Source organism: Mercurialis annua, linkage group LG4 (assembly GCF_937616625.2).
Source record: "Mercurialis annua linkage group LG4, ddMerAnnu1.2, whole genome shotgun sequence".
In the NCBI taxonomy this organism is placed as follows: domain Eukaryota; kingdom Viridiplantae; phylum Streptophyta; class Magnoliopsida; order Malpighiales; family Euphorbiaceae; genus Mercurialis; species Mercurialis annua.
In genome coordinates, this window is record NC_065573.1 from 34,173,289 (window position 1) to 34,290,662 (window position 117,374).

At 30.4% G+C, this 117,374-nt stretch overlaps 14 protein-coding genes and 1 long non-coding RNA gene across 16 annotated transcripts in view; 11 read left to right on the forward strand and 4 right to left on the reverse strand.

The window, feature by feature from the left end:
* LOC126677829 (uncharacterized) overlaps positions 1–1,938 on the forward strand; it is a 4,219-nt gene extending 2,281 nt beyond the window's left edge. Inside the window, exons 6-10 of the mRNA XM_050372626.2 lie at positions 495–645; positions 737–846; positions 926–1,023; positions 1,123–1,192; positions 1,649–1,938. Of these exons, the coding sequence (XP_050228583.1) occupies positions 495–645; positions 737–846; positions 926–1,023; positions 1,123–1,192; positions 1,649–1,738 (519 nt within the window). The 3' untranslated portion in view covers positions 1,739–1,938. The remainder of the gene's footprint in view (positions 1–494; positions 646–736; positions 847–925; positions 1,024–1,122; positions 1,193–1,648) is intronic.
* A 1,384-nt stretch (positions 1,939–3,322) lies between these two features.
* On the reverse strand, positions 3,323–8,819 carry LOC126678008 (ABC transporter B family member 27). The gene is made up of 17 exons (XM_050372855.2): positions 8,588–8,819; positions 8,419–8,481; positions 8,280–8,315; positions 8,110–8,184; positions 7,756–7,880; positions 7,355–7,454; positions 6,889–7,060; positions 6,686–6,804; positions 6,415–6,525; positions 6,154–6,298; positions 5,712–5,844; positions 5,392–5,467; positions 5,123–5,188; positions 4,893–5,000; positions 4,175–4,282; positions 3,863–4,060; positions 3,323–3,718 (listed from the first exon to the last, which is right to left on the reverse strand). Exons 1-17 carry the CDS (start codon positions 8,669–8,671, stop codon positions 3,515–3,517), a joined length of 1,923 nt encoding a protein of 640 aa, XP_050228812.1. The 5' UTR covers positions 8,672–8,819; the 3' UTR covers positions 3,323–3,514.
* Positions 8,820–19,600: 10,781 nt separating this feature from the next.
* On the reverse strand, positions 19,601–22,422 carry LOC126677794 (receptor-like protein kinase FERONIA). Its single transcript, XM_050372576.2, has one exon. The coding sequence runs from the start codon at positions 22,323–22,325 to the stop codon at positions 19,689–19,691; it is 2,637 nt and encodes an 878-aa protein (XP_050228533.1). The 5' UTR covers positions 22,326–22,422; the 3' UTR covers positions 19,601–19,688.
* A 2,956-nt stretch (positions 22,423–25,378) lies between these two features.
* Positions 25,379–26,968, forward strand: LOC126678201 (uncharacterized). The gene is made up of 2 exons (XR_007640688.2): positions 25,379–26,099; positions 26,726–26,968. It is a non-coding gene; the product is annotated as an uncharacterized LOC126678201 (long non-coding RNA).
* Positions 26,969–32,717: 5,749 nt separating this feature from the next.
* Positions 32,718–34,987, forward strand: LOC126677305 (receptor-like protein kinase FERONIA). Of its 2 annotated transcripts, XM_050371860.2 has the most exons (2): positions 32,718–34,179; positions 34,273–34,987. In XM_050371860.2, exons 1-2 carry the CDS (start codon positions 32,910–32,912, stop codon positions 34,875–34,877), a joined length of 1,875 nt encoding a protein of 624 aa, XP_050227817.1. In that variant the 5' UTR covers positions 32,718–32,909; the 3' UTR covers positions 34,878–34,987. The 2 variants fall into 2 exon arrangements, with proteins under 2 accessions (XP_050227817.1, XP_050227816.1); XM_050371859.2 differs by having other exon boundaries at positions 32,718–34,987.
* An 8,273-nt stretch (positions 34,988–43,260) lies between these two features.
* On the forward strand, positions 43,261–46,369 carry LOC126679299 (receptor-like protein kinase FERONIA). The gene has a single exon (XM_050374297.2). It carries the CDS (start codon positions 43,474–43,476, stop codon positions 46,156–46,158), a length of 2,685 nt encoding a protein of 894 aa, XP_050230254.1. The 5' UTR covers positions 43,261–43,473; the 3' UTR covers positions 46,159–46,369.
* A 4,813-nt stretch (positions 46,370–51,182) lies between these two features.
* On the forward strand, positions 51,183–54,304 carry LOC126679169 (receptor-like protein kinase FERONIA). Its single transcript, XM_050374122.1, has one exon. The coding sequence runs from the start codon at positions 51,393–51,395 to the stop codon at positions 54,075–54,077; it is 2,685 nt and encodes an 894-aa protein (XP_050230079.1). The 5' UTR covers positions 51,183–51,392; the 3' UTR covers positions 54,078–54,304.
* Positions 54,305–62,514: 8,210 nt separating this feature from the next.
* Positions 62,515–63,390, forward strand: LOC126679211 (uncharacterized). Its single transcript, XM_050374193.2, has 2 exons — positions 62,515–62,851; positions 62,940–63,390. Exons 1-2 carry the CDS (start codon positions 62,704–62,706, stop codon positions 63,104–63,106), a joined length of 315 nt encoding a protein of 104 aa, XP_050230150.1. The 5' UTR covers positions 62,515–62,703; the 3' UTR covers positions 63,107–63,390.
* Positions 63,391–63,758: 368 nt separating this feature from the next.
* LOC126677545 (receptor-like protein kinase FERONIA) lies at positions 63,759–66,598 on the reverse strand. Its single transcript, XM_050372218.2, has one exon. The coding sequence runs from the start codon at positions 66,522–66,524 to the stop codon at positions 63,864–63,866; it is 2,661 nt and encodes an 886-aa protein (XP_050228175.1). The 5' UTR covers positions 66,525–66,598; the 3' UTR covers positions 63,759–63,863.
* Positions 66,599–69,869: 3,271 nt separating this feature from the next.
* LOC126679446 (uncharacterized) lies at positions 69,870–71,698 on the forward strand. Its single transcript, XM_050374481.2, has 7 exons — positions 69,870–70,011; positions 70,108–70,229; positions 70,318–70,370; positions 70,464–70,527; positions 70,619–70,661; positions 70,745–70,792; positions 71,064–71,698. Exons 1-7 carry the CDS (start codon positions 69,931–69,933, stop codon positions 71,373–71,375), a joined length of 723 nt encoding a protein of 240 aa, XP_050230438.1. The 5' UTR covers positions 69,870–69,930; the 3' UTR covers positions 71,376–71,698.
* A 364-nt stretch (positions 71,699–72,062) lies between these two features.
* On the forward strand, positions 72,063–73,653 carry LOC126679002 (probable methyltransferase At1g29790). The gene has a single exon (XM_050373940.1). The coding sequence runs from the start codon at positions 72,123–72,125 to the stop codon at positions 73,518–73,520; it is 1,398 nt and encodes a 465-aa protein (XP_050229897.1). The 5' UTR covers positions 72,063–72,122; the 3' UTR covers positions 73,521–73,653.
* Positions 73,572–77,580, reverse strand: LOC126679003 (uncharacterized). Its single transcript, XM_050373942.2, has 6 exons — positions 77,300–77,580; positions 76,609–76,990; positions 76,184–76,380; positions 75,553–75,697; positions 74,492–74,645; positions 73,572–74,060 (listed from the first exon to the last, which is right to left on the reverse strand). The coding sequence occupies exons 1-6, from the start codon at positions 77,356–77,358 to the stop codon at positions 74,035–74,037; spliced, it is 963 nt and encodes a 320-aa protein (XP_050229899.1). The 5' UTR covers positions 77,359–77,580; the 3' UTR covers positions 73,572–74,034.
* Positions 77,581–82,020: 4,440 nt separating this feature from the next.
* LOC126676478 (protein COBRA-like) lies at positions 82,021–85,543 on the forward strand. The gene is made up of 6 exons (XM_050370698.2): positions 82,021–82,262; positions 82,937–83,016; positions 83,482–83,938; positions 84,130–84,289; positions 84,400–84,677; positions 84,999–85,543. Exons 1-6 carry the CDS (start codon positions 82,187–82,189, stop codon positions 85,289–85,291), a joined length of 1,344 nt encoding a protein of 447 aa, XP_050226655.1. The 5' UTR covers positions 82,021–82,186; the 3' UTR covers positions 85,292–85,543.
* Positions 85,544–86,604: 1,061 nt separating this feature from the next.
* LOC126679079 (uncharacterized) lies at positions 86,605–88,376 on the forward strand (the record flags this gene model as incomplete). The annotated part of the gene is made up of 3 exons (XM_050374016.2): positions 86,605–86,801; positions 88,070–88,158; positions 88,235–88,376. Coding segments are annotated over exons 1-3 (255 nt in total), but the record flags the coding sequence as incomplete, so codon positions are not given.
* Positions 88,377–89,976: 1,600 nt separating this feature from the next.
* LOC126676722 (PI-PLC X domain-containing protein At5g67130-like) lies at positions 89,977–94,626 on the forward strand. Its single transcript, XM_050370988.2, has 8 exons — positions 89,977–90,251; positions 90,360–90,482; positions 91,522–91,659; positions 91,750–91,848; positions 93,135–93,438; positions 93,618–93,841; positions 94,048–94,134; positions 94,228–94,626. Exons 1-8 carry the CDS (start codon positions 90,162–90,164, stop codon positions 94,258–94,260), a joined length of 1,098 nt encoding a protein of 365 aa, XP_050226945.1. The 5' UTR covers positions 89,977–90,161; the 3' UTR covers positions 94,261–94,626.
* The last annotated feature ends 22,748 nt before the right edge of the window (positions 94,627–117,374 follow it).

Genomic DNA, 117,374 nt, shown 5'->3' on the forward strand with positions numbered 1-117,374 from the left:
GCAGCAGAAATAGGCAAAACAAGCTAAAGTAGACTTTTTTACTTGATCATGTCGGATCATTTAGGCTTGTGCTAGTTGTACTTTTGGTGGTTTTGTGAATGTTATCAAGCTCTAGGATGGTACTACAACTCGCCAAGCCTTGGAAAAATCTTTTTGTGCCCGCCTGGCTATTTTTACACATTTGCAATCATGACTATCTTAGTGAAATGATAATGATCCATAACCTAAGTTTTTGATAGGTTCTTTGCCCAGCCTTTTTTTGCTTTTTTGAGGTTTCTCTGTATAATGGTTTTGTTGCTATCTCTTTTGCTGTCTGTTCTTCTTTCCTTCATTCCTTCATTTTAAATATTTGTTTCCTGTCCTTTTATACCAATCTTCTTTTCAATCAATATCGACATACCTGGCTTTTTTTTTGGGTCTTTACTGTCTTTATTGGATTGGTTTATGTAGTGGATTTAGGTATGCAGAGATTGATGTGTGTAGCTACATTGCAGTGTGACTTGCTAGATATGCCTGCTGTGAGGCAATTGGAAAAGGATGGGAAATATGCTTTGGTGTATCAACTTTTGAATATTTTCCTAACTCAGAAGCTAGATGCGTATTTGGAGTTTCAGGCTGCAAATTCTGCTTTGTTGAAAAGCTACGGTAAATGCTCTTTTCATCACAGTTAATGCTAGACAGCACTCTTTCCTTTTCAATTGTAAAATGTTCATTAGTTTATCTTCTTGTATGATAGGTCTTGTTCATGAAGATTGTATAGCAAAGATGAGATTGATGTCATTGGTGGATCTCGCTTCAGATGAATCTGGTCGAATTCCATATTCTTTTATTAAGGATACTCTTCGGGTAAACTGGCTCACCATTGTGCATGACATTGATGTCTTTTATGTTTGTCTAAGTTGTATTGATGTAACTGCTTTTGTAGATTAATGACGATGAGGTCGAATTATGGGTGGTGAAAGCAATAAGTGCTAAGTTAATCAGCTGTAAAATTGACCAGATGAATCAAGTTGTACTTGTTAGGTAGGTCTCTCACTTTCTTCTGTTTGTGGCAACAATCTTTTTCAATACTTGAGCTCTTACTTCAGTTATTGAACTTTCCTTCTGATTTGTGATCTACAGTAGCTGTAGCGAGCGTGTATTTGGGCAGCATCAATGGCAGGCACTAAGAACAAAGCTAGCTACTTGGAGGGTAAATTTCTGGACTATAATGTATATCTTCCATGTCAGTTGCATGAGTCATATTTCAATAAGTAGTACTCCCTCTGTCCCATCCTAACCAGAAAAATTTCCCTTTGTAGATGTCCCATTCTAATTGCCAGTTTCTATTTATATTATATTTTTAACTAGATTCTTTCTTTTTTATTCTCTTTTATTATTAGTTGCAAGATGATTTTTTTAGCATAGTGTGATAGAAGGATATAAAAACAAAATTATATTATATTTAATAAGTCATTTTAAACGTGTTGAAAGATTCTTGTCAATTAGAGTGGCACGGAGGAAGTAGTTTTGTCTTGTTATACTAACCTTGTACAAGAAACTGACCCTATATTAACTAGGTCTAATTTACTAATGAAGTTTTTTCTTTTACTGTTATCAGTATCACTTATGGTCCTATGGACATTTGATGTACTATTATTTTGTCCAGGGAAATATTACTAATGTTATAAATACCGTCCAAGCCAACAAGATAAGTGAAGATGGATCACAGGCAATGCAAGGATTGGCGATTCGCTAGTTTTTTTGTTCTTCATTAGTCCTAGTTTCTGAGGGCCATTTTTATCTGGAAGTAGCTGGGACAACCATATGGTCTGTTCTCTGCTACTTCTGGTAAAGTCATATTACTTGGAGCAGTGTAAGTGTATTGGGAAAAAAGTTTTGACGTTCTTGTAGTTCAACATTTGACCATGCTGAATGAGTTTACATAGATTGCCTGCATGTCTTCCGATCTTTCGAAATCAATTTTGAACATTATACTTTTTTTTGTTGAACTAGCTTACCGCTTTTAATCTCCCGAGGTTCTTCCCCTTGGATTTAATTATTTACCCTAAGAATCTCTAATTGGAGTCTCTTTCTGCAGCCTTGTTCTCCCGAGTGTTGAAAAATGTAATTGTGTTTCTCTAGCATGGTTGTTTTGCACCTTTTGTTCCTTAATTAGTAAGACTTACCAAGTTACCAAGATCCATATCAGGCGGAATAGGCCTGGCTTTTAATTTATTAAATATGAGGATGTTCAATTGGTTTAATGGATAAGTATTTCACATCGTTGGAGTTGACATTTAGGCAAACTTGCCAATATTTCATTTTTCTTGAAGTTGTATGATGTTAGTTTCTAGCATCTGTTGGTAAGTAGTGTAGTGACTACAAAAACCCCCCCATTCACTTGCCTTATGTCTCGTTTCATTTGTAATATGGTTAATGATGACAATGAATAATTATTCTCACCCCGGATTTTTTTTTGTATTTATAATATAAATTTATTTCCTTTTTGACATTTAACTACTCAATCTGTCTTTAAACAATTGTCCATTTTACAATTTTTATATAATTTTAAAAAATACAATTGATATCTGATTTTTTTTAAAACTTACTTTTATTTTTCTTATTATAATCTTATTAAATACAACTGATTTATTTTATTTAAAATAATAGCAATAAATAGTGAATTTTAAATTAAAAAGACCTAATCATTTTTAAAATTCAAATCTTTACATCTTTTATTAATTGCGACCAAACATTTTAATTTTTATAATTATGTCCCATTTGAAAGTTTTTTTTTCTTGCAATTGTAATAAAATTTTGAATTTTATTTTTTTAAATACAAATGTTTGCATCTTTTATCAATTATGACTAATTTTGAAAAAATTGTCTAATTTTTAAAAAGAATTAATATAAACATTTGGTCGCAATTGATAAAAAAATTGAATGGTTTAGATTTTAAAAATAAAATTTAAAGTTTTGGTCATAATTGTAAAAAAAAAAAACTTTCAAACTAGACATAATTGTAAGAATTAAAAGGTATGTTGGTAATTGATAAAAACACAAAGATTTGGATTTAAAAAATAATTAGGCCTAAAAAAAATATAAAAACATTAGCTTTAAAGATCGCGATTTATTAAAAAATGGACAAATATTTAAGAGAAAAAGTGAATAATTATTTTAAAACCGAAAGAGTATTAGCTAACTGAAATTTTATGTACAGTGGAATTTAGTTATATAAAATTAAAATGTCAGAAGAGCATGACTGAGATGAGGTGACAGAAGTTTTGAGAATTCCATAGAAAATATTTCTTAAGATGCAGGAAGAAAATAGTTATTAAAATTAACTCTAGGAAGATGATAGTGATTATCTTTATTGATTATGATAACTATAGTTAACCACAGCAGAGTGGGATGGATGAACATTTCTAGTATTTGTTTTTCAGTTTCTGACTTAACCTAATCAAAAGAGTTGATAGCATCAGTAGACTGTAGCATTGATGTGAAAAATTACATGTCTCTTGGCTTTCAAAATTTAAAGTGTAGTCTTGGTTTCTTGAAGCTGTCTCCTAACAAGTGCAGTGTAAATGCCATTTTTGCTGAGAAGCTCTTCATGAGTGCCGCTTTCGGCTATCTCACCGTCAGATATCACAGCAACAATGTCTGCACTTTTAACTGTAGAAAGCCTGTGTGCTATCACTAGAACTGTCCTACCTTTCATCAGAGAATCCATCGCATCCTATCTCCAAATAACCCCCCAGTTAAGATAATACAAAGATTACATGCGCATATATACATATAAACGAAAACAAAAGGCAAGGATTAGTTATGAAGGGGCACAAAAGAAGTAAATGAAAAACTGTGGTAGGAAGAACTAACTTACCTGAACAAGATATTCACTTTCTGCATCTAGAGCACTTGTGGCTTCATCTAATAGTAAGATTTTTGGATTCATCAATAGTGCTCTTGCAATGGCCACTCTCTGCTTTTGGCCTCCTGACAGCCTTAACCCGCGTTCACCAACCACTGTTTGATATTTTTCCGGAAACTTGTCGATGAATTCATGTGCGTTAGCCATCCTCTGAAATGTAGTTATTTCATAAGCACATAAATGTAGGTAAAAAATGTTACTATATTAATATTATATTTCTGCTGAGAGAGAAGGGTAAATAGTGATTGGTGATGAATCACTTACAGCTACAGATTCTATGTCTGCAAAACTAGCTTTGCCATCGAATCCATACGCAATGTTCTCTTCTATAGAACAATTGAAGAGAACTGGCTCCTGGCTCACTATACTAACCTGCATTGCACAATGATTAGGAACTTGTGCACAGTGTATCTAAGAAACCTCTTAGTAAGTCTTCACAATTAAAGTTTAGGATTAAATCATGTGCCCGAGGCTGGTAGAACAGAAAATGTGTGTGTATGCGAGAGTGAGAAAAAGCGAGAGCTTTATAAGGGACACAGAGTCCATAGAGATGTAAATCTATTCAGCATTTGAGGGTAAAGAACGAAGTTTTGATAATTATAGTATATATAGATGTTCATTTAAACATTACAGAAATTTTAAAAGAATAAATCCTAATCACTAAAGCGCTGTATTTTTTTTCACCTACCAGTTTATTAGATGTAATTTACGTAGTTCGAAATTCGAATAGCTATTTATTCAGCTAAAAAAACTGATGTTGCCATTTCCATGATCTTCTGCTCTTAAATTTGATAGTATTAATTAGGAAGGAAAAATGTTTTCAAGTAGAAAACAGAATAAAAATTATCAGGAGGCATATGTTTTCATTGAGAACAATGGATGAATTTGTCGAAATCCTGGTTTCCTGTCTTCACTCCAGCATAATTCAGTTTTATATTCTACCAAAATATACGATCATGCATTATAATAAAAAAGGATTTACCTTTCTGTGAAGATACTCATGTGATATTTCCACTAGAGGAACTCCATTGAGCAAGACCTTTCCCTTTAGAGGATCATAGAACCTTTCTATTAAGTTTGCTATTGTTGTCTGCAAAACACAAAGAATCATATTAAGTTACAGGAAAAGATGATATCAGAAGCCAAGGACGTGCTGTAGCGAAATAACAAGGCAGGAAACAAGAAATTAGAAAGTAAATACAGCAGTCTAACCTTTCCACCACCACTTGGGCCGACCAGAGCAACTTTTGAACCTGGATTTAGCTTCAATGTTATACCCTGTAGTTCAAAGAACAGTTATCAGACAATGACTTTAAGTTGAAGTACACCAAAATCCCAGCACTAAATGAGTGTGGACTAGTACTTTGGAAATAGCGTAACAAACAAAAAAGACCAAATTATTAAAAGGTAGTTTGTTAGTAGCTAAGTGCTGATCATAGATAAATTCATTTCTTTTCTGTAATTGACGAAAGAAGTATCACCTTGAGGACCATGTGACTTGGGCGGGAAGGATAAGCAAACCAGACATCGTCCAACTCCATCTCACCATCTGGATGACTGCCAACAGAAGCCATAAAGTTCCAATTATGCTTAGAAAAGCAAAATTTCAGATCACCATGTATTTACTAACAATTATGTTATTTCTTGTCTATCTTCTATATCTTCTGCAGACACATGATTATGACTATGGACCTGAATCCTTCTTAAAGTACAGTAACTCAATTGAAGCTAAATTTAATAGAGCAGATTTCTACTATGAGTTTATTCGTTATCGCAAGACAGATAAATGTGAAATACTAACCTTATAGGACACTTTTCTCCAGATTTTGACATGCTTGAGACACGATCCAGAAGCTGGAATACTCTCCTACTTGCCCCAGCAGCTTTCATTGCAGTTGTATATAATCCTGATAAAGATGATACTGAAGAACCAACTGCAGGAAGAAGATTGGACAAAATTAGCACAATCAAAATTTAGAACTTCCAGATAACCATGTGTTTGCTGTCTTTAAATTGCTCAAATGCATGACATGTAAGGTTTGATGAAACTATCATCGGGTGATTCATCCGGGACAGAAAATGAACAGAGTTTGGGCTAAAAACATAGGTTGACATTAATATTGTTATCCCAAAATGAAATTTTGACGTCTCTCTATACAGCAAAAGAGGTTATGATTACAAGCCAAATTTTCCCAGCTTTAGCTGTAAATTTTGCAGGCAAGTCGAAAAAATGAGAATAGTACCTGTGAGACTATAAAGAATGAAGGACGTAAGGGAGCCCGCAGTCATGGAGCCTAGTATTGTCAGGTATGCACCATAAACTACAACTACGATGACAGATAAAGTGGATGCTGCATTTAGCCCTCCAAAGAACAGACCGACCACTCTCTGTAGTAAAAAAGAAAAAACAAAAACAGTAGCAATACTCATAAGCTCCAGAAACCTTCTATACATACACTCCTACAGCTTCTACGAAAGAGAGAGAGAGAGAGAGAGAGACTCACTGCTTGCCTGAGTCCCAGCTTTAGTGTCTCGTCAACTTTTTCTGAATAGTTTGAAATGGCATAGTTTTCTTGAGCAAAAGATCTTACTGTTCGTATGGCCCCAAAGGATTCCTGAATATCAATTTTAATTTAGAGAAAATAAAACAAGAGAACTTGATTGACTATCATACTATTCAGGCTGCCTTTCATCCACAAAAAGTGATAAAAGGTACTTATTTAACATCAGGGCATGAAAAGCAATAGTGATAAAAGATAAAATAGGGGCACAAACCTCAGCTATTGAAGCAGATACTGCAGCTGCAGCTTGAGTAGCGTGTGAAAGTTCACGAAGATAGCGCCCAAAAATTCTTACAGCAACTGAAATGAATGGGACCACGACCAAAGCCAGCACTGAGCAGGGAAAGAAGGAGAGGATGAGCATAATTTTACTGTGATACGAGCATTACTCTTGAAACTGCAACTCAGATTACCTACATGTTAGTTTCCATGATGATGTAAACATGAAGATAACGCCAATTAATGCAGTTGTTAAATTACGCAGAGCCTCAGAAAGATTGGTTGTTGCAGCATTTTTTATGACCTGTGTGTCTTCTGACAGCCGGCTTAGAAGTTCTCCTGTTCGAGTAACATCAAAGAAGGCTATTTCCTGTTGAAACATTTAGTAGCACCATTCTAAAATTGCCAAGTACCAACTGATTCTTAGACAAGGAAAGAAACAAAAGAAATACTTGCAGACCCATTGAGGCCTTAACACCAACTGGCCAGCTGCTTTTGTTATGCTCGAATTTTGCACAAACCAAAATATTTGGATTTGTCAAAAAAATATAGCATGTTCAATCAATGTGAAATCCACTAGATTAATAAAAACAGTGGACCGCAAGTTAAAAAGATCATTTATAGCCGCTCCAACTTTAGTAAGTTTAATAACTTGGGGACTGACCTGATTAATTAGGTGGCTGAATAAGTTCTTTCTCAGGCGAGCTACAACTCTTTCACTAGCAGAAGTAAATAGCCATGCTCGAAGTGCAGTGCACACAGAACTGAATTAGTGAAAAGGAAGCATTGGTTACAACACCTAAAGAAGTCTGAATAGTCAACAAGAAACAAAGTAAGGTTTTCTGCAGTATCTTGAATCACTAGTGTCTACAATCAAGTGAAAAAAATTGTTCCCGCAGTGGAACTCTTTTGCTAATTTAATAGAGCAAAAGAAGTCCAACAGTAGAAATACAGCGAATAACAGCACAAGACCTTTAATTTAAGGACTTAACTGAGAAATCAAAACTTGCGAATCAAATATTAGATGCCATAATTATGCAGATTAGATAAGTTAAAATATCGTACCCAGTTACAACTATTAGCACAATTTCTAGTATGGTATTCTTGACTGCATCCATAGCTTCTGACTGCTCTTCAGGAGTTCCTATATCTCTTGACACGATGTCTATGATCATGCCTCCAAATTTAGGCTACAATATAAGAATAAATAACAAATTAAGTAACGAAACACCTCAAATGGGAAATGATCCTAGTTAATTTTTAATTTAATTTTGAGATATTAGTAGGCCAAATTAATCCTATAGGAAGAATCAGGATAAAAGTTAATATAAATAATATAGTACGCCATTCGTAGTTTCACAATGTACAGTTTAGGGTCTCAGATTATGTAAATTCCAACTAAGGGAGAAGCTAACATACAATCAGAATACTCGACGTGGACGCTATCAGCAATGCAATAGTACCAACAGCTAGCTTCCCAGCTTCAGGTTTCGCCTGTAGAACAACAAAACTTCTTAATACACTAGCATCAAACTTATTCTTATTCTATCATCAACGAATACTCATAGTAATATATAAAATGTTCTCACCAAAGAAAAAACTCTACCAAATCCAACATTTGCAGCCTGAAAATTCAAAAATGACATTAGCTAATAGCTACTACCCTTTAAAAGAATATGAAAAGACAGAGATATACACATAAACTGAATAAAAAAGAGCAACTATCACCTCCACTCCATCCCCAATTTCAAGGTCATTTGGAGATTGGTCTTCATTTGCATTCCTTTGTGCCTGCACAAGAATATAGTAAATTAACCACAACGAAGTTGGATTATACGCAAATTCTTGAGCAAATTCAAGAAATACCAAGAAAAGATAATCCAAACTCAAACAGAACCTGTCTTGACAAAAGAGAAATTCGTTCACTTCCTCCGGATGTTATGGACCTTGCTGTCCAATCCAAGTGCTGTCCTTTGCCCATCAGATCGCTGCCGCTGAGAAATTGAAGTCTACTCTGATACTTGGCGTTGGTTCTGCATTTTTGTGCTCTCTCTATCTATTGGAAGTTGGTCATTTTTTAGGACGAAAATAAAATATCTTTTTTTTAGGTAACAAAGTCTTAATTTTGTAGTGCATGCAACTTTTTGACTTTTATTGTGTTTTTGGTAATTCTTTCCTTTTTTTCCCTCTTTTATTTTCGTGTATTGAATCCTAATTACAGTACTCTTTTTTTATGTTCGGATGTGACTTCCATTTGGGGTTGGTGGGGTCGTACACGAAAATATCATTTTCCCTTTGAGGTCTAATTTGGATTTTCATGGAATTTTCAATTTACTATTTTATATTTTGTTTTATCAAAATAATAGTATCATTACAATTTTCTATCTTGTAATATTAGATATTGGATACGTCTGTCATAAACAAATATGTTAACAATATTAATTTAGACTGAAAAAAATCAATTTAGATATTTAATATCAACAAAAATAAATAATATATATTAAATTTTAGAAAATAGATAATAGATTTTATTACAGACTCACTAACAACGCATACTTTATTTCCACGACGGATGATTTGATGTTATTAAATTAAAAATGTAAAGACTTAATATTGATAGATAAAAATATATAGATTAAATGTCAAAAGATCAATAAATATAAAAATTCGAAGATACATTTTTCTTTTAATTGTTGATTTATATCTACAACGGTTAGGTCAAATTATCAATTATATTTTGATAAAAGTTCTTGGAGTGTCTCTTTTTCAAACATAATTATCTTAGCATTTTTTTTAATTTATTTATGTCATTTTTTAAACCCGAGGTACATATTTTAAAGTTTTAATTTCATTTTTTTTTACTTTTTTACGTTTTATGTCTTTTTTTTATTTTACGGTAGTATTTTCTGGTGTTTTTATAGCATATTTTTTTAGTATAAATACACCACAAAACACCATAAAAATATAAATCAATTTGTTTGGTACAAAATCAATAGTAAAAACACCACAAAACACCATAAAAATATAAATCAATTTGTTCGGTACAAAATCAGTAGCAAAAACACCACAAAACACCATAAAAATATAAATCAATTTGTTCGGTACAAAATCAGTAACAAAAACACCATAAAAATATAAATCAATTCGTTGTGTACGAAATCAGTGGCAAAAATATCTTAAAAACATAAATCAATTTGTTGTGTACGAAATTAGTAGCATCAAAATAAGAGCATAAACAAGAGAACAATTATACGAACAATATAACAATTATATTAACAATAGAATAATTATATTAATAAGATCAATAATTTATGTACAAAAAAATTAAATTATCACCAAAAAGGTAAAATAAATTTTTAAAAATAGAATATTATATAAATAATTTCTTATATTTTTAGTAAATATTTATGTCAGTTCGCTCCAATACTTGTGCAATGTCAATTATATTTAATCATTAAATTTTATTTTCAAATTCAATTAATAAAAATAAAATATAATTTATTTTTTATTATTTTTATGATAAATTAATTTATAATAAGAGGATAAATTTATAAAAATATTGACTCGGCCTCATCTAGATTTTAATTTTTGTTTTATAATTATTTTAATCTTTTTTTTGAATATTTATATCACGATTTGTTTTATATATTTTGTTTGTTTTTTTCTAGAATTGTTGTGTTTTAACTTTTAAAGAAGTAAACATATATATATTCTTTATCTTTTCAATCACATCTGTAAATGTGGCGATAAAAATGATAATTAAACTCAACTTTAGAGGATAAAAAATGCAAAGATGTGTATATGTTAAATTTATATTATGCCATAACCATGATATCTAATTCAACTACCATTGGAAAGAAAAAATTATATAAAAAATGGAGAAACAAATTTTTCATAATTAAAAGACAAACAAAATTGTAAAAAATGATAATAAAATAAAATATTTGGATTTTTTTATTGTAGCTCTTAAACAATTTTAATTTTATTGTTGAAAAAATTTATATCAAAATTTTGACAGAGTAACAGAGCTTATTGAAATTTATAGCTTACAAAATTAAAATAAAACTAAAGAGTAAAGATCTATTTATACAAGTAAATGAATAACTGTCTTGAATACACATCATCACACACGCATTGTGTGTGTGGATGAGGTGGAGCAGTAAGCTTGTTGGTGAGCTGGAGGCAGTAGAAATGCATATATCATATTCTCTTGCTCAAGCTTTGGTTCTTGATTCATGATAATTTGAATTTGCTATATATGTACCGGTGATAAGTTTTAGCTTAAATGCACCAAAAATCACGAACTTTGACGTATGTTTAGTATTTAATTTAAATTTTTAATTTTGACAAAAAAGTACATTAACTTTCAATTTTTTGTAATTACAGACACCAACATCGTTTTAGATATAAAACGACGCCGTTTTAAATTAAAACGGCGCCGTTTTAAATGTAAAATTGCACTATTTTTCAAAGATAAAACGCACGTGTTCTTAATTGCAAGATAGAATGGCTTAAGCCTAAGTTTTAACTAATCAATTTTTTTAAATGGCTATTTGTTATGTTTCATAAAAATAAAGCAACAAAAAGAAAACAAACGACAGTCGAAAAAAAAAATGGCTAGAATTTTGAAATTGAATAAAAAAGAGAGGTATTGAAGTAATATTTATTCTAAAATAAAATAAAATAGCAATTTCTAAATATTGTCAATTCAATCAATGATATATAGCTTTAAAGTAACTAACATAAATAAATATATTGTCCAATAATACATACTCCTAAATGCAAAATATATTTTTAGAATGGGATGCCTCTACGATTATTGTTTATACAACATAACGGTTGTGCAGTATCATTTCGATAAAAATAAAAACTTAATGAGTGTTTATATTGAAATGTTAGATTACCGTTTACATTTTTTGATCTTTCATTAAATATCTTAATATTATAAACGTTACATGGTTTGTTATATGAATACTATGGGAGACCTATTAAATTATTCCTCTAAAATTAATACTCCCTCCGTTCTTTTTTAAGGGTGGAGATTTTTGCACTCCTTTCATTGATAATAGCACTCCAATTTCATCTTTTTTAGTTGTTAATGACATTTGTAACCCTTGATCTAAATTTACTGATCTTTTTAATTTATTTTAACTCTTTAATTTACATAATTTTATTTAATGACCAACCTTTAATTTCAAACGATTATATTCATCTTTTTATTTATTTTCATATTTTAATCTTATTAATCCATTTATTTTAAATAAATTAATAATTTCATAGTAATATTTTTTAATAAAAAATCATTTTTCAAATTATATACATAACATCATATGATTATTTTTCAAAAAATTATTAATTTTAAAAAATAAAAGGATTTTTCTTATTTATACGTATGCATAATTGAAAAAAATTATAACTTTAAAAACAGCCAAATAAACACATACAAACCATAAATAATTATGAGCTATTTAAAAGCTAAAAAAAGAATAAAATATTTTCATTTCTAATCACAAGAAAAATTAGACTTTCATAATTGTTATGATAGTAGTTATTCTAGCTTTATGTAATATCACCAGATTTTATTAATAATATATATAAATATTAAAATGTGATAATACATATAGCCAAAAAATTATATAAAATTACAGAGTTGAAAATATAGGAACATGTTAAAAAAAGATTCTTACAAAATATAAAAAAATAATGGAGGGTAACAAAGTCATTAATGGTCAAAATCGAAAGAGTTGGAGCGCTATTATAATAGGGTGGAGTGCGAAAATCTCCACCCTTTTTTAATTATCCATTTAGTCAATATTGCACATATCAAGACAGTGCTTCTTTTGTCTTAATTTATAAAAGAAAATACTAATATAGCCCTATTAATTAATAAATGCCTTTTAAATTAAAACCTAGAGTCATTTATTAGGATAGGTAAACTTGGAAAATAAGTAGCTAATATCACATGAGATTTTTAAATGGACAATTATTTGTAGATAAATAAAATTGGCTAAATGGACAACTAAAAAAGAACGGAGGGAGGGAGTAGTATTAAACTTTATCATGATCAGTCACACCTACCCATGTCCTGTGTGTATATAAAAGAGTGTGCACTCATACTCAAATGGTGATTTAGAGAGAGCACAAAAACATATTAACAGAGAGATAAAGAAATGGTTTTTAATAATGCTGTCATCTTCCTTGTGTTGATTCTTGTTTCAGAAATAAATTATTGCAGAGCTGCCATTTTTGTAGAGAAAAACACCACCACTCTGTACTGCGATGGCCATTTGGAAGACTGCTTCATCGGCGAGGATTTAGAAGTGGAGCAGTTATTTGATTCTCACATTAGTCGATGGCTTGCTGATCCTCGATCTAACCAAATTACTTCATTTACTAATACTCCTGATAACACCATTATCTGTAAAAAAGGTGGAAGTTATTTGCACTGCAAATGTGCGATTTATGAGCCAAATTGTAAAGAAAAGCCGCCACACCTTTAATCCATGCATGCATGTTGTTGGTATTTTTTTTTGTTATTGTTGTTATTTATTATCGGTTGTCTCCGACCACCGGAGTTGAGAAAATTCCGGTAATAGTATTTGTATTAATTTTGTCTAGACACGACGTGGTAAACTATATCTGTTTTGAAAAGTTTATGTATGTATGTTAGTGTTTGTGTGTTTTGAATCTTAAATTTTAATTGAAGCCATTTTCTCTTTTTTTTTTATATATTGTATTTAAAGTTGTGATGCCTTATTATTTATATAATTTGTATCTTCAGCTTTAATTTCTATCGTGATTCAGATGAAATGGTTGATAATATTCTCTAGTAATTTTTTTTGATTATAACCATGTTGATTAGATTATTATACTATTTGTTATTGATTGTTGGTGGCAGTTCAATTCTAAAATAAAGAGAGGAAGGTGAAATATAATTAGTTCTGAAAATATTCAAACTATTTAAAAATTTGGTGATTTTAATTTAATTATTAAATTTTAATATATATTAAATTTATTATTAAACATTGATTTTATCTTAAGAGGAAATTTTCTGGCTAAAAATGTTAGTTTTTCTTTACAAATTAGACATATAAGTATGAACAAAGGGTCAATGCACCCCCTTAACTTGTGACACGGGGTCATCTAGCCCAATTTATACTTTTTTGAGCAACTAACCCCAAAACTCTTCATTTTTGGGTCGAATAACCTCATAATTTATATTTTTATTTTAAAAAACAGATTTAAGATAATTATATCGCAACAATTAGGGAAGTATCTAATTACTTTTTTGCATCCCTCACCTCCGATTTGTGTTTTACGCGTTTAAAAAAAATACAATTATGGGTTACTTGACCCGAAAATGAAGAGTTTTGGGGTTAATTGCTCAAAAAAGTATAAATTGGGTTAGATGACCTCGTGACACAAGTTTAGGGGGCGCGTTGACCTTTTGGTAATATAAGTATAGTTTGTTGGAAATTTCACCTAGGGAATGGTAACGGGGGGTTCTATTTTTGTCATTTTCTTAATGGAACTTCAGTCCCATGAATAACTTTTACAATTGAAGACCATCGCTTGAGTACCACACTTCATACATCCACTATATCAAGTGCTCACACATTATTGGATAATCGATCGATGTCGTCTTAGAATGATTCAAAAGAAAACAAATTGGATCAAAACTCTAACAATTAAGAAGAACAAAACAAGCACTTATCTCTGATTTCAAATTAATTTAAAAAGGGGGTGAATTGGCAACAAATTAAATAATATTTTAATTGAAGCTTAAACAAACTCAATTTAAATACTAAAAATGTAAACAATAAATTTACAGTGAACTTTAATATTTCCGAAATTCAACGCCAAATTTTATAAATTGGTCTTCTAAGGCTCATCAACATACTTTTAAAAAAGAATTAGTACATTCTATCCAAATAAAAACTCAACTCCAACAACAACCCCACACTCAAACCTCTTTTGAGTGTCAAAGTAATTTAAAGTTAAAGATTTGACATTAAAGTAACCATTGAGTGAAACGGACGGATCACCAAATTGCACATTAGAAAAGTTCCGCTTACGCGATTGAAAAAATTGGACATAATTATTAATGTTCTATTATTAAATTATTTAATATTTGATCAAGTTTTATTTTTATTTCTCTATTAATAAATTTTTTAGAGTTTATACATCTAATTTTTGATGAAGATCGTCCTAACATCACAAATGAAATTAGAATAAATTTGAGTTTAACAAGAAAATTTTAATTTTAAAATTTGGAAAAACAATTCAGCTCTAAATGATTGAATTAAAGTAAGTTTTTTATATGTTTTAAAATGATTGAAAGAAAAGAAAAGAGCACTAGATAAAAGGAAGTAAAGGAATCAATAATTGGATAGAGTGACTAATATGCATGTGATTATGAGGATATTTGAATGTGCTTTTTTCGTGCGAATAATAAAAAGAACCATTAAAGAGGAAGAAAAAATGGCAAAGCAATGTGGTCACCTAGCAATCATATTCAAAGTGATTTTGGTTTCACTTTTCAATGAAAGAGCACCTAAATAATGGAGGGATAAATTTCATCTTTTCTTTCACCATAATCTTAGTTTCAATTAAAACGTAAAATTCCTTATTTATAAATGGTGTAACAAAAAAAATTTGTCGATCATAGCACGAAATTTATGTCAAAAGATATAGACCTTATACCTAAAATGTAGCTGATCTAAAAATAAAAGCCATAAATATTGACAAATCATACATACATACATACATATATATATATATATATATATATATATATTTGAAAATTAAAAGTCATAGTCTCCACTATTTCCGTCAACACTTTAGTCATTCCGTCTATTTTTTGTATTAGTCAACTGAGTTAAATGACTAAATTATAAAAAGATAATTTTTAATTTAATTTTTTTTTTATTAAAGGTGGAAATCGACTTTTGAAAGTCTCATGTTAGTTGTTAGTTACCGAGGCGTGGTTCAAAACCACAACCTCTCGATGCACTTAGAGACGCCTTAACCATTCAGGATAGGCCCACATTTGACTAATTTAATTCTTAAATTTATATTTTACTAACATCAAGAAATATTATGTCTAATTAGTAAGAAATATTATGGATTTGGATATCTAATTAAAAAAAGTAGCTTTTATTTCATACTAACCATCCGAATAGCAAAATTTTAAAAGAAATTCGCTAAACCAAATGAACTGATTATCTTTAACTTTATTATCAGTCATTTTAGAGTGCACTTATCCATGTCATGTCTATATATAAGTGTGAGTGAACAGTGTACATTCATGCCCAATGGAGTTGATTTAGAGAAAATATTAAAAAGAGAGACAAAGAGATGGTTTTTAATAATGCTGTCATCTTCCTTGTGTTGATTCTTCTTTCAGAAACAAATTATTGCAGAGCTGCCATTTTTGTAGGGAGAAACACCACCACTCTGTACTGCGATGGCCATTTGGAAGACTGCTTCATCGGCGAGGATTTAGAAGTGGAGCAGTTATTTGATTCTCACATTAGTCGATGGCTTGCTGCTTCTCCATCTAAGCTAATTACTCCATTAACTAATACTCCTGGTAACACCATTATCTGTAAACCCGGTGGAAGTTATTTGCACTGCAAATGTCCCGTTTATAAGCCAAATTGTAAAAAGAAAAAGAAGAAGAAGAAGAATCTATAAATTAACTTTTAATCCATGCATGCATGTCGTTTATATTTTTTTTTATTTGCCTCCGACCATTAGGGTTGATAAAATTTCGATAATAGTAGTATTATCAACTCTGTTTTCAGACGACGTGGTGAACTATGTTTTTCGTGAGAAGCTTATGTATGCATGTTAGTATTTGTGTGTTTTGAATCTTGAATTTTAATTGAAGTCATTCTTTCTGTTGTTTTTTCTTCTATATATTATGTTCAAAGCTGAAATGCCTTATTACTTAGATTGATTGTATCTAGACTGTAATCTCCCTTTTGATTTAAATGAAATAGTTGATGATATTTTGTTAGTAATTTTTTTGGGTACAACCATGTCGTATTTGATTATTATATTAGTTATTGATACTTGATAGTAGAAAAATTCTTAGGTAGAAGTAACAGATCAATTCTAAAATAAAGAGAGGAAACTAACAACATAATAAATGACAGATAATTTTTAATTTTTTTTTGAATAGAACAAACATTAAAAGAGATAAATAATGAAGATTAAAGGATATATGATAATCAAATCTCCGATAACTTAATTTGCATTCATCAGGTTTCCTATAGACTCCGCTCCAACGCTCCTGATTACTATTGATTAATTCAATTTTAGATAAAATTACATGTACAGTCGACTCTCTGATAATTAATATAAATGGTGGATCAAAAATTTATTAATTATTAGAATTATTAATTTATTGAATTTATATAAAAAAAATATAAAAGATATTTTAAGGCATCTACATTAATAGACCTAATATTAATATAAATATTATATTATAAAAAAACTAACTAAATACACTTTACAATCACTCATTTAAAAGAAATAATTTTATATTCAATTTAAGAAATATCAATTGATATCAAACTAAAAAATAATTATTAAGAAGTTGTATTTATAAAGTAAAATAATCTTTAATATTTTTTATACTAAAGATACTTTACTTACTTTAATTTGTTTATCTAATAACTTCTTTTAAAATTTCTCAAAAGAATAAAAAAGTCATAATTTGATGGTATTTTAACTTCCACTTTATGAATTAAGGTTAGTATTGCCTCAAATAAATCATCAATTGTTATATTTTTTTTTTTAAAAATCTCTCTAATAATTAATATTCATGTGGAATATATTTTAAATTTTATTAATTATTAAATAATAGAATTATTAATTATCCGACGTGGAACGAAGTTGGTTTTCTCAATTTTTTATTAATTATTAAAATAATTAATTTATAAAATATTAACTATTAGAAAGTCGACTGTACTATAAAATTCTACAATCACTTGATAAAATACATGTAAATAAATTTTAGAGAAGGAGTAGTAGTTTTGATGAGAATGAATGATTGGTTGATCAGACAAAAAAAAGAACAGGCCAATTATTATTTATTTGGAGTATTTTGTTTTAACTCCACCAATAATTCTAGCTATGTTTAAAAGATGTCATTCTGTTCCTTTAAATCAAAAGCAAAAGGGAAAATAGCCAATACCCCCTTCGTTCTATAAATAAGACCAAAGTGTACGGAAATTAAAAAATATAAATTAAATTATTAAATTTTCATTTATTTTTATTATATTTTTAGTTTAAGTATCTAGACATTTTAAATATACTTTTTCTGTTTTTTAAACTGTTCATTTAGCCAAATAATTTTGTCTATAATTATTTATCCATTTAAAATTTAAAGATTACTTTAGCTAGTATTTTTTAAATTTATCTCTTCCTAATAAATGACTCTATGCCTCGAGTTACAAATTATTTACTAACTAATAGAGTTATATTAGTATTTTTTATTTGTATAATTTTAAGATAAATTTTCACTTTCTTAATATGTACACTTTTGCTTAAATGGAAAATTTAAAAAAAGGGAGAGAGTATTTAGTTACTCTCGTCGTCACGTTTAAAAAAGATTTTTTTATGTACGAACCATTTTAGAAGTTCGTATCATATTTTCCGTGTTAATTTATATTTAATTTCCATTTTTTAACTCAGTAATTTAAAATATACATTAAATACAATTTAATTTACAATACATTCAGTCTATTATTAGGTGATATTCCACTAATTAATAGGAAAAACAAGATGAATTAAAATATTAATATCGCTATAAAATTTATGTGTCCCTTTTTCAAATGTGATGGAAAGATTATATATTTTAAGGGCAATTTTGCTGATCAAATTACAATATGAAAATTTTATATGTATTTTGAGACGTTCAAAATAAGAATTTGGTATATTTTTGTGGACGGTATTTTAATTCAAAGACAAAATTAATGCCACGTCTTTTGTACGTAAAACATATATTTTATCACAATATCTTATAAAAGTGCGTGCAATAAATAAACTTAATAATTGACTAATAAAAGCCACATTGTAGGACGTTGATAAGGAATATATGAATGGGGACGAAGATGACAAAAGAAAAAGCATGAAGCATCATTGTCGCCCTTTAATCAAAGTTAAAATTGTTCTCCTCTTTCACTAGAACAGATAAAGCAAGAACAGGGGCCATGGTGAGAGAGCGGTTTTTTAGCTACCAACATCCAAATCTAATTTACTGATCTCCTGATATAAAACAACGAACTATTAATATAGTACTTAAAAAAAATTGCACTCGTCAACAAGCACACCAACATAAAAACGATCCTCCTGCGATGAAGAGAAAGTCCAAACTAGAAACAACACATCCGTTTTAAACTGAATATTGTGCGAAGCCAATACTTTAACCTATGACAAATTATTCTTTGAAGTTAATGGCTTCCGCCACAAGAGGCGCTTGCAATCCTTGCATCGAATAAACCCTAGCCCCAAGGTATCTTCCATGCATCATGATCCCACACCATACAAAATGTAGTAATATGATGATTGTCGCAAAATATAGCAGCATCCAAGTGATCCACTATTAGTTTTCTGTCATTTAACTATAGATTTCATGTCGCTAAATAGCCACAATCGGTCATTAAATGCTTTTAGCGACGGATTGTCGTGATTCGTCGGTATTAGCCACGCAGAAAAATAGCGACCATATTTTACGAAAAAAACCATCACACCCTGCTTTTGTTGACTAGCTGGATATGATATGAAAAAGTTGCATCCACGGGTCAAGAGTTGTCCGCTGACCTGCATCTAATTAGAGAGCAATCTGAATCAAGCACGCAACAAATGAACATTGAAAGTAATATGCCACGTCAACTTCAAATGACTTAAAATAGTTGAATAATTTTATTTGTGAGAAAAAGTAGCGTTAAAATGATACAAATTAAAGTTATGTTTCTATTTAATAAATGCTATTTTGTTTCAGAAGAACTTAAGGTGTTGGAGTTGGAAAAGCCATGACTAAACATAATGGAACCAGATTCAAGACTCGTATATGTAACTCCGCTACTATCTGTATCCACATCTTTAATCCCGCTCTGATTATAACTCGAATCCAACTCATCAATGTCGCTATATCGAGACGCATGGAATGACACATGAGGATACACACTAACACAATCGTCTCCCTTCTTCTTCTCTGCCGCATCCGCAGCTTCTTGGAGCTCCAACGCAAACTCGAGCTTTTGCATTACATCGTGCATGGACGGCCTTTCAGTTCCATTGTCGCGCACGCAACTTTCTGCAGTCTCCACAAATTTATTGAAACAATCTGGGGATATTTTTCCCATTAGATACGGGTCGATTATTTGATGAATATTCCCATTTTTGATGCATAATCTTGCCCAATTGGCTAAATTCATTTGTTCTTCTTCCACCAGCTTCTTGTTAAGTGGTTTTCTAGCGCACAATACTTCAAACAGCACAACACCGAACGAGTACACATCGGATTTCTCTGTTAATTGATGTCGCCGGGCGTATTCAGGGTCTAAATAGCCCCATGTTCCTTTTACCATCGTACTTACGGCAGAATCATTTACACCGATTTTGGATAATCCGAAATCTGATACTTTAGCTACCCAATTTTCATCTAACAGAATGTTGGTCGTCTTGATGTCTCGGTGGATGATTGTGTGCTTTGCACCAGAGTGAAGGTAGTGAAATCCACGGGCCGCTCCGACGCATATTTCGAGTCTTTTCTTCCATGGAAGTGGATCGTTGTCGGTTTCGTATAAATGCTGTTGGAGAGTTCCGTTGATCATGTATTCATAAACGAGGACCATTTCTCCTTCTTCGTGGCAGTATCCTATCAGAGACACGAGATGGAGATGGCGGAGCTGAGAGAGCATCTCAATCTCTGTTCTGAATTCTTTAGTACCTTGTCTGGACTCTGGATTCAAACGTTTGATAGCTACCACCATGGTTCCATCGTCAATCTCGCCTTTGTACACGTTTCCGAATCCGCCTGTTCCGATGATCAAGTTCTTATGGAAATTATCTGTTGCAGCTTTAATCTCAGACAGTGAAAAATGACGGCAGAGCTCTTCCGGCAGCGAAGAAGCTTTAGACCTTGTTGATTCCCTTTTCGAAGAGTTGAATGATTTCCGCATTGTTAATCGCCAAACGAACAAAGAAATTATTATCAGCAGACCAATAATTACACTTATACCAACAGCCATGAATAGTGTTCTTGACTTAGACTTTGTCGCCGGTACCGGGGGCACTGGTGCTGGCGGTGGAGGAGGGATAGACACTAGAGGATTAGGTCCGCCAAGATTTCCATTGGAGTCGTTTAACTTGAAAATTTCCATCCCATTCAAGAAAGAATCATTAAGAAGACTCGAATAATTAGGCTTTAACATTATGAAAAGCTTGTAATCATCATCACCAGAAGCAACCAACATCTCTGTTTTTCTCTCAGTTGTTGTTATTACATAGTCAGTATAAATAGGAGTTAAATAAGCTCCGCTTGCTTCAAGAACATCAAACCCCAATTTCGCAGTCTGATTATCTAAAAATATATTGAATCGCCTCCAATTCACTTTAATCCCATACTGAGTAGCAAATTCACAGAAATGAAGCCGTACAAGGTACTTGAATCCGTGATCCACAGGTAAAACCCATGTGATATTCATGTCAGTGGGATCGGTATCCATTTGCCGAGCAGACAGGTAAACATCATCAGGAGCTGTGTAGTTATGAATTCTTGAATAATTGAGAGAAAAAGATGGCTCGCTATTAGCCGAGCCATCCCAATGAACAAATGGCGTGTCGTCCTCCCATAATCTGTACATACCAGTATCGCCCGTAGGCGAAATTCCGTTGCCTCCGACGTTAAATCTGTACATCTTCTCCAGAGCAGTATCATTTCTGACATAAAACGTCGTCGTTTCTCCAACAAAACTGAGGCCTAATGGCTGATCGGGTGGCGTGTAGTAAAGATTCAATGGCATAGACAGAATCTCTATCCCATTAATGAAAGCATACGAATCATTCAAAGGAGAGAAAGTTAGATTCAGTTTCTGATTCTCTTCAACGTTTACGCAAAATTCTTTAACAAAAGCTGTAGTTTTCTGAGATTCACCGTGAAAGGAGACACTGAAATTCCTGAGTAAAGTATACGGCCCTGATTTTACATCGAAAAAATCCTGAAACCGATCAAAACCAGACGAATACGAAGAAGAGTAGAAGTAAAGTCTGATAAATTTCTGGCCCGCGGAGACAGGAAAGGAGTAAAAGAACTCCGATTGAGATAAGCGAGCAGTCATGTACGGGACAGTATTGACATTGCTGCTTTGTCGGCTGGCCGTAGCAGCTACTGATTTTCCGTTTGTTGCGTCGATCGGGTGGAATTTAGAGTTGAAGTGATCACTAGTCCAGCTCCGGCCATCGGGTGAAAATGTGATTCCTGAGGAGCCACAGTTTGCGAGGATAGAGTCAGTTGGTGTGTACGGAGGCTTGGAGATGGCAACTGAGGTGCGATCAGCAACATAAAGTAGGAGAAAGAAGGTAAAGAATGTAGCAGCTTTTAGAAGTGAGAGAGTATTCATGGATGCTACTTGATTTGCTGATCATAAAATATTCTCCTTTTCTAGCAGAAATATACTAAATTTACATATCATAGAGCTAATAGGGATCTTTTAATAATAAAATATATTGAAAATATAAGGACCTCAAAATGGATTTGGCCATGTAGGATAAGCGGTGCACTATATACACACCAACATTTTGTTAAGTTTGTGGGTTCGATTCTTCACATAAACACAAAAAATTCACATTTCTAATGATAAAATATGAACAAAGAATTAATGTACCCCTTCAACTTTGTATGAAAGATCAAATATGCCCAAACTCGCGAAATTAGATCAAACAAGGCCACTACTATGGGGTTTTTTTCCTAAAGAATGGCCCTAAAATAACAAAATTCCCTAATAGTTCCTCTCTATGGAATCCGCAACTATGAGTTGCGGATTCCATAGAAATCCTCTTAATCAGATGATTAAGGATTCATCGCCTGTTCATTTGAATGTTATGACTGATTATATACAAATTGGCTAATTGGTCACTTTGGCCCCTAACTCAATTTCGTACTTTAATCCAAATTCTTAATTATCGTGCGCACTAAAACGAACAATGAATTTTGAATTTTATGAAATTTTAACCATGAATTCCATAATTCGTAAATAGAATAAAAACGTAATGTTTATTCTCACAGGACCTATATTTTATTTTTAATAAATCATTTAAGATTTATTAGGGATAAATTAGACCCACTTGATAAAATAAACTACGTCCAAATTTTATAAAATTTTGACGATAACTTCCTAAAATTATTTCGGGAATATTGACATTAAAAATATTCGCTCAGGACTTATAAATTATTTTCGCTCGGAACTTCGTGGCATAATTTATTCACTTAAAATTACGGGAGTCGAATTTGGATAATTAAAATATTAAAAATAATATTTTGAGATTTGAATATTAAGAAAAATATTCGTAAAAGACCTATTTTGTTTGTTGATGAATAAAAGTCAAATTTGATAATTTTAGATCGTTAAATTAAATCACGGGAAGTGATTTAATAAACTGGGAGTATATAAATTAAATTAATTATAAATTTAATTTATAAATGTCTCTAAAAGTATATCATGATTATAGATTTTCAAAATTTAAATTTGAGAATTTAAATTTTAATAATCGGATTTGAACGGGAGTAGTAAAGATTGGAAAATTAAAATAAAATAATTTATAAGTCTCGAGCGAATATTTTTAATATCAATATTCGCGAAATAATTTTAGGAAGGTATCGTCAAAATTTTATGAAATTTGGACGTAGTTTATTTTATCAAGTGGGTCTAATTTAGCCCTAATAAATATTAAATAATTTATTAAAAATATACGTTTTTATTCTATTTACGAATTATGAAATTCATGGTTAAAATTTCATATAATTCGAATTTCGTTGTCCGTTTTAGTGCAGACGATAATTAAGAATTTGGATTAAAGTGCGAAATTGAGGTAAGGGACAAAGTGGCCAATTAACCAATTTGTATATAAACTTGGTCATAACATTCAAATGAACAGTAATGTTCACTCTTCTTGTTTCTGCGCATAAAGACAGTAGGCCATGAACCCTTAATCATCTAATTAAGGGTGATTAACCCCTTAATCAGGTGATTAAGGGGTTTTCAATGGAATCCGCAATAAATCCGCAACTCACAGTTGCGAAGTCATGATGAATCCGCAACTCATAGTTGCGGATTCCATGAAGAGGCATTATTGGGGAATTTTGTTATTTTAGGGCAATTGTTTACGAAAAAACCCCTACTATGGCAAACCGGATCAAACACATCTCTCACGCATTTTCATACCGCGTTTGAAACACTCTTTATTAAAAAAATTATAAAAAGTATAAAATAGTCCTTAATATTTTTTAAATTCAAAAAATTAGTATTTGAAGATTTTAAAATAAAAGATAAATTTGACAAAATTTATTTTTCGGCGTAAATTTTTTTCTGAATCAAGTGCATCACGTAGAATTATGAAAAATTCTTTTTAATACATGATTTGTGACATGATTTTTAACATAATTAATTGATATTATAGATATACTTAATCAATTTTGATAAAATTGATATATTTCGCGCGAATTTGTCAATTTTATATAAATTTTTACAATGTTGATTTATTTTAAGCTTTTTGCATCATTAGGCTTTTTTTTAAGTCATAAATTTAATCTTATTTGATCTTGAGATAACAAAATTAATCTTTGTTGGTATTCCTTTTATAATAGCATCCTCAACTCCACTAACTCTATTGCACCAAAGATTCTGAGAATCATTTTGCTTTACGTTTTTCAGATGATGAGTGCCTATCCTATGGACCAAAAACAGTGAGAGCACTTTAGTTTTTTCGGAACCCACTTAAAGCGTCAATTTGAGCCAACAATCGAAAGTAATTAATTAATAACTCATCTCCAATCTCATTAAGAGGTGCATGATTTAATTTCTGTCGAAAAAATAAGTGTTTTTTAGTGTACAGTTTATCCAAATTTAGGCATTTATCTCAAATATTTGTATACAGAGCGACACTGTGTGGATTATATGAATATTATTTTCGTCAGTTTTTTTGTTGGAATGAGAGGACGGCCAAAGCCGAGGAGAGTTTTTTTATTTAAGGGCTCATTGGAATATGGATTTAAAATTTAACAAAATTAGACACTAATTTAATTTTGGCAAATCGAATCACCGACCTATTTTCTATTGGAAAAAGCTAATATGACTGCTCTGATGTTTACATCATTCTATCAGCATAAGATAACTTAGTATTTCGATTTGTTAAAATATAAAAATTGATTATTATTTTTGTCAAATTATCAAATTTATTTTTTATTTACAAATTAAGCTAAATTTCATAATTCAATTTGTATTTAAGTATTACTATAAATCTAACTTTTGATGTCTCTCACGATTTAAATTCCAGAAAATCATTTCGTTATAATCAAAATATTTCAAAATAATCCTTCTGTATCTGACAGGTTACAGGTAGATTAAAAATATATATAGACCCATTTACACTCTAAAATTAGAGGAAATTAGATACAGCACCATAAAAGTACAATATATTCTCACGCGTACGATCACACTTTTTTTATTGCAAAAACACTATTCAAAGTGAATTGATTCCATATTTCAACCTTTTCTTCTCTTCATATCTATTTCTTCATTTCCATCACCGACGCAATCCGTCGGATTTTTCTCCCTCAGTTACCCGTAATAATCCCAAACAAATCTTCAATCCCACTTAACTCATATACAAATCTATTTTCCTAATTAGCAGTTTTTACTTCACGTCTTTTTAATTTATTTTGCCTTTGAGAATTGAAGGAAATAGATCCCAATAACTCACACAAACTACAGCCATAACAAATGGAGAACGAGGACAAGAAATCGGCGGTTTCCATATGTAGGAGCGTGGGGCATGAACATCGTCAGTTCCGTTGAGGTGTTAGACGACGGTGATGGAAAGGGTATGCAATTTCGGAGATGCAGTTGAGATGTTCGACGAAATGCCTGAGAGAGGCTTGTAAATGCTAATATTCAGTTCTATTATTTATAATCATTTATGTTCCGTTTTGTAAATGATAATATTCTGTTTATTATTTATCATGAAGCTATTAGGCTATTAGCTATGTGGATTTGGTTATCATTTCAGGTATGCACAGTTCTTCATTAGACCACTGTTGTCGGCCGATGCAACTATGAGAGAAATTAAAGTTGTTTACTTGAATGCGTTGAAGGCTGATTTTCTGTTGATACTGTGAGGTCTGGAGACATTTTTCTCATTTAGATGTGTGCATATGAGAATTGGAGTACTTTTTTTAGCATAATCTGATTTTGTTAAAATTGTTATATCACATCATGAATATAATCACTTTTGTCATAATTGAGAATGGTATATAATACTAAATTTATTTTTATTTGTTTAAGAAGTTGGTGGTGTTTTTAATTTTTTATCTATACAATTTATTTGGTATAGTTTGACTATTTTTTATACAATTGATAAATCTATTAGTAAACATGAAGATGATTGTCTATTATTTTGTTTGTATTTTATATTTTTTGTATTAAATTAATGGTTTGCTATACGTTTTCTAATAGTGTTTTTTCTGTTTACCAGATTTAACGGTTTGCTACAGGTTTTCTAATGGTGTTTTCATGTTTATCAGATTTTATATTTTTTTTTCTCATATGTCTGTCATTTTAATTTTACTTTGTGCTCGTTTTTCTTCAAAATCTTATTTACAGGTGCAATTTGATTTTTTGAATAATTTCAATTGCAGTCATGGAGACATATCTCTTTATTTTTATTATATCTATTATATTTTATTAAATAGTTTCTAACAGTTCACTAAAGGATTACTATTTTATATATTTTTGCTGATCAACAGCGGGAGCGTATTTTATTTCTTTGTATCAATATGGGAACATATAAAGATGGCTGAAAATATTGAGAGTAACGAAGAGGTTGAAGTTAAGAAGACGAATGTGGAAGCGAGAAAAGCAAAAATGAAGATAAAGTTTTAATACTTTAATTGTCTAGTATATGATTGTAATAATTTTGTTGTTGGTTTACCATTAGTTTTTTTTAATAATATACCAATAAATTTAATTTAAATAATATTGTTAGTAAACCTTGAGTTAACCATTGGTAAATTTATAATTATTTTTTGATGATGCTTTTAATTTTTTATGTACTTTTTTTCATTTGTGTATTTGTAATGGTTTTATTGTTGGTTATCCAATTGTTTACTAATATAGCACCAATAAATTTAATAAATTAAGTAAGAATTCATTTTAATTTTAGTAAAATAAAAAATAGTAATTTGATTTAAGTAAATCGATAATAGATTCTTAGTAAACCGTTAGTGAATTTATAGTGAACAAATATTTAGTAAACTGTTAGTGAACTAACTAGATTATGAAATTAATTAAAATTTATAAAGCAAGTTGTTGAGTAGTGTTTTTTGTAGCGGAGGAAGGAAAGCCCGGAGGAGGAGGATTGTGGAGGCAACAACTAGTTGTAATGGCATTTTTAAGTATAAATTCGTATTTGTTTATAGAGAAAAAAAATTAGTTTTTTAAACATATATTTTTAATTTTTTTTTCTATAAACTAGACTTCGATAGCTGACTGTTAGTAAACTCTTAGTGAACTTATAGTAAACTAAGTAATAATTTATTTTAATAGTTTATAATTTAAAAATAAAAAAAATAGTAATTTTTAGTTAGTTTATTAAAAAAATAAACTAATTTATGCTTGTTTCTATAATTCTAAAACTGTTGTCTTTTTAGTAAAACGATAGTCAATTGTTAGTATATTAACTTATCTTTTAGTAAACGGTTAGCAATTTTTTGAGTAATTGAAAATGAATGGGTATTAGGTAACCAATGGTTAACATTGATTAAACCGTTGATTAACTTATCATAAATTTTATTTTGAATATATCATTAATAAAATCGTAAGTAACTGTTACTGAATTTTATTTTTTGTTGCTAGTTAACCAATGATGTACTAATGGCACACCAATAACCCTATTTTTAGTACACTGTCAGTAGACGTTGGGTTAACTGTTGATAAATGTGTAATAATTTTTATTGTGAATATATGGTTATAAGTCGTAGTATTTTGTGTAAAAAACTCTATTGACCTTTTTATATTTTTTATAATTTTATTTTTAGAATACCGTTAGTGAACCGTGAATAAACCGTTTATTGTTTTTTAGTAAACCGATAGTCAATCGTTGGTAAACTTATATTTAGTAAACCGATTTAAACCATAAGTTTAATATTTTATAATTTTAAAAAATAAACAATAGTAAATTGCTTTTTAAGTAAACTGATAGTAAACCGTTGGTAAATTTATATTTAATAAACCGATATAAACCATAAGTTTAATAATTTATAATTTTTTTTAAAAATAAACAATAGTAAATTGTGTTTAAGTAAACTGATAGTCAACCGTTGGTAAATTTATATTTAGTAAACATATATAAACTATAAATTATAAATTTAATAATTTATAATTTAAAAAAAATTGTTTTTTAAGTAAACTGATAGTCAACTATTGGTAAATTTATATTTAATAAACCGATATAAACTATAAGCTTAATATTTTATAATTTTAAAAAATAAAAAATAGTAAATTGTTTTTTTAAATAAACTGGTAGTCAACCGTTGATAAACTTATATTTAGTAAACCGATATAAAACATAAATTTAATATTATAATTTTAAAAAATAATAGTAAATTGTTTTTTAAGTAAACTGATAGTCAACCGTTGGTAATCTTGTATTTAGTAAACCGATCTAAACTATAAATTTAAAATATTTTATAATTTTTTTAAAAATAAATAATAGTAAATTGTGTTTAAGTAAATTGATAGTCAACCATTGGTAAACTTATGTTTAGTAAACCGATATAAACCATAAATTTAATATTTTATAGTATTTTTTAAAAAATAAACAATAATAAATTATTTTTAAGTAAACTGATAGTCAACCATTGATAAAATTATACTATTCAGTAAACTCATAAAATCATAAATTTAATATAATCATCTAAGTAACTAAAGATTAGTATTGGTAAAGATTGCTAAATAGAAAACAATTGCAGCAGGTATAAACTTCTGAGCAGTTTTATAATTGAATGTATCATGATGTAAAAATCCAAACTTTCCAAAAACCCAAACACCTAAAGCAGAAACCAAGTACTGCAATGCAGTTAATAAACCACGAAAATTGAATTTAGTAATAGCAAACTTGTTAATCACAGTTAACAAGCTTGAACATATAGCATAACCTATCACAAGACTATTAGTGGCTATTCGAAGAATCAACTCGAATTGAAGACATTTTTAGATACCCTTTTCTGGGTTTACACTAATTGAGACGTTTAAACAAAAAAATCAGCAAATTTTAAAAATTCCAAGAGGGAAATTTCTCAACTTTATCAATAAAAATGCCATTAGAGGACTTCAAATATAGATAAATGATTTTTGTTCAGATATGAAAAACTATGCCCGCCTTCAAGAAATCACCTCCACAACCAAAATCACCTCCACAACAGCCCTTCTTCCTCCACTGCATCTCAAAACGGCGTTTTCACAGCTGGACTCGTTCGGAATCTTAGCGGCACTACCGGAACATAAAATCAACTCTCACATTCATCTATATCAAAAAACAGCGATATCCTCCCCGTCTTCATCGACGTCATCGTCATCAACGACCCCGCCTCTTTGTTTCATGTACGCTTCTTCAAAAGCGAAATTAAATCTATTAAACAGCTCTGCCGCCTGATTAACCGTCATCGCCGCCGTTAAATTCTCCGGAAAGGAAGCTAAAACCTTACTCCACCCCATGCGCTTGAATTCTGTGCAAGAAAATGACGAGTTGTCCTGTTCATCTGTAACAAATCGTACTTTTCAAAATAGAAAGTTTATTTTTGTAACAGAATTTTAGTCAAACTGTAAATTTCAATTAATTTTAGTCAATAGGTACTCTTGAGAATATATAGGTGTTTTATAGGTATTTGTCTAAAAATCTCCTAAAATTATAACAATACACCAAATAAATATATCATAATTTGTTTGAATTAGTCTATTATATTATTTAAAGTATAAAAAATACAAATTAAATTTATAATATACATACTAAATAATAAAATAGATAAATTATTCTTTCCAATAAGCATAAATTAAGAAAATCAAAACTAAATTACATAATTTCTACCTTACATTTTATAGGAAATAATATAGAATTAATAATTACGCGTGTAATTAATTTGAGAGATCCAAATTCAATCTAATTTGCATCGGACACAATTGCTAAACTTAAAAATGTGATAATTAATACGGCAAAATATTATTTGAGAATTACTTATTCTTACCTTTTTTTTTTTTTTGAATAATTACGTATTGTCTAGGAGATTATAACTTCGTTTGTTTCTAAAAGATAATCTCTCTATGAAGAACATATACTTCTTTTTTATGAATAAGAACGTATACTTTTAAGGAAAATAATTTCTCAGATTAAATTGGATTGCTTGTTTAAAATAACTAAATAGCATCCAATTTCATATTTTTCATATTTTCAGAGAGGGTAATGCCGTTGCCGATGATCTAGCTCGGCATGGAGTTTAAATAGTGGAATGATCTGATGGAATCAGCTGCTGTCTTGAATTCTCGTTTCCTGCTCCTGCAATTTGCTCCAATCTTCAAGCTTATATTTAGGGCATGGCCTGTTTAGGAATAGTAGGCAAAAGGCATTTTGTCCAATCCTAATAGTTATAGTTATCTCATCAGTTTTTGCTTTGTTTTTCACTTTTGTGAAATGTATCAGAATTATGTACATTTATTTTTCTATTTACTGAATTGTCAGCGAGAAAAATAATACATATGATAGTATGCTAAGAGGGTGTTAATTTAGTTGATTGAGATGCTCGAGTGCGTTACCTAATTTCTCGACTGCAAATGTTACGGAAAAGAAAGGAAAATAATTTATCAGGATTTTTTATTTAAAATTATGCGGGATAAGTCAATTGTGCTATTCTTTTTTGGTTTGATTTTTGAAGTGCTATAAAGAGTATCAATTGCAAAGGGTATTACTATTCGCCGCCCTAAATTACTACCTACCGCCCAACTTTCTACCAAAATATCCCTAAGCCATTTTCAGCTAAAAAAAAAAACTCAATTCTTTCAACTCAACTAAAAACCCGACAAATAACCGAGAAAATTTATAATAAAAATATCAAAATCACCTAAAAATAGAGGACGGTAACCTCTAATAATTAATCGGTTTTTAATTTTTTTAATGGGTCATCGTCTTGATTTGGCGATGGACCCTATGGACTATCGCCTCGATTTGGCGATGACCCCTATGGGCCATCGCCATCTGAGGGAGATGGCCCATTAAAAAAAATTAAAAAAAATTAAAAATTTAAAAAATTAAATAAATAAAAACCGATTATTTACCGGAGGTTCCATCTTTTATTTTTAGTCGATTTTGACATTTTTATTGTAAATTCGTTCGGATATTCGTTGGGTTTTTAATTGAATTGAGAGAATTGAATTTTTGTAAAAAAAAACTGAAAATGGCTTAGGGGTATTTTGGTAAAAAGTTGAGCGGTAGATAGTAATTTGAGGCGGTAAATAGTAGTCCACATTGCAAATGGAGTATAATTTTTTCATTTGAGAATGGCTTAATTTGCATATTTTCCATGGACCAAACTTTATTTTATTCTTGTTATCAATGGACCAATATTCCTGAAGGTATCAAATTAACATGTCATAATTTTTTTCCAGCTGATTTTCTTTGATAGAACGCTACAGATTTTTGGCTTTAGTTTTAACTAATTAAGGCTGTAAACAAAACCAAGCGATTCGCCAACAATATGGTATTTCATTTTGATAAAAAAAAAGTATATTAAAGGTCTTTTAATAATTGATAGGGGGAAACGTTTGTGAGAGGATTTGAACCCACGACCTAGTAGTATGTGCATATACCATTTAAGCTATATCTCACTGGTAAAAAGTTTATTAAAGTGTTCTTCATTATGATTTGATTTAGGTATCTGCAACTTTATGCCAAACCATAGCATACAAAGGATGCAGGGGCGGAACCAGCCCTATAGGGTGAAATGGCGACCGCCCCCGCAAACTTTTTAAAAAGAACAAATTAGTACTTTATTTTTTTTTTTAAATATAGTCATTAAATTTATACTTTTATATAAGTGTTATCTCTAATTTCTTGTTAATATCTTCAAAATTTATAACTTTTATAAATTTTTTATGTATAATTTTACTTATACTAGTTTCGCATTACGTGCTATGCACGTGGCTCGTAACGTAAGTTGTCAATGAATATATTAGTAAATTTATTATAATTATATCAATTTTTTTGTTTATAATTAATATTAAATTAGTTAAGAATTTTTTTAAAAGTAAATATAATATATTCGGCTATTAAATTTTTTGCCATACTGATTTATTTTTCTTTTGATTTTATAATAACCATAATTAAATAATTAACTTAGTTTTATTAATAATATCTTTAAAAAAAATAAGATAGAAATTTAAATAATATTATACTGACCAAATATAATATTTTAATTTTGTAGTTCAATCAAACTAAAAAATAGGTATTCCTACTAATTTGGAGACAATTTAGTTATTTTTTACATACTGATAATTTAGTTACATATTATAATTAGAACTTTAATTATAATAGTGATTAATTAAATACCTAATTAGTTAATGACTATAAAACCTATATTTAGTAGTAAACTTAAAAGGATTATTTAGTAAATTTGCCTGTCCCCCCTCCATCCGTGCTTTTATATATAGTATAGATTACAATGTAGTTATAAAAAAAAAATTACGAATTTTTTTTTCCAGCCCCCCATTTCAAATTTTCTAGTTCCGCCCCTGAAAGGATGGAATGTGAAAAGTAAGCTTCATGTTCTGACTTCTTAATTTCTTGCAAAATTTTCCAAATCAAGGACATTATATAAACAAATTGCTCATCAAATTCTTAAAATATTTTTAACATATTCACTTTTCCCTATTCTGAGTTCTCAGATGCTAATTTCAATCAAATTCGACACCTTCTTCCTCTTCATGTTTCTCAAATTTCTTTCAACTACAGTCTCTGGCAACTCGCCGGAGTTGTTCTCGTCCACTGATAATATACTCCTTAACTGTGGTGCATCAGGTAACTCAACCAGCCTAGATGGTCGAATTTGGACCGGAGATATTGATTCAAAATTCATTTCCTCATCAGCAGCAAATTTCGCAAACACTTACTGTAAACCCCTTGTTCTAGCAAAATTCAATGATCCTGTCCCATACCAAACCTGCAGAATTTTTCATTCTCAGTTGAATTACTCTTTCCATGTTCGATCAGGACTAAAAATTGTACGGTTGTACTTCAATCCTGTATCAGCCGGAGGATCCAACGGTTCTAAGGCAGTTTTCAGTGTTACAATTAGTCCTTCCACTCTTTTGAGTAAATTCAGCCCTTCTAATTATTCTGCTGATTCCTTTTTCAAGGAATTCAGCTTGAACATAAAAGACCATCAGATTCTGAACTTAGTCTTTACTCCAGGAACTACTAATAGCTCGTATGGTTTTATTAACGGAATAGAGATCGTATCAGATAAGCAGAAGCGAAAGTCGAAGATCCCTGCAATTATTGGAGCTGCAGCTGGTGTGATCATGGTGTTAGTCATAGTCAGATTTACAATTTTCTGGTATTGCAGAAGAATAAGGTTCAGCCAGGAGAGCACAAAGCCCCTGCAAGAAGGAATCTGTCGTATATTCACAGCTGAAGAGATCAGAAATGCCACTAACAACTTTGACAGAGATCTAATAATTGGAGACGGGGGCTTTGGTCGAGTATTTAAAGGATACATCGACACTGAAAACACACCGGTAGCTATTAAAGCACTCAAGCCAACTTCAAGCCAAGGGTCTAGCGAGTTCTGGGCAGAGATTGAAATGTTATCAAAGATCCGTCACAACTATTTAGTATCTTTAATCGGTTACTGCAACGAACAACATTTCATGATCCTGGTGTACGAGTATATGGCTAAAGGATCACTCCACGATCATCTTTATCATCCACATAATCCTCCATTGGCATGGAAACAAAGGCTAGAGATTTGCGTTGGTACAGCTAAAGGAATAAAATACCTTCATACAGGTACAGACCCTTGTATCATTCATCGCGATATTAAAAGCTCCAACATTTTACTTGATGAGAATTGGGTGCCTAAGGTTTCCGATTTCGGATTGTCTAGATTAGGCCCTACAAGCCTGTCGCGAAGCCATGTAACCACGGACGTGAAGGGTACGTTTGGGTATCTAGATCCTGAGTACTATGTCACTAACCATTTAACTGTAAAATCTGATGTTTATAGCTTTGGTGTATTGCTATTTGAAGCATTATGTGGCAGACCAGCGGTTGACATAAAGCTAGAAGATGAACAACATAGTTTAGCATCATGGGCTAAAAAACATGTCAAAGAGGGTACCGTTGACCAAATCGTTGATCCGAATTTAATGGGCGAAATCGCGACAGAATGTTTGAAGGTATACTCGAGGATTGCCGTGAAGTGCCTGCATGATCAAAAGAATGAGCGGCCTACTATGTCGAATGTGTTGAAGAAACTTGAGGTTGCATTGAAACTTCAGGAATCTGCCGATTTTGGTGCAGATGAAAATGGAATTGAAACGGCGGAGTTATCTCTGCGTCACAAGGGGGAGAGCAGTGGAGGTCCAGTGCAGTCATGTCCAACATTTTGGCCGAAAAATACATCTGCTAGTAAGGAATCTTACAGGTTTTTCAGTGACCGCAGAGCAAGGGTTGACAGTAAAATGGCTAAAAAACCACCATCCTTGAGGAGGCTTAGAGGGTTATTTTATACAATATTTGCATACAAATCTCTGCCCAGCAATCAAGGGCAATCCAGAGATTGTAGTTCGTGTGGACCAGATTTAACATCAGAGAAGATGCTGATAGAGATTATGGCTGCTCAAGAACTGTGATAAGTATGTGTGATGCGGAACAATAATCTTTAACTTTAGATTGGATTGTAATTACGAAAACTCATAATTATATCTGATCGAAACTGATTCAGAGATCTATATTTCGATTTCGACGTTGGGTGATTTGTGTGGTTTATAATGCTTAGTTAGTGGTTGACTAGCTGGATCCAAATCTTAGATATGAAGAAATAAATAAGTTTATTTGCTGAAAACTTAACATCACAGTTCAAATATACTATCTGCGGTTGAGAATTCGAAGAAGAAAACAACATTAGGAAAGAAGAAAGAAAACAGATAATTTCAGTAGACCTCATACTTGTTCTCCATTCGGTCAGAACACATAATTTCTAACAAATTCCAACAACCCTTTTTGTGTTCTGGGCTGCCGGAATCTAGTGACAGCCGCGACTATATCTGCTGCGGCAATCTGATCTAACGCCACCCTTCCGGTCGGAGAGGCAGTAACTTTCGCCCCGGATGTCACAACGGAATGGGACATTGGGCCCTTGCAGGGTTTGAAAAGTAGCAGGCTTTGAAGGAGCGAGCATTCTGCTAATTTGGGACTCCATCATGAACTCCAAATCTAGATTGGCCTCTGCTATGGTGAAGGCAGTAGTTGATGAAATTGAACTGCCACCGCAATGGATTGCGTTGAGCAGTATAACTGTCATCGTGACCGCCATTATTGTTATCTTCATTCTTTCTCTCTCTGTTTCTTGCTCACTTGGGATTTCAGTGAGGCACCCTCTTAAACTTGTGGCCGCTACTGTTTATAAATATCCAGGCCAGTAAAGGTGGGTGTAGTGTATATATAACTGATTAACATAAATTTTAAATATTTTAATGTTATAATTTAAATTTTAATATTTTATTTTTTTACTATTTAAAATATATTTTACCTTTTTACATTACTATGCATTTCAATTGTTTTAACAAATTTTTATCGAGTAAACGATCATTACGGTTTCTAAATTTATATGTCTGGCCAATTAATTTACATTTAGTTATTTTAATCAATTTAAAATTATATTTTTTAGTTTTAGGTTAATTCAAGATAAACGTATACCAAATGAATAATTTTAGAGACTGAATTAATTAATTTTATTTTTAATTAATAAAAATACAAATATTATTTTTAAATATATCTAAAAATAAAAATATTATTTTAAATTGATTAAAATGAACTAATTTTCTTACGCACTAGTTCACATACGACAATGGTTGCTTTTTCATTTTTTTTTTCATTTCAAAATTTTGCCGACAGGCACTTAAGCAAACATTTGAAATATCTTTTTTATGATTGAAAGTAGGTATTAGGGACAAATTTTGTAGTGTGATATATAACTAGGGGAAATTTTATAGGATACCTTTTTTTTATTTAATAACTATGCTATCTGATTTTTAAATTCTTTTTTATTTATATTTTTTATATTTATTAAAATAATTTTATTTAGTTTTTAATTTCAAAAATATTTATTTTACTTTCTCCGTTTAATATTTTTTATTTTATTTTATGGTGTATCTATTAGGGGTGAGCAAAAAACCGGCCAACCAAATTAACCGACTGAACTGATAAATTTTAGTCAGTTCGGTTTGGTTAAAATGGTTAATTCGGTTTTTATATAAAAAAATTAGGTTTATCGGTTATCAATTCGATTTTAATTATAAATTGTCCAAATTAACCGAACTGATCGAATTAACCAAAATTTTGAACTTTTTATTTTATTTTTTAAATTTTTTTCTCATAATTTTGTCGGTTTAAACGAAACAAACTGAATTAACCGACATATTTGGTCGGATTGATTTTGCTATCCTATTCGATCAGTTTCGTTTTAAGTTAAAATTATTATTCAGTCGTTTGGTTTTACCTATTCGGTCAAACAGTTAATTCGTTAAAGGGGTGTTGGCTCGGTTTTGGTCAAACCGACCGAATGCTCATCCATGGTATTTATGGTGTTTTTATAGTGTATTTTATGGTGTTTTGATGACCTTTTTTTATGTAAATACAACATAAAAATATAAATCAATGTATGAAATAAGAAGCATAAAAAAGGAGAACAATTATATTAACAAGAGATCTAAAATAGTTTGTGTACAAAATATCTAAACAATAACAAAAGACCAAAAATAATCTAAACAATCACAAAAAATCTAAAAGGGAGAAGACGAGGACGATGAAACTACCGAAAAAAAAGACGACGACAATGAACCAGCGAAAAAAATGACGACGACGATGAAATCACCAGAAAATTAAATGACAACGACGATGAAATCACTGGAAAAGAACATCAACGTTGTACTCGTAGATATGAGAAGGGTGGTTTCTTATGCTCGTAGATTTGAGATTAAGTAAAGAAGAAAACAAAAGAGAAATGAGAGAAGAAAATGAAAGAAGCAACAACTATGTGAGAAAAATGAAAAAAATAAGAAGAAATTCTATTTAAAAAAGATCATTTTTAAAATTATTTTGCTAAACATAATAGCGAGAAAAATTAGAGAAGTAAAAAGAAAATTGGATGGTGAGCATGTTAGTGAAATTAAGTTGCAGTAGTGAATGGTTATTGAGTTTTCAGTTGATGAAAGAGAGAAATATAGAGAAAGAAGCAGAGTATATAAGTAAATTATGTTAACAATATGATTGAATTAGTTAAAAGATTTGGATTAGTGATCTACTCCACCTATGAAAATTTTAACAGCGCAAGATACGTTAACTTTCCATTTAAATCGAGGTGACGGATAGCCAAGGAGGAAGTAGAGGTTATGTCGACGGAGAGCTACGATGCTGATGTGACCAGCTTGTTATAGCCGAGATGTGAAAGAACAGGACCGAGAAGCACTGTGTGTGAGAAGACCTTGTGAGTTCGCTGACAGTGGTGGTGGTGGAGGAAGTAAGAAGAAAGTATGCTGATGGCAGATAGAGATAAAGAAAAAAGTAGAGGAAGAAGATATATATAACAATTTCATATACAAAAACTATGTCGTTTTATCAAATTAGATAGTAAAATTAATTAAAAATTTCATACAGCAGAATGGGCTAGACAATGCTACCGTAATGGAAAGCTTGAAGACCTTGTCGATCCATATTTGAAAGGAAAAATCGCGCCAGATTGTCTGAAGAATTTCTTCGAGCTCGCTGTTAGTTGCTTAGTTGATAATGGAATGGATAGACCGTCGATGAACGATGTGGTATGGAGACTCGAATTTGCGTTGGACTTGCAAGAAACAGCAGTCAAACAGTGCGTACTTGAACCTGAAATAGACAAGGACATGGAGCGGCCGCTAAAAGAGTCGTCGCACGATGATAGCAGCAACAATTTCAGTTCTGACAGTGGACTTGTGATAGGTTCTCGGCTTAGTGGCATGACATTAACGAGCAGTAGTGATGATCAGAGCTTTCGCAGCAACTTTTCTGATCAAAAAGTTACGTCTGGTGCTGTTTTCTCTCAAATCATAAATCCTGAAGCTCGATGAGATCGTTTATTCTGATTAGCTTGCTATGAATTTGTGTTTATTAGCTTAATTATCATTTTTTCATAAGATTTCATTTTAATAGTTTCATGTTGTGTTTCATCAGCTTATGTATAATTCTCTCTTCAGAATGGATAAAAATAGAAACTACACCATTAGATGTAATATAATTATGGATAAATTGTGGAAACGAAATTATAAGTTCTCCAGTGAATTGCAAACTTTATTTATATTCTGTGATGGATTTGGAGACTTTTCATAAAAGAAAGGAACAAATATAAATTATATATTGTTAGGACTAATTGAATGGTATTTTGTGCACAAAATGCATTGATTGTGAAATGAGTGTCCTTTGCATAAAAAATTTATACCTTCAAAGATTCCTTAAGATATTTCTATTGCGTCCCTTTCATAGGGAAAAACAGGAAAGCTACTTGTAGAATATAAATGAAAGAAATTATAGTAATTCAAGTCATATAATTAAAATTTATTGGAGTATGTTAATTGGATTGAAATTAGGATATTAGGATTATATTTCTCACTTTTTTATTTCATGAGGTCTTCAAATTAAAATAGTTATCATAATTTTTTATTTTTAAATGAGTTATCAGGTAGTGATCCTATGAAGATTAATTAACAATTTTAATTATAAAAATTATGAGAAATTTGTATTTTCACGTAAATAATTAGAATTTATTATTTTTTAAATATAAAATGTGTTTATATATACATGAGCTTATAGTAACTCATTATAAATAGAAAATTGGAATAACAAATTTTTAGGTCTCTAAAGTATATCACTTTCAATTATATGATCCTTAAACTAAATTTTGTATTTTTTTGGTCCTTTAATTTCGCGATAACGCATTTTCGAGTCCCTGAATGACAAAAATGACGTGGTTAAGGGTAAAAATTTGTATTTTTGAATATAATAAAACAGTGTCGTTGCTATCATGTGGGGACATGAAAAATGTGTATTTGCTAAGTTGAAAGATAAAAAAAGACAAAATTTAGTTTAAGTACCAGATAATCAAAATTGGTATAGTTTAGGGACCTGAAATGAAATTTTCCTAAAAATTATATGTGTACCTTATTTTAGCAATTTTTTTTATTGAGATACTTCACATATTTTAATTAATTATTCCATAAAAAGTTTCGCTAAATATTTATAAATTATTTGGTAGGTTATAGGTCTGATGTTTAAAAAAAATCCCAACCTTTTAGCCCATTTTCAATCCTACCCTGACGTTGAAAACTGTTCAATTTTATCATATTTCGCATTTTATCGTTTTCTTTTATACCCCAATTTATCAATTTTTGAAATATTTTTACTTAAATGATGAAATCATTCAATTAATTAAGTTTAAAAATAAAATAAAATTCATTTATATTTAAAAAATACAAACAAGTCCTTTATTTTTAAAACTAATTAAAAATCATAATCAAATTAAAACTAATTTTATTAATTTAACTAAGTTTAAATAAATTTTAAACACATACGATTAATATATGGTAGACATGGAAAATGTTTTTTAATTTTATCTAAATAAAAAAATGTCAATTTAATATTTTATAGTATATTGAAATATAAAAATACGAAGAAAAAAATTGGTCAAATTTTAATATCAGAAGAAAATTAAAAAGGAATAAAATGTTAGAGTTTTTTTAAAAATAAGGCCTAGACTATAAGCATATATGTATAGACTTTTAAGTCTTTGATAAGGATCAGTAATACATGGTCCCGGTTTGGACAACGAAAATAAATAATGCATGGTCCATGATTTCTACCTCAGCTTCATGGAAAGTGGGATCATGCACTATAGTATAAAACAAAAACAACCATCTCATACTCCTTTTCTCAAGACTTAAACATGCCAACTTTTTTTTTTTATATAATTGAAAAGGGAGATAACGTGTGAAAGGAATTGAATGTACGATTTTGACAATATTTATATCATTTGAATTACAATTTGTTGATAATTTTAATCATTTCTAAACATATTTTCTGAATTACTAGCGGTCCACAAAATAGAAATAAAAAAAAAAAGAGTAAAGAATGGGGCGGTCATTTTGACTTCTACATATATAGTAACGTTGGTTTGATTAATCCATCGGTCATTTTGATTTTTCCATTTGTTTTGCTTAACCTTTAGAAATCCTCCACTTTAATTTTAAAATTTTAAATTGAAAGCCACGATTTCCACTTATATTAGAACCGTGAACCAAAATTGCCAGTTATCGAACAGGCCGAGGGGCAAATAAGGATTAACAAGTCATGTTGGGGGGCTTACTTTCTGATGAAAACGACTCTAAATTAATTGCATATTCAGTACGTAATAATATGCACATGACCCGTCTCTATGGAAGACTTCTTTTTGAAGTCGCTCTTTACTAAAATACAATAAAAATTAGTACTACTAATCAAAACTATTTTTCCAAAAGCATTTTTGTTTTTTGTTTTTTGAGATGCTGCCAAAGACTAATGACTTGTGCAAGTCTTTCTTAGCCCTATACGTGACTTAACAGTTTATCAGTTTTCTCAATCAAAAAAATTTGAAACATTTAATCAGTTTTATTATAATCTTCGTTGCTTCAGAAATTATTATTTTTGATATTGAATTACTTCAGAAATTATTATGAAAGAATTTCACGAAGAGGATAACATAAACAATGAGCCAGCAAGGATTCATGCTGGGAAATGGGCAGGGTAGTCCACCAGTTGTCAAAATGGGCCAAGCCCAGTACATTAAGCACCACCTTTAGTCTCAAACATACAAATGTATGGGTCTTGATAATAGAAGCCCAACAGAAATCCTACTATAGGCTTACAACTCCCCAACAGACAAACTTGAGGGGGCGGGATTTTATTTGCTCGAGCGATGTGTTGTTTTTTTTAATGTTTTCTGGATCAAATAATAGTCTCTCGCTTTTTTTTTATATCAAAAATAGGTTATATATTAAGAAATTAAACAAGAATTACAACTTAAATCGTCAAAGTATATCGTAGGTGTTTCAAAAAAGCAAATAAAACGCTATAACCAATCTACAAATTATAAAGTACCGCTCTCAATGCTCAAAGCCCAATTAGGACAATAACCCGAGGTACCGAAATATAGACCCTCCGGAACTTAGAGCCCTACTCTAACAAAAGAATTGAGTCTCCAACGTTCCCACTTGTATCGCTAAGATACAGGTAAATCACACTTTAATTGCTCACATGAGATACTGCTCACATTATAAAATGTATTTATAATGTTTGGAAGAAGCATTAATATTCGATTTTATGGTATTCATAATGGATTCAATTATTAGTAAAAATTCAAAATACATGGCTGATTAAATTAAAGTTTAATTGTGTCAAAAAAAATAAGATTTTTTAAAAATCTATCAAAACTTTTTATAAATTGTAAATTTATCTCAAATTTACCAATCCGTTAAAAATTTATTTAATTTCTGAAATTAATTTAATTGTATCTACATAACAATTAAATAAGTAATTTAAAATAAAAAAATTATCGATTGAAATGCTACATGATTCAGATAAATTGAATTTTTTTATATCATCTTGGCAATCATGTCGCGTAGACACAATTAAAAAAATTAAAAAAATAAGGATTAGTCTGAATGTGGAAGGTTTAAAGGTGTCGTCTCATAGTTGAGATCCGTTCAGGAAACCTCATGGATCCTGTACCAACAAAAATAATTAAAAAAATAAATTAGATTATTGTTGAGTTATAGTTCATATTTTTTCTATTAGGACTAGAATATTTAATCCTTTTATTTAGCATTGTTTTCTAATTAGGATTTGTAGTCTAGTTTCTTAATGGGTTAGAACTTAAATTGTGTATTAAGGTGACGTTGTTGTAAACTCATAATAAATCTATAGAATGAATTTTCTCTCTGTCCGTGGAGTAGATTGCATTGATCGAACCACGTAAATTAAATAAATTACGTTTGTGATACCATTATACCTTAAATAAAAGAAAGTTATGTTGTATAAATTTGATAGTGAGAGTATATCCCAAGAAGAAAGAAAGAAAGAAAATGGAAGCTTCATGTTTTAATATCACATGGGTAGGCCTAGCACTAGCAGCCACAACAATAGCTCATTCCTTTCTCAGCCAAACAAATTTTATAAGCGCGTTTTGTAGGGTCACGGAATTTTGTTTCTAATCATGTCCGTAATTATTCTAGCAATAACATAGAATTTGTTTTAAAAACATCTAATGACTAAAAAGATTTTCTAGTATTATCACTGAGCTGATTTATCCGGTCTCTTTGCTTTCTATAAAAAGTGGAAGCTAAAATACCATCAAATTATGACTTTTTTATTCGTTTGAGAAATTTCAAAAGAAGTTATTAGATAAACAAGTCAAATTAAGTGAAGCATCTCTAGTATAAAAATATATTAAAAATTATTTTACTTTATGAATACAACTTCTTGATAATTATTTTTTAGTTTGATATCAATTGATATTTTTTAAATTAAATATAATTTTTTTAAATTGAGTGATTGTAAAGTGTATTTAGTTAGTTTTTTTTATAATATAATATTAATATTAAGTCTTTTAATATAGATGCTTTAAAAAAAATTATATATTTTATAATTTTTTTATACAAATTCAATAAATTAATAATTCTAATAATTAATAAATTTGTGATCCACCATGTGTATTAATTATCAGAGGGACGACTGTAATTACAGAGTAAAAATAAAAGAGAAAAGTTTAAAAAAATAAACATGTAATACGCTGTGGTATAAAAATCAAATTGAAAAATTAGAATTAAAATGCTATATTTGTTTTTAGATCTATTTTATTAATTATTCCTATATAATATAGATGATCTCGGTCCACAAGTTGGAAGATTGAAATTTGACCTTTTATTCTTTTTTAAAATATCTAAATTAAAGACCAAAAAAATTAGTAGGGAAAAAAACATATCATGAATGCTCCTCCTAAACCTCAAAAATAGGTGATGTAACTTTCTTTTTTTTTCGTTAATTGCTGAAGACTTTATCTGAGCTGAAATTATAAGATATGCACATGAACTCACAGTAAGACCAAGTCTTCCACAAATTAGAAAGCCCAAAATGTGATAGACAGTCTCTAGCTACTGCACAAATACAATGATTTTCATTCTCTCCAACTTACATTCTAACAACATGAGGATTACCAGCAATAATTGGTTTGTCTCTCTGATATACATCTCCTTGCTTCAGTGCATCTTCTTTCAGGTTGCTGCTGTCAGTTCAGAGAACATAGCCATCGATTGTGGCTCACCCACAGATTCCGAAGATATAAGTGAAAGAATGTGGAAGTCAGATACCAACTCAAATTTTTCACTTGTAGATCACAACAACTCATCCATCATATCACCGGCAATCCAACCGCCGCGACAGGTTTATGCTGCCCCTTACGCAACCGCGCGCCTTTCTCGAACTCAGTTCACCTACTCGTTTCCTGTGGTCACAGGACAAAAATTTATTCGTCTCCACTTTTATCCGGCTTTCTACGGTGGATTTAATCGTTCTGATGCTTTTTTCTCCGTTAAAGCCGGCCGTTTTACTCTTCTCAGCAACTTTAGTGCTGCTCTTCATGCTGAAGCTCAGGATTTGGAAGGTTTCTTTAAAGAATTCTGCTTAAACGTTGCTGAAGAAGACGAACAGAAACTAAATATAGATTTTATTCCAAGTCCATATATGCCAGATTCATACGCTTTTATCAATGGGATTGAAATCGTATCCATGCCTCTCAATCTTTATTACAGCAAACCAAGTGATCGAGGAGTTGGTCTTGTCGGGCAGGATAATCAGCAAAACATTGAGAGTAGTTCAGCTTTGGCATTGATTTACCGGATAAATGTCGGTGGGAGTTCTATCTCTCCGAAAAATGACTCTGGAAACATGTTTCGAAGCTGGTCTGGTGAAGATGAAAAGTACTTGACCATTGACCAATCAAGCGTTCGCCCTTTTAATCTGACTATTGAGCTAAGTTTCGGAGATCAAATAGCTAATTACTCTGCACCGGCAAACGTTTATACAACTGCACGATCAATGGGGATGGATGGGGCGATAAACCAGCAATACAATCTCACTTGGGAATTTCCGGTTGATTCTGATTTCACTTATTTTATTAGGCTGCATTTTTGCGAGATTGAAACTCCCATACAAGTTCCCGGTGATCGAGTATTTCGGATTTACATAAATGATGATACAGCTGAAAGAAGCGCAGATGTGATTATGTGGAGTGGGGGATATGGATTTCCTGTGTATAAAGATTACGCCGTCATGATGACTGGCAACCGCGACCAAAAGAGGCAGAATCTGTCTGTTGCTTTGCAGGCGCTTTCTCCCCAACAAACTCATCATTCTGACGCAATTCTTAACGGGATTGAAATCTTTAAATTAAGCACGCCGCTAAATAATCTTGCCGGTCCAAATCCTGATATCGCCTTTCCACCAAATGATTCGCCGGCCTCAGCTATATCACCAAAACCGAAGAATAAATGGACGAAAATAGGCGCCCTTATCGGGGGTGTTTTATCAGGGGTTGTGGTGCTTGCCACTCTGTTTTTCTTCATTTTTCGGCGAAGTTCGAAAACCAAGGACTCGGGTAATTCTATTTCTTCGGCCAAGTCCGGAAAGACCCAAGGCTCAACTCTACCGTGCGATCTCTGTCGCCGATTCTCACTTTCTGAGATCAGAGACGCGACTAACAACTTCGACAGTTTATTCATTGTGGGTGTGGGCGGGTTCGGTAATGTCTACAAAGGGTTAATTAATGAAGGAGCCATATCGGTCGCGATCAAACAGTTGAATCCAGGCTCGGAGCAAGGCGCACATGAATTCAAAACGGAGATAGAAATGCTCTCGCAGCTTCGATACCTTCATTTAGTCTCTCTTATTGGTTACTGCTATGAAGATGGTGAAATGATTCTGGTTTACGATTACATGGCGAAGGGGACACTTCGCGATCATCTCTACAAGACCGATAATCCTCCATTGCCATGGATTCAGAGGCTTAAAATCTGCATTGGAGCAGCGCATGGACTGCAATACCTTCATTCAGGTGCCAAGAACTCTATCATCCACCGCGATGTGAAATCAACCAATATCTTACTGGATGATAAATGGGTCGCCAAGGTTTCAGATTTCGGGCTGTCAAAATTCGGTCCGAATAGCATGTCGAAACCACACATTAGCACAGTGGTGAAAGGAAGTATTGGGTACCTAGATCCTGAATATTTTCATCTTCAGAGATTAACAGAAAAATCTGATGTCTATTCGTTCGGAGTGGTATTATGTGAAGTTTTATCCGCTAAGCCACCGGTGAGTAGAACGTCAGTTAGCAGGCCGGTAAGCCTAGCAGAATGGGCTAGACAATGCTACCGTAATGGAAAGCTTGAAGACCTTGTCGATCCATATTTGAAAGGAAAAATCGCGCCAGATTGTCTGAAGAATTTCTTCGAGCTCGCTGTTAGTTGCTTAGTTGATAATGGAATGGATAGACCGTCGATGAACGATGTGGTGTGGAGACTCGAATTTGCGTTGGACTTGCAAAAAACAGCAGTCAAACAGTGCGTACTTGAACCTGAAATAGACAAGGACATGGAGCGGCCGCTAAAAGAGTCGTCGCACGATGATAGCAGCAACAATTTCAGTTCTGACAGTGGACTTGTGATAGGTTCTCGGCTTAGTGGCATGACATTAACGAGCAGTAGTGATGATCAGAGCTTTCGCAGCAACTTTTCTGATCAAAAAGTTACGTCTGGTGCTGTTTTCTCTCAAATCATGAATCCTGAAGCTCGATGAGATCGTTTATTCTGATTAGCTTGCTATGAATTTGTGTTTATTAGCTTAATTATCATTTTTTCATAAGATTTCATTTTAATAGTTTCATGTTGTGTTTCATCAGCTTATGTATAATTCTCTCTTCAGAATGGATAAAAATAGAAACTACACCATTAGATGTAATATAATTATGGATAAATTGTGGAAACGAAATTATAAGTTCTCCAGTGAATTGCAAACTTTATTTATATTCTGTGATGGATTTGGAGACTTTTCATAAAAGAAAGGAACAAATATAAATTATATATTGTTAGGACTAATTGAATGGTATTTTGTGCACAAAATGCATTAATTGTGAAATGAGTGTCCTTTGCATAAAAAATTTATACCTTCAAAGATTCCTTAAGATATTTCTATTGCGTCCCTTTCATAGGGAAAAACAGGAAAGCTACTTGTAGAATATAAATGAAAGAAATTATAGTAATTCAAGTCATATAATTAAAATTTATTGGAGTATGTTAATTGGATTGAAATTAGGATATTAGGATTATATTTCTCACTTTTTTATTTCACGAGGTCTTCAAATTAAAATAGTTATCATAATTTTTTATTTTTAAATGAGTTATCAGGTAGTGATCCCATGAAGATTAATTAACAATTTTAATTATAAAAATTATGAGAAATTTGTATTTTCACGTAAATAATTAGAATTTATTATTTTTTAAATATAAAATGTGTTTATATATACATGAGCTTATAGTAACTCATTATAAATAGAAAATTGGAATAACAAATTTTTAGGTCTCTAAAGTATATCACTTTCAATTATATGATCCTTAAACTAAATTTTGTATTTTTTTGGTCCTTTAATTTCGCGATAACGCATTTTCGAGTCCCTGAATGACAAAAATGACGTGGTTAAGGGTAAAAATTTGTATTTTTGAATATAATAAAACAGTGTCGTTGCTATCATGTGGGGACATGAAAAATGTGTATTTGCTAAGTTGAAAGATAAAAAAAGACAAAATTTAGTTTAAGTACCAGATAATCAAAATTGGTATAGTTTAGGGACCTGAAATGAAATTTTCCTAAAAATTATATGTGTACCTTATTTTAGCAATTTTTTTTATTGAGATACTTCACATATTTTAATTAATTATTCCATAAAAAGTTTCGCTAAATATTTATAAATTATTTGGTAGGTTATAGGTCTGATGTTTAAAAAAAATCCCAACCTTTTAGCCCATTTTCAATCCTACCCTGACGTTGAAAACTGTTCAATTTTATCATATTTCGCATTTTATCGTTTTCTATTATACCCCAATTTATCAATTTTTGAAATATTTTTACTTAAATGATGAAATCATTTAATTAATTAAGTTTAAAAATAAAATAAAATTCATTTATATTTAAAAAATACAAATAAGTCCTTTATTTTTAAAACTAATTAAAAATCATAATCAAATTAAAACTAATTTTATTAATTTAACTAAGTTTAAATAAATTTTAAACACATACGATTAATATATGGTAGACATGGAAAATGTTTTTTAATTTTATCTAAATAAAAAAATGTCAATTTAATATTTTATAGTATATTGAAATATAAAAATACGAAGAAAAAAATTGGTCAAATTTTAATATCAGAAGAAAATTAAAAAGGAATAAAATGTTAGAGTTTTTTTAAAAATAAGGCCTAGACTATAAGCATATATGTATAGACTTTTAAGTCTTTGATAAGGATCAGTAATACATGGTCCCGGTTTGGACAACGAAAATAAATAATGCATGGTCCATGATTTCTACCTCAGCTTCATGGAAAGTGGGATCATGCACTATAGTATAAAACAAAAACAACCATCTCATACTCCTTTTCTCAAGACTTAAACATGCCAACTTTTTTTTTTTTATAATTGAAAAGGGAGATAACGTGTGAAAGGAATTGAATATACGATTTTGACAATATTTATATCATTTGAATTACAATTTGTTGATAATTTTAATCATTTCTAAACATATTTTCTGAATTACTAGCGGTCCACAAAAATAGAAATAAAAGAAAAAGAGTAATGAATGAGGCGGTCATTTTGACTTCTACATATATAGTAACGTTTTGAAATTTAATTATTTTAGTTGGTTTGATTAATCCATCGGTCATTTTGATTTTTCCATTTGTTTTGCTTAACCTTTAGAAATCCTCCACTTTAATTTTAAAATTTTAAATTGAAAGCCACGATTTCCACTTATATTAGAACCGTGAACCAAAATTGCCAGTTATCGAACAGGCCGAGGGGCAAATAAGGATTAACGAGTCATGTTGGGGGGCTTACTTTCCAGTTTTCCCTGGAAAAAGATAACAGACAAGTGAAATGGTGGGGTTATTGTTGGAAAGCAAGACAAGGCTAGTTGTGTAGTGTTTGTATTCTGATGAAAACGACTCTAAATTAATTGCATATTCAGTACGTAATAATATGCACATGACCCGTCTCTATGGAAGACTTCTTTTTGAAGTCGCTCTTTACTAAAATACAATAAAAATTAGTACTACTGATCAAAACTATTTTTCCAAAAGCATTTTTGTTTTTTGTTTTTTGAGATGCTGCCAAAGACTAATGACTTGTGCAAGTCTTTCTTAGCCCTATACGTGACTTAACAGTTTATCAGTTTTCTCAATCAAAAAAATTTGAAACATTTAATCAGTTTTATTATAATCTTCGTTGCTTCAGAAATTATTATTTTTGATATTGAATTACTTCAGAAATTATTATGAAAGAATTTCACGAAGAGGATAACATAAACAATGAGCCAGCAAGGATTCATGCTGGGAAATGGGCAGGGTAGTCCACCAGTTGTCAAAATGGGCCAAGCCCAGTACATTAAGCACCACCTTTAGTCTCAAACACACAAATGTACGAGTCTTGATAATAGAAGCCCAACAGAAATCCTACTATAGGCTTACAACTCCCCAACAGACAAACTTGAGGGGGCGGGATCTTATTTGCTCGAGCGATGTGTTGTTTTTTTTAATGTTTTCTGGATCAAATAATAGTCTCTCGCTTTTTTTTATCAAAAATAGGTTACATATTAAGAAATTAAACAAGAATTACAACTTAAATCGTCAAAATATATCGTAGGTGTTTCAAAAAAGCAAATAAAACGCTATAACCAATCTACAAATTATAAAGTACCGCTCTCAATGCTCAAAGCCCAATTAGGACAATAACCCGAGGCACCGAAATATAGACCCTCCGGAACTTAGAGCCCTACTCTAACAAAAGAATTGAGTCTCCAACGTTCCCACTTGTATCGCTAAGATACAGGTAAATCACACTTTAATTGCTCACATGAGATACTGCTCACATTATAAAATGTATTTATAATGTTTGGAAGAAGCATTAATATTCGATTTTATGGTATTCATAATGGATTCAATTATTAGTAAAAATTCAAAATACATGGCTGATTAAATTAAAGTTTAATTGTGTCAAAAAAAATAAGATTTTTTAAAAATCTATCAAAACTTTTTATAAATTGTAAATTTATCTCAAATTTACCAATCCGTTAAAAATTTATTTAATTTCTGAAATTAATTTAATTGTATCTACATAACAATTAAATAAGTAATTTAAAATAAAAAAATTATCGATTGAAATGCTACATGATTCAGATAAATTAAATTTTTTTATGTCATCTTGGCAATCATGTCGCGTAGACACAATTAAAAAAATTTAAAAAATAAGGATTAGTCTGAATGTGGAAGGCTTAAAGGTGCCGTCTCATAGTTGAGACCCGTTCAGGAAACCTCATGGATCTTGTACCAAAAAAAAAATTAAAAAAATAACTTAGATTATTGTTGAGTTATAGTTCATATTTTTTCTATTAGGACTAGAATATTTAATCCTTTTATTTAGCATTGTTTTCTAATTAGGATTTGTAGTCTAGTTCCTTAATGGGTTAGAACTTAAATTGTGTATTAAGGTGACGTTGTTGTAAACTCATAATAAATCTATAGAATGAATTTTCTCTCTGTCCGTGGAGTAGATTGCATTGATCGAACCACGTAAATTAAATAAATTACGTTTGTGATACCATTATACCTTAAATAAAAGAAAGTTATGTTGTATAAATTTGATAGTGAGAGTATATCCCAAGAAGAAAGAAAGAAAATGGAAGCTTCATGTTTTAATATCACATGGGTAGGCCTAGCACTAGCAGCCACAACAATAGCTCATTCCTTTCTCAGCCAAACAAATTTTATAAGCGCGTTTTGTAGGGTCACGGAATTTTGTTTCTAATCATGTCCGTAATTATTCTAGCAATAACATAGAATTTGTTTTAAAAACATCTAATGACTAAAAAGATTTTCTAGTATTATCACTGAGCTGATTTATCCGGTCTCTTTGCTTTCTATAAAAAGTGGAAGCTAAAATACCATCAAATTATGACTTTTTTATTCGTTTGAGAAATTTTAAGGGAAGTTATTAGATAAACAAGTCAAATTAAGTGAAGCATCTCTAGTATAAAAAGATATTAAAAATTATTTTACTTTATGAATACAACTTCTTGATAATTATTTTTTAGTTTGATATCAATTGATATTTTTTAAATTAAATATAATTTTTTTTTTAAATTGAGTGATTGTAAAGTGTATTTAGTTAGTTTTTTTTATAATATAATATTAATATTAAGTCTTTTAATATAGATGCTTTAAAATATTTTTTATATATTTTATAATTTTTTTATACAAATTCAATAAATTAATAATTCTAATAATTAATAAATTTGTGATCCACCATGTGTATTAATTATCAGAGGGACGACTGTAATTACAGAGTAAAAATAAAAGAGAAAAGTTTAAAAAAATAAACATGTAATACGCTGTGGTATAAAAATCAAATTGAAAAATTAGAATTAAAATGCTATATTTGTTTTTAGATCTATTTTATTAATTATTCCTATATAATATAGATGATCTCGGTCCACAAGTTGGAAGATTGAAATTTGACCTTTTATTCTTTTTTAAAATATCTAAATTAAAGACCAAAAAAATTAGTAGGGAAAAAAACATATCATGAATGCTCCTCCTAAACCTCAAAAATAGGTGATGTAACTTTCTTTTTTTTTCGTTAATTGCTGAAGACTTTATCTGAGCTGAAATTATAAGATATGCACATGAACTCACAGTAAGACCAAGTCTTCCACAAATTAGAAAGCCCAAAATGTGATAGACAGTCTCTAGCTACTGCACAAATACAATGATTTTCATTCTCTCCAACTTACATTCTAACAACATGAGGATTACCAGCAATAATTGGTTTGTCTCTCTGATATACATCTCCTTGCTTCAGTGCATCTTCTTTCAGGTTGCTGCTGTCAGTTCAGAGAACATAGCCATCGATTGTGGCTCACCCACAGATTCCGAAGATATAAGTGAAAGAATGTGGAAGTCAGATACCAACTCAAATTTTTCACTTGTAGATCACAACAACTCATCCATCATATCACCGGCAATCCAACCGCCGCGACAGGTTTATGCTGCCCCTTACGCAACCGCGCGCCTTTCTCGAACTCAGTTCACCTACTCGTTTCCTGTGGTCACAGGACAAAAATTTATTCGTCTCCACTTTTATCCGGCTTTCTACGGTGGATTTAATCGTTCTGATGCTTTTTTCTCCGTTAAAGCCGGCCGTTTTACTCTTCTCAGCAACTTTAGTGCTGCTCTTCATGCTGAAGCTCAGGATTTGGAAGGTTTCTTTAAAGAATTCTGCTTAAACGTTGCTGAAGAAGACGAACAGAAACTAAATATAGATTTTATTCCAAGTCCATATATGCCAGATTCATACGCTTTTATCAATGGGATTGAAATCGTATCCATGCCTCTCAATCTTTATTACAGCAAACCAAGTGATCGAGGAGTTGGTCTTGTCGGGCAGGATAATCAGCAAAACATTGAGAGTAGTTCAGCTTTGGCATTGATTTACCGGATAAATGTCGGTGGGAGTTCTATCTCTCCGAAAAATGACTCTGGAAACATGTTTCGAAGCTGGTCTGGTGAAGATGAAAAGTACTTGACCATTGACCAATCAAGCGTTCGCCCTTGTAATCTGACTATTGAGCTAAGTTTCGGAGATCAAATAGCTAATTACTCTGCACCGGCAAACGTTTATACAACTGCACGATCAATGGGAAGGGTTGGCGCGATAAACCAGCAATACAATCTCACTTGGGAATTTCCGGTTGATTCTGATTTCACTTATTTTATTAGGCTGCATTTTTGCGAGATTGAAACTCTCATACAAGTTCCCGGTGATCGAGTGTTTCGGATTTACATAAATGATGATACAGCTGAAAGAAGCGCAGATGTGATTATGTGGAGTGGGGGATATGGATTTCCTGTGTATAAAGATTACGCCGTCATGATGACTGGCAACCGCGACCAAAAGAGGCAGAATCTGTCTGTTGCTTTGCAGGCGCTTTCTCCCCAACAAACTCATCATTCTGACGCAATTCTTAACGGGATTGAAATCTTTAAATTAAGCACGCCGCTAAATAATCTTGCCGGTCCAAATCCTGATATCGCCTTTCCACCAAATGATTCGCCGGCCTCAGCTATATCACCAAAACCGAAGAATAAATGGACGAAAATAGGCGCCCTTATCGGGGGTGTTTTATCAGGGGTTGTGGTGCTTGCCACTCTGTTTTTCTTCATTTTTCGGCGAAGTTCGAAAACCAAGGACTCGGGTAATTCTATTTCTTCGGCCAAGTCCGGAAAGACCCAAGGCTCAACTCTACCGTGCGATCTCTGTCGCCGATTCTCACTTTCTGAGATCAGAGACGCGACTAACAACTTCGACAGTTTATTCATTGTGGGTGTGGGCGGGTTCGGTAATGTCTACAAAGGGTTAATTAATGAAGGAGCCATATCGGTCGCGATCAAACGGTTGAATCCAGGCTCGGAGCAAGGCGCACATGAATTCAAAACGGAGATAGAAATGCTCTCGCAGCTTCGATACCTTCATTTAGTCTCTCTTATTGGTTACTGCTATGAAGATGGTGAAATGATTCTGGTTTACGATTACATGGCGAAGGGGACACTTCGCGATCATCTCTACAAGACCGATAATCCTCCATTGCCATGGATTCAGAGGCTTAAAATCTGCATTGGAGCAGCGCATGGACTGCAATACCTTCATTCAGGTGCCAAGAACTCTATCATCCACCGCGATGTGAAATCAACCAATATCTTACTGGATGATAAATGGGTCGCCAAGGTTTCAGATTTCGGGCTGTCAAAATTCGGTCCGAATAGCATGTCGAAACCACACATTAGCACAGTGGTGAAAGGAAGTATTGGGTACCTAGATCCTGAATATTTTCATCTTCAGAGATTAACAGAAAAATCTGATGTCTATTCGTTCGGAGTGGTATTATGTGAAGTTTTATCAGCTAAGCCACCGGTGAGTAGAACGTCAGTTAGCAGGCCGGTAAGCCTAGCAGAATGGGCTAGACAATGCTACCGTAAAGGAAAGCTTGAAGACCTTGTCGATCCATATTTGAAAGGAAAAATCGCGCCAGATTGTCTGAAGAATTTCTTCGAGCTCGCTGTTAGTTGCTTAGTTGATAATGGAATGGATAGACCGTCGATGAACGATGTGGTGTGGAGACTCGAATTTGCGTTGGACTTGCAAGAAACAGCAGTCAAACAGTGCGTACTTGAACCTGAAATAGACAAGGACATGGAGCGGCCGCTAAAAGAGTCGTCGCACGATGATAGCAGCAACAATTTCAGTTCTGACAGTGGACTTGTGATAGGTTCTCGGCTTAGTGGCATGACATTAACGAGCAGTAGTGATGATCAGAGCTTTCGCAGCAACTTTTCTGATCAAAAAGTTACGTCTGGTGCTGTTTTCTCTCAAATCATGAATCCTGAAGCTCGATGAGATCGTTTATTCTGATTAGCTTGCTATGAATTTGTGTTTATTAGCTTAATTATCATTTTTTCATAAGATTTCATTTTAATAGTTTCATGTTGTGTTTCATCAGCTTATGTATAATTCTCTCTTCAGAATGGATAAAAATAGAAACTACACCATTAGATGTAATATAATTATGAATAAATTGTGGAAACGAAATTATAAGTTCTCCAGTGAATTGCAAACTTTATTTATATTCTGTGATGGATTTGGAGACTTTTCATAAAAGAAAGAAACAAATATAACTTATATATTGTTAGGACTAATTGAATGGTATTTTGTGCACAAAATGCATTGATTGTGAAATGAGTGTCCTTTGCATAAAAAATTTATACCTTCAAAAATTCCTTAAGATATTTCTATTGCGTCCCTTTCATAGGGAAAAACAGGAAAGCTACTTGTAGAATATAAATGAAAGAAATTATAGTAATTCAAGTCATATAATTAAAATTTATTGGAGTATGTTAATTGGATTGAAATTAGGATATTAGGATTATATTTCTCACTTTTTTATTTCATGAGGTCTTCAAATTAAAATAGTTATCATAATTTTTTATTTTTAAATGAGTTATCAGGTAGTGATCCTATAAGATTAATTAACAATTTTAACTATAAAAATTATGAGAAATTTGTATTTTCACGTAAATAATTAGAATTTATTATTTTTTAAATATAAAATGTGTTTATATATACATGAGCTTATAGTAACTCATTATAAATAGAAAATTGGAATAACAAATTTTTAGGTCTCTAAAGTATATCACTTTTAATTATATGATCCTTAAACTAAATTTTGTATTTTTTTGGTCCTTTAATTTTGCGATAACGCATTTTCGAGTCCCTGAATGACAAAAATGACGTGGTTAAGGGTAAAAATTTGTATTTTTGAATATAATAAAACAGTGTCGTTGCTATCATGTGGGGACTTGAAAAATGTGTATTTGCTAAGTTGAAAGATAAAAAAAGACAAAATTTAGTTTAAGTACCAGATAATCAAAATTGGTATAGTTTAGGGACCTGAAATGAAATTTTCCTAAAAATTATATGTATACCTTATTTTAGCAATTTTTTTTATTGAGATACTTCACATATTTTAATTAATTATTCCATAAAAAGTTTCGCTAAATATTTATAAATTATTTGGTAGGTTATAGGTCTGATGTTTAAAAAAAATCCCAACCTTTTAGCCCATTTTCAATCCTACCCTGACGTTGAAAACTGGTCAATTTTACCATATTTCGCATTTTATCGTTTTCTATTATACCCCAATTTATCAATTTTTGAAATATTTTTACTTAAATGATGAAATCATTCAATTAATTAAGTTTAAAAATAAAATAAAATTCATTTATATTTAAAAAATACAAATAAGTCCTTTATTTTTAAAATTAATTAAAAATCATAATCAAATTAAAACTAATTTTATTAATTTAACTAAGTTTAAATAAATTTTAAACACATACGATTAATATATGGTAGACATGGAAAATGTTTTTTAATTTTATCTAAATAAAAAAATGTCAATTTAATATTTTATAGTATATTGAAATATAAAAATACGAAGAAAAAAATTGGTCAAATTTTAATATCAGAAGAAAATTAAAAAGGAATAAAATGTTAGAGTTTTTTTTAAAATAAGGCCTAGACTATAAGCATATATGTATAGACTTTTAAGTCTTTGATAAGGATCAGTAATACATGGTCCCGGTTTGGACAACGAAAATAAATAATGCATGGTCCATGATTTCTACCTCAGCTTCATGGAAAGTGGGATCATGCACTATAGTATAAAACAAAAACAACCATCTCATACTCCTTTTCTCAAGACTTAAACATGCCAACTTTTTTTTTTATAATTGAAAAGGGAGATAACGTGTGAAAGGAATTGAATATACGATTTTGACAATATTTATATCATTTGAATTACAATTTGTTGATAATTTTGATCATTTCTAAACATATTTTCTGAATTACTAGCGGTCCACAAAATAGAAATAAAAGAAAAAGAGTAAAGAATGGGGCGGTCATTTTGACTTCTACATATATAGTAACGTTGGTTTGATTAATCCATCGGTCATTTTGATTTTTCCATTTGTTTTGCTTAACCTTTAGAAATCCTCCACTTTAATTTTAAAATTTTAAATTGAAAGCCACGATTTCCACTTATATTAGAACCGTGAACCAAAATTGCCAGTTATCGAACAGGCCGAGGGGCAAATAAGGATTAACGAGTCATGTTGGGGGGCTTACTTTCCAGTTTTCCCTAGGAAAAGATAACAGACAAGTGAAATGGTGGGGTTATTGTTGGAAAGTAAGACAAGGCTAGTTGTGTAGTGTTTGTATTCTGATGAAAACGACTCTAAATTAATTGCATATTCGGTACGTAATAATATGCACATGACCCGTCTCTATGGAAGACTTCTTTTTGAAGTCGCTCTTTACTAAAATACAATAAAAATTAGTACTACTGATCAAAACTATTTTTCCAAAAGCATTTTTGTTTTTTGTTTTTTGAGATGCTGCCAAAGACTAATGACTTGTGCAAGTCTTTCTTAGCCCTATACGTGACTTAACAGTTTATCAGTTTTCTCAATCAAAAAAAATTGAAACATTTAATCAGTTTTATTATAATCTTCGTTGCTTCAGAAATTATTATTTTTGATGAATTACTTCAGAAATTATTATGAAAGAATTTCACGAAGAGGATAACGTAAACAATGAGCCAGCAAGGATTCATGCTGGGAAATGGGCAGGGTAGTCCACCAGTTGTCAAAATGGGCCAAGCCCAGTACATTAAGCACCACCTTTAGTCTCAAACACACAAATGTACGAGTCTTGATAATAGAAGCCCAACAGAAATCCTACTATAGGCTTACAACTCCCCAACAGACAAACTTGAGGGGGCGGGATTTTATTTGCTCGAGCGATGTGTTGTTTTTTTTAATGTTTTCTGGATCAAATAATAGTCTCTCGCTTTTTTTTTATCAAAAATAGGTTACATATTAAGAAATTAAACAAGAATTACAACTTAAATCGTCAAAGTATATCGTAGGTGTTTCAAAAAAGCAAATAAAACGCTATAACCAATCTACAAATTATAAAGTACCGCTCTCAATGCTCAAAGCCCAATTAGGACAATAACCCGAGGCACCGAAATATAGACCCTCCGGAACTTAGAGCCCTACTCTAACAAAAGAATTGAGTCTCCAACGTTCCCACTTGTATCGCTAAGATACAGGTAAATCACACTTTAATTGCTCACATGAGATACTGCTCACACTATAAAATGTATTTATAATGTTTGGAAGAAGCATTAATATTCGATTTTATGGTATTCATAATGGATTCAATTATTAGTAAAAATTCAAAATACATGGCTGATTAAATTAAAGTTTAATTGTGTCAAAAAAAATAAGATTTTTTAAAAATCTATCAAAACTTTTTATAAATTGTAAATTTATCTCAAATTTACCAATCCGTTAAAAATTTATTTAATTTCTGAAATTAATTTAATTGTATCTACATAACAATTAAATAAGTAATTTAAAATAAAAAAATTATCGATTGAAATGCTACATGATTCAGATAAATTAAATTTTTTTATGTCATCTTGGCAATCATGTCGCGTAGACACAATTAAAAAAATTTAAAAAATAAGGATTAGTCTGAATGTGGAAGGTTTAAAGGTGCCGTCTCATAGTTGAGACCCGTTCAGGAAACCTCATGGATCCTGTACCAAAAAAAAAATTAAAAAAAAATTAGATTATTGTTGAGTTATAGTTCATATTTTTTCTATTAGGACTAGAATATTTAATCCTTTTATTTAGCATTGTTTTCTAATTAGGATTTGTAGTCTAGTTTCTTAATGGGTTAGAACTTAAATTATGTATTAAGGTGACGTTGTTGTAAACTCATAATAAATCTATAGAATGAATTTTCTCTCTGTCCGTGGAGTAGATTGCATTGATCGAACCACGTAAATTAAATAAATTACGTTTGTGATACCATTATACCTTAAATAAAAGAAAGTTATGCTGTATAAATTTGATAGTGAGAGTATATCCCAAGAAGAAAGAAAGAAGGCTAATCCTCTAAAAATCCCCTCACCTTTCAACCCCCTTTCGTTTGCACTCTCACCTTTTAAAATCTTCAATTTTATCCTAATTACCACTTTTCACTTTCAATTGCACCCTCGAAATATTAAATTAACTTTTTTTCACTCAAAAAATTTCAAATCAATATCTTTTATTTTTACTCATTTTCTAAATAGTACTAAATGTCAAAATTTCAACAATAAAAGCATCTTCTCTAAAAAATATTTCAAAAATTACTAAATTTCACATTCACTTTTATTTAATTTTACCGTTTTAATTCCACAAAATTAATTAAATTAGATACCATTTATAATATTTGTTGAAATATAAAGTATTAATTTGAATTTTTTGCAGTAAAAATAGGTCAATTTAATATTTAAGGGTGTAACTGAAAGTGAAAGGTGGAAATTAGGGTAAAATTGGGGATTTTGAAAGGTGAGGGTGCAAATGAAAGGAAATTGAAAGGTGAAGGGTTTTTCAGGGGATTAGCCAAGAAAGAAAATGGAAGCTTCATGTTTTAATATCACATGGGTAGGCCTAGCACTAGCAGCCACAACAATAGCTCATTCCTTTCTCAGCCAAACAAATTTTATAAGCGCGTTTTGTAGGGTCACGGAATTTTGTTTCTAATCATGTCCGTAATTATTCTAGCAATACCATAGAATTTGTTTTAAAAACATCTAATGACTAAAAAAGATTTTCTAGTATTATCACTGAGCTGATTTATCCAGCCTCTTTGCTTTCTATAAAAAGAGAGTTGAAAGATCACACAAAATTATCTCTTTAAGATTTTTTGTTTTGCTAAATGCTTTATTTATATTTCTTTGAATTTATATTCGGATTATAGCTTTTTCTTTCTAATAATATTATTCGTAGCCAGAAAAATTATGCATAAGCTAAAAAAATATCAAACTAAGTAAAATGCTCAGGCGTATTCCTTGATTTTTCAACTATAAAATTTCATTTTTTTTAAAAAAAATCTCAATTAAACAACCAATATTTTTTGGTCTAGTAGTTAAGAGCGAGGTCCCGAAAGATTAGAAACAGAATAAGAATTAAATTTACAGGGCAATTATATACAAAATTTCAATTTAATAATTGCATTAAAAACAAAAATTAAATAGATTTCTTGAGGAATTTTTTTGAAGAGAAACTGATTATATGAAAATTAAAACTTAATAACTATATTTAAAAGAAATTAAAGTTTCTTTGAAAAAAAAAAGGGAAAAACTCTCATTATGCATAAAAAGTGCATGTTTTGTGTCCATCCTTGCAAGTAGTCTTAAAAAGTCTTGGGTTCAAGACTTGGCTTGAATAACAATAAAAATTTAAATATAAAAGGATTGAGTAATTAAACTTGCATTTAGAACGAAGGTTAAGAACGTCGTCTACAACATCATTATGTCGAAATAACGAATTTGCAACAAAATTTGTAGTTTATAAATTACATATATCTTATCACCCTTCTATTTTTTTTCAAAAATCAAGTTATCTTTTATTAAAATCTTAAAATTTTAAAAATATATTTGTTATTTTATGTTTTCATATTTTTATTTATGTGGGATCTTATTATAGATATAAAAAATCAAAGCAAAATGTTATTATGATATAATCTTGTACGGCGTATTTATAACATAAATTGTTCTATTATGATGATTTACTTCATTATTCTTCAGAATAAGAACGATTATATCCACTCATATATTTTAAGAGTGCGTGAAAAGCAACGTTGAAGAAATTAAGCACAAATATATTAAAATTAATATTTAATCTACAAAAAAAGTAAAACTGACATAAAATATTAAATATAATTATCTTTACATTTGCTTTTGCTTTTTCACGTAAGTGATCTTATTTTTAAAATTATGGATTAATTTGTCAAAATAGATTAACTATAATTATTATAATCTCGGTCCACACGTTGAAAGACTAAAATATGATCCTTTATTAAAAAAAAATCAAAATTAAAGACAAATAGAAAAAGCATATCGTGAATGCTCCTATTCTATACCTCAACAATGGTTGATGTAGCCTTTCTACTTTTTTGTTTTCCATTAATTGTTCGAAACTTTATCTGAGCTTTAAGTCATATGAACTCACCATATGACCAAGTCTTCCACAATTTAGAAACTCCAAAATGTCATAGACTCAGTCTCCACTCTCCACTGCATATATACAATAATTCTCCTTCTTTCTAACTTACAATCTAACAACCACACATCAAAAGAAATGGGAATTCAATCCAAAAATAAATGCGTAGGGTTTTCGTTTTTACCTCTGCTTATACTAATCATCATATGTTTCAGCTCAAATCTACCGGAAGTTTCATCCAGCTCAGTCGATACTAGCAGCAACGTCTCTTACAATGGAAGCACCGAAGAAATCAACGGACAAGATATATGCATGATCCCCCCTGCCTTTTATAATGGCGGAAAATCTATTTCTTATGGGAGCCTTCAACCGCAACAACCTTTCTGTAATGAAGGGATATACGGAAATTGTTTAAAAGTCCGGCGTCCTGCTTCGAGACCTTGCAGTTACTACACTCGTTGTAGGCGTTGATTGATTCCGGTGATTACTGTACTCGTAAGCCAACACATGATTTCTGTCTTTGTTTGTGTCTGTATTTTGAGAATGTGCTTATCTTGGCGAAATTGCATTTGTTCCTCTGTTTCTGCTAACATTTAAGTTAGCAATTGCATATATTAAACAGCTGAATGAAGAATTGGATTTTTATTGCTTTTTTTTCCCAAGCAGTTGCGGATTCAAAATTTCTTTTCATTCCGAGTTTAATTTCTAGTTCACTTCTGATCTTCCGGTAGTCTGGACCGGAAACTACCTAGCCTTTAGGATAGTTCCGCCCCTGAGGTTTAAAACAATTGTGAACTCCAAAGATGATTCCATTAAGCAGATTAGCTCTGCAATAACCGTCGATCGGTTTAAGAACTTGGGAATTATATTTCCATAGGGATAGGCTAATCTCGAAGCAGTAACAAATAACAATGTTGCTTTTATGATTAAGTAGACTGGTTAATTTTTTTAACATGTGATTAAGTAGACTGATTGATTTTGTATCTTTCAGTTACAACCAGTTTAGATAAGGGACTTTTCAGGATAAATAATGTTCACAGAAAAAGTGTTTGACAAAATAATAAACAAATAAAAATTGTAATAGTAAAAATATAAACTGAACTGAATTAAGTTCCTAAAAATAGCAACTGTCTTTCGAATGCCAATTTATCTGGATGGCTAAAATGTATCTAAGTGCATTGAGAGATTGTGGGTTTGAACCACACCTCCGTAACCAACAACTAACAATGGAGATTTGAATATATTAGATATTTAAGGTCTCGAGTTCACTTTGATACTTAAGTTAGTAATGATATTTTAGATATTTAAATGTTCATTAAGTAAAAATAAAGAAAATGAAACTATCACCCCTTTTATAGATATTTTGATGTCGTCTTCCTTTCTTTGACGATGTGGAATTTTATAGTGGTCTATCATTAATTAAAAAAGGACTAATAGCAACATAAATCCAAAATTTTACGGGTTGTTAAAATATTATCCATTTTTAAATTTTATTAATAACTAATAGCCCAATTTCAATAGGTTTGTTACAATTCTAGCCAATTTTTTTCTACTAAATTTAATTGTTCGGAATTTTAGTGGAATCTATAATTGCAACGAAATGTTGAAATTATGCTAGGCGTAATAGTTTGAATTTATTGGTATGATTTTGCTATCATTTTTTGCCGCTATGCCAGCATATTATAACCTCGTGTGTCGAATTGAGAAAAAAATACAACTTCCTGCATACATTTGACAATTTTTAAAGTTCGTATTTAAAATTGAAAAAATAATATAGTTAGTAAATTTATTTAACATTACCTGAAGTAATTATTCATTGATTTTAGAAGATGAAATATCAAAAAAGAATGTTATGAGATATTAATATTTATTTATTGATGTTCATAAACAAAAATTCCATAATTTTATTTTTATATATAGAAGTGTATTATATATTATATAGTTTTATACTTTTAATTTGGACCCCTAAAAGAATATATGTCTTAATTTGTCACTGATCTGGATAAATAAGTTGTAGAAAATTGTATTAAAAAAAGTTGTAGAAAAACTATAACCACTTAAATAAAATACTAACATGAATAATATTTTAAAATAATTTTAATTTTATTACATTAAGAATGTAGTAATTATTTTTTTTAATTAGTTAATAATATATAAATTTTATCTGATAGAGTCAATAATTAGGAAAATCAAATAAATCTCATTTAGTTAAAAGTTGTAAGAAATAGAAATAAGCAAAGGAAAAGGAATGGTAAGGCTATTTTAACGGCCTAAAGCAAATTAGATCCTCTCAAAACATGGTTTAACAACAGAAATTCATAACAAACATATAAAATAGCTATGCATGATTATATATAAATATCGAAAAAGGCACAAGGCCAAGTTTGTATTGTTGTGCCGAGGCAGAAATGGCTTTAACTTTGAGAGCCGTAGCTGCTACATTAATATTGTCATTGCTATTAGCTAATGCATTAGTTGATGCAAAATACATACACACTGTTCACCACGCTATCGGTCGACGACAAGGCCACCCTGTTCGTAGCTCCGATAGTTTCGGTATAAATTATTTCTTTTCTCTGTTTATGATTAATATGATTTTTTATCATTGCTCGTGCTAATCAATGTTTGATTGAATGATCTGCAGCGGTGGATACTCGTGCTATCAATTACGGGGCCATTGAACCGCAACAACCTTTCTGTACTGAAGGGAAGAAGGGCAATTGCATTACAATCCGCGGTCCTAAGCCTCCTCCGAGACCTTGCAGTTACTACAATCGTTGTAACCGAGGCGGCAACCGAGGCGGCAAATGATCCATTCTCAACATCAGCGATCTGATTAATATCGGTATCTAGTTTACTTGTAAGAGTGAAATTAGCAATTGCAAATATTGAACAGCTGAATCAACAATGGTTCTTTTATTGTAATTTAACTAGTCATCATCAAATTTATATTTGATGATGATTGTACTCCAACAAGGTTCATCAGAATTAATTTGATGAGTTCGTGTCTCTTTTTGACACACTCTTTTATCAAATTAGATGACTTTTTTTTGTATCACATAATTAATATTCACAATATTTTATTATTTGGTTAACTCACAATTTAATACTTATAATTTATCTTTAATTTAATTAAAGACTTTATTTAATGAAAGAGTTAAGCATAAATAAATATTATACTATTATACAATTATAGATAATTTTACCAAGAATATTTAAATACTCTAATCATGTATTTTTCATAAAAATATTCAAAAATAGTTTTACGAGACAATAATATAAAAACAAAACATACTTTTTCGACATTAATATTGAACTTCGTAATCCATTAATAGAGGATTTATTTGTAATTATGACGATTGAATTATATGTTCGGTAATTATAAATGACAAGTTTTGTGGTCAAACAACCCAATAATGTGTACAATTAGATTATTGATCTTGGCATATAGTATAAGAAAGTATAGATAAAATGATGATAAATAAATATATAATAACTATACTCAACTTAAAGACAGATTTGTTTCAGAAATTAGAAAAAATGTAATGCCAAATCCAGTTTATCAATGTTATCTTCCTTTCGGATCCATAATTTCGGAGAAAACTGTCTGTGACAGAAATCTATCAGGATCCGATTGATCCACACTTCTCAAACAGCTACTGATACTGCTCTTTGATTCCGCTTTTCGTCCACATGAACCGCTAAACAAATCATCGTTATCATCCTCATCTGCGTCACTAACAGCAACAACTTCTTCGCGCGCCGACAACAATGACCTCTCGGGCACTTCAGTAATAGTCTCTGCATTACTCTCCTGAAGCTGCAGAGTAAGCTCAAGTCCAAACACCACATCGCTCATCGCAGGCCTTAACCTTCCTTGGTCACGCAAGCAACTCTCAGCAATCTCGCCGAATTTCTCCAAACAAGCAGGAGAAACATCGCCCATCAGATTCTTGTCCACTATCTGACTAAAACCGCCTCTTCTGTAGCAAATTCGCGCCCAATCGGCTAAATTCACCTGCTCTCTCGGCAATCCTGGAATCACTGGCGGCCGAGCACATAGTACTTCAAGTAAAACTACACCAAATGAGTAAACATCGGATTTTTCAGTAAGGTGTTGCCTTCGGTAATATTCTGGATCTACGTATCCGAAGCTACCTCTGACTATAGTGCTAACGTGAGTTTGAGAATTGCTCGTTGGTCCCATTCTCGATAGACCAAAATCTGAAACCTTAGCCACCCAATGCTCGTCGATGAGTATGTTTGTTGATTTAACATCACGGTGAATTACAGGAGGTTTCGCCCCTGTATGAAGATAATGCAGTCCTCTGGCTGCTCCGATACAAATCTCCACTCTTTTCTTCCAAGGAATCGGAGGATTTTTCGTTTTATAAAGATGATCACGAAGAGTACCGCGGTGCATATACTCATAGACGAGGATCATTTCTCCTGGATCATCGCAGTAGCCGATTAGAGTTACGAGATTTGTATTGTTAAGCTTGGAAAGCAACTGGATTTCGGTTTTGAATTCACGAAAACCCTGAGTTGAGGATGAATTTAATCGCTTGATGGCAACAGGAGTTGCTCCATCATCGACGAATCCTTTGTATACATTTCCAAATCCTCCTGAACCTATAAGGAATTCATCATCGAATTTCGCTGTGGCTACTTCAATCTCAAAAATGGAGAATCGACGAATTGAGTTGGTCGAAGCATTTGCATAATTACTCGACCTTATAGAGCGATAAAAAGAAATAGCAAAAGATTTAGGCTTTGTAATCATAGCATTAGCATTAGCATTGGCATTAGCATTGTCCGTTCTTATGGTCTTTCTTTTTATGAAGCATAGACATAGAGTAAGAGAAGATATGAGTACACCACCTCCGATGATGACCGACACAGCAACGACCATAACTAGCGATCGCCTCTTCTTCCTCGACGATTTTAGACCCCGTTCCGGCACTACGGGGTTCTCCATCAGTTCGGGATTGGACCCCGCTAGACTACCATCTGTTGAGTTCAATTTGAATATTTCTACACCATTCAACAAAGCATCAGCAGTGCTCTGTTGCAATTCCGTATCCGGGTGTAGCGCGAGCCACATATCCTGCTTATCCGGCCCTCCGACAGGAAACCACACGACGTAATCTCTGTACACCGGAATGTCTATTCCCCCGCTCCAGTTAATTATATCCGCATCGTACTCTGCCGTCATATTGTTAATAAATATTATGAATGGTCTTAAATTCAACTGCGCTGCTTTTTCATCTGTCTCGCAGAAATGGAGCCTGACAAGATAATTAAACCCAGAATCAACAGGAAACAACCATGTGAGATTGTACTTCAGATTAAGTTCAGGATTCAGACCCATCGAACGTTTAGTGAGATACACCACCTCCGGCGCAGCATATTCCGGCGTCAGTTTCCATTCCATTGTGCTATTATTAGATAGATGCACAGTTCCTTTTTCACCACCAAATATATAAACTGTATCATCAGACCATGTTCTGAACATTCCTGTATCGTCTACGCTGCTAACGAATCCACCGCCAACATTCAACCTGTACATGGTTTCAAGAAAAGTATTTCTGTCGAAATAGAAGGAAGTATCTGAATTCACAAGAGTATAACGATTTTCCATATTTCTTATATACAAATTGTTTGGTATAGGAACTATTTCTATCCCATTAATGAACGCAAACGAGCTTGGAGATGGAATAAACGTTAGGTTGAGTTCTTGATTTTCTTGTACAGTTACTATAAATTCCTTGACCAAGAAGTCAACAGGTGAACTCGCGGCAAAAGCGGTTAAATAAGCGCTGAAATTCCTGACGAGGGTATAACCGTTGGCTGTGACAGTGAAGAACGACGTTGAGGAATTGAGGGCAGATCGGTAAGTATCTGGATAAAAATGGAGTCGGAGAAATTTCGGACCAGGGGATAAGTAGAATGTGTAAGTGAAATTAGTGTTTGAAATTGTTGCGGTCATGTAGGGTACAACAGGAACAGAAGGGTTTTGCTGGGAGGCTTGTGATGATAAATTTTGAGAGTTGAAATGAAGAAATTTGGACCGGACATCGCCTTGCCAATTCCGACCATCGGGTGATGTGGTTTGGGTTGATGAACCGCAGTTCAGGACTATCAAATCTATCGGAGTATACGGTGGTGGGGTTTTGGTTGCGGTGGTGGAGAGGAGGAGACTGAGACAGAAGCAAAGTGCGATGAGCATAATAATGATGTTTTTTTTTCTTTGCCTGTAAAAAGATGGAGATGGGTTAATTAAGAGTGTAGGTGATAAGTGGGGAAGCTTCAAAATGCTCAATTATTTTGATTTTTTTTAGAGATAATGTCATAAAAATTCATCAACTTTACATCTTTTTTTAATTTAATCATTTTTTAAAAAAAATTCATAAACATAAACCAACTTTTATTTTTAGTCCAAATTCAAATATGGTACTGACATGGCATTCATTCATTGGCGCGATTTACTGAGGTGTAAGTCATTTTAAACCAATGAATGTCTGACACGTCAGCGCCGTGAATGAATTTGTGAAAAAATAAAAGTCGGTGCATGTTTATGAGAAGTTTTAAAGAACGTGATTAAATTAAGAAAACGTGTAAATTTGATGAATTTTTATAATATTGACCCTTTTTTTTATAGAAATTGTATATTTTTATTTTGTTTTATGTATTAAATATGATATCTGTATCAAATTTTTGTGGTGGAATGCTAGATTTGAGATTCAATTATCATGTTTCTCATTTTAAGTTTTAACGAAAATAATCATATTTGTAATAATTTGATGGTTTTGTGTTGTGTTGTGGGTCTGGTTTTGGAGGCTCTGAAGACTTCTCATTTTCCAACCCAAAATTGGGGTTAGCATTTAGCAAAAGAATAGTCAATTCTTTTTTTTATTTTTTTTAAATAAATATAATGTCCTTTTCTTTTTAGATGCCTCTTGATATTTTATGTTTGAAATTCTTTGAATCTTAAAAAATCATAGCAAATAAAGAATTATAAATGCAAAAGTAGATTATAAACAATATAAATTTTTAAATCTAGATGTGAATAAATAAATTAATTTCCCTAGCTATCAAATTTGATAAATTTACACCTTATTGTTAATAAGTCACTTTATTATAGATGATATTAAACTGAGCTAAACTAAAAAATATTAAACCAATTGCTTTAATTTGAAATATTAATTTTTTTATAAAATCTGTTCCATCTTAAAAAAATTAAAATTAAAATTTAATTTGAAATCTGCTTGAGTCCATTCATATGTAATTATAAGAAGGTTTTGATTTAAGGTTAGTAATGAGAATCAACATGAAAATCAAAATAAAAAAATTAAAATGAAAATAATTATGTTTTATGTGTTGTTTGATTCAATAAATTAGTATAAAAATTAAAATGAAGTATAAGAAGCACGGAAACTTCGATGAAGTTGCGTGTCCTGTTTCGGAAACCGGAAATTCTCAAAAACTCATAAGAAAACGTTTCGGACCATATTCCGTAAATAAAAAAAGATACATAGTTATAAAAAAAAAACTAAAAGATTATCAATTAATAATTTCTTTGAATCTATTACCCAAAAAATTTACTGTTTATTCTATCTATAGTAACTTATCTTCTTATTTTTATTGAATTTAATTATGTTTGATTTATTTTATTAAAAGACATAATTGTACAAATAAAATTTAATATATATAATATTTTATAATTTCTAATATATCAATATATTCTTATATTTTTTTTATTATTTACACATTTCCCCCACGTACCGTGTCCTTCATTTTAAAAAAATTATGTTTCTCTGTGTCTGTTTTGTGTCGTTTCTGTTTCCGTGCTACATGTATCATTCATATGAACTTGGTGAATAAACCAATAAAAAGCAAAACCAACATGTTCGGTTTGAAAATTTTACATACTTTAAAATTTTGGTTGGCTGGATTTAAATATAAATAAAAACATATCAGTTTAATTTGATTTGAGTTTAATTTTTTGCATTAATTTTTTAGTTAAATTTCAGTATAAGTAAACTGAACCAAAAATTGACCAATAAAAAGTGGTTCGTCTCGATTTTAAAAAAGTCCTTGATATTTTAATTCAGTTTTGAAAAAGTAAATTTTTTTGATTTAGTTTTATTCGATCTGAACCAAAAGTATATTTATATGAATGAAAATCAATTGTAACTTTTTGTATTTTTTTTTAATATATAATATTAGATAAATTTTATAAAAACATAAAATAAATTAAGCTTAAATGCACCAAAAATCATCAATTTTTGCGTGTTTTTAGTATTTAACATAATCTTTAAATTTTGGCAAAAAAGTACATGAACTTTCAAAATTTTACAATTAAAGACATCGACACTATTGTGGATGTAAAACGACACCGTTTTACATTAAAACGGCGCTGCTTTGGATGTAAAATTGCACTATTTTTCAAAAGAAAACATACACGTGCTCTTAATTACAAAATTTTAAAAGTTCATGTATTTTTTTGCCAAAATTAAAAGTTTATGTTGAATACAAAAAACACGCGAAATTTGGTGATTTTTGGTGCATTGAAGCCTAATTTATCTTTAATTTGTAATATTTTCTAATAATTAATGTTTAAAATTAACTTTATTTAATTGTTAAAATATTTAATAAATTTTTGACTCGACTCATATAGATATGAAAATTCATTTACGTGAATGATAGGCAGAATGGGGTGTTTGGTTCAGCTTTTTGGTGGAGCTTTTAGCTTTTGCTTTTCAAAAAGTTCCACTAAAGTGTTTGGTGAGAATTTTCTAAAAGCTTTTTGGAGTTTTTTGAACCTCCAACAGCTGCTTTTTGAAAAACTCAATTTTGGAGCTTTTTGCCAACAACTGATAGCTTTTTCATTATTTTTAATTATTTAGATAAAACTACCCCTATTAGGATATATTATTTTTTAATATAAATATAGTTATTTAAATTATTTTTAAATACTTTAATAATTTTTAAATTATCTAATATTATTTATTTATATTAAATAAAACAATAACTTAATTATTTTTTAAATAAATCATAATTTTTTCAAAAAAAATATATTTAAATAAGTTTAAACTAAACATTCCTTCTTATAAAAGAAATAATTTTTAATATTTTTATTGAATACTATATAATATAATATATTTATAAATTAATAAACAAAAATAAAAATTATATCCTTTACAGTTATTTTATATATAAACAACAACAGCTAATCAAATTTCACCAAACACGTATGGTCTATCAGATATCAGCTACCAGCCAACAGCTATCAGCTATAAGAAACAGCTGAACCAAACAGGCCTAGTGTTGATAAAATATGCACAAACAATGAGATTTATACATTTTAATTCTTATTCTGATCTCCACTTTATTTTTAAACCAACCAATGTAAAAAGTTAGAAGCTGAAAGGGTTGTTGGAAGAATCAAGAAATGGATTGCAAAACAAAACAATAGTGTACTAAAAAAGAAAAGGATCTATCTGACACAAAAAGTAGTACTAAGGTACTAACTTGTAAATTAACCAACCAAAAATATTTATTAGGGTTTTAGGGATTTTAGAACTTGGATCTCCAAAATTAAAAATCTTCACATCATCATCAAGAAGAAGAAGATGAGCAAGAGGCAAGGTCCGCCAAAGCACCAAAACGGATTCGCATGGAAGCCAAACGCCGGCCGGAAAATTAATGAAACGGTAACAATTTGTGAAATATCAATAACGAAATAAAAAAATTGAGTTTTTTTGATATAAAATTACTAACTGTAAGTGAAAAATGGGTTTGAAAAGTAGGAAGTCGGAGGAAAGCTGAGACCGTTATCGGAGATAACCGGCGTTTGTCCTCGCTGTAAAGAACAGATTGATTGGAAGCGCCGTTACGGCAAGTACAAGTTTCTTTCTGAGCCTGCTAAATGGTAATCTTCTATTTGAATGTGCTAATTGATAGGTCTTTAGAATTTGGAATTTGAGTGTTTGATTTTGAACTTGATAATAATTTGGCAGTCTGCGATGCTCTAAACGCGCAGTTCGTCAAGCTTATCATAGTCTGTGTACTGGTTAGTTTAGTTTATTCATTGAGCTTCGGTTATTATTATTTTTCTCTTTGGATGTTTTGCTATTGATCTTGGTTGTTGGATTGTTTGAATTAGCTTGTGCAAAGGAGCAAAATGTGTGTGCTAAGTGTTGTCGCCACGTTGGTTCTATAGTTGGGAGGTTAGATTGAATATATTGCAGCTTTGTATGCTGTGCTTTAACTTGGCAAAACTTGGGAGTTTTAAATGTGTTATGTTTCTTTGATTTGCAGAGACTGTGTCGAAGTAGAAGCTGAGCAAAAGATGCTTGAGGACGTATGTCTTTTTATTATGCCATTGTCATGCTTTTATCAATTTGTATTTTGCAAATTAATGAGTTTTTGGTAGATTTGTTACAGGCCATCAAGAATGCTAGAGAGAGGGATCGAAGGAGTCTCATACGTGCTGTAAGCTCTTTGCACTAATTCTCATATGTTAATGGATATATAGGTTTTGCTTTGCATGGGGTTATCATTCAATTCCTCGATGTTGTGATTTCTGCATTCTCTTTAGGAAGAAAGTAACGCAGCAACATCCATAGTTTTCGTATCCGTAATTCTTGAATACTAACCCCCAAGGAAAGCTAGAATCAGCTTAAAAATCCCACAAAAAACAGTAAGAATTGTATCGCTTGGTCATTCATTATATAATACTGTTTGATCTTGTTTATTGCATCAGATGAATAAAGGAACATCAAAGAGTTCTGAAAAAGCTGTGACCACTGAAGGAAATAAGGTTGGAGATTTGTTTCCCTCTGCATCACTTGAAGAATATGCTGCAAAAAGCAGAGGACATAATAGTGAGCATAATGACCATGTTGGTGATGAAGGAGAGGAAGAAGAAGAAGATGGTGATGGTGATGGTAATGAATATATTATTGATGATGATGGCGATGAGAATAGTGACAGTGAAGACGGAGATAAATCTGAAGATGAAAATGAGCATGAAGGTGATGTTGAAGCTGGAGATAAATCTGAAGATAAATGTTAAGTACAAATGTGAAGATTAACCCGGCATGATAGTTCCCATTAGCTTAGTCTTTGGATCTCTTACCAACGTGGACATCAAGACATGGAATTGACGGAGTTGTTTTCGGTTTCTGTTGATGTACAAGTACAACACATAATCTGCATCATGGCAGGTTTTATGTTTTTGTTTTATTGAAGTTTTTGTGTTCTTTTTCTCTCTTTTTTGTACACATTTTTTTCCAAAGATAATAGTAACTGACAGTGAATCTCTTGCACTGATGTCCTGAAAGGGGAAGCACATCTTGGCACCTATTTGGTTAATCTATTGTTTAAATTCTTTGCTAATCGTATTTTCGGAGCAGTTTTGTTTAATATATATAAATATAAAAAAAAAACAAATTTAGTTTGATTTTTTGAATAGCTGTTCTATTTTGAACGGAAAAATTAATCTAGCAGATTGGTTTGATTTGGTTTGAACCGAATGCTTACCAAATTGTGCTTGATAGAAGTGGATTGTTAAAGCAAAATAAAAGAAAATCTCAGATTAGCTGCGTTGTTGCTTAAATTTGAAGCAATAGAATGTTAATTTAACGTTATCAAATATCAAGAAACTGTCACATCTTCAAGGCAAAATAATATTAAGTTAAAGAATCTAGGGAAGATAAAACAAGAATTATTAATTGTAGAAGGATCTGATTATGATCATTCACCAAGTCAAAATGGCTTGAGGAGATGAAAAATTTACAGTGACTGAACCCATCTCAAGAAAATGCAGAACTCAAGATCTTTGAAATCCATTTCAAGAATCTTTCTTGTAATGCTAAGCACTCTCTTGCTAATTAGTCTTCTTACAATGTTCACTTCAACTTCTAATATTTCTTATCCTCCTTTCATCTTCACTACCAAAAAATCCATCTCCAATGACCTAACTTCATTGCCTTATTCACTTCAAACCCAAGTCTCTAATTTGCAGACTCAGCTTGGAGTTTTGCTGCACCAGCTGCACAATGATAGCTCAGATTCAAAAACACTAGCAAAGTTTTCGGATCAAGTGCTTCGCGTAGCGGTATCTTTGGACAAGCTGGCAGATAGTTTATCAGCAACCATATCCACCAATGCTCCTGCAAATGGTGATGAAATGAGCAAAGTTGATAAAGATTTAACCGAACCTGACGAAGAAAATGAAGAAGATCAAGAAAGATCAATGAGTGTGAAAATCTTCGATTCAGGTGAGATTCGGACCTATCTTTCACCAAAACCTAATAGGCAAAGCGGCAAGAAAACGTTTCTTGGAGTAGAAGCAATTAGTTCTTCCGTTGGTTTATTATGTACTACTATGCCAACAAACGTTGACCGTTTCATGAGCTATAAGAAGTACGAGATTTGTCCCGATGACTCGGATTTAGCTCAAAAGCTAATAGTTAATGGATGTGATCCATTACCGAGAAGAAGATGCCTATCAAGAACACCTCAAAATTACAGCAATCCGTTGCCTGCCAACTCCTCTCTTTGGTCACAGCCAAGTGATAATAACATTTTGTGGAGCCATTATCAATGTAAAGGGTACTCATGTCTTATTTCTAAAAGAGGTTTCTCGAAATGTTCGGATTGTTTCGATCTTTCAATACAACGATGGGGTATACCAGAAAATGACTCGGTTTCAGCTGAATTTGGTATCGATCAAGTTTTAAGGTTGAAACCAGGAGAAATTAGGATCGGACTTGATTTTAGCCCTACAACAGGAACATTTGCTGCACTTATGAGAGAAAGAAATGTAACAATTGCTTCTGCAACACTGAATTTAGGGGCACCTTATAATGAGGTGATAGCATTAAGAGGTCTCTTACCTCTCTATCTATCCATTGGTTCGAGATTGCCATTTTTCGATAACACGCTTGATATTGTTCATTCAACTCTGTTTTTAGATGGGTGGATTAGTATGGAACTCCTCCAATTCGCTCTGTTCGATTGGGATCGAGTTCTTCGACCCAAGGGACTACTTTGGATCGATCGTTTCTTCTGTAAGAAAGAGGATATGCAGATGTATTTGGATGAATTTGGAAGACTGGGATATAAGAAGCTACTATGGAGAATTGTTCCTAAAATAGATAAACTTGAAGATGAACTCTTCCTTTCTGCTGTGCTAGAAAAGCCAATTAGAAGATGAAATCACCAATAATGCACAATGAAAAATTGTAACCATAATGTACAATGAAAATTGTAATTCGTAAACATAAAGTATTATTTATTTCTGCAAAATGATTGATACCCAAATATGGATAAAAATACAGGAAAATATTTGAAATAGAAAAATACATTTCTACCAAGCCAAGATTCAATACTACAAGAGTATATTGCTATGCCGAATGAAAACGAACACAGCCTCTAATTGTGTCATTGATGTTTACCCTAAAAGAGAACAAAAAGATGTCTATTCTTGAAAGAATATTAGCCATGTCAAAAAGGCTCATCAAAAATCTGTTGGACTGATCCAAATCTATAACTGTTTAATTGGTTCCTCAGCTAATTGCGTCAACCTTCAATATCTGCAAATCTAATTCAGTGACAAAATACAGGAAAAAATTTTGGAGTGCATCTGTTCAGATGCAGCCATCTTCTAGGATAGGTTGAACTTAGCAGCTTGGGTGTAGTAGTAGTAATAAGTAATAACAGAATCACAATTATTCGTCTTTTGCACACAATCGCTCTGCATGAAAGAAAAAAATGTTCTTAGACCGACTTTTGTACAGAGAGCGACCCCATTCAAGCCGACAAACAAAATCGATAAAAATCAAAGTAGCAAATCACATGAAGAAGAGAAAAAAAAATTGATTGAACAACTGATATTAAATCTCATAGAACTTCAAGAACTTGTCCAGGATTCCAACTAGAAGCAAACTCGAAATGCAGGCTTACACATAATGAAGTTCAGTATCCAAGCAATAAATGTCACATATATAGTTGAAATAAATAAACCAAGATAATACACACACGCAAAGAGACACATCTATGTAGATACACAAAACATTCGACAAGTTAAAAACTTAAAAACACCACAATTCAGTAACAGAGACCTGTTTACCCTGAAATTTCAAGCTAATACACCAAAATAATTGTAGAAATGAGAAATATCCTTACTCAAATATTCATAGGCTATTATCATTGAGGTTCCCCAAGCTGACATGCTGAAAAATCTTGGACCAAACCCTCTATATAAACCTGTCCAACCATCATCCTTGATCAAGTTTTTAACAACTTGTCTTGCAGAGCTTCTCCTTCCTAGTCCCATGACCTAGAAAGTCAGAAACAAAATTTAATCGAAAATACAATATGGTAAATGTCTCTCAACTCTCAATGTCGCAATGAAGTAATCCTAGCATCACACCATGGTCATTCTCACATTTTTGTGGGTAGAAGCACACGTGTAATAAAGATCAGTTATTACTTGAGTAAACCAAGTACAACCACAAAAGACTACAACTGAAAAATATAACTGCAATTCAAAAAGAATATTCATCCTAATTTTAGGAAATTTTAGGCTTCACATATTTCACTCAATAATAATGATAAACCACAATTCAAGTATTAGATACCAATGAAACATAGATTGCAGCATGATTGACCGTATCAATAAAGAAGCTGCTATTTTCAGGTGGCATTTTTAAATAAATGGTAATTCAACATTCTCCTTCACTTAATAGTTTTAGGAGCATTACTTTAAAAGACAATTTTACAATACATCTTAAGAAACAGAATAAAACAATGTAAGTGTCTCAAAAAAAGATAAAATCGCACCTCAACAAGATGTAACTCTAAAACAAAAAGAAGTTAGAATTGTGATCAGTTTACAGCAAAGACATATTGATAGACTTATCCAAACAAAATTGTTTTATTCTTGTTGAAAGATGCTAAAATACCATAAAGAACAATATAAACAAAGGTACGATACATAAGAAAGTACACAAAACAGTAAAAAGATTTTGACATTTTGTTAACGTGTGGGTATAACAAGTGCATTTCTATGCTTGTACACATAAAAAATTTATAAAGAGCCTATTCAGTTTTCATCCATATTATATTATGGAGTCTAGAATGACTTGGAACATAGTATGCAAAGGTAAGAGATAAACATAAATTCAGAAATCTAAGACATATCAATAAAAATGAAAAAACGGTTTGATGTAAAGTACTTCTGCTACCTGCAAGCGAGTCTTGATAGTATCCAATGGGGTTGTAATGCAGGATGCTGTTGCTCCAGCAATAATTCCGCCACTAGCCTGAACTAACATTAACTTCGAATGGCTAGGTGCGGCAATGTCTGCATCAGTACCGTAGCCTAAGAGCCTGTCCAAAGTATCAGAATACAGTAAATAACTGAGATATTCGATCGCGATAAAATAAAGAAAAAATAAGTGGAAATGTATATGATGTAGAATAAATCCATAGGCTTGATAATCACTCGAATCCTCAAATAGCCATTAGCTCGCAGACATGCGTCTCAGCATCTTGGTCAGCATACAGCCCAAGATAAATGGCTGGACAAGTAAATCGCATTCACAAGTCCTGAGCGTTGAATCCATCCCGTGTACAGTAGCAACAAAAACCATTAATTTGTTATGATACGGATCTAAAGTAAACTACTCATAAGTAAGGCCGAAATTCTATTAAAGTTGAAACCGCCTACTACCAACCCCCCCACTTAATCGTCAATAGTGTCAAGAGTGAAGGTGCATGCATGTTAATAGTAAGTTACTAAGTTTTGTCCAGTAAAAGCAGAATTCTAAGATTTAATGAGCTTCACTTCAGCAAAAACATAACCAATGATCTTACCTCCAGATGACACGCTGGCTTGAACCGTAACTAGCCCACCATACAGCACTAGACGGGGAATAAGTCATAACAGACAGGCCAAATCCCCTATAAAAACCCCTGAAACCATCAGTCTTTATAATGTTACGAGCAACATCAAGACCCCCATTATATTTGGCATGACCAGAATATCCTTGTACCATTAACTTTTGGCTAACCTGAGTGAAATCATTACAAAAGAAAAACTCTAAATTATGCTTCAATTTTTTTCAGAATGCATCTAGGATAGTTCATTCCTCTTAACAAAAAATTGGGAGTATATACAAGTCAAAAACAAAGCAGCATGTCTAACTCGATCAAACAAAAATATCTTTGTTTCTCTATTCACTTAGAGACAAATGACGCAATGTACAAAGAACTAACTAAACATGAAACCACATACATACCACATCAATCGGAACAAATACAGCTTGAGAAAAAAGCGAAGCTGTCATGCCAGCAATACCATTAGCTACAGCAGCTTGAGGTGCTTCCGACAATTTAAAGGGTTCAACCATCTTAAAAGCTGCAACTTTTGTAGTCTCCAAAGCAGTAAGAAAAATAATCCTGGCAGGAATTGCACCAGTGATGACTGTACCAAACCCTTTATACAGACCAGGAATTCCATCGGTTTTCAATAGGCCCTTAACAACAGAATATGCACTCTTCTCAACACTATCCTTTGTAGCGACCTGAAGCCTTGTTTTCACAACAGAAACCGGATACAAGGCCACTGTAATCCCCGTAAAGATCCCCGCTCCTGCCACATAAAATTTAGTCTTGTCGAGCCTGCCCAAAGAAAAGGGTCCAAGTAATAAGCACATGAAAGATAGCACATTCAAGAATTAGCAGTAAAAACAACCAAACCAAACAACAGAACTAAAATTCTAGCACATATTAACATTACCAAACATGACAGTTAATTGATCAAATCAAAATCAATTGAATTCTTGATAAGACCTAAAATTGAGAGCAAGTTAATAACCCAGATCAAAAATAACAAGATTTTACATTACCCAAACAAATTAACTAACACAAAAACAAAAGAAAACAGAAAGAAAATCAAGAAAGCCAAACAGTTAAGAAAGAATGACATACTTGTCCCAATTAATCTCTGTGTGGCCAAATGATTGAACTCTGGCATTATTTGCTTCCATTATTAATATTGTTTGAACAATAAATCAAGATTTGATTTTTAATAATCCGGCGGAAAAGGGAAAAGAAAAAAGGAATTCTAAGAATGCATTTAGTGTGAATTTTTAGTTTAAAAATGAATTTTTAGTTTGGTCTGGATTTTGCATTTCTCAGAAAAAAGATGGTTACTTGGAGCCAAAACAAACAATTCGTTTCTCTATTTATTTTTTTGGTTCTAAAGTTTATATGATTTGATTTTAATTTTAATTTAAGCCGACATGAGTTAGGGAAAGCCAAGTTTGATGAGGGGCCATTTACTTCATAATTTGGACCAATCATGGCCTCTAAGTATTTGAGGGACAAATTTAATATATAAATTTCTTGTATATTAATTTTAAATTAAACAGATATTTAGCTAGTACTTTCCATTCTAAAATATGAACCCTATACTTTTTATATCACATTATTATGACCATATGTATTTTAGGTAGTGATTTTTAGAATATTATTTATGTTTGTACTATATGTTTTTTAGTTGGTAATTTACATTTAAAATACTTTCTAAATGTACTTGAAAATTGTCCTAAAGATATAAAAGCTGAGTTATTTGTTAATTGCTGACAAGAAAATTAAATTATAAATAACTGAGAAGGGTTATGGTTGACCTGTATTTTTTATAATCAGATTATTTGTAACAATTATAATGTGAAGCCAAGATATGGACTATTTTTATTTTTATGTTTATTTTTTTATCATTTGTCTACTTTTTTGTCATTAAAGAAATAAAGCATGTGTAAAAAAGTTAAACCCACAATCTTAGTTTAAAAAGATGTTTTTTGTCTTTCAATTATTATTGATGTATAAGTTAATAATCGTTATTTAAATATATATAAAAGTTTATTAGATTTTAATTATTTAAGTAGATATATATATATAAAAACTCACAAACCCTAATATTTATAATTGTTAATGGAGGTTTTTATTTTATTATGTTAAAATGTATTTATAATTTAAATTTACGGGCTTTATTTTAACTTTTTATTAAAAATTATGGATTTTTTTTTAATTTTTTTATTAAAATCTATAGGCTTTACTTTAATTTTTTATAGGCTTTTAAAAACGCAAACCGATAAAAATTATGGAAACCGAACCGACTGAAGTTTTTCGGTTAAAAAATTTTGGTGTTTGGTTAAATAAAGAACGGTTTGAATTGGAATTTTTCCAAACCAAAAAAACTGAAAAAAATTCTAACCGAACCAAACCGACCGATGCTCACCCCTACTTTTTCCTATTACATGATATGCAGTTTTCATACCTTTTTTTTATAATTTAATTTCCGTACCCTTTAAAAAAAGGTTAATATTATAGTATGAGATTTAACCATTTGATGAGCCTCGTGTAACATTTCCTTTCAACCTTTGTCTATTGTGTCGCCTCACGCTTGCTCGAGAATAGTATCTTATGAACAAACTGAACATGGACATATACTGATGTTCCGCTCGTTTACGTTCACGAACAGTTTGTTTAATCATTCGTGAATGAGTTCAATTAAGAGTTCGTGAAAGAGTTTGATAAAAATTTCACGAACAAACTCATGTATGAAATCGATTATAGGTTCGCGAGCTAGCTAATTAAATTTAAATTGAATATACTTTATTCTTGTAATATATTAAAATAAAATTATATAATTTTAAAAAAGAAAACAACAAAACTGTAGTTTCAATTCATGTTCTAAGAGTTCGTCCGCGAACTTGTTTAGTTGGTAGCTAAATGAACTCGGCTTGAACAATGAACCGACTATGAGCGTTATATTATAAGTTCTAAATGAACCAAACATCAACATCTTACAGCCCTATTTCCTCAATTATCACCGCTAGAAAGATGTCTTTTGTTCTCACTTTAAAATGCTAATTCCATTCATTAGCAGAAAGAAAAGGACAGTGTGTGCAAGAAAAAAATTAGCTATTATTTTATTGTAAATTATTATAATTTTTTTATGTAATTTTGTAAAATTTAGAATATTAAATTATATTTTATATATTGCTATATTATAGTATATCATGATTAGTTTATAATATCTACAAAATATATAAGAATAGTTTAGTAGTATTAGATTGATTATATCTTTTTTAAAAAAGTTATCAGGACTCTCTGTAACTTTTTAAAATTTACTACTTCAATAGCTGAATTTTAAAAATTATTATTAGTGTTTAAAATTTTATATTTTTCATATTATTATTATTATTATTATAAATTTATCAAATAATCACTTAAATTTATGAGTCATACTAATAAAAAAATAACGACTATGCATTTAGTAGATTCGTTCATGGGCTGAGCTTTGCCAGACTGGGGTCGCGGCCCACCATACTTGACAAAATTTAATGCAAATCCTAGTTCAGCCCTAGGCCGGCTCTGATTATATAGTTAGTATTACTAACTAAATTTGGTTCATATATATTTGTACGAATTCGGGCTGGACTTTTTCGAACTTGTATGTAAAATTATAGAATAAATAAAAGTTTAAGTATGTTCATAAAAAATAAAACTACTACAAGCTTGAATTCAGATGGATCTTGACATAAAAATTAATAATTAATTAAAGCCTGCCCATAAACCGTAAAAATCCTAAAATTAATAATTAATTAAGTTGTATGTTGCATTTATGGTTCTGCTTCTCCAATTGTTCACAGAAAATTATACAATACAACCGTTGTGTTATGTCAATCGTACAACAAACTAATTGTGCTTAGCTATCTGGAATCTTAAAAATTAAAAGAATAAATAATAATTAAAAAATTCTTTATTACAAATGCTTATTGGTTTGTTAAAAATATGACATGACACAACCAATGCATGGTAACATCACTCATTATTCACACTCACGGTTTTGTTTCACATATTAGGAAAGTCTTGCCACATGAAAAGAAAAATAATTTCAAAGGTTATAAATAAATAAAAGATTTAACAATATAGTATAGCTTTAGAAACTTGATTGCTTAAAATGTCATGAAGTTTTGACGTGTTTTACAATTTTAACATAAATTTTTAATTTTGACAATGTCACACACCAACTCTCTAATTTACAATTCAAAAAAAATGTAGCAATTTTTTGAAGAAAATATTGACATGGACGTCGGAACAGTATTTATTCTGAAGTACATGTCGATAATTTTTAAAGAAAAATTGTCCGATTTTTTGTTATTTATGTGTATGTTCAAACATGTCCTTCTCGAAACTACTATGTTGTATTGGTTAATCATGTGACTTTTTGATTAATGAAATTCTATTTAAAAAAATGATATTATTGTAATTATTATTGTAAAGATGAAGAATATAAATTATTTATTGTAAAAATCATTTAAAAATCTTAAAAAGTCATATATTTAATGATAAATCAACTTGCTTAAATGAACAATTAAAAAATACAGGGATGAAAGTATACTCAGTGCTAAACAGTAGGATATGAATAGAATATTCCCATCAAAATATGATATGCGGAAAAATAAAACGCGGCGAATCAAACATAGGAGAAAACAAAGACATTCACATTCATCCATTAACATTCCATCAAAAATACGGAAGCTAAACTAACAAAGCTGTGACATATATATAAAGAACAACAAACAAACCAAAACATTTACAGTCAGCTTTCTTTCTGTGGAAAGTTTCCAAAAATGGAAGTTCATATCTGTCATTTCCTATTATCGCAAATAACAACTGTAAATGCAATCAAATTTTCAATAATATAATTTGGACTTTAATCATTTTTATTCATAAGTTTTCCTTATTTATCGTAGTGAAAGGTGAAAGCAATAGCAAATTTAATTGGTTTTTCTAATCTTTCTCTAAAAAACGCGTTTTTCTTTACAGTGTTTAATGTGTAAACTTTGAAAGAGGATCTAGGCGTGTCAATTTGTAACACGGGATCATTAAATTAAATTTATATTTTTTTGAATAATTAACTTAAAAACTCTTTATTTTTAGATCAAATTATTTTATAATTATATTTTTAAAACGCGTAAAATACAAATCAGATGTGAGTGATGTGAATTTTTTTTAATTCCTTAATTGTTGCGATAAAATTATCCTAAATCTATTTTTTGCAATAAAATATAAATTATCGAATAATCTGATTCAAAAATGAAGAGTGTTTGGATTAGTTGTTTTAAAAAAATTTAATTGGATTAAATAACCCCGTGTCACAAGTTCAAAGAGCGCGTTGACTCTTTGTTTTTTAAATTTTAAGCTATCATTTCTAAAACAAACCGCTTGAGAAATCGGCAATGACTATCAATTTACGGTTCAATTACTGATTAACCACTCAATAAAAACAGTTATGTGATAGATATATATTTTCTAAAAATAAAATTGTATTAACTTTTGTATACATATACCTTTTTTTCGAGAAAATGTGCTTACTATGAGTTTATTTGTGTGGCAGCGATTTATAATAAATGTGTTTATCATATATAACCATTGCGTCATGTCATATTTATAATAAATAACAAGTATTTATAATAGGAAATTTTTTTAATAAGTTTTTCTATTATTAAATTTTTTATATGAACAACACAGTATTAATTTATTGTACGAATAATATGACGTAGTAATATTTTTGTTGTATAATTTAACTTATAATAAGTGCAGAAACTGATTTTTATTTTGTTTGTTGGCTTTTCCTGGTCTGGTCATATGGAATTGTGAAACTGAAGTAGCTTTAAGCCAAGAAGCACCAGTCTTTATTATTAGTCTGTCTGAGTCACCCTCTCTCGAGAGCCCACCACCAAGAACACGAACACAAAATTGAAAGTAGAGAAAAGAAACAATCTTGCATGTCAAGATCAAGAAATGTACTTTCTCCTTAAACCCACTCTCTCCCAATTCCCCATTCTTTTTCTTCTTCTCACCACCTTCACTCTAACAGGTCACTTCTAACTCTTTCTTTTCTTTTACCATTTCATAAACCTGTCTTTTTTATACCATCTTAATCAGTTTTGTGGATTGTGATGATTAATTAGAGTGATCAATTTGGTTCTTGAATTTGATAAATCAGATAATGGGGTTCCTTTAAATGGTATCAAAACTTGTAAAGTTGTCTTCTTTTGGTCCTTTTTGGTGTTTAGATTAATGATTTTTTTTTTGAAAATTTGAGATTTTGTTCATTTGCTTTTCAAATGCTTTACAATCTAGCTTTTGGGATGCTAATTTTTGTGAAATTAGAGTTTTTGTTTGGTTCATGGCAATTTTGCATGAGTGCAATTAGGAAAAGACAATGTGGACATTTTAGTAATTTGCGCTTCTTCCTCTGATTATGATAACTTAATCAGAGAAAGAAAACAATGTAGAACCAAGGGGTTATAGCTGTTTTTTTTACAGGGTTTTGTTATTTTTATGTCCTGTGTTTAATTTTTGTCATCCGAGAGTTTATAGAAGATGATAATAAAATTGGAAGTAGAAAACTAAAATATTATGTAATTTTTGCTCTGTTCCATGTTCTAGTAATAATCACCTGATGTTAGTGCTTAACCTTCATCATTTGTAAATTCTATTATTGGTGCTATTCTTATAAAATTGGCTGCTTACTATTGTTTACAACAGAGGCATATGATTCTCTTGACCCTACTGGAAATATCACAGTCAAATGGGATATTATAAACTGGACGCCTGATGGCTATATTGTAAGTGTTTACTTAATTTTATATGTTCATAAAGTCTTAATATTTTGCACAATCACAAAGGTCAAATAGCAGACAGTTTTTGTTGTTGTTTACAACCACTATAACGCCTTTTAGTTCCCAAACAACAGCCTTATGTTTCATTTCTTATTTTATGCTTATATTCGAGCAGAAGAGAACTAATGAACGAAATTCCGAATCTTTTGTCGTAAAAAGTTGGTTGTTTCAGTAATGTTAATGGAGTTGCAAATACAGTTATCGTGCTCGTGTTTCTAATATCATTCTGCTTTCAATTTTTTCTTTCAACGGTGTTATTTGGGAACTAAAAGGTGTTATAGTGGTTGTAATTTATATGTTCATATCTACGGATTGTACTATCCACATTTTTATCGTACCATTTTCCTTAATGGTTGGAGTATCATATCCTGGTGGAATTTTGATTGTTTCATCTGAATTTTGAATAAATAGGCTGTTGTTACATTATACAACTTCCAGCAATATCGGCACATTCAAACGCCAGGGTGGACATTAGGATGGGCATGGCAAAAGAAAGAGGTAATATGGAACATGGTAGGAGGTCAAACAACAGAGCAGGGCGACTGTTCCAGATTCAAAGGGAACGTTCCACATTGCTGTAAGAAAATTCCAACAGTTGTGGATTTATTGCCCGGAACTCCTTACAATCAGCAAATTGCAAACTGCTGCAAAGGCGGTGTAATCAGTTCATGGGGACAAGATTCATCTAAAGCAGTTAGCGCATTCCAGCTTAGTGTAGGTGCAGCTGGAACCACAAACAAAACAGTCAGGTTGCCCGTAAACTTCACCTTGGAGGCACCGGGACCTGGTTATACATGTGGGCCAGGGAAAATTGTTAGACCTACTAAATTTTTCACTGCTGATAAAAGAAGAGTGACACAAGCTTTGAGTAAGTGATTCAATCATATAGTTACATGCATGTGATCCTTTTCCAAATAAACCACATCTCGTGTAAATTTTTTATCTCGTAATATGCTCCTCGGAGATCATTTTAAGAAACAATTTCCATTTAACCTCATCTATTGGTTTAAGGACCCTTTATTATGGAGATGTAAGTGATTTCTGATTATGTTATTGCAGTGACGTGGAATGTTACATGCACATATTCACAGTTCCTAGCTCAAAAGACCCCTACTTGCTGTGTTTCACTCTCATCATTCTACAATGACACAATAGTTCCCTGCCCGACATGTGCCTGTGGCTGTCAAAGCAACACTTCTCTGTCGGGAGGTTGTGTGGAGTAAGTTCATTTCACGGAAAAACTAATCTTCTTTCTTCTCGGTTTAGGATATGAACACAAACATAACAGTGTCTCGACTCACAATTTACTTATCATTTTGTACTTTGCAGTCCGGACAAACCACATTTAGCGTCAGTAGTTTCAAGTTCAGGGAAAATTATTCCCGCACCTCTTGTTCGATGCACACATCATATGTGTCCAATCAGAATTCACTGGCATGTTAAAGTTAACTACAAAGAATACTGGCGGGTTAAAATCACAGTTACAAATTTCAATTACATTATGAACTACTCGCAATGGAACATGGTTGTGCAACACCCCAACCTCAACAATTTGACTCAGATTTTCAGTTTCAACTACAAGTCATTGACTCCTTATGCAGATATAAGTAAGCGAGATCTTCACTTTTTCTCTCTTATTGCTTAAGCCTTTTATGTTATTTGAAGATTAAGAATAATGGTTTGAACAAATTCCATATCCTTCCATCATTGCTTTTTCTTTTTAATGTGAATAGTCATCAAATGCAATAATTTTTTGGTTTTAATAGCCAGTCACTATCGTTCAAGTATGTGTTGATGATGCGCTATAGTTTAGATGCATATCATAATATCTCCTAAAAGGCATAATTTGTTGTCGTTCGGAAATGGTTATAATAAAGATGATCCCTAGGAAAAATGTAAATTCTCATGATACTATGCTTTTCTAACAGATGATACAGCTATGCTATGGGGCATTCAGTACTACAATGATATGCTGATGCAAGCTGGCCGGTCTGGTAATGTTCAGTCGGAGCTGCTTTTCCAAAAGGATAAAACGAGTTTTACCTTCGAGAAAGGTTGGGCTTTCCCTAGGAGGATCTACTTCAATGGTGACAATTGCGTCATGCCACCTCCCGATGCCTATCCCTGGTTGCCAAATGCTGGATCTCGCCATCTTACATCGCCACTTGTTCTGATCATCGGTTCGCTCTCTGCATTGGCTTTCTTGAATCGATATCTGTAAGCTCACTTATGCGAGCTAAAAGCTGCCCCAATCTTCGAATTTTGACTGGCTCTCTTAACCCGGTATTAATCGGAAGTAAATTGGAAAGTTAGGTTTGTTCTTCCGATGGCATCCGGCATTTTAAGGTTCTCTATTATTTATTAGCCATGTAGTTTCTGTTTAATGAAATTTATGGATTATTTTGCTACCATTTTGTGGCTTGTAGCTGTTGTCAATGTACTTTCTCATCTTCATTGTAAATTTTTCTCAACACCATTAGAATGTAACAAAAACTAGTTGCAGTAAGAAAAAAAACTTTTTCATAAAACCATGGTTCAATTTTTCTTTAGGTCAGGTTTGGGGAGGTTGGAAGCTGATCAAAGGATCAAAATAAAAAGCTCAAAAATGAAGTATGCAAGTTATTGGATTTTATCGAACATCTGAACCAAATAAACCTTTATTTTATAGAGACACCATAAAATACTTGATATTGCAAAATTTGCTTAAAACTTTTTTCTTTTCACAATCTCACTACTGTTAACAAAATGAAATTATGTTTCCATGGTAAAGATGAACAAGAGAAACAATGTGAAGAAAGAGCTCAGGAATTTATGAGCAGGATTCGGCACTCGTCGCCATTGAAATAGCATGTCAAATTATGCCATTTCCATGCGGCATGATCCCAAATACGTTTTTCTGACCTAAATATGTGGAGACAGGGACATGAAATTTAAGGACTAAAATGTAAAGATAAATCATTTAAGGAGTATAAAAGTTCAAGAAGTCAACTGTAAGCACCGGATTTTTGGAGGCAGAATTACGAGGAGGATTGTTGACAACTAGTCTCCAATTTAATCTAAATTTCGAGTCAATTGAATATTTTCATAAAATTTTGTCTGTTAATTAATTTCTACTAACTTTTAATTTAAGAATGTTTTATAAACTTTTTGAAAACAAATTGGGTCCAACTTACTTTTAACTATTACTTTTTTTATCTTTTACACCTTATTTTTATCTTTTTCTTTTACTTTATAAGATTAGTAAAAAGAATTGAAACAAAATTCCTAATAAGTAGCTTAAGGAATTCACTATAATTTTGAATGAATTGATTTTTCTTCCATCCTAAAACCATCTTCTCATCAACTGGTTTTTCCACGACATTTTCTTTTGGTTTTGAAAAGTTCTAAAGGTAACAAAATAATCATAACATAGATTTTAATAAAAGCTATACGTATTCCACAGGTAAAAAATAAAATAAATAAATAAAACAAGAGGCTAAGGCCCCAGGTTTTGAACAAAGTCAAATTTATAAGTTAATTCAGCCCACTGAAATGTATATCCTTGAAGAATTTGTTCTTCTCCCGTAATATTATAATACATTACCCAGAAATTACATATAATACCAAATCTATATCAAATCGGTATAGCTTCCAAAACGTATTATTTCAAGTTCAGCTGTTCAAATCATACCAATATTGCTCATAGCCAAAAGCAACGAAACTTTCTAATGGCACGTTGGATCAAGCCTGAGGTAAGCAGTCATCATCCAGGATTTTCAGGTTCAAATACATTAAGGGTCACTTAACTTTCAAATTATTTAAAAAAGAATATTTTACTTCAGATTTTTGTTTCAAAAAGGTATTCCCGATCTAATTTTGTTGACGTGACCATATGAATTAGACTATTTAAAAAATATTTATCACGTCAACAATCGAGTTATACGCCATATAAATTAGTATCCATATTTAAATAAAAATTATAATTAGGTATTATTTGCCGATGTGAGAAATATTTTTAAATTAGATGGTCATATAAGCAAATTGAGATTGAAAAAACTTTTATGAAATAATAATTAAAGTTTGGTGACTTTCAGAAAATAAAATGAAATTCAGCATCCTTTTTAAAATAACATAAAAGTTCGTTTTTTCAATTACTATCTACATTTTTTTCAATTACTATCTACATAAATCTTCATTTTCAATAACTTTCATCAATGGGTTCTTTTAGCCTTTAATTAGATTTTGTTACCCCCAACTTATCTATGCAAACTATTAGGGTTTATTAACTCGTATAGTACCAAATTTAGCTTCTGTTTTTTTTTTTATTATGGAAACTTTAATTTGTATCAAAGTGGTTACATAGATTTTATTTACATTTTAGACAAGGGTCTTCCTTGGATAAATTCAAATTGATGCATGCTAATATAGCATATGCTAATTGCACAAATAAGAGCATCTCCACTACATGTTGTATTTTTTATGCTATTTTTAGCACAAAATAAGATAAAATGCTACATATAGCACATATTATTGAAATTCGCTCCATTGCAAAATGCTAAATTAAATGCTAAATTTATAATTTTATAAGTGATTATTATTATTGATGGCAAATCTGTAAATAATTTACATATAATAAAATTTGGCATATGCTAAACTTTCTAACAAATTTGGCACAAAATTTAGCATATGCTAAATTTAGCACATGAAATAAAAGTGCAATGGAGATGTATTTTTTATATTAAATGCTAAATTATAGCATTATGAGGTAATTTGGCACTAGAGTGGAGATACTGATATCTCTCTGTGTCACATCATAAAATACGTTTGTCTAAATTACATCATACGGAATGCAGATTAAATTTATAGTATCATTTTATCATGAATTAAAATTTTGGTATCAAATTGATACGAAGGGTAAAAATATAGTACCACACAGGCTAATTACCCCAAAATATTACCACTATCAAAACCTATTGATATGGTTCTACTTGATATGGTTCTACTTCTATGGCTGTATTAGGTCTACCCGTTAATGGCTGCCATGGCATTCGTAACAAGTTTGTGCACCTTCCAACTTACAAGGAATGTGTTTCTGAATCCTGATGTCAGGTTATTATTTAATCCAAGAATCCAATATAATTACCAACATGGAATTTTCTGATCAGAATTTTATGTAAATTGGCAGGGTCAACAAAGTTCATCGCCGCATGGCACTTCTGGAAAACGAAGACGAAGGAGAAAAATATGCAGAGCATGGCTTAAGGAAATTTCTTCGAACTCGCGAACCGGAAATCATGCCTGCCATCAGGCTAATAATCACCCACGGACCCTGACTTTAGGGGTACCTTACGCTAAACCCCCTGATAAAAAAAAACTGCCGTAAACCCCCTAAACTTTACCCAATAATTAGCTAAACCCCTTTTCGCATAAATTGACCAAAATACCCTTCAAATCTGTAAATAAAAACAAACAAACCAGACAGCTTCAATCTAACCACACTTAAAACCGATCCAATCAAATCAAACCAAACAATCTAATCAAACCTAAATTTATTTAAAAATTAAATAAATAATTATTTTTAATTTAAATAAAAAATAATAAAAAATTTATTTTTCAATCCGGTGAGCAGACCCACCGCGGTGGGTCTGCTCACCGGAAAGCAGACCCACCACGGTGGGTCTGCTATCTGCAGCAGACCCACCGGCGTGGGTCTGCTATCTGCAGCAGACCCACCGGCGTGGGTCTGCTGCAATGAGCAGACCCACCGCGGGTCTGCTCTTTGCAGCAGACCCGCGGTGGATCTGCTCTTTGCAGCAGATCCACCGGCGTCGGCGGGTCTGCTGCAAAGAGCAGACCCACCGCGGGTCTGCTCTCCGGTGAGCAGACCCACCACGGTGGGTTTAAAATTAATTTAAAAAAAAAATATTTTTTTTATTTAAATTAAAAATAATTATTTATTTATTTTTTAAAATTAAATGAGTTTTTATTTGAATAATTTTTTTTGCGGCAATGGACGGTGGTGGCCGGAAAAAACCGGCGGCGGCGGGTGGAAGTTTTCGGTTGGATGGTTTGATTTAGTTGAGTTGATTGGTGGTTTAAGTATGATTTGGATGGTTTATGTCTGATTTGATTAGATAATGACTTTAGATTTGGTTAGATTAGGTTGGTTTGGTTTTTGTTATTGACCTTAGGGGTATTTTAGGTATTTTTGAGAAAATAAAGAGCTTGGGGCGGTTTTTTGGGGCGGTTTTAGGGTAAAGGGGGTTTAGCTGATCATTAGGTAAAGTTTAGGGGGTTTACGGCAGTTTTTTTTTTATCAGGGGGTTTAGCGTAAGGTACCCCTAAAGTCAGGGTCCGTGGGTGATTATTAGCCCTGCCATCAACCATTTCTTCTCTCAGGATTAATTAAATTTTGATGGCGCTCAGAATATGGTGTTCCACAGTTTCTTGTTATGCACAGTTGCTAGTTTATATGTAATTCTTTTACTTTCCTAGATAATAAGTACAGGAAGATAATTTTTAGTTTGAGTTAACTTTTTTTTTTTTATCACCAGAAAGTTCAGGATATGAATCTTAATAAATTATAACTGTAATGAATCGAATTGTTTACAAAAACCTTATACTTTCTGATTTCGGTCAATGTTCAATAAATTAGAAAGTTATTCTAATTTAATTAGCGGACTCGAGTTCCAATTCATATAAAAGCGTTACAATTTAATGGGAAAAAAAATTACCTTTTATATATATGATCTTACTTGTCTCAAATCTAAACTAATCTATAGTATAATTCGATCGAATATCGGATAATTAATAAAAATAATGGTGATTTAAAACTTGTTTGAGAATACAAAGGGAGCTTGATGAACAATACAAAAGCTAAGGGCCAAAATTTACAAAAATAAATACATATTAACACACTTTCCTATGACTATGTATCCAATTCCTTCTGTCTTCAGATTTGTAAACTATTTAGTCCTTTCTCTTTTAATTGGATGACCAAACACTCTTCCCTCTTTGTTTTCTCAATATATTTTCTTGGAATTTCCTCTGTTTCCTCCGCCAAAAAAATAATTTCATAATTTCTCAAAGTCTAAATCAAAACTCTTCCTTTCATGGATACACATCAAAGCTTAATTTTAGTAATAGCTTCAATTATATTACTTGTTAGAGTCGTTGCAGCTTGCTCCAATGGAGATTGCAGGGTTCGTTTTTTGATTATTTAAATATCGAGAAATTTAAAATATGTGTTTTTACTAATTCTGGTTCGATAAGAGCAATGCTGACGTTTTTAAAGGTTAAATTTTGATTAGCTATTAGACGAGTGCTCGTCGGACCAAGATTGTGATGGTGGACTCTATTGCTTCTCATGTGTACAAGGATTTTCAGGTTGGAGATGTGTAAGATCAAGCATTTCTAACCAATTTCAGCTTCTGGTACTTCTCCTGCAACTTTCTAGCTAGTTTATGTTTTTGATGATGCATAATCATGTAAGAAATTTACATTTTTAGCCTATGAAGAAGAAGAAGAAGTGATCAATCAGGCAGTTACAATATTTAGTCCTAATGGAATGGTTAACCTTTTCATGACGTGGAAATAAATTTCATTGTGTCACCTATTACCTATATGACAATTGTCGTGTGCCTGTTTTTCAGATTCAGTTGTGCTTAAAGTTCTGGCCAAACCCATTCATCTTGAGTTCCTGTATTTTTGATATTTTATTTATTTGATCATTTTTAAGTTTTCATTTTATCTACTCTTTATATTTATTAGTATATTTTAAAGATAAAATATCTTAAAAAATACCTGCTCCTTTTCAATTATATTCAGACCTTGTGAAATCGTCAATTTGGTCCAAATTTTTATCTTTTATTTTTAATCGTATCCAATTTTATAAATTAAACTATTTTCTATTTAAAAAATCTTATAAATAATTTATTTAAATTCTTTTCCATTCAAAAAAATCAAAATGAATAGTTATTTTAGCTTTTTAGAGAGAAAAAGAGGTTAATTTAATACGTGTGGGTGCAATAAAAAATAAAAGGTGCAAATTTCAAATTGTAATTTTTGAATGGAAAAGAACGTGCACTATACTTGCACTACGTGAGACCGAACTTAAAGAATAGAAAAATAAAAATTTAAAAATATATAAATCTATTGAATAAAAAAAACTTAACCCATTAATCAAACTTAGTTTAACATTTTTCACGTGGTAAGAATAAGAGAAACCGAGCATACATATATAAATTTCGTCAAAAAAAAACTATAAAATCAAATACGTGAAGTATAGAGACTAATCAATACAATTATTTTAGAAAAGACTAGATAAATAAAACAGTTAAATTGATGAGCTGATTTGGTCTAAAAAAATTATATTTTTATATTTTCATTTGTTTTTATTTATATACATATATCAGCTGCTCAATAATTAATATAATATTTTTTTTGTTGCTTTTGTGTGTATGTTGATAATAGAATAACTCGATGCCATTCAACAAATATGCATTTTTGACGACACACAATGCGTATGCAATTGATGGATATCCATCTTATACCGGAGTTCCTCGAATCACTTTTACCAACCAGGAAGATAATGTCACTCAACAGCTAAACGTACGTATGCGTACTCTAAACTTTAAAACACCATTACTAGAAATTAAATCTTTAAAAATTCAATTGATTATTAAGTTGTTGATGGAACAGAATGGAGCAAGAGCATTGATGCTTGATACATATGATTTTCGTGGAGATGTATGGTTGTGCCATTCATTTAATCGACAATGTCATGATTATACTGCCTTTGTATGTATACTTCATCAACCCCTTCATTTTCTATTTATTAGCTTCATCAGAGGTTTGGGGTTCGATCCCACCTCTGGCAGCAGTGGCTGCTTTTAAAAAATGGATTTCTAATCTAGTACTAACACTATAATTAACTCCCGCTAACCCCCGTTAACCATATCTCGGATAAAAAAAAATTATGAAAAAAAAAAAGATTTACATCTAAATTTGAAAGTTTGAACATAATGTGGTTATGTACAACTAAAAAAATGGGATCCCCGGTGATATTTTTATTTTGGATCGGGTTTGGACAGGTTTGACTCAGGCCTAACCGGGTTTCCCTTTTTCACATACAAATATATCTATTTACGGGCTTGGGTATCCACCCAGTCCGTAAATACCAGTTCCTCTGCGGCAGGACTTGTACACTAGTTTTTAGTTTCAAACTCGGTCCGAACCTGAATTTAAATAAAGTATGATATTTTATGGACGGGTTTTGACTTTTAATTTTGTATAATTTCTCATGTAAGCCTAAAAAGATCCGGACTAATTCCGAAAAGTAAAATGTTAAAGGCTAAACTTGGATAATAAAAATAAAACAGACATAGATTTGGGCCTTACTTGAACTTACATAAAAATATAAAAGAAATTGTAGACTCGGTTCGAACCCGATCCATAAACAGATCTACGTACAAGTTAAAATTTGGCTGAGATCATCTATGTCTAATGTTTCCTATCTAGGCCTTATCTATAAATTAATATATTTAGACTAAGGTCGGAATTTGTTGAACCTATATTCATTTTTAATTTAAAGAAATTAAAGTAAAAATATGCAAGTAAAAGTATGGGCCTATACAGGCTTAGATTCGGTCCAGGCTTAAAAAATTATGTGTCCAAGCGAGCCGGGCAATAATGGCCCGAGAAGATACTCAGCCCACAATACCTCAGCTTGTTGGGCAATAGGGGCTAGCAAAAATGGATTAACGAACCAATAAAATCAGTTTAGTTTGGTTTGACTTTGTAAAGGGTTGAGTTTTCAATTTGATTTGGTTAAAAAAAAAACAGAAGTTCAATTAAGCTGTGGTACAAACTAAATCAAAAAAAAATCGAAATGAAAATTTAATTAAAATGATTAATTCGCTTCTAGATGAGTTTTTTTAATCTTATAATTTTGGTTTGTAAGAAAAATCAATAAATTGTTCTATTCAATTTAGGTTAGATTTTCTCACACAATTTTGATTCTTTACTTACAACACTGAATGATAAATGCACATAAATTGATGTTTAATTTATTTCTCCTTCTCTAGGGTCCTGCTATTGACACACTAAAAGAAGTTGAGGCATTCTTAACAGCAAATCCATCAGAAATTGTAACCATAATTTTAGAAGATTATGTAGAAGCTCCTAATGGACTGACCAAGTTATTTATTGATTCCGGATTGATGAAATTCTGGTTTCCAGTAACAAACATGCCCAAAAAAGGCCAAGATTGGCCACTAGTGAGTGACATGGTTAAAAATAATCAAAGACTACTAGTATTCACCTCAATTAAATCCAAAGAAGAATCTGAAGGCATTGCATATCAATGGAATTACATGGTTGAAAATCATTGTAAGCTCCCAAATTTCACCCCCAAACTAGTAATTTTTATATAAGCTATTCAATTGAAATTAGCTAAATCTTTTTTTGTTTGCCATAAAAAATAATAAACTCTCATCTAAATAAATGAAATTTGTTGTGTGTTATAAACTCGAACTCGATGACAAGATTTTGACGTATTTTTTTGGCAGATGGGGAAGACGGTATGAAGGCGGGAAGTTGTTCAAATAGAGGAGAGTCATCACCTCTTGATGATAAGAGCAAATCACTGGTGTTAGTAAATTATTTTGGATCAATTCCTTTGAGGGATCTCTCATGTCAGGATAATTCAGGGGATCTCATTAATATGCTGCATACTTGTTATGGTGCTTCTGCCAATAGATGGGCTAATTTTGTTGCTGTTGACTATTACAAGGTAAAACAATTTATGTTTTAGTTTCCTGCCCACTATTTAACATAAAATACATTAATTCAATGTCAAGACATCATTTAAATGCAAAAATATACTAAAATTGGGGATCCGATCAAGCCTAGTTGAGGTTGAGGGATTCAATTATAAAACTATAAAAGATCAGGGACCCAATTATAAGTTTTTCCAAATTAAAAAGTTACTTCTTGTAGAGGAGTGAAGGAGGAGGATCATTCCAAGCAGTGGACACACTGAATGGGAAGTTGTTGTGTGGGTGTGATGACATTCATGCATGCATGGTAAGCTCTAGAGTAGTAGTAGTTTGAAATTAGTTTCTAATTGGTTTCTTAGTCACCATATTTACTTATAATTGCTGAAATTTCTTGGTGCAGGCTGGATCAACTTCTAGAGCTTGTTCTTCATAATATAAGTAGTATGCATTCATACATTACATCTACAATAGCTTTGAGATTTTGTTCATTATAATAAAATTATCAATCATATATATGTAATGTACAAATTAATAAGGCCCGATTGATCAGAAAATCAACACGTTTTCGACTCTTTATAATTCTATGACTTTAAGATTTTACAATTTTAGTCCAATTTCAAACATTCGCACTGATTGGTGAGAGACCAACCAACTGCCTGAACTGCCCCAAAACATTGGGTCAAAATCAAATAGTAGGGCATGACTACTGAACATTGGCTTTGTCTAAATTTTCAATAATTGAGCTTTCCATTGTACTATCTATATATTGTACATATTTTCTTTAATCATATACCTCAAAAAATTCACTTTATTCTTTAGATAAAGAAAGATCTCTTAATACTTGGATTGGAACAAAGTTATTTTTATCATTTTAAAAGTGAATATGTTTATTTGGCAAATAAATATAAATTCATCAGAATGCTCTCCGAGGTTTCGAGTCTGACTCGAACCTCAATGTAAACTGCTGTTTCAGCTGAATTAACTGAAAGTCATACTTTTATCATCTTCTACAATGGAGGTATGTGCTATCACTATTGCGTCAGAACAAATAACAAAAAGAGGAAGATTAGTTTCTCTTGCAAACACGGGCTAAACAAGCTCTTTGGCTGAGGTAGCGATCCCCCGCAAAATTATTTATTTTCAAGATTACCTCTTCAAATTTTAGTTTTTTAAAAGAATATAGTTATTTTGTTTTAATTTTTATAAAATTAGCCCTTTATATTTTATTTTGTACAAATTAAACACTCCATAATAGAATTTTTTTCTTCCGGCCCTGCTTGCAAAGTTGTTGTCATCTATTATATTTTTATTTATTTTATAAGCGCATATTTATGATTTATTTTATAAGCGCATATTTATGTTTTAGAATAATTAAAATTTGCAATTTGAAAGAAAACTCGGTGCTATTTTGAGTATGGAGTCTTTGACATTACGTTTGAATAAAAAAATTGAGAAACAACTGAACTAATTGAGAAGAGAACAGTTTATAAAAAATTTAAAATATCTGTATGATTCCAAGTATGACCTAAAGCATCAAAATGGGACTTTACCTAGCTAGACAGGTTTTCCACAACGTGGGCAGCCGATAGAATAAATAGTTTAAAGTCTATGTCTAAGATCATCATACTAGCATAGATTTGGTTGTTGATGTAATTTGACTTAGAATACTAGTATTTTTTAATATTGAGAATGTTTATTATGTTATTTTTTAAGTGACGTCCGATATATACATTAATTTTTTTAACAATTTTACTTATAAACATGCTCATGTGAACAAAAAATATTTTTTCAGAATTCCAAAACAAGATAATTATATTTAAGAATGTAGTATAACAATAATAAATATTTTGAAATAAAAATTTTTTTTTGAAAGGCAATTAAGTAAGAATAGCCACTCAGGCCTAGTTCAATGGTTAGTCTAGTGGTTTATGGCCAATTTAACATTTAACCAGTGGCGGAGCTTGACTATAATTTTTTGGGGTGGAGGGAAGGGGCAAATTAAATATATACAAATTAAATGTTCAAGAATATAATTTAAACTCAAATAAATAAAATTATAAATATACAAATTAAAAGGATTTAGACATAAATTCTAACCTTTAATTTTTTTTAAAAGACAAATAAATATACAAACTTGATCGTTGGTATTGGTTCTGTATGTTAATTAGATGCAGTGTCAGTGAAAGATTTTTGATGAATTAAGCTTAGTGAGAATGGAAGGTTTAAATTGATTAGGTGTTTTATTAAGAGTAAAAGAGATAAATAAGTATTTGGTTACTTTTAAAAATTAAAAAGACAAAGTATTATTATTTAGTAATTTTTTGAAAATTTGGGGGGGTTATAACCCCTACATGCCTTCAAAAAGATCTGCCAGTGTATCTAACTACTAACAACTGACATAATTAGATTCTATCTACTGGGAAAGAAGAGCAAGACTACTAAGGCGGCAGGCGGCAGTGCTGTTTCGAATTTTCTGGGATTTATGAACTTTACGTCTAAATTTCTTACATTTTTATTAATTTTTTGTTTCGTCTAACGTATTTGTTTATAATTCTTTATCCATTTAAATTTTCAAAATAATTATAACTATTAGCTTTTAAATTTATCTATTTCTAATAAATAATTATAATTTAATTTATAAAATATTTATTAACTAATATGGTTATATAGTCGACCCTCTAATAATTAATTAACATACATGGTGGATTAAAAATTTATTAATTATAAGAATTATTAATTTATTGAATACTTTATAAGACATAATATCAAAAATGGTTCCTTGAAATTTGATTAATTATTAGAATTATTAATTTATTGAGTATTAATTATTAGAGGGTCGACTGTATTAATATTTATATTTATAACTTAAGATAAAATAGCACTTTCTTGTTAGCGACCTATATCGAAGAATTAATAGTTGTTTGTTTTCTTTTTACCATATTTCTCTATTTAATCACTGTCGTTATTTTCGGAGAACTAAAATTAATTTACCGTAAAAAAACTGAATCGGTGTTCGACATGTTTACAATTGAATCAGTTCAACTAATCAAATGAAAATCAAAAATCAATAAATAAAACACATTATAATCAGTGGATAAAAGATCATTTAATTTTACAATTTAATTAGTTCAATAAATCTTATTTTTGTGGTTTTGGGTTAGTAACATTGAACCATATTTCCAATTCTTTTCAAATTAATTTTGATTTTGGACCAAATTTGTTGAAATGATCGGATTCAAGTTGAGTCTTAAAACAATGCTTCTATGTCCATAGATTAGGAGGATGTATTAATTTTTCTATGTCCATAATTTAGGAGGATGTATTGAGTCAAAACCTATATATAGTTTACTCATCAACTTTGGAAGCTAATCAATGTCTTTCAAAGTTTGTTTACCCACAAAAAATGGTTAAGAGCATGTGAGTAGGTAGATTAGGAGGTATCTAACACATGATACCAATCTTAAAAGTAACAAATAAAAATATTAAATAAGGTTAATTATTATAATTATTAGTAGTAGATCTGCATATATGAAATCCTAATCCTACTTTCACTAAGAACATGCTAGAATGTTGCTTAATTTGTGGACTCCATGTTATTGGCCTAGATTATAAGACTTGATTATAGGTTTAATCATTGTTTATCCATCTCGAGATATGATTTTATACTATACTATAAATTATTATTATTTTCACCATGACCAATGACATTTTGGAGCCACCCTTCTATATGTTAAGCTCAGTGCAACTATCAAATATGAATCACATGTCCACTTTGTTTGTCCACATTGGTATTCAAGCCAACTTCCTATAAATTAAAAGAATGTTTTTACCAAAGTTTATATGATATTTTTTATTATTATTATAATAGAGGTCTTTCCTGTCATTTTTAAATTTACAATTATAATTTATTTAATTGTGATAAATAGATAAAATGATATTTATCAAAGAAAACAGAATCTAAAATTTTCAAATTAAATTACAATTACGATTATAAAAAGAAAAATTTTTCATGTAAATTTCACTATAATTTTTTTATGAAACGTGTGTGGCGCGAAAAATATTGCAATTCATTTATAATTGATGTCGAGTAGTATAACGCACGTGGCACGAAAAATATTTTTAATATATTGATAAATTTTTACAGTCTCCTCCCATCCTGCTAAATAATTAAAATATAAATTAGGTTTAGTTCGGAAGTGAGCTTTGCTTTATGCTTAAGCACATCTATTTTGGATATAGCATGTGATGTATGTTTGTTGTTACTTTCTATTTTTCTAATGTCGTAGTTCGAATGCCCCTAGTTTTGGGATACTAACAGAACTACTCTAAGAAATCATTTAATTTACAAAAATACATCTTAACAAAAAAAAATCAATTGTACCTAAAAATAAAATAAAAAAATCATAATTTAAATATTTGTTTTTACTAGAAAAAATACGTTTTTGATACATATTTGATGTATATTTGAGATATTATCAATGTATTTTTAATATAGTATGTATAAAGTAAAAATTTATTTTCTATTTTTATAAAAAATTTAGGTATGAAATATAATTGTTTTTTTTTTTTGAACGAAAATATAATTGTTTTTAGAACTACGCATTTTTATAAATTTTTCCGCCTTTTATTGTTTTTTCCTCTAGTTTTGTAATTGGGCTTGATTTGCTGGAGTTATATGGGCCGGTAGGACTTAATGGATTTCTATCATAGCTTCCATGTATAGATCAAAGGAGTACCTATTCAATCGGGAATCTCCCAACTTCAGTTGCCATCTTTTTTTTTTTTTTTTCAATTTAATGGAAAAAACACCCGAAAGAAATTGGGAGTACTAGTAATAATTAAAGAGCCTAGCTAGTTTGACTTTTGAAAGTAAAATACTCAACCTTTTCAGTGTAAAGATTGCATCATTGGAGCACTCATTGAGCACTATGTGGCTTCAAATATATTTAGCAGAAATAATAGATAATACAATTTTTTTTGGGTCAAAATAGATACTACATTTTACTTATTCTGTTTTTTTTCTTCTAAGTGAGTTTAAAATTTATACAAAATAAAATTTGTATGATGGAAGAACAGACCTGATGACGGAAGGGCGGCGATTTTTCGATAGACGGCGGCGGTTTTTCTGGTGGATGGCAGCAGGTTCGTATATCAGAGTAGTACGGTTGACGATGGTGGTCGAAAGTGATTTTTTATTTATTTTATTTTTTAATAAAATTTTAAAAGTCAATTTATTATTTAATTGAGACTTATTTGAATGTTTTTAAAAATTAAAAAATTGTCTGTATTTTTCAAAATAGAAAAGAATATGATACTGTCTTTTATTTAGTTGTTTTAAATTTTTTTCATCCTTAAAATAATTAAATTAACAAAAACTTTGGGTTATAATTGAAACACAAAAGGGAAAACTGGGCTAAGATTGGAGAAATTTTTACGACAAGGTATAATTGTAAAAGGGCTTAATTACTTAAAAACCACCCACCTTGAATTTTTTTTTCATTTATACCATGACCTAGGAAAATTTTCAATTGTACTCTATTTTCGATTTTTATGTTTCATCTCTACCCTAATGAGTTTAATTGACCTATTTTCTTTTGAAAAAGAGTTTAAATTAGTCTTTCATTTTTAACCTATGTTCTGATAAAACGTTAATGTTAATCATTTATGTATCTTGTTTTTAATATTTTCATCCTTAAATTATCAAAAATTTTAATTTTGGGGTACAAATGAAACATAAAAATTGAAAAGAGGGTATAATTGAAAATTTTCCTAGGTCATGTTATAAATGAAAAAAGTTATAAGGTGGGTAGTTTTTAAATAATTAGGCCTTGTAAAAGAGGCTAAAGGTGGGGGGTTTTGAATGATTAGGCCATAAATAAAGTGGACTACTAAACACCGCCACTAAACTACTAGCCACCACCCCTATTATTACCTAAATACCCTTAACCCTATTTCAAATTAAAAAAATCAAATCCTCTCAACTTATTCAAAACCCAACGAACGAATATAACAATTTGCAATAAAAATGTCGATATATACATACACACGCTCATATATTAGTAAATCATGATCTGATGATCATGTGTCCGTGTCCATTGACAAATTTATTACTCCCTCCGTCCCAAATTGATAGGCACTATTTGCATTTTTTTTGTCCCAAATTATAGGCAGTAATTTATTGGTTGAATGACTAATTGTCATATATACCCTCATTAATTATAGTTGAATGCATTGAAAATAACACAAAAGATGCTAAAAGACAAAACTGCTACTATAATAAATGAGGGTAAGTGTGGTATTTGTTTATAAATTTACTCATTTTATCTTGATAAGTACAATTTCTTAAGACTTGTGTTTGTCCTAAACTGCCTATCAATTTGGGATGGAGGGAGTAATTTATTTGCCTTGCATTATATACTCGAAGTGCGTTCAAATTTCATAATGCTAATTCTTACGCTGAATCCTATTCGACAAATAGGATATGGTAAAGTTGGTAACCCGATTTATTTGTTTATCTTTTATCAGAAATTTTGTCTTTAGCAATGGATGAGAAATAAAAAACCAATCAGTTATCAAACCAATTTAAAACAATTAAAATTTAATACATTAGTGTAAATAATAAATTGAGTTATCAAACACCCTTTAAAACAAAGGAGTGACGATTATCATTTGCTGCCTTTAACCATCAATTATCTTTTATTGTTTTCTTATTGTTTTTATGTTGTTCTTCTCTTGAATTATTTCATTTTATCTCTTTTTTCCTATCAAAATTCAATTTTTTTTTTCATCCCTAACTTTCTTTCTTTTTACATTTTTGATGCCGTCATCCGTTGTAATAAATATTAAAAAAGGTAAACGAACCCTCAAATAAAAACTTAAAGTTGATGCACGAAGAGGGATTGGGGGCTCACAAAGTGTCACGTACTTGTCAAATATGGTAAAAATCGTACCAAGGACGATTACGAAATGCCCACGAGGGGGTAACGTGCAATTGGGTCGATGATTTTCCACAACCCCACCACCATTTTCTCAATGCCCCATTGTGGCCAAGATCGCACCATTTCACATGGGTTTATTAACACAAGATTACCTAATGTGGGCTAACTTATATATAACACACTAAATTATTTATTCATCCTTTTTTATTCTTATTGCATTGACATTTCTTTTGCTATTGCTAAAGATATATCTATATGATCAATGAAACAAACAACAGCAAAGACAAGCACTTAAGCATCAAAACAAAATGTCATGGGGACCTTCACACATGGGGAGGTGCAAGTTTAGTTGCTTTGAGCTTCTTGTAGTGGAGCCAACTCAGTGTTTGTAGCTTAAGATTCTTTTTCATATATGTTTTTTTTCGATCATATCGGTTTGGATTGGGAGCTCATACTTGAGGTTATAGTTGCGCAAATGGTCCGAACCGAATCAAAATATTTATGGATTTTGATAAAAACCAAATTAAACTAGTTTGGTTTGATTGCTTTTTTAATTTGATTTGAATAATTGTAAATTTTTTTCAAATCAAACTGAATAATATTTTTAACAATTTATAATGTTAAACCAAATCAAATTAAGTGTTGGTTCAGTTCGATTATTCGGTTTTTAATCACATCAAGTAATGCATAATTAACCTTTTTTGATTTGTGTACTATCTAAGAAATACTTATTATAATTATGTCAATCTTTATTTATCTTTTTTGTTTCTGTTTCCTCAATATTTTTCTCTATAATTAGATTAGATAATGTTTATCTTGATCTATATATGTATTTATAATATGCTTTCTAGGAATCTGAGGTTCCCAAAAGGTGACACATTATCATCTTTAAAGATACTAATAAAAAAAATAGAAAGCTGGAAATTAATTCTTTATTTTGCTATACAATATTGATGACAGCTTGGTTCTGTATTTTAAAATGATATACAATTCCATATCATCAAATAAAAAAAAAGTAGTAGAATTAATATATGTTTTGATAAAAGAAATAGAAAATAAATGATATTTGCAAACTCTTTTCTTGATCTTATACGAGGAGATTCAAATGAGAAAAATTTTGATTTTATTTTATTATATTGAATAGTCACTGTTGAAATCAAAATTTCGGCATTTTGTCAACATTGACAGGCTTGTTTTATTTTCTTTGCGTTCTCAGTAATGTAGTTGGGGTGACAAGTTGAAGCACATGCAAAGGATTAGTTATTTTCCAGTTTTCTGGCTGTCAAATTTGTTATCATATGTTCTATGGCATTCGATTTATTTCAAAAAGGTAATGGATAGAATTATATGAACTGAGTGTTAGAAATCAAAATCAGGATCTAAAATTATGTAAATAGTGCCCGCAGCCCACTGCTAGTCTTATAGACAAGTAATAATCAAGGGTTTGCTAGCCAAAGCAAGGACCACACAAACAAAATAATATATGGTCTTGTCCTCTCAAAGCACTGATATATATAAATCATATAAAAATACAACAATTATTGTCAATTATGTTTGTAATCATAAAATAAAAAGAAGATAAGAAAAATAGGGCAAAAAGTTTGATAACTAGAAAATGAGACGGTTAAGACTATTAAAGATGGAAAAATAATATCAAAAGAGATAACAAAAAAATAAAAATAACTAATGACTAAGGAACAGAAGCGGCCGCCCGTCCTGTCTCCCCTTCAATTGCATCAATATCTATTTGTAATTATCCCCGTCTCATCTCTTTCGACTATTTAAATTGCCTAACTTTATACACCGCCATAAAAATATCTCATATTCAATGTTAAATTGAATATTATTTAAGAATCGATCTATATTGAATATATACTTATTCTTTATAAAAAAATATTACATTTAAAAAAATTGCTAAGATGTTAAAATGAATTATTATAGGTCCAAATGCATCAAAAATCACAAACTTTCGCGTGTTTTTGGTATTTAACGTGAATTTTTAATTTTGGCATATTTAACATGAACTTTCCAATTTTATAATTATGTATCACGTTTGCGTTTTTATATCCAAAACGGTGTCAATGTCATTATTACAAAATTTTGAAAGTTCATGTATTTGTACGCCAATATTGAAAGTTCATGTTAAAACCAAAAACACGCGAAAGTTTGTGATTTTTTGTGCAATTAAGCCATTATTATATTTTGGTTTAAATACAAATAAATTATAAAAGTATATCAATATTTTGAAATTTCATTTGATTTTTTAATTTTTGCATTTCAAGATATGAATTTCATTTTTTTAATAAATTATTTATTGAAAATCCGATCAATCAATATTTATGTGGAACACATAAACTTATAAACAGAAGGCGTGATAAGTTGGGTTTTGGCGCCCATATCGACACCAATTTTTTTTTTTTTGGATTCATATATCTACACCAATTGATTTAACATTTAAATTTTATATTGAAACTAGAAAAGACTATGTAGAGTTTATGATTTTGTTTACATTGAACGACTGTGTTTCTCACTAAATATAGTAAAAGCCATAGAAATGTTGGTATAAAGTATGTAATGGGCAAATGAAATGCGCATGCGTGCATGGATAAATGAATTGGGAGCAGTAGAAAGCAAAGAGACAATTAGCGGCAGTTTAGGATGAAATGGCAGTGAAATGTCATAAACTGGACACAAGTTTCAAATTTGACAAAATCAAGAGTTGATATATGCTCTGTTGGGTACCATGAAAACTCAGTGATGGATGAATGCACAACTTTATACGACAAATTAAAGTGTGTGCATGGCGAACCACACGTGAACTTCTGTTCTGCTATTCTAATCCTACTGCTACTCTGCACCAACTTATCAATTTTCATCTTCATCCTTTCACATTTTTAAATCCTAAATTTTTTACTTTTTTCTTCCTCTTTTTGTGATATCCTGACAGGAAATTGAAGTTTCTCCCATTTTATATTTTCTCATTTTCTGTATACATTTTATAGGTTTTATACTCACTTCGTTTTAATAGAATTATCCACTTTATTTTTATCACACACTTTAAAATAAACACAATTATTATTAAAAAAATGTGAATTGCTCTAATTAGATTACAATTATAGTTTACAATTTTTTTTTTCAAATGAAATATTTATCTTTTACTTTTAAGCCATTTAGTTGTTTCTCAATTAGTTAAACAATGATGTCAACAAAGGATTTAATCCATTAAATTAAAGTTTAATTTATTCTTTCAACTTATTTTTAGTATAAATTAAATCTAAAATTAACAAATAATATACTATATTATGACAAAAAGTTATAAAAAAATTCATTAAAAATAGTGTAATATTTCTAATACTAACTAATTTTATCGTTTATTAACTATAATTTTTTTATACTATTTTAAAATAATTACAAGTTTAATTAAAATACATTATTTGATAAATTTAAAGTTTTATTTTTAAAAGATTATAATATAACAAAATATTGAATTTACTTAATTCCATTTTTCTATTTAAATTAAATACAAAAAATTAAATAATTAAATAATTTAATTATTGGCACCAGTATTATCGTTAGTGATGTCGGTGCGACTGCACGTAATAGCTACGCATCAATAGAGTCGATAGAGCGTGAATGTCACACATCAAGAGTGTTTTTGAATGGAAATGTGTAACCTTTTGTACGTTGATGCCTTTAGCAGAAAAAATTATCTAGATGTTATTTTTAATCATTTCATTTTAAAATATTTATATTTGATTTTAAATCAATCAATACGTTAAGTTTATAATAAATATTCCAAATTAATTTTGAATTTTATGGTAGTAGGTTGTAGTTATTTTTATTTACAAATTTATACTCCCTCCGTCCCGTTTAAGAAGTCTCATATTCTATTTTGAGATGTCCCATTTAAAAAGTCTCTTTACTATTTTTAGAGTACTTTTCCATTGAATACTCTATTTTACCCTTATTTTAGTTATCTTAAAAGAGTTCTATGGAAAATTCCACTATCATTAATAGGGGCAAAACATGAAAAAACATGAAAAGACAAGAATAATTAATGTTTTCTTAATCTGTGTGTAAAGTCAAATGAGACTTCTAAAGTGGGACGGAGGGAGTACTAAATTAGTGTTTCCAAATTCTCATGCTTTAACTGATAATTTATTGTCAATGGCTAGGCTCCCGAAGCACACTTTTGAAGTCTTGATTTTGGAATATATATATACATATATATATATATATATATATAACATTAACAACTAATCTAGATAAAGCTATTTAAAGAAATTTGAAAATTTATTTATTATATAATTATATTTGAAAATAATTTGATATCTAAAAGTTATTTGTATCCGTTTTGTCCTTCCTCAATCTTCTTAACAAAAATTACAAGGTCTCCCGTTGCAATTTCTAGATCCTAACTATTTAGATGTCTTGGGTCAAAATGAACGAATAGCATTAAAGATAGGTGAGGAACTAGGAATTAACAAAGTGAGGGAGGTAAAAGGAAAAATGAAAACTTGAAGGGGGCGGACAGTAGAAAATGGACAAAAGGAGAAGAGTGAAAATATCAAAAGAGAGAAAAGCTAAGTGGAAAAAGACAAAAGAAGAGAGGTTTTGAGTGAATAAAAACATGTCCACGTGGAAAGGAGAACCCACACGTGCACTCAATCATAGAATATCATTTTCTGCAAGAGGATAAGATGTAGATATAAAACAAAAAACAATAATAAATTAAATGAAACTCACATGCTTTTTTTATTAAATATTAATAATACATAAAAAAATATAATAGTATTAATTTATATTTTCATATTTTTTAAAAGCAAGTGAACGTTGGCCCAGTTGGCAACGTTCACATTGCATTTCTCTGAGGGCGTGGGTTCGACCCACCCCTCAGACAGCCAGTGGGCTGATTAAAAAATGAATACTAACACTAATATCTGACATCTAACATCTAACGTAGTGTAATTCTATCTCCGACAAAAAAAAAAAAAAATATTTTTTAAAATATTATTAATATTATATTTGTGTATATAATTAAAAAATTATTAGAAACTCGTTAATATTTGTAACTTTTATAAAAATAAATATACAATATTTTAAAATAGTATAATAAATAATTATTTTGGGAGAAGTAGTAATAATTTGGTGCTGGATAACTGGACCCTTTTTTCTGCTCGGAATAAATTTAATTTAGTGGTCTTGCCTGCATAGCAGAGTCTGCGCAAGAATTTATTGAAGAAATTTATTTATATTTTTGAAGAAATTTTGTAGGTCTTTGTTTAGTACTCCAATTAAGTTTTTTCTCTTCTGCTTTTGGTTTTATTTGGCAATTGGGATTGCGACTCTCAAGACTTAATATTCCCTCCGTCCCAATAGAGTTGTTCACTTTGAAAAAAAAAATTGTCCCAAAACTCTTGTCCACTTTCAAAGAGTAGCCAATTTCTACACTCAATTTTTCTATATTACTCTTATTTAAAATTTACTAATGAGTAAATTGAAAATGAACCCTATATTAAATAGGGGTATGACAAGAAAAGTAAGGAAAATTTTACAAAATTTATAAACTATAATTGCTTTTCTTAAACTGTGTGATAAAGGCAAAGTGGACAACTCTATTGAGACGGATGGAGTATTTAATAAAGAAATTGTTATTTAAAAAAACTCCCAAACAAAACCTAATTACTCCCTCCGTGAAAGAATTTTACATCAAAATTAATAAAATAAAACAACAATCTATTTTATCATATCTACATCTATTTATTTAAGTATAATCTCGTCTAGTAAAATAAATATATTATAAATTAAATTATATTTAATATATATTGAAATTATTAAAGCGACAAAAATAGAAGTTCAATATTCCTCCTTCTCAATAGAATTGTCCACTTTGTCTTTATCACACAGTTTAAAAAAAGAAAATAGTAGTATTATATCATGGGTTTTGTAATATTTTCTTTATTTTTCTTTTCATACCTTTATTTAATATAGAGTCCACTTATAATTTACTTTCAATTTATTTATTAGTGGATTTTAAATAGGGATCGTATAGAAAAATTGAATGTAAAACTTAATTATTTTTTGAAAGTGGACAAGAGTTTGGGATAATTTTTTTTCCAAAGTGGACAACTCTATTAGGACGGAAGGAGTATAAATTAACACAAAAAATACGATATGACCTTTTTAGATAGACATATAAAAATGGGATACGTTCTTTTGAAACGGGACGGAGAAAGTGATTAAAATTTTCCACACATTTTAAAAAAATCATTCTTGTTAGTAATTGTCCAAATCTAGTAAGGCCCATTCCATTCGGTCAAAGATGTAGGTTAGCTTATCAAAGGATAAATTTGAAATAATTTTATTTTATTTTTTATACTTATTTTTTTTTTACCAAATTTTAACATCTCATAAAGATCAAATAATTTTTTATAAATATTTAAAATTACATTTAATATAATAATTTATTCATAATTATTTTACTATAGTTTTCCATTACTATATTTAAATAAGAACTAATAAATATTGAAAAATTATAAAATTAGGAATTGACTTTTTATTTTTTAGATCAAACAATTTTTTTTAAAAAATATTATGTATTAATAAACTATACATTAACACTTAATTATTTTATCGATTATATATTAATTAATAAAACATTTATTAAAGAATAAATATAGAAAATTGAAAATGATTTTATAAAAACTATTTTGTTTGGTGCAATATATTTAAGGTATGAAATATGATATACATCGACGAGTAAAAATATATAAGTACAAAAGTAATTTTTCATAAATGATGGAAACTAAGTTTCACTATAAGTATAATGAAACCAGGTTGAACAAGATTCACTCATCTGAGTGAATATAAAATCTCGCATAAGGAGCAGGCCCAGATAACATTGAAATCCAAGAGACCTCGCCGTGCCTAAAGATTAAAAGATAGGATTTGGCAAGAGTCAAGATCAAGTTAAAAGCGCGTCGTCGTGGACATGATCACACAGAAATAAAATATCAAAAAACTAGATATACAAATTCACTTTCCTTCTTGAAAACATATTCCTTATGGAAAAATAAAATTATTTAGGAAGAAAATTTAAAATAGGACTTTCTTTGAATAATGAATCATTTTTCTATCCAAACACCTACTACTGAATTGGAATCACTTACATTGTTTTACAGGTTTAATCAAAGATCGAGAAAGTTGACTCCATTAATAAATATTTGATTTGGTATAAAATAGAATTTACATCGACGTAAAACACCTATCTCTTTTCCAAGTAAGCTGAAATTAAACATTTTTATCTTTTCTAGTATTTTTATAAAAATATAAGGTTAAAATTTAATTTTTTAAAAAGTTAATACAAATTAAGGCCCCACGGACAGTTATGTCATAATTCACAGTTTGATATCTTGTTTGAAAATCAGATGATTTGGTATTTCACTTACAATTTTGTAAACTATTAAAAGCGTCTATTCATTTTTTATGTTTTTACCGTTAAATACGAACCAAAAAACCAAAACACCCTTTAACCAATAAACACACTGAACTTCGTCGGAAACTGTTCATTTGAGATGAAGAGAGGATTCATTTCGTCTCATATGAAGAGTCTAAGAATCTTTTCGTCTCAAACGAACAGACTATCTTTGTAGATGAATACATCGTCGGGGTGGCAACGATTCTGGGAAAGGCGGCGGGAGAGGTTACCGATAGAGTGGTGAAGAAGATGAAAAACAAAGAGTTAGTTATAAATAGGCTTAATACATAATTTGACCCCTGAACTTGTACCCTTTTACCCATCTAACCCTCAAACTTAACGTCTCACCTATCGAACCCCTGAACTTGTTAAATAACCCGATTTGACCCCCCGAACTTGATAAATACGTAAACATTGAACCCCTCCGTACACAATTTCTTCTAGAATGTTTCAAGTGACAGGTGGACACGAAGGGTTCAATATTTACATATTTATCAAGTTCAGGGGTCAAATCGGATTATTTAACAAGTTCAGAGGTTCGATAGGTGAGACGTTAAATTTAGAGGTTAGATGGGTAAAAGGGTACAAGTTCAGGGGTCAAACTATGTATTAAGCCGTTATAAATATAATATGATACAACCTTTATATAAAATAAACAATCTAAATTAATTATAATGGTGAGCAACAAGATTCCTTTTCATTACCTTTCAAGAAATGCTAGTAACATTTTCGCTCAAGAAACTGAATAATGAGATGATGCCAAAAATAATGACCGGAGATTGAGATAGTTCATGAACCAATGCTCTATTTCCAACACCAAACGCACTGATGCCCGTAACCATTATACCATTTCCTTCCAAACAAATAAGACAAACCAACTCCACACGACCAACTAGTAATTGGACAATCATACTAAAATTCTTTGTTAAAATTATACGACTATATAGTCAACCCCTAAATTTATATTTTTAAAAAACATAATTAAATCTTTCCTTTTTTTTTAAGATGAAGATTCATTCTACCAAATCAAAATTCAATATCATTGTCAAATCCTGAAATGTGAACCGCCCGCAAACCTACATACCTGATAATTCCAGGCTATAATAGTCAATAATCCAGCTTCAACCAATCTATATTAAGAAAGGGCATAGCCACAGTTTGAACCCGCGACCTTTTACGCCTAAATGGTTGAGATTTAGACCACTAAACCAAACCCATACAGACAAAAAATTAAAATTATTATTGCTTTTATCCATTTTAATTTATTTTTTAAAATCTTCCAAATTATATCCCTAGTTTATAGCATTTGCTTTCACTTGTATATAATTCACTCATCAAAGTTAGATAAATTTACTTTTCTTTTATATAGTATCTACTCCCTCCATTTCATTATAATTACCAATTTTTCTTTTTTTATCTTAAATATTTGTTCATTTTAATTAATTACAATATTAATCTTCTATTCGTCCTTATTTAAAGTCCACTGTTTATTGCTATTATCCCAAAAAAATGAATTATTCATAATATTTAATAAAGATATAATAAAAAAATTATAAACTTTGAAATATTAATTGTATTTTCTAAAAAATGTGTGAAAATAATAAAGTGAACAATAATTTCAGAACGCAGGTTATATTTAATATTTTTTTTTTGTGTATTTGTCTGTTTTTAATCAGTTGAATGAATTTATCTTAGATAACCCACTCAATGACTGATTGTTAGTAAAATCAATTTTAAATTTAAATATTTATATTTTTCATTATAACTAATATTTTGCATTATTATATGTTCAAATATGAAACGTTTATTGCAATTGTATTTCAATATATGCGTCTTATTTATAAAATTTAAATATTTTTTTATGACCAAACTTTGAAATTATGGCCCGTCTTCTAAGAGCTATTTTATATTTTAATATTTTTAAAAATATATATATAAGACATATTTTATATAAATAAATTTAAAATATTTGGTCCTATTTATAGTTGGTCACAATTGATAAATACGTAGATATTTGAATTTAAAAAGTGAAATGTAAAACTTTAGAAATAATTGCAACATTTTTTAAAAATTTGAATATAATTATAAATGTTTTAAAAATATCGTTATAATGGATGAAAAACATAAATATTTAGATTTAACAAATAATGTGGCCTATTATTTGACGGATACTCAGAACTCTTATCCTATGGTTGTTGTTTGCTTGTAGAAGTTTTTTTGAAATCATTTACTTGTAGAAGTTGAACTACTCTTTCCAATAATAGATTCCTATAGCTATCCATGATAAATTGATAATGGTTACCCATCCCGATATCAATTCATGTAAGTTTTCAAAATTATACTTATCTATGTTTTTGGATTGGTATTCTTAATCTCTTAATCTAATTACATAAAAGTCAAATCACACCCTCAAACTTACATTTTAATTATGAAAAATTCTTAAGTAGACCGAGTCTACCACGTCATCCGTAGATTAAACTATTCATAATGCAACACCTCATTAAAATGACGCAAATTATAAATACATTCAAATCTTAATGGTGATATTACGATATTGCCATCATTTTTAATGAGGTGTTGTATTATAATTGATTTAGTATACAGATGACGTGGTAGACTATGTTTATCTAAAAATTTCTCATTAATTATATCCAAATTCAATTTGATATAGTATATGAATTCAAAATCATAAATACAAATTCAAAATTGGATTATCAGTCTTTAAAAGTAGCTACTAGAATTAGACGAGTATTAATTTTTTGAGATCACTTGATTTTTATGTTATCTTTTTATTAATATTTTTAAAGATATACTATAGTCTATGTCCGTGCAATTCTAGGAATGAGGTAATGTGTAAATGAAATCACACGAGTGGAGGGTGGTGGAAAAACAAAGAGACGTACCAAAGTAGCACAAAAGAACAAAAAAGAGGTGCTCGTGTGCAACTCAGACATTACCCCACAAACTTTATTTGTTTTATTATAAATGGAATTAACTTTATTTATGTTGTCATTTCTCATCACCATGAATTCTCCTTTCATTTTCCATAATTCCCCATTAACTATTACTATATAATCTATAATTTATTAATAAGTTCAATTATTTCCAAATTTTTGTTATTTTTTATTATATATAATAAAATTAATATTTTAGAAATTGTAAAAAAGTTATCCTAACTATTTTTATTTTTCAATCAACTACTTCAAATTCAAACTCTTGTATTTTTATTAATTGCAACCAATCTATAAATATGATTGATTTTTTATACAGTAGTCCATTATTGTAGTCAAATCACATTCTAAAAATTTGATCACTATTAATAAAGGACACATAAATTTGGAATTCAAAAAAGAAATTTTTGAGAATAGAAACAATTATAATAAATTTTTTAATTAAGATATAAATATAAAAATTAAAAAATGGAGTCGTACAGAATGAAAGATATGCACGTTTGGATTTAGAAAACGCCAAACTATTTTTGAATCAAATCTTTGCATTCTTTTATCAATTATTACTAAATTTTTTAATTTCTACAATTATGTCAAATGCTAAAATATTTTTTGCAATTGTAACAAAACTTTGAGTTTCGTTTTTTAAATCTAAACATCTGTATCCTTTATCAATTAAGATCAAATTTTAAAAAAGTTGTCTAACTTATAAAATGGATTAATATGGACGTTTGGTCGCAATTGATAAAATGCAAAAGTTTGAATTTTAAAAATTAGATTTAAAATTTTACCATAATTATAAAAAAAATCAAATTGGAGAAAATTATAATAATTAAAAAACATGGTTGTAATTGATAGAAAAACGCAAAATTTAAATTTAAAAATAGTTAAGCCAAATTTTTTTTTGCCTTATCTATACCATTTTGCATTATGTATATGTAATTTTTATATTTATAAGAAATAAATTTTATTTAATAATAAAAATATTGTAATCTTAATATTAGAGTTTAAATTGAGTCTTTTTATTTCTTTAAAGATTAAAAAAAAATAACATTTCCACATAAATACATCAAGAGCAATAACTTAATGAAAAATTTTATAATTATAAAGTCGGCACAGGGATTCTCATGGAATACTCAGTAACTATTGATTAGTAGAAATCAATTTAATTAAATTAAACTATAAAATTTTGTTTAGAAACTATAAAATTGTGTAACAAGTTTAAACCTTAAATCTATTGAATTTAAATTTATGTAAAAACCAATGAGGTATACTAAATGGTATAAGCGACGAGCGATATTCTACTAAGATTATGTGTTTAATTTTTTTTACAAGCACTCTCCTCTCCGATTATATATATAAAAAATTCTATAAAAACTAAACTTATTTTTAATATAACAACCTACTCTGTTTTAAATTAGATGGATTCACTAAAAAAGAAGACAATAAGTTGGATATAATATGTAAAACTTTGAACTACACTTGGATGATAAGAATAACATACAAATTAATGTAAGAATCAAAAATATATATAAAGATAAATTAATTGAATTGTATCAGACCAGTTAAGTTAAAGAAAAGAAAAAAAAAATGGAATTTATTGATTTGAAATGTGGAAGATTTGGTTAGGAGAAGTAGACACTCGTGCATCGCTGCAAATCTGCTGTACACTAACCCGATTTGCTATAATTCATTCTCACATTATCATATCATTTATTTATATTTTTCTTATCATTCCATTTTGTTTCCATCTAACAACCACCCAATATATGTCGGCAATACTTTATATTAATAAATAATACTATTTATGAGATTCATAATTCCCTTACAATTATTATTCATCCTTTTTGCAAAAATAACAATAACTGCATTTAATCATTAACATTTAAAGATAGCTCTACTGCCATTTTTGTCCAGTCTTGTGCCCACGAGTAGAGAATGGGAAAATATAACTCATTTTCTTTAAATAAGAGATTTTCATTTTTTAAATTTCGGTAAAAAATAATTATAATACCAATTGAAAGAGTTTTTTTGTTTGGTGAGATTTTATCCGACTCGGTTCGAATTAGTTCCAAATATATATCAGATCATAATTTTTACTATCAATAATTGAGCATAATTTTTATCAAATACATATACAGCATGTGTATATGTAATAAAATAGAGCGAACTTTTTGATTTTAGTGCTTCAAGTTGAATGAATCATAATGCAAAAACGACAATTTACAACTTATTTAATATATTATTAAAATGTTAAAAAATTGCTAAAATTGTTGTAAATAGTTTATATTAAGTTAAATTCGATAATATTTAAATTGGATTTACAAAAGAAGTTGGAAATAAAAACTAATCATAACACTATGGATGCAACCATGCCAAACTTCTAGTTACACATGAATTCCTCAAGTCACATGATAGTTTCAAGAACAGAAATTCAGTTTCCTAGAGTTGAACCAAAATTTGTCTCTTTTTATTGAAAAAACATAACCTACTGCTCATGTACAATTTTAACCTATTCAATACCCATGTACATAAAAAGAAATTTTGTCAAAATCAAAATAATGTGCATGGAATTTAGAACCCAATTTAAAAATAAAAATAAAAAGGTATCCATTTTGATATTGTTCTTCTCTCCTTGTTGTCACTCTAAACATCTACCTATAGCTATAGTGTTGTTCCATTTTGCATATAAATCCTTTTTATTGGTATGAAAAAGATGGTTGAACTAAATAAATTTTGTCACTTTTAAAATAGGGAATTGCATATTTTTTCATGTCAAATCCTTTTCCAAGGATCCTCTAATAGATCCACACTTTTCTTCAAGTCACTATCCACTTCATTTTTAGGGCATATGTCAAGACAAGCTATCATCTTCAAACAAATTAGTTACTCATTTTTTATTTATTTTATACATGTTTGATTAGATTCACAAACCTACTGTACGGAAGCCAACCTCCCCCTTCCTCCACCCAAAAATGTTTTGTTTATTTTTTGATTTTTTTCGTTTACAGTTTCATCTCTTAATATACCATTTATATTCATGTCTAAACTTTTTATGATTAAATACAAATTAAAACAATATAAAATAATATAAAAAATATATTTGATTTTTTTTATCATTTTAATTTAAATAAATAGCTAAAATAGAGACTGCCCCCACATCCCTTCTGGTGAAAAATAGTGGGGCGTGCATTCGGTTAAACCGAACCGACCGAACTAAAATTTTTAATTTTTTAGAAACCGAACCAAAATTCTGGGAAAATGTTATTTTTCAAACCGAACCAAACCTGTCGGTTCGATCGGTTATTTCGGTTCGGTTCGGTTTTTCGGTTCTGTTTACGTGTAAAAGTGACTGAAATTTTTTTACTCTAAAAACCGAACCGACCAACCGAAATTATTCTACTTTTCCAAACCAAACCTAATTTGTCGGTTCGATTCGGTTATTCGGTTTCGGTCGGTTTTTGCACACCCCTAAAAGATAGTGGCTAGACTGTCTATTACGTGTTCATTTGGGGCTTTTTCAAATTTCTTGTTCTTTGTATTTGATTCAATCTTTTCTCCCTGGTAGTTAATTGAATAGAGTGAATTAAATCAGTTTGGTGTTGATGCAGTAAGAGTATAACAGTAACGCCCACACGGTTGAGCAGAGCGAGGACCATTGTTACAGTCGCAACCAAGAGCTAGCTAGTAGCCTAGTAGTATACTAAATTATATGCACACACACCAATGTATTTTCTTCCATGCATCCATTTGCATCATCTAATTATAGCTACACCTTAATTCTCACACCTCTTTCTTTTTCTCTTTCGATAGCCCTTAATTTCTTTTAGAAAAATTTACTCTCATCTTCGAGAGTTTAGAGTTCATTAAAAAAAAAATTCCATATAGAAGTATATATTTCAAAAATCAACTTTTAAAATATTTACTTTTTTAATATCACATAAGTTGGAATAAATAAAATGGGTTAAATATGAGAGTTATATGGCATTATTTTTCTTATAATAATGGGAAGATCTCACTAATCCATGATTGATGATATATCTAATTAATACATCATTGGTGAACATGAGTATTCATTTCATTTTTTGTCTTCACAATTGTTAAATTTTAGTTTTAAATCCAATTTTATGGTAGCCAATTAATAAAAGGAGAAATTTTTAGGTAAACTCAGTCTAACACGTCATATGTAGACTAAATTTATCACAATATAATACGTCATTAAAATAGTGGCACTATCGTAATATTACTATTTAAAGGTGTGAAAAGACAATAAACAAAATTACAATAGTGCCACTATTTTAATGACGTGTCAAAATATAATAGGCTAACCCACGGATGCGTGGTAGACTGAGTCTACTTAAAAATCTCTCAAATAAAAGAGTTCAAATTCCTATTTTATTTCGTTTGAAAAGATTGTATGAAACAACAAAAACAAGAAAAACAAACAATTTCCGTGATGTGGATAATCAATCTTGTAAAATCCCGCAAATTTCGCAAATGTAAAAAACAAATATGGCAATGGCGGGCAGCATAATCTGATGCTTAATATCGGAGGCTAAAAAAAGCATTTTTGAAAATAAAAATAAAAATATTTACCCTTTTCTCAAACTCTCTCAACTTAAAACCCTAGCCGCATATCTTCAAGGGAGGTGATTTTGGCCATTTTTTGGTCTAAAATCACCTCCCTCACTCTCAAATCTCTTCTATTATAGTGTTTGCTTTCAATAATTTTAGATTTTAGTTTTATTTTGTGCTTCTTCTCTTCCTTTATGGAGTTTTTGTCTTCCTTTGTGGAGTTATTTTTACCCTTTGTGGATTTTCTTATTTCCTTCATGGAAATTATCTTGGGGTGTAGATCTAAAGTATTATCAAGAGAATTTTTATTTCTATTATTCTATCAATCGGACTCATGCAAAGACCAAAGAGTCGATTTGTGGTTTAAAATAATCACCGAGTGGAGCGGGCGGATCGCCGAGTTGCACATCCAAAGAGCTCCGTCAACGCGTTTGAAGAATTTAGATATAAATTTCTGCTATTTTACTGATGTCCTACTCTCTATGTACTTCTTGAATGTATTGTTTAGCTTACATTTAGATCAAGTTGTACGTTTATTTACCTATTAATGAAATATTATTATTATTATAAAAAAATATAAAAAAAAAATAAAAAAAAAAAGAATATAGGTTGAAGATAGATATGGCTAAATAAAGGTTCTGAGTTATTGCAGAAAATTTCAAAATGTCCAACATGCTAATTCTAATTGATGTGTAATTAGCATATAACTAGTAAGGTTTTCTTTATATCGTTTCTATATGTATAACGTAACAATAAAAATATTGTTCATAAAAAAAAACAATAAAAATTATTATAATTTGATATCCATTTTTTATTATAAAAAATCATAAACGTAACTAAATTAATAGAATATTTTTGAAATTAAATCTGCCAATTTTAATAAATTTTGAAAATTATATTCAAACAGCAAAAAAAGATTTAATAAATAATAATAGAATAGTATTTTTGATTTATTTAATACTCCCTCCGTCCCATTTTATTTGTCCATTTTCTAATTTCATACATATTAAGAAAACTTTAATTACTAACAATTCTTCCCTTTATACCCTTTTTGATTCTTGAGTTAATTTAGAATTACTATATTAGAAAAGAAGTAGTCATTAATTTTTGCATTAAAAATGTAAGATAGTCAAACATATGTATTTATGGTACACAATATTCTATAAATTATATCCATTTATATTAAGGGTAAAAGAGGAACATATGTGTATATAATACAAATGTGACAATCATTTTGGGACATACAAATATAGAATAGTGGACAAATAAAATGGGACGGAGGGAGTATATAATGTTTTGAGATTTATATACTACCGTTGTTATAAAAAATTCTATAATATTTTTTTTAAAATATAAATTAATTTATTATGAAAATAATTTAGAATATTAAACTATATATTTTTTAAAATTTCTTTATTTCTTGAACATGTTTGTTTATAACAACTCCTCGTGAGAGGAGGAGCAGCTACTCCTCCAGCAAGAAGCAGATCTTCTCCTTAACAAGGAGCACTCACCTGAGGAGTAACATATCCTCATAAACTTAAAAAGACTTAAGAAAATAATTTTTATTTAATTAATTTAAGTTTAATTATTTTTTTATTTTATGGAG

Excerpts from the sequence above, each read along its gene's own strand:
- LOC126677545 (XM_050372218.2), bottom strand. The coding sequence starts at position 66,524 with ATGCTCATCGCACTTTGCTTCTGTCTCAGTCTCCTCCTCTCCACCACC.
- LOC126679003 (XM_050373942.2), bottom strand. The coding sequence starts at position 77,358 with ATGGAAGCAAATAATGCCAGAGTTCAATCATTTGGCCACACAGAGATT. Across the intron at positions 76,381-76,608 it reads TATTTGTTCCGATTGATGTG|GTTAGCCAAAAGTTAATGGT; the intron begins GTATGTATGTGG and ends GATTTCACTCAG. Across the intron at positions 75,698-76,183 it reads AGCCAGCGTGTCATCTGGAG|GCTCTTAGGCTACGGTACTG; the intron begins GTAAGATCATTG and ends TACTTTGGACAG.
- LOC126676722 (XM_050370988.2), top strand. The coding sequence starts at position 90,162 with ATGGATACACATCAAAGCTTAATTTTAGTAATAGCTTCAATTATATTA. Across the intron at positions 90,483-91,521 it reads CTAACCAATTTCAGCTTCTG|AATAACTCGATGCCATTCAA; the intron begins GTACTTCTCCTG and ends TGTTGATAATAG. Across the intron at positions 93,842-94,047 it reads TTGCTGTTGACTATTACAAG|AGGAGTGAAGGAGGAGGATC; the intron begins GTAAAACAATTT and ends TACTTCTTGTAG.
- LOC126677305 (XM_050371859.2), top strand. The coding sequence starts at position 32,910 with ATGCTAATTTCAATCAAATTCGACACCTTCTTCCTCTTCATGTTTCTC.
- LOC126676478 (XM_050370698.2), top strand. The coding sequence starts at position 82,187 with ATGTACTTTCTCCTTAAACCCACTCTCTCCCAATTCCCCATTCTTTTT. Across the intron at positions 83,017-83,481 it reads GGACGCCTGATGGCTATATT|GCTGTTGTTACATTATACAA; the intron begins GTAAGTGTTTAC and ends TTGAATAAATAG. Across the intron at positions 84,290-84,399 it reads CTGTCGGGAGGTTGTGTGGA|TCCGGACAAACCACATTTAG; the intron begins GTAAGTTCATTT and ends TGTACTTTGCAG.
- LOC126679169 (XM_050374122.1), top strand. The coding sequence starts at position 51,393 with ATGATTTTCATTCTCTCCAACTTACATTCTAACAACATGAGGATTACC.
- LOC126679446 (XM_050374481.2), top strand. The coding sequence starts at position 69,931 with ATGAGCAAGAGGCAAGGTCCGCCAAAGCACCAAAACGGATTCGCATGG. Across the intron at positions 70,371-70,463 it reads TTATCATAGTCTGTGTACTG|CTTGTGCAAAGGAGCAAAAT; the intron begins GTTAGTTTAGTT and ends TGTTTGAATTAG. Across the intron at positions 70,528-70,618 it reads GTTGGTTCTATAGTTGGGAG|AGACTGTGTCGAAGTAGAAG; the intron begins GTTAGATTGAAT and ends TTTGATTTGCAG.
- LOC126678008 (XM_050372855.2), bottom strand. The coding sequence starts at position 8,671 with ATGGGCAAAGGACAGCACTTGGATTGGACAGCAAGGTCCATAACATCC. Across the intron at positions 5,189-5,391 it reads CAAGTCACATGGTCCTCAAG|GGTATAACATTGAAGCTAAA; the intron begins GTGATACTTCTT and ends TTTGAACTACAG. Across the intron at positions 5,001-5,122 it reads GCCCAAGTGGTGGTGGAAAG|ACAACAATAGCAAACTTAAT; the intron begins GTTAGACTGCTG and ends TGTGTTTTGCAG.
- LOC126677794 (XM_050372576.2), bottom strand. The coding sequence starts at position 22,325 with ATGAATACTCTCTCACTTCTAAAAGCTGCTACATTCTTTACCTTCTTT.
- LOC126679299 (XM_050374297.2), top strand. The coding sequence starts at position 43,474 with ATGATTTTCATTCTCTCCAACTTACATTCTAACAACATGAGGATTACC.
- LOC126679002 (XM_050373940.1), top strand. The coding sequence starts at position 72,123 with ATGCAGAACTCAAGATCTTTGAAATCCATTTCAAGAATCTTTCTTGTA.
- LOC126679211 (XM_050374193.2), top strand. The coding sequence starts at position 62,704 with ATGGCTTTAACTTTGAGAGCCGTAGCTGCTACATTAATATTGTCATTG. Across the intron at positions 62,852-62,939 it reads TCGTAGCTCCGATAGTTTCG|CGGTGGATACTCGTGCTATC; the intron begins GTATAAATTATT and ends AATGATCTGCAG.